This window comes from Aquarana catesbeiana, linkage group LG05 (genome assembly GCF_042186555.1).
Source record: "Aquarana catesbeiana isolate 2022-GZ linkage group LG05, ASM4218655v1, whole genome shotgun sequence".
NCBI lineage: Eukaryota > Metazoa > Chordata > Amphibia > Anura > Ranidae > Aquarana > Aquarana catesbeiana.
In genome coordinates this window covers 566,451,282-566,567,379 of record NC_133328.1, presented here as the reverse complement: position 1 = coordinate 566,567,379, position 116,098 = coordinate 566,451,282, and the positions used below count along the sequence as shown (strand labels likewise).

General features: G+C 43.5%; 2 protein-coding genes across 4 annotated transcripts; both read right to left on the bottom strand.

The window, feature by feature from the left end:
- Positions 1–19,281: 19,281 nt before the first annotated feature.
- LOC141145354 (RNA-binding protein 12B-like) lies at positions 19,282–39,225 on the bottom strand. Of its 3 annotated transcripts, none has more exons than XM_073631955.1 (2): positions 39,147–39,225; positions 19,282–21,725 (listed from the first exon to the last, which is right to left on the bottom strand). In XM_073631955.1, the coding sequence occupies exon 2, from the start codon at positions 21,698–21,700 to the stop codon at positions 20,354–20,356; it is 1,347 nt and encodes a 448-aa protein (XP_073488056.1). In that variant the 5' UTR covers positions 21,701–21,725; positions 39,147–39,225; the 3' UTR covers positions 19,282–20,353. The 3 variants fall into 3 exon arrangements, with proteins under 3 accessions (XP_073488056.1, XP_073488055.1, XP_073488057.1); XM_073631954.1 differs by lacking the exon at positions 39,147–39,225 and adding an exon at positions 31,295–31,389; XM_073631956.1 differs by lacking the exon at positions 39,147–39,225 and adding an exon at positions 31,281–31,346.
- Positions 39,226–49,892: 10,667 nt separating this feature from the next.
- Positions 49,893–98,429, bottom strand: CIBAR1 (CBY1 interacting BAR domain containing 1). Its single transcript, XM_073631953.1, has 9 exons — positions 98,283–98,429; positions 89,301–89,535; positions 84,227–84,295; positions 81,074–81,175; positions 80,967–80,972; positions 69,300–69,404; positions 56,692–56,805; positions 56,464–56,568; positions 49,893–53,040 (listed from the first exon to the last, which is right to left on the bottom strand). The coding sequence occupies exons 1-9, from the start codon at positions 98,309–98,311 to the stop codon at positions 52,954–52,956; spliced, it is 852 nt and encodes a 283-aa protein (XP_073488054.1). The 5' UTR covers positions 98,312–98,429; the 3' UTR covers positions 49,893–52,953.
- Between the last annotated feature and the right edge of the window lie 17,669 nt (positions 98,430–116,098).

Below are 116,098 nucleotides of genomic sequence, written 5' to 3'. Positions count from 1 at the left end.
GACATCAATTTTGTTTGGGTGCAATGTCGTTAAATTGTCAGTTAAAGTGATGCAGTGCCGAATTGCAAAAAGTGCTCTGGTCAGGAAGGGGGTAAATTCTTCCGGGGCTGAAGTGGTTAAAGAATAATTCCAGATATGAATATTTTATACATGGATACCTCAATGCAGCTTGGACCAGTGTAGCGCTATATTATATATATATATATATACACATATACACACACACATATATATATATATATATATATATATATATATATACATACATACATATATATATATATATATATACAGTATATACACACACACCACTACCTGGCCGATGCCCCTGGAAGCTGGAAATCACTGAAGTAGACTCCAGTGATTTCTACTTGCCCTGCTGATTTGTGAACATAGGAGGTCACTCAATCGGCCCAGCTGCCATTCGGAGAACACTTTGCATTTTCATAAAGTGGAGGGCCACCCTGAAAAAAAAAAATGCACCAAAAATCCTAAAAAATTTAAAAAAAAAATTTTTTTTTTAAACTTACCTGAACCCTTGTTGCTAGGCAGTCTTCCTAATCTGACTGTTCCTATTCCGCGGCGTGTTCTGCTTCTAGCTGAGCGCCCCCGTTGCCTTCTGGGAACTGTGTGTGTTCCCAGAAAACCACAGGGCCATTCACAGATCGCTCGCGCGTGCGCAGTTGGAAACTGGCAGTGAAGCCGCAAGGCTCCACTGCCTGTTTCCCTTACCTAGGATAGCGGTGCCGGGAGCCAAGGGACGGGTCGGCCTTGGGCGGCCGACATCGCGGGCACCCAGGACAGGTAAGTCTACTTATTTAAAGTCATCAGCTACAGTGTTTGTAGCTGCTGACTTTAAAAAAAAATGTAGCTGGCCAGAATCCCGCTTTAATAAATGCAAAGCATTCTCTAAATGGATAAAGTGCAGAGCATTACATAAAAAAAATGTTGTAAAACCGCACTAAATGAACTTCTAATAACACATACAAGGCAAGAAAAAAAATGAAAATTGTAAAGCAGCAATTCTTAGTGCAACACAAACAAGAGTGGAAAAAAATTATGAATCACACTAATTATTACTAATGATGATTCATAAATGAGCTAAAAACAATTGGGCTAATCAAATATTAATAAATACAGAAATTACAAAATGAATGTGATAAATTTGTAATTTGCAATAGTGCAGCAAAATCGTGAAATGTCCACAATAACAATACTATAAAAATACCACCAAAATTTCAATGCTGTCCATCATCCATCACCAAAAATCACTTGTGAATATCCACCACCAGCTGAAGAGAACCCTTACCAGCTCCGGTGGACCCCTTGTTATAGGGGTGACACTGGAAGTGTGAAGTATCGTTGAGATTTGGAAAAGGCACTGGCTGGGTGTTAAGCCACAGGTCCATCCCGACCCCCTATAACAAGGGGTCCACCGGAGCTGGTAAGGCTTCTCTTCAGCTGGTGGTGGATATTCACAAGTGGTTTTGGTGATGGATAGCATTGAAATTTGGTGGTATTATGAAACACATATTATTGTGGACATTTCACGATTTTGCTGCACTATTTTGCAGAGCATTACATCACTGACCTGCCTCTCCACCCAATACAATCAGAGAACACTTTGCATTTATTGAAAAAATGCAAAAGCACTCTCTGAATGGCACCCATGCCATGCAAGTGACTTCCTGTGTTCACAATTCAGCAGGGCAGGGCTCAGCAAAGGACCCAGAATCAACTAGAGATGACTGGAGTAGCGGTGTCTATTTCAGTGATTTTCAGCTTCCAGGGGCATCGGCCGTAGACTGGTATATACACAGAGTTACATTGCTCCCAGGAGCACCAGTGCAACTATGTAAAAATATTCATACCTGGAATTTCTCTTTAAGCCCAGCACATATGGAGCACAGAAGAGTCACCCCATGTTCTGGCTGCCTATAGTTGGCAAGGAGGGTGCACTGTGCAAGCGTAGTCAGTTTACTTACTGCTCACATGACTGTGGGCAGTTGAGGCAAGTGGGGCAGAAAGTGGGCATGTTAGAGCGTTGTGTGTAAACAGTGGCTATTAGAGCAGATGGAAAAAGTCATGGCCCGGCAGAAGGGAGGCCACGGTTCTCTAAGTGCCCACCACCAGTCTGGAGCATGCATGCAGTGGAGTGCTCATCCCACCATTCTTGAGTAAGGACAGTGCATCCAGGGCAGCTGCACCCTTGGTCCTGGCCCTGTATGTTGGAAAATGTGTCCTCCCTTTTAAATATATTATTTTTTATATCCATCTTTTACTATTTCTGTAATGTGTCCTCTGTGCATTGATAACATCCGTGAATGAAAGTTGTCTGAGTTGTTTTTAAGCCACTTATATTGTTTTCAGAATACTATAAGAAAGTTCACAAGTGTTCTCCCAATAATAACCATTGGCCTTGGAAAGAAAACTGAACCCTTACCTATCACAGTGTCATCGTTTGAAATAAATCGTCTTATCTGCATGAGTGAGGAGAGTTGGACAAACAGACTATATTGCGAGTAAGCTGCCTTGCTGGGGAAATTGGATTTTTACAGTGCTGCAGCCATGTGTTTTTTTTACACCCCCCAGCCGAAATAGTGACTGGGAGTGTGTGTACTTTAGTAAAGCAGACTGTCAGATTTCATATGGAAGTGATATACGTGGCTGTGAAGCTGCCTCTAACTTCCACGACCACTGCCGCGATGTGGCACCTGGGAAAGGCAGTGGGAGCTCAGCTGTATGACGTCACTTCCCGGAACGGAGGTATTCTCCAGGATCAGAGCTGGGGGAAGCAGCTGATGGTACATGGTCTGTTTTCCATCAGCTGCAGTTCGATTTGAGAGGAGACATCCAGGGTTTAATAGATAAAGAGAACCTGTCACCTATATGCGATCACATAGGGGGCTATTGGTCCCCTATGTGATAGCAATAAAAGTTATCTAAAAATAAATACAAATTAAAAAAACAAAAATGATTTAGGAATATAAAAATAATATTAAACATTTTTTAGAGCCTCCCACACACACCCCCTACAAAAATGCGTGCTTTGGGGCACCTACATATGAAAACGGCGATTATCCCACACATGTTATATGTCAGCACGCACGCCAGATGAGAGCCACAAAATGCACCTTCGCCTGAGTAGACAAAAATCCTTCCGCCGTCTCTTGCGGTGTGCTAATGCAGGATACAAGGGATTAAGGCAGGAAGTGAGTAAGCAATAGAATGCCTCCTCACCACCTGTCAAATGCTCTCTGAAGAGCAATCCAAATGCAGATTTATCTTTAGAGATCAAGTCACATGTGAACAAGTCCTGGAGTGGACCTTAACTGTATCTGAACACCACAAACTGAAAACACAATTTATTCATTTTTAAAGCAATCTCACACATCCATCCATGTCTTCATCGCTTTAAAAAAAAAAAAAAAAAAAAAAAAAAAAAAAAAAAAAAACACACAAGCCTCTAGTATTTCCACCCATAGCCAAAGGGCAGATGAGTCATGCAAAATTTACTTTCTGGAATCCACCTGTCATTAAAGTGGTATCCCATAGCACTTTCATTATATCCACTTACACACATATGCACACTTACACCTGGACTGTTTGTCCCCTTTATTGCTTGTATCTTTGTTTTTGCTTTAGTTTTGGCGTTTTCTTCTCTCTCTTTCACAGCACTTTCGCCAATACACCTCACACCCTCTTACACGCACATGCATAATCATCCTTTCAATCATCTTTTCACCTTGGCTCACACAATCACATTTCCACATAATCATCCTTCATTTTTCATTCTTTTTGTTCATACACCATCACTCACTGTTTCAACACAACTGTTTAAATAATAGATACACATTAAGAATGTATTCACTTTGGTATTAATTATTACTATGGTACTACTATAAGGTAGATATACATGTACAGTGAACATTGGAGATTATTCTGACCGTCAATTGATAATTTAGAATTAAATCTGTATTCCCTAATACATGATATAATGATATCTTTGGGGATTTGCTGCAGGTGAGGACCACCCACCCTTGCATGCCCCTAGAGGGTGCCCTAAAGTGTGACTCCTTGTAAGCCATATAAAGTGGAACGATATTCCACCTCAGAGTATTGGGCGGCCAAGGAACACATGGGACCATCGGACTGATTTTAAAGGAATTCTGGTTAGGAGATCCTGCCATTTATACCTTCCATTGGTAACTATACCTTATGTTTTCCATAAAATTGCTAATTATTGCTCGATATTTGAAATGCTAAATATAATTTTTCAACAGCAAACCAACCCCTTGAAGACCTTGATTGTATGGGTTGAAACACGTCACTTTATACAACAGACATTCTGATAGGTGATCCTGTGTATAATTTTGTGTTTGCATTTGGAATGGTGGGAACTCTCCCATATTGCACTTTACTTGGGGTGTGCAGCACCAATATCTCTCATACCATGTGTCTTCCCCATGCTAAAAGTAATCAAAATTTTTCATTTTTTTAAAAAAGTGTCAAACTTAAAAACGTAAAGTAAAATTAACAATAAAAAAAAAAAAAAAAAAAAAAATTAAAAGTGCCCTTCTCCCCGTGTGCTCGCACGCAGAAGGGAACGCATACGCAAGTCCCACCTACATATGAAAACGGTGTTCAAACCACACATGAGGTGTCGCCGCGAACGTTAGAGCGAGAGCAATAATTCGAGCCCTAGACCTCTTCTGTAACTCAAAACATGTAACCAGTAAATAAAAAAAATTTAAAGCGTTGCCTATGGGGATTTTTAAGTACCGAAGTTTGGCGCCATTCCACAAGCGTGTGCAATTTTGAAATTGGGCTAACTTTACTGTTTTTTTTTGTTTTTTTTAAAGCATGAAACTTTTTTTTCCAACAAAAACACGTTTGAAAAATTGCTGCTCAAGTACCCTGCGAGATAAAAAAAAGTTGCAATGACCGCCATTGTATTCTCTAGTCTAGGGTCTCTGCTAAAAAAAAAAAAAAAAAAAAAAAAAATCATATCATGTTTGGGGGTCCTATGTAATTTTCTAGCAAAAAGAAATTATGATTTTTACATGTAGAATGTCAGAATTGGCCTGGATGGCAAGTGGTTAAACTAATGCATTGTTGAACCACCTTTTGATTTTATTACAGCACTCAGTCTTTTTGGATAGGAGTCTATCAGCATGGCACATCTTGACTTGGCAATATTTGCCCACTCTTCTTTGCAAAAACACTCCAAATCTGTCAGATTACAAGGGCATCTCCTGTGCACAGCCCTCTTCAGATCAACCCACAGATTTTCAGTTGGATTCATGTCTGGGCCATGCCAAAACTTTAATCTTCTTCTGGTGAAGCAATTTCTTTGTCGATTTGAATGTATGCTTTGGGTCGTTGTCATGCTGAAAGATGATGTTCCTCTTCATGTTCAGCTTTCTACTAGAAGCCTAGAAGGTTCTGTGCCAATATTGACTGTTTTTGGGATGGTTCAGAATTCCCTCTACCTTGACTAAGGCCCCTGTTCCAGCTGAAGAAAAACAGCCCCAAAGCATGATGCTGCCACCACCATGCTTCACTGGTGTTCTTTTGGTGATGTGCAGTGTTGTTTTTGCGCCAAACATATCCTTTGGAATTATAGCCAAAAAGTTCAACCTTAGTTTCATCAGACCAGAAAACATTTTCCCACATGCTTTTGGGAGACTTCAGATGTGTCTTTGCAAAATTTAGCCAAGCTTGAATGTTTTTCTTCGCAAGAAAAGGCTTTCTTGCCGCTCTACCCCATAGGCCAGACAGGAAAAATACGAGAGATTGTTGTCACATATACCACACAGCCAGTACTTGCCAGATATTCCTACAGCTCCTTTTTTGTCGATGTAGGCCTCTTGGCAGCCTCCCTGACCAGTTTTCTTCTCATCGACTTGAGGAGGGACATCCAGCTCTTGATAATGTCACTGTTGTGCCAAATTTTCTCCACTTGATGATGACTGACTTCACTGTGTTCCATGGTATATCTAATGCCTTGGAAATTCTTCTGTACCCTTCTCTTGACTGATACCTTTTAACAATGAGATCCCTCTGATGCTTTGGAAGCTCTCTGCGGACCATGGCTTTTGCTCTAGGATGCCACTAAGAAAATGTCAGGAAAGACCTACTGACCAGCGGAACTTTATTTGGGGTTAATCAGAGGCACATTAAAGATGGAAAAATTCTGAAATGATTTATCTGTCTCATTTTTTTACATCACAGAAACCTGACATTTTAACAGGGGTGTGTAGACCTTTTTATATCCACTATAGGTTATAACAAGAATATCAGACATCGTCAAATAGGAAAAGCAAATGGAATGGCAAGGTTCAAGAGGAGAAAAAAAAGAAACGTTCAAAATTCAGCAACAAAATACTACTTGCCCGGTCTACTTACAACACCTCCGAAAAACAAAAAAAAAAACATTTATGGAACAAATTTTGTGCTGTTGTCATTGTGTCTGCTTCAAAGCGTAAGAAAAACATTTCAACAGAGCACGGCCTGCTCTCAGAATAAGGCTACCTTCACACTGAGGCGCTTTACAGGCGTTACATCGCTAAAAATAGCACCTGCATAGCGGCTGTAAAGAGCCTCACCTGTCTCTCCAGTGTGAAAGCCCGAGTGCGCTTGCAGGACGGTCAAAAAAAGTCCTGCAAGCCGCATCTTTGCAGCGCTATAGGAGCGGTGTATACACCACTCCTAAAGCGCCCCTGCCCATTGAAAACAAAGGGGCAGCGCCACTGCAACGGCGCTTTGCAGGTGGTTTTAACCCTTTTTTGGCCACTATCAGGGGTTAAAACCACCCCGCTCGCGGCCAAATAACGCTGCTAAAACGACTGTAAAGCGGCGCTAAAAATAGTGCCGCTTTACCGCCGGCACCCACCTGCCCCAGTGTGAAAGTAGCCTAAAGGGTATGGGGTGGACTAGCGAATCTACGGATTACTGTTCTTGGTTTAACAATCTCCAGATCTTAGCGCCAAGCAAACATTTGCCAGCTAATCTTATGATTGCATTTATTTACACATTTGAAGTTTATCATTATAATACAGGATTTATATAGCGCCAACAGTTTGCGCAGCACTTTAAAAGTCTCTTTCAAAAGCAGAGATCTTTGGAATTACTGTCAGTGTGTAAAACTAGAGGATAGCCAGCCATGGACGTGACAGAATGAAGGGACACAAACAAAAAAAACATTTCAGCCAGTGGTATTAAATCACTTAGAAGATGCATTTTCTGCATGGAATAACAAAACCTCCCGAAACCCTATAGGTAGACCTATGTGCCTTTGGCTCAATCTTGTTCTTACCTTTAACCACCTTAATACCACTGTATGTATTTATAAAGTCTCATTTAGGGGTGGTTATATTAGAACCAGGGTTGCAGCTACAACCATGATCCTATTACCAATTCAGCTGGCGATTCTATTTTTGGTAAAAGTGGTCAGAGCGGCTTTACAACTACTCTATCACTTTTACAGGCAGCAGAAGGGGGTCCCGTTCTCCCTTATCAGCCCCCCAATGGACTTTCCCGAGCTCTCCCATCCCACCGGGGAGCCCAGGACAGATCCAACCGTCGGTTTCAGTGCACAGAGTGAGAGGAGCTGACATTGTTCCTACCACTCTGACATCAGAAACCATAAGTGATGAGGATTTTGTCACTTCCAGTTTTTGTTTGTTTACGAGCCGATATGGACTTGTAAAACAGCAGATCAAACTGATCTTAGTTTGACTGCTTTGAAGGCGAGGTATAGGGGAAGATTTACTAAAGCTGGTGCACTCAGAATATGGTGAAGCTGTAAATAGTAGCCAATCAGCTTCTAACTTCAGTTTGTTAGATTAAGCTTTGACAATAAAAACTGGAAGCCGATTGGTTTCTATGCAGAGCTGCACCAGATTTTGTACTCTGCAGTTTTAGTAAATAACCCCTATGGGGTCTCAGAAGCCATAATCTCATAGGTTTTTACCTTCATGTAGAAAATGGACTAAATTAAAAAAACCTTTTGCCTTTAGAACCACTTTAAATTTGTACAGTGCATCTGGAAAGTATTCACAGCACTTTACTTTCTCCACTTTGTTATGTTACAGCCTTATTCCAAAATAGATTAAATTAATTATCTTCCTCAAAATTCTACAGACAATATCCCATAATGAGAACGTGAAAGAAGTTTGTTTGAAATCTTTGCAAATTAAAAATAAAGAATGAAAAAAATCCCATGTACATAAGTATTCACAGCTTTTGCTCAATACTTTGTTGAAGCACCTTTGGCACCAATTACAGCCTCAAGTCTTTTTGAGTAGGATGCTACAAGCTTGGCCCACCTACAGTTGCAATAAAAAGTATGTGAACCCTTTTGGAATGATATGGATTTCTGCACAAATTGGTCATAAAATGTGATCTGATCTAAGTCACAACAATAGACAATCACAGTCTACTTAAACTAATAACGCACAAAGAATTAAATGTTACCATGTTTTTATTGAACACACCATATAAACATTCACAATGCATGTGGAAAAAGTATGTGAACCCCTAGACTAATGAGATCTCCAAGAGCTAAATTGAAGTGAAGTGTCAGCCAACTGGAGTCCAATCAATGAGATGAGATTGGAGGTGTTGGTTACAGCTGCCCTGCCCTTAAAAAAACACACATCAGTTCTGGGTTTGCTTTTCACAAGAAGCATTGCCTGATGTGAATGATGCCTCGCACAAAAGAGCTCTCAGAAGACCTACGATTAAGAATTGTCGACTTGCATAAAGCTGGAAAGGGTTATAAAAGTATCTCCAAAAGTCTTGCTGTTCATCAGTCCACGGTAAGACAAATGGTCTATAGAATGGAGAAAGTTCAGCACTGCTGCTACTCTCCCTAGGAGTGGGCGTCCTGTAAAGATGACTGCAAGAGCACAGTGCAGACTGCTCAATGAGGTGATGAAGAATCCTAGAGTGTCAGCTAAAGACTTAAAGTCTCTGGCATATGCCAAGATCCCTGTTAGCGAATCTACGACATGTAAAACACTAAACAAGAATGGATTTCATGGGAGGATACCACAGAGGAAGCCACTGCTGTCCAAAAAAAACATTGCTGCACGTTTACAGTTTGCACAAGAGCACCTGGATGTTCCACAGCAGTACTGGCAAAATATTCTGTGACAGATGAAACCAAAGTTTGTTTGGAAGAAACACACAACACTGTTGTGGAGAAAAGAGGCATAGCACACCACATCAAACCTCATCCAGCTGTGAAGTATGGTGGTGGGGCATCATGGTTTGGGGCTGCTTTGCTGCGTCAGGGCCTGGACGGATTGCTATTATCGAAGGAAAAATGAATTCCCAAGTTTATCAAGACATTTTGCAGGAGAACTTAAGGCCATCTGTCCACCAGCTGAAGCTCAACAGAGGATGGGTGTTGCAACAGGACAACAACCAAAGCATAGAAGTAAATCACAGAATGGCTTAAACAGAAGAAAATACGCCTTCTGGAGTGGCCCAGTCAGAGTCCTGACCTCAACCCGATTGAGATGCCGTGGCATGACCTCAAGAAAGCGATTCACACCAGACATCCCAAGAATATTGCTGAACTGAAACAGTTCTGTAAAGAGTAATGGTCAAGATTAATCCCGACTGTTGTGCACGTCTGATCTGCAACTACAGGAAACATTGGTTGAAGTTATTGCTGCCAAAGGAGGTTCAACCAGTTATTAAATCCAAGGTTCACATACTTTTTCCACCTACAATGTTTACATGGTGTGTTCAATAAAAACATGGTAACATTTAATTCTTTGTGTGTTATTAGTTTAAGCAGACTGTGATTGTCTATTGTTGTGACCTTAGATCAGATCACATTTTATGACCAATTTGTGCAGAAATCCATATAGTTCCAAAAGGGTTCAAAAACTTTTTATTGCCAACTGTATTTTTGGCAGTTTGCCCGAAAGAATATTTGCAGAACCTCTCAAGCTCCATCAGGTTGGATGGGGAGCATTGTGCACATTTTCAGATCTGGGCTCTAGCTGGGCCACTCAAGGACATTCACAGGGTTGTCTGTAGCCACTCCTTTGTTATCTTGGCTGTGTGCATAGGGTCATTGTCCTGTTGGAAGATGAACCTTTGCCCCAGTCTCAGGTTCAGAGAGCTTTGCAGCAGGTTTTCATCAAAGATGTGTCTGTACATTGCTGCATTAATCTTTCCCTCGAGCCTGGACTATTCTTCCAGTTCCTGCTGCTGAAAAACATCCCCACAGCAATGATGCTGCCACCACCATGCTTCACTGTAGGGATGGTATTGGTCAGGTTGCCAGGTGATGAGCGATGCCTGGTTTCATCAGACCAGAGAAATTTTGTTTCTCATGGTCAGAGTCCTTCAGGTGCCTTTTGGCAAACTCCAGGCGGGCTGGTCATGTGCCTTTTACTGAGAAGTGGCTTCCGTCTAGCCACTCTACCGTACAGGCTTGATTGGTTGGAGGGCTGCAGAGATGGTTGTTCTTCTAGAAGCTTCTCTTCACAGTGAAAACGCTGGAACTTTGTCAGAGTAACCATCAGGTTCTTAGTCACCTCCAAGGCCCATCTCCCCAATTGCTCAGTTTTGGCAGGTAGCCTGCTCTAGGAAGAGTCCTGGTGGTTCCAAAAACCGAAGTTAGACTTACCGGTAACTCTGTTTTCAGGAGTCTTTCAGGACAGCCCATGAGAGAAGCCCTCCTCCCGACAGGAACAGGAACGCATCACCAATACACTTTAAAATAGCAGTCCCTCTGCTGAACTGGTCAGTTTTTAAACAAGAACCCAAGGACAGAACCTTAAGAGCATATACAAACATAACAACCATTAACATAAGGGCGGGAACCTGGCTGTCCTGGAAACAGAGTTACCGGTAAGTCTAACTCCGGTTTTCCCCAGTCGTCTTCAGGACAGCCCATGAGAGGATTAGCAAGAACTTACTATGTTAGGGAGGGTCATTAAAAGTCCAAAGACCTTTACCACCCTTGGAAATACCATAATTTTCATAGATATGGTGGGCCTAGGTACCATTCTCAATAGAGACTAGCCCCAACTATGGTGGCGATAAAAAACAAAAACAAAACACCACACCATCCTATATAGAATATAAACATAAGGATCTGCTACAAAGGCATACAACTTGAGACATACCTTATCCTTCAGGGACCCATGTTAAAGTTCCACGAACAACATGTTATGTACAACAGCTCTGTTATATGGAGGCAGTGCTGATACTCCAAGTTACGGTGCACCACTGCCACCTGAAAAGACTAAGCAGTAAGGGGGGTTGCCTAAAATGCAGACCGGACTACCGTACTTTACAGATTATGGGATGCCAAAAATCCACTAGAACAAGCCTCCAAATGCATCCTTCTTTCTGCTAATTTGGAGCGCATACACGCCTAATTGCACATGCGTGTATTTATTCACGCCTGCAACCACCTTGCAATCATTGCTGAAAATGAGAAGGCTCGGCTGCTGGATGTGTTTGTTAGAGCCTTATATGAAGTGGCAAAAGGTAAGCAACCAAGTTGCTGCCCTTATGTTCTGCCTTTGCCAGCCATGGCTTTTAGCGCCACTTGCACACTTGGAAAACATGCAGGACTCTGATGGCATGGTTGGATTTGAACCGATAACCTCAGGCCGCCTGGTAGAAGCACCAACCACCAGTCACTGCGTTGCCCATGGAAAATATGGTTACACCCTGTACTAACATTCTTGTGGCACAAGGACACAGACTACATAAATGCAGGCAATATAACTATCATATCCTCTATACACGAGGCCAGCCATGGAAAGAGATATAACATTTTGATACAGGATAAACACCACCCCAAAATGGCATACCTGCAGACTTAGGGTTGCAAATTTGTTGCAACACTCCACACTAAGTGAAGCAAAACAAAAGCATTCCCATTCATAAATGCCCTAAAACATTGGAGAAACCGAGTTTCTAACCTTTTGCAAGGAAGCCCTGAAGTGAAGAGGGAACCACTGTGGTAGAAGATAGATAACCCCAGCACTCATAAGTAAGGCACATGTAAAAAGCTGTAGCGTTAATGGTTCTAGCATTAAACTAGTGCTGCAGAGCAAGCCCATGACATTCTCTATATGTTTCAATAGAGGACACATTCACTATAAGAAAATCATACAGAGGTCTAAAACTGATCTAGGATTGGTAACACCAGAAGAGCACAAGAATCACACATGGCCTGTCAGTCCTAGTGTCAAAACACTAATTGGATGCAGAATTCTGTTACTAAGCTGTATAAAACATTACCTAGATAGTTAACACTGTGGAATGGGGTGGACATCAGGAGAACATGAGTATAACATATCCTGGCAAGGGCCTATAGTGTAACTGGCTGCAACACAGACTAAACAAAGTACTGACATGCAGTAGGAGACACTACATAAATGTGTAGCCATGGTGTTAGCACTACTGACAAAATCTGCCAAATCGTCCCCACTGCCAGACTTCATGCATCCTTTCCAGACAATGAACAGTCATTTGCAAGCTTTGTTTTTGTTGTTTTATTGGGGGTACAACTTGGATAGGGATTGGGATATGGGATGCCCATAGAATTAATCATTGCTATCATATTTAGTTTCAGTATTCTTTGATCATAGTTAGAGCCTGAAGATTGAATATGCACACTTGACCAAGTAGAAATCTTCTCCAGCAGCTCCCTACAGACTGTTACTCCCTCTGCATCTTCATGCAGACTATTGCTCCCTGCATCTCCATGCAGACTGCTGTTACTAAGCGTTCTCCATCCGTCACCGTGCGATGGACAGAAACATCACTTTTGACCGTGTAAAAGTAATGGTCTTAGTTCTCTTAACCACCTGCCCAAACTTGCTTCTCCTTGCACACTTGGTTTTACATTAGGGTATAACACATCCTCTTCTAATGGGTATGAAGAACTCACTCTGAATAAGCCCCTCTACTGGCTGTGGTGACTTGCTGCTACTAGGCCTGAGGCCTGCAGAACCTCTCCCCAGAGGCCTAGTAGGTTAAAGACTATATTTTAGGAAATGGACTACTGCTCCCAACCAGTCCAACTTGCAATCCATGTGCCAGCCAGCCACACTGATTTGACACACATCCCCACAGTCTATTCTCCATCCACTGTATGTGCACGATGAAGACTCTGCTAGTGACCGTGTAGAAGTAGAGTTCCCTTACAGAATCCCTGGCACCTCCTCCAGCCATCCACTGTGGTAACACTCACTGACCTTCCATCCTTCCAGCGCTGAGTCCTTGATGAGGAACTTTCCTGGACCATGCGTTCCGAAGCTGCTCATTCCCTCTCTGCTCCAGGAGTTCCCTGCCACCTACCATGTGGTGACAGAGACATTGCCAGTGACCGTGTAAAGGCAATGTTCCCTCACAGTTCTCCCCGGGCCTCCTCCTGCAATCCCCTCCCCCCAGATGGTGTGATCCTGCAGCTGCCTAGCCCTCCATTCCTCACATCACCCAGTCGACTACTCTTGCCCAGAAGCATGTGACCTCAGCCTATATAGGAGGCCCGCCCCCTGCCAATGCCAGTTAGGGATTGGTCAGAGCTCCCACATGTGCTGCCTGCCACTCCAGCTCTAGGCCCAGTCTCCTCTTCCAGAACATTCTCCCTGGAAGCAGGGGAGGCGTCTCAGACTGGAGCACAAATGGTCACACCCACTGCTACTCTAACCACTCCCAGCCCCCCAGCTCAAAACAGACAGGCCTAGCTTGCAGCATAAGTCTGCCTAAATTTGCCTGTGCTGAACAAACCTAGTAAAGCAACCCTAACTAGCACCTACCTTCTGTTAGAGAGTGCTACAAATGTATTATATACATGTAATATATCAGCAAACACACGGACAGAGGTTAATATGGTGGTGAAAAAGCCTTAAATATCTACTGCTGACACTTAACAGTCCTGCTGTGCTCCGTTTAAGACAGAAGCCTCTTCTGCAGCTTTAGCTACAACAGATTATAGAGAGAAACATCCAACCTTTGGAGTACCTCTAGAGGCTGGAAGCTCTGTGAGCCTAGAGAAGATTGGGAAAAAATGCTCCTCTCAAAGTGGTTGTAAACCCTAAAGAAGCCCCCCCCCCCCCCCCCCCCAAAAAAAAAAAACTGCAAGACAAAGGCATAATGAGCTAGTATGCATAGCATACTAGCTCATTATGCATTACTTACCTGAGACCGAAGCCCCCGCCACAGTCCTCGATCACAGCTCTGGTGGCCGTCATCGCTCCCTGGGGTTATTTCCGGGTATCGCAGCTCCGGCGCTGTGATTGGTCGGAGCCGCCGGTAACGGCACAGTCTAACTGAAGCAATGGCACATACGTGCCATTGCTTCAGTTTCCTTAACTGTGCATGTGCCAAAGACGTCGGCACACGCAAATACAGGGATATCTCCTAAACCATGCAGGTTTGGGAGATATCCAGTGTTTTTTTTAATCGCTTGCCTGTAGTAAAAAGTGGTTGTAAAGGGTTTAGAACCACTTTGAAGCTCTACACATGCTAGTATGCATAAAACACGGACACTTTCAGTTGAGAAGTAGTGGGGCCAGTAAAAACCCCACCCACTCCACCTCCTAGGGATCCCCTACAGCCTGCCACAGGGGTAGGGGATCTTGGCACTAGTTAGGGTTATTATTCTCCCTGGTAAATAGGGGGAAGCCCAACAGTGCCCTGTCGCATTAACCCCAACTCAAGGGGCCCCAGGTGACAAATTACAGGCTAGGTGAAAACCTAGGAGCAAACACAAGTGAAAGTAGGTAGGTACAGCAAACTTCATCTTACCTGTGTCCTGCTGGTGCCAAGGGCCTCTGTATCCGCTTGAGCTGTAATCTGCATTGAGCCCAGAATGCAGTATTAGCCCGTGCTTGAGGAAAATGCCATTTAAAAAAAAAGGCACCAGCTAGCCCTTCCCCTACTCCTAAAAAGAGGCTTGGAACCAAAACCTCCAACGCCTGGAAATGACTTTTCCCCTACAAGGATTACTGCCATGCATCATCGGGTCACACAGGAACACAGATAGGCCACAACCCAACGTAGCTACTGCGTGAGCCCCTCTGCCCAAAAATGTCCTATAGTGCAGACAGTGCACGCAACAAGACATTTGGACTGGGAACCCACACTGCCTGTGCTGGTTCCTGTCAAGGGGGTATCCCACTTCCAGTCACGGCCTTTGCCAGGCACGGAAGGAGAAAGGGAATCAAGCTTCCACTTTCCTCGCCGGAGTGGTCTTGGAGGGCCCTCTTGATGAAAATCCTACTAGCTGCTCCCAGTGGAGCCAAGTAGGAAAAGATGTGGGTGGAACAAAAAGAAAAAGCCAGAGAACAGAGGCCTCCCTCACCCTGGTTCCAGGTGATGCATCTCCTCTGTCTGGAGGAAACACAATAAACTGACCAGTTCAGCAGAGGGACTGCCTTTTAAAGTGTATTGGTGATGTATTTACAGATGATGGAGGCCACTGTGCTCATTGGGACCTTCAATCAGGGTGGATAAAAATAAATAAAAATAAAATGGATTTTTTTTTTTATTTATTTTAATACAAATCTATCTAAAGATAGTTTTCTATTTAGGACATATTAATAAATTAGTTTATTCAGCATAAAATGGAGCTTAGTTATGCAACATGAAGCTGTATATTCTGCAATATTTACATTTTTGGTAAACTCATTTAATAAATCCGAGCTCTGCAAGCTGAGCTAACATGCACTGCATTGATGCAGTCACACAATTTCAACCATGAGATAAAACAAAGTTCAGGAATATTCCTTTATTCCATTGTTTTGCAAATCTACGTAAACTAAAATCTGTGGAATTGAATCGGTTCCGATATCCCCGTTTTACTAACCTGACAGCTTATTATTCTAAATAGAATCTTTAATATTTGCAAACAAAATGAAGGTTTCCTAACTACCAGCAAGAATAAGTCCTTGCATTTAAAAAGCAACTGTCATTTCAGATCCATCATTGCAGCGCCCGTTAGTGGGAATCCCCCTCACCTGCTGCCACCACGTCTCTCACCTTGTTGCGTCACTGCCGCATCATCACCTGGAGCCGCTGCAGGACAGAGATGACAGTTGCTCTTTAAAAATTATGATTTAAATTAAGCCTTTTTACTAGTGATATAAATCGACTTGATTTAAAATTAAATCCACCCTACCTTCAATGCTGCAGAAATTTTTCTGTACCTCGATAAAATCCTGTCTGAGGTCCACAGACAATTTCTTTGACCTCATGGCTTGGTTTGGGCTCCGACATGCACTGGTAACTGTGGGACTTTATATTATATACAGGTGTGTGTGCCTTTCCAAATTATGTCCAATCGACTAAATTTACCACAGATGGACTCCAATCAAGTTGTAGAAACATCTCAGGCTGGGTTCACACTGGTGCGACACGACAGCCGTCCTACTTTGGATCCGACTTTGCCCTGCGACATGAAGCCGGCATGTGTCCGACTTTCAATGAACGGGGATCCGACTTGGATCCCCGCCAATGCCCGGCACTGTGTTTGGTATGAATCTTTAGGGGGAACTCCGCGCCAAATTTTAAATAAAAAACCGGCATAGGTTCCCCCTCCAAGAGCATACCAGGCCCTTGGGTCTGGTATGGACCTTGAGGGGAACCCCCTACGCCGATAAAAACGGCGTGGGGGTCCCCCCAATCCATACCAGACCCTTATCCGAGCACGCAGCCCGGCCGGACAGGAATGGGGGTGGGGACGAGCGAGCGAGCGCCCCCCCCCCTCCTGAACCATACCAGGCCGCATGCCCTCAACATGGGGGGTTGGTGCTTTGGGGGAGGGGGCGCGCTGCGGCCCCCCACCCCAAAGCACCTTGTCCCCATGTTGATGAGGACAAGGGCCTCTTCCCGACAACCCTGGCCGTTGGTTGTCGGGGTCTGCGGGCGGAGGGCTTATCGGAATCCAGGAGCCCCCTTTAATAAGGGGGCCCCCAGATCCCGGCCCCCCACCCTATGTGAATGAGTATGGAGTACATGGTACCCCTACCCATTCACCTAGGGAAGTGTCAATAAAAAAAAAAAACCACAGTACACAGGTTTCAAAATTAATTTATTGGGCAGCTCCGGTATCTTCTTCCGACTTCTCCCGGTGTTCCGCCTCTTCTCCCGGGCCCCGCCGCTATCTTCTTCCAGCTCTATTGCCAGCGAGGGGCCCGGTCTGCTGCCGCTGTCTCGCCGCTTCTTCTCTTCATCTCTTCTTCCGATGTTGACACGACGCTCTCCCCGGCTGGAATGCTCTCTGTGTGCTCTCCTCTGACTTATATAGGCGGTGACCCCGCCCCCTTATGCCGTCACAGTCCCTGGGCATGCTGGGACTGTGACGTTTTAGGGGGCGTGGTCATCACCCGATGACCACGCCCCCTTATGCCGTCACAGTCCCAGCATGCCCAGAGACTGTGACGGCATAAGGGGGCGGGGTCACCGCCTATATAAGTCAGAGCAGAGCGCACAGAGAGCATTCCAGCCGGGGAGAGCGTCGTGTCAACATCGGAAGAAGAGATGAAGAGAAGAAGCGGCGAGACAGCGGCGACAAGACAGCGGCAGCAGACCGGGCCCCTCGCTGGCAATAGAGCTGGAAGAAGATAGCGGCGGGGCCCGGGAGAAGAGGCGGAACACCGGGAGAAGTCGGAAGAAGATACCGGAGCTGCCCAATAAATTAATTTTGAAACCTGTGTACTGTGTTTTTTTTTTTATTGACACTTCCCTAGGTGAATGGGTAGGGGTACCATGTACCCCATACTCATTCACATAGGGTGGGGGGCCGGGATCTGGGGGCCCCCTTATTAAAGGGGGCTCCTGGATTCCGATAAGCCCTCCGCCCGCAGACCCCGACAACCAACGGCCAGGGTTGTCGGGAAGAGGCCCTTGTCCTCATCAACATGGGGACAAGGTGCTTTGGGGTGGGGGGCCGCAGCGCGCCCCCTCCCCCAAAGCACCAACCCCCCATGTTGAGGGCATGCGGCCTGGTACGGTTCAGGAGGGGGGGGGGCGCTCGCTCGTCCCCACCCCCATTCCTGTCCGGCCGGGCTGCGTGCTCGGATAAGGGTCTGGTATGGATTGGGGGGGACCCCCACGCCGTTTTTATCGGCGTAGGGGGTTCCCCTCAAGGTCCATACCAGACCCAAGGGCCTGGTATGCTCTTGGAGGGGGAACCCATGCCGGTTTTTTATTTAAAATTTGGCGCGGAGTTCCCCCTCAAGAACATCTGAGCACAAGTCGCGTGCCGAAGTCGGATCATGCAAGACGGCAATCCGACTTTGATCCGACTTCAATGATAGTCAATAGGCTGAAGTAGGATCAAAGTCGGACCAAAGTAGTACAGGGAGCATTTCTAAAGTCGGAACGACTTGTGTCGGACCAGTTAGGACGGCTCCCATAGGGAAACATTAAATTTCACACGTCATGCGACATGAGCTCCCAATGTCGGAGCGTTTGTCGGACCAGTGTGAACCCAGCCTCAAGGATGATCAGTGGAAACAGGACGCACCTGAGCTCAATTTTGAGTGTCATGGCAAAGGCTGAATATACTTATGTACATGTGTTTTTTATTTTTAATACATTTGCAAAAATTTCAAAAACAAACTTTTCACATTGTCATTACGGGGTATTGTTTGTGGAATTTTTAGGAAAATAATGAATTTAATCCATTCTGGAATAAGGCTGTAACATAACAAAATGTGGAAAAAGTGAAGCGCTGTGAATACTTTCTGGATGCACTGTATATTCCCTCACTATTTGACCCTTTTCACACTGGGGCGCTTTGCAGGTGCTACAGCGCTAAAAAAGCGCCCTGAAACAGCCGATGCAGTCTCTCCAATGTGAAAGCCCCGAGGGCTTCCACACTCTAGCGGTGTGCTGGCAGAACGCTGGAAAAAAGTCCTGCTAGCAGCATCTTTGGAGCGGTGATGGAGCGCTGTATACACCGCTCCTAGACTGCTTCTGCCCACTGTGGGGCAGTGCGGCTATACCGCCGGCATAGCCATGCTGCAGCGGTGCTTTTAACCCTTTTTCGGCCACTAGCGGGGGTTAAAACCGCCCCGCTAGCGGCCGAATAGCGCCGCTAAAACTACGCTAAATATAGCGCCGCTTTACCGCCGCCCCTGCCCCAGTGCGAAAGGGGCCTTAGAGTTATCTTCAAGACTTCTAGATTAAACCTGAAGAATAATGATAATTTTCTAAGATTATGTCTAGATTTTTGATTTAGCCATTATTTTATACTTTGAGAAGGTTAAAATGTACACTCACTACCCATTCAAAAATTAGACATGTTTATTTCTTTGGAAAATATTAAAGGACATGCAAACATACAAAACTGTATCCATCAAATTAAAACCCAAATCATTTTTTTTCCTAGGTTTGGACAGAGTGGGAAACCTTTATGCCAGGGTTTTCCACTAATTTGATGCAATACTGGCTTTTCTATGCCAGGGTTTTACTGTTGCCTCATTCTCATTAGAGAGCTTTTCCCGTCATCTTGGCGACAAATGAAAACGTGTCATCCAGAAACCAAACCCTGACAAAGGTGCCAACAGTTCCCCCACTCTGCTCAAAACTTGGCTGAGATCAGGCTTTAGAACTCTTATTAGTACAAAAATTAAAAACAAAAAGTGAACAAGAAAATTAAAGCCAGCTCAGCCTTTTTAAAACAGAAAATTAGGATCATTCATATACTGCGTTTTCACATACTGAACAACCATAATATATTAATGGTGAAATACTATCATCTGCCATGCAGATGGAAATTTCTGCCACCTGCAGCAAAATTATTCTCTTGATTGGATGAAAATAAACTCCTAACACGAGTATCTAAAGCAATGATTCGCTCATTCACTAAACCCCATTTCCCAAGTTTGCTACAGGGCTTGATATATGTCTACCCTAAAGTGTGGATTCTTTTTATTCTAAATGTTTTGTAACTTGCGCCTTGACAACTCTTGCATCACTTGTTTTCTTGTTAACTTGGTTACAGTTAACAGTCCAGTCTGTCATTGATTTTTATTGGGCACTCTGCTACCCAATGACACTCAAGGCACAATATACACATTTAGTAAAATAAAAAAAATCCCCATGGTGAGCTGGGTACTCATAATTGCAGAGCTCTGCTTAACCTTACTTTGTTTAATCAGCAGTAAAGGACAAAATAAAACATATTCGCATATTTGCTGTACAAATAAAAAGTTCCCAATACTTTTTTTAGTTTTTTGCCATTGGTATGATACTGAATGTCCATCATTTTCACAGTTGTTTCAGTCTCTGCAAGCATGCCCTCATCACATATCCAGCAAAGATCTGAATACAGTCATTAACATGGCAAGCCCCAAGTCTATGAGGAATCACATGCAACATCAGGAGTGTCATCTGCAATGCTGACACATGCCTGCAACTCTTCTAGCTGGCATTCCTCCTTGCTGGTAGAAAAATCCAGACTGTCAAAAGAGGAAGATTCCCAATTATTAACACCAAATACTTTCAGTTGTTCCTCAGAAATGCATCTCAGCAGGATTTCAGTGCCTTGGAAGAGTTTATGATTTAAAGTTTCATCAGCAGCAGCAGCTTCCTCTTCACTTGAAAATCTAACCAATGCTTCACCAAGTCCATTCCTATTGTCGTCATACAACAGATAGATGTCTTCTTCATTTAAAGCAAATCCTGCAAAAAAGTTTATTATGTCATGTTTGGTTACATCAGCTGCAAAGTTTCTAAGATAGACACATGTCAGTTTGTCAGTTCGTCCCAAACTACTTGGACTAGGGGAGTCCTCCTCTGAAACAAAATCCTCCTCCGAAACTGGATCTTCTGTAATGTACATTTTTCTGCTTTCAACAAATTCCATCACTTTTTCCTTGGGTACAGGCAACACTCGAACAGGGCGCCCTTTAAGGATTGATTTATCTAAACCAAGGGCTCTTGTGTAATCATTGTCCGTTACAAACATTACAAAACAGTCTCGTGTCCTACAGCCATTTTTGTTATACACGAACGTGATCTGAGAATCATCAACAAGATTAAATAAAAACCTCCTTATGTGCCGTTTCTCAGCATGGCGACTAACATTCATTAGGTGTGCATAAAACTCATGGATATACAATGTATCATAGGGTGGTTCTGAACCTTTTCCCCTAGAATCAACTCTGCCACCAAATTTGATCCATTCTGCTTCGTCAGATTTCTTAATCGATATGACAGAAAAACACTTTTCATGCTTGTTTTTATTGGCACCTTCACCATTAGACAATGTGCAAAAGAGAGCTTCACATGCATGGCTACGGTTAGCTAATTTAACAAGAGCTTGGCCATTCCTTACTTTATTTTTAGTTAAAAAAATGACACTTTTGACAGAAATATATTTGAAAAACCTTTTCACATCAGAAAATGAAGCATCAAATGGCTGCAATGATATGCGTACATACCCAGGCTTTTCCACAGATCTTTTATGCTTTGCCTTGCTATCAAGAAAAACTTGAACACATGAATTCATTAGAGGTCTCCCTGACCTTTTGAGGGCAAAGCTTGCATCTTTAAAGTTTTTAAATTTAACAAATGCCTCGCCATTCACCCCACCAATAATAGTAACACCTCCAGATGGAATCTTCAGTCCATTAAAGAACCTTCGAATGTGAATGGAGTCTGCCAGTGGTGGAAGACCTTGTAATCGGACCTTTACTGACATTCTTTAGCCTCAAAAAATGCTTTTCCTGTTGGCATACAAAAAGGGCATATTTTTTAAGTCTGTCAAAACAAACCTTACATTAAAAGCTATAAGTACTTCACTACATTTACTAAATAAGTAACTAGCACTTTTTAGGAGGAGACCAGCAATAGCATCTGCCACATTTCTCTTGTGACAGATTACTTATAAAGTACTTTAACTCTTATGAAGAATGGTTAAAGATGAACTAAACTCTGGAAGCTGCTGACCACCAGTATTGCTGGTCTTTTATACAATTCTAAATTACTGTGTCACTTCACTGAGTCTTTGTGGAGGAAGCCATTTTGGTGGAGACAGGATTTTGCTTCCGCACATCAAAGTCTCCAGAAAAAACACCAGTGAGCAGCACAGTACTGTTCTCACAAAGTCTCACTCCAAATCTTTGGAAACTAGCAGCCAGAGACAACATTGCCTTAGATCTCACACTGAATTTATACAGCTATAAGGCTGTATGTACAGAAATTCATTATTTTTGTTTTGAACCCCCCCCCCCCCCGCCAAAAAAAGGCAGACAATCAACAGCTCTAAGGCTCCTTTCACAGAGGCGGACCAGATTAGACAATCCATTCCCCTCTATGGAGCGCTAGGTGTCAATGGCCGACATCCAATTTGATCCACTAAAAACAGGCGGATGGGGATTCCCAATCCATTTAGTGGATCGGATGGCTGTCGGGTGTGAACGGACAGCCAGTCCATTTACACCCGACCGCTGATAGAGGACAGCGGGCTGGTTCCACTTGGTACAAGCAAAGACAAGCCATCCACCTGCTCAGTGGGGATCAGCAGACAGATTCCGCTCCATGTGAAAGGGTTTTAAATGTTGCCCATTAAAAAAAAAAAAAAAAAAAAAAGAAGATTTGTGTTTTTTTTTTTTTTTCAGTAGAAGTTCAGTTCTACAATAGCTACCCACCACCAGCATACACCGTGACCATGATGTTCCCATGTACTTCATCACTGTTGTACACCTACATTTCCTGAATGCCTTAAAATTCAGGTTCAGGTTTCATACACTGACCCTTATATCACTATCGTATACATTAATAACATAGGGGGCAGTGGATAGTAACACAAAATGCAGCAGGAGACCAGGCATCCAACACACCCTGAAGTGTGTCCAATATAGAAGATTCTTTAGGCAGCGGCTTCACTTGAATATAGAGAAGATCAGCAGCATGAAGAGTGGCAAGTTTAGTCATTAAATTGAATGTAAACCCACTCTCATCCTTTCTAAACTACTGTTATAGTGGTTATCTATAAGGATGTACATGCCTCCTGCATGTATCCTTACATGTCAAATGTCTCCCCTCTGTCTGTTATGAGACCTGATCAGATTCTGTGGGTGGGTCTGTTGTCTGGAGCTCGGTGGGTGGAGTCGTGATGTCAGTAGACTCCTCGCCCACCTCTACACTTCCCTTGTCAACATGCATTTTCTCCTGTGTATTTCTTACACTGAACTTCTGCTATGATCTCTAACATCCAGTCAAAACCCAGAAAGGTGACCACATGACTTCAGCATGCCCAATCATGCTGAGGTGTGGAGCAGCCAATTCTGGGAGAGCTGGAGAAGAAAGGAGGAGGGGATCTGCAGTACACAGAATGTCTCTCATAGGTTTGGGCATGAGATATGTAAATCACCTGCAGGCCCGGCCTGGCCATAGGACAAACCGGGCACTTGCCCAGTGGGCTGGGGCCGCCAGTCCTTGCGGGGCCCAAGGCAGCTGGGTTGCTCTTTGAGCCTGCGCCACTCACCCGGCCTCTCCGCGGTCACCAGTTAAGCTCAGCCATCAACGCCAGGGGAACAGCAATGTGAACGTGAGTGCGGTCCCCACTGTAATCTGGATAGGAGCAGCAATGGGGGCAGCTGCATATAGAAGAAGCATTCTCTCCATCTTCTTCCTGCAGTCTCTGAATGCCGGCGAGAGGGAGAGAAGAGGCAGGCATTCCAAGACTGCAGGAAAAAGATGGAGAGAATGATTAGTTTATATGCAGCCGCCCCCACTGTTCCTCCTATCCTGCTTTTTTCTGCTGCCCTCCCTTGTGCTCTCCGTCTCCCCCTCATGCTCTCCACCCTCCCCAATGCTCTCCGCTGCCCCCCCCCGTGCTCTTGTCCCACCCCATGTTCTCAAGGTTCCTCCCTGTGCTCTCCACCCCCCATGCTCTTTCCTGGTCCCTCCTTGCCCCCACACCTCTGCCGGGTTCCCCCTCCCCTTTCCCGGGGGATCCATCAGGGTGGTAAGCGGGGAAGGGGCCGGTTAACATGTCATGGGCTGCTCAATCCAAAATGCCCGGGCCTGATCACCTTTCACTCACAGAAGATAAGAGGACTGCTCAGAGCTGGATTAACTCTTTGTGGCAAGACTGGGCACAGATGACATGAAATCCTATAATGTACAAGGTGCAAGCCTTAATTTAAAAAAAAAAAAAATAAAAAAAAAAATTTGGGGTTTACATCCACTTTAAAGAGGAGCTCCAGTCTCCCCTCTCCACAAATACTGTAGCTGCCAACTTCGGCTTCGGGTGCAGGCATCAGCATCTTCACTATGGGAAATCAGCAATGAAGCCTTGCGGCTTCACAGCCGGCTTCCATGCTGCGCTTTGGGATTGGTCCCACAGTCTTCCTGGACCTGTGAAGTGTCCCAGAACTCTGGGGGGAGGGAGAAGCCAAACTTCTGGTCTGATCGCCGCAGTGATCTGAACAGAAGTGGGGGAGCGGGTACCTGTCAAAATCAGGCACCCCCCAAAAAATAATGTGCCAAATGTAAAAGGAGGAAGGTGGGAGGAGGAAGAGCAAAACTTCCCCTTTTGGGTTAAGTTCTGCTTTAGCCCTGGTTCACATTGGTGCGATTTGGCATGTAATTAAACATGTAAAATCGCATGCCAAATCAGCGGCAATTGCACCGTCCTAATCAGCGCCACACTGATTTCCAAAAGTAGTTTCTGTACTATTTTTGGCGATTTTGGGATGCAATTTCCACTGACATCTGTGCAGAAACCCGCACAGATGTCTCTGAAATCATCCCCAAAATCGGGACTGACATGCGGGAATGAAATTTAATTCCCGCACTCAGTATGAACCTAGGCATAAGTAGGTTTTTTTTTTTTTTTTTTTTATATATATAAAATGTCTATTAGGTGACAACAGAAGTGCATTAAAGGTGGCATAAGAAATACAACCTGTGTCAGGTTTTGTATTGTACTTGTTGGGGAAAGCTCCGCTCACTTCCAGTCCAAGTGACAATGTTATCACCAGAATAAGATGTGGCTGGAAATCCCTCCAACAGAAACTTAACATCAAGAATAAACATTTTTCTTTAAAACAGATTGGGGAAGAGGTTAAAGCTCCATTTACACTTGTGAAACTTGTCATGGAACTTTGGACACAAAGTCACATGACAAGTTGCAGACCATTGTTTTCAATGGCACATGTTCAGTTCGGTGCGACTTAAAGTCACAGCGACTTTGAAAAGGTACCTACACTACTTTGATGCAACTTAATGCCAGAGAGTGTAAAATCGGATCAAAGTCGCACTGGAAATCATGCGACTTTGGAGTCGCGCAAGTGTGAATAGAGCCTAATGCCGCGTACACACAAGCGGACTTTCTGGCAGACTTGGTCCGGCGGACCGGACTCCGTTGGACAATTCGATCGTGTGTGGGCTCCAGCAGACTTTTTTTCCACAAAAGTCCGACGGACCTAGAAATAAAACATGTTGTTTCAAATCTTTCCGACAGTCTTGAGTCCTGTCGAAAAAATCTGCTTGTCTGTATGCTAGTCCAACGGACTAAAACCGACGCTAGGGCAGCTATTGGGTACTGGCTATCAACTTCCTTATTTTAGTCCGGTCGTACGTCATCATGTACGAATCCGTCAGACTTTGGAGTGATCGTGTGTGTCCAAGTCCGTTCGTTTATAAGTCCGGGGGGACGTACGCTGCAAAGTCCGTCGGAAAGTCCGCTCGTGTGTACGCGGCATAACACACTAGTCAGCTTTTTCAACTGTATAAGAGTTGAATAACTTCACATTTCTTCCTTGCGAGGGGAACCTTCTTCGTCATATGGCAACCAAAAATACTTACAGGGGATTATCTCCACTTTCTAAGATAAAGAGGAAAAAAAAAAAAAAATTCTGTAATAACCTTCGGAATGGTAAACAAAAAAAACTAGTAACACGCGTAAAAGCAACATATAACTTAGAACATCATTATGGGAGAATTCTGAACTCTGCTGGTAAGTTTAAGCTGCTCCTTCTTTTGAGCAGAAAGCAGTATTCAATAACAAGCTGGTATCTTTTTACTGGCTGTAACCGCAAGAGAGAATATAAAACTCAAAGTAATGGATATATTGCAATTTTGCTCTATTACATAAAGCAGCAACTCAAGCTGATAACCAGAAAACATTTAGTTTGGGTATACACAGGTCCAAACTGGATGAGGGTTGGAATCATCTATCAGACAGTTTTCTTGGTGGAAGCGAGTATGTTATAGTATGGTATTCAGGGCAGCCATCAGAAATTTTTGGGCCTCTTACACAGCTTTAGGCCTGCCTACCCCCCCCCCCCCCCCAGCCTTACCGCCAACATTCCCCAGGGCTTGCCTGCGGGCCATCCCACCGAATCCATACACCGGCCACCTCACCTGTACGCACTCAACCCCCCCCCCCTCAATCCTGTGTATTTGCCAGCCCCCCTCACACCTGTATATATGTCAGCCCCACTCCCCCCCCCCCCCCACACACCTGTATATATGTCAGCCCCACTCCCCCCCCCCCCCCACACACACACACCTGTATATATGTCAGCCCCCCCACACACATATATATTATCCCCACACATACACAACTCTGTAAACACACAAGTCTCTGGCCCCTCCCTATACACAAACAGCCCCCCTCCCTTTCCTTCACAGCCCCTACTTGTAAAGGAAAATCTTCCTACATGGTCCCAGCTCGTTTTCACAAAGCTGACACGTTGCTGACACAGAGAAGCACAGTACAGGCAGCTCACATGAGGGGTGCACATAGTTGCTAGAGGCGGCAGTAAAGAGCTCGATGTCTGAGCTCAATGACGCAGAGAGCAGCAGAAGCTGCAAGATCGTTTCTATCTAGCACAACACGGCTCCCCTTCACCCGTCCTGCCTTCTTCTGGCCCGGGCAGGCCCCTCGGGGCCCCTTACAGTTGTATCTGCTGTAAAACCCCTGATGGAGGCCCTGATGGTATTGGGGGCAACACTTTGTCCAGCCAAGGTCACTGCGGGTAATTGGTGGCTGTGTGAATAGGAACATTAAAAAACAAAAAAAAGTTGAAGAAAAAAAAAAAAGCCAAAGCCTAAGTAGAAAAGCCTGTCCCCTGCCAGCATGCTATGGAGAAGGTCCTTGCTCTTGCTCTGTGTCTGAAAGTAGAGATCCAACGAGCCCCCTACTGAGTCAGAGCACTCCAATTAGTGGGAAACATAAGCTTTGATGACTGGAGAGCTACGACTAAGCAGGTGGTGTGTTGGACATCAGCAATGAGATCACTGCTACTCTATAGAAATAGAGTCCCATTCTGCAGCTACTGGCAGGGAACAGGATTTTCTATTCAGGTTGTGGCTGCTTTAGCAAGAAAATCAGACAGCAAGACATAGTACACCTTTTTGTTTTGATGCACCTGAAATATATTAAGCAGATTTAAACTGAAGGTTCAATTGGCCTTTAAGACCCCATTCACACAGGGGCAACACGACTTGCAGGTCGCCTCAGCGAGGCGACCTGCAAACGACTGCCCGGGCGACTTGCAAAACGACTTCTGTATAGAAGTCTATGCAAGTCGCCCCAAGTCGCCCCCGAAGTCGTACAGGAACCTTTTTCTAAGTCGGAGCGACTTGCGTCGCTCCCCTTAGAACGGTTCCATAGCACAGAACGGGAGGCGACTTGTCAGGCGACTGCCCGGGCGACTTGCAAAACGACTTCTGTATAGAAGTCTATGCAAGTCGCCCCCGAAGTCGTACAGGAACCTTTTTCTAAGTCGGAGCGACTTGCGTCGCTCCCCTTAGAACGGTTCCATAGCACAGAACGGGAGGCGACTTGTCAGGCGACTGTGTGAATGGGCTCTAAGGGTTTTGTACACAGGGATTGTTTTCCAATTTGAAGTGCACATAAAATGCAGGTCAGCAGAATCCCATTTACTTCCATGGTGTAACAAGGAGGACAGATCTAAGGTTATTGGACCCACTTTTATTTTCTTTGGATGCAGATCATACTGAGCTGCAAAGTAGTCAAACACTGCCTTTCACATACAAAAGTCAATGTTTGATGTACATGATCACTGACAACTGCGAGTAAAGGTCAATGGCTATATGCGATTTTACATTTTTACACTATTTTTACACCTACAAAGCATGCCTGACAGCGCCACTGACAAGGAGTATGTACTTTAGCAGACACATCAAGGTACACACAACTGGTCACATTCCCTGCCCAGGCTGCTGCTAACAGTGATGACCATAGTAAAGGTGGGTGCACAAGGGCAATTTCTGGCAGTGCAGCTGCGTTTCTAAAATAATTAAAAAGTGACCGATTAGTGAATACTACAAGCTATATTACATAATAATTCCCTGTTGTACTGATTGATCTGTACAATATGTGTTTTACAAGCTTACCCCATTCATCTGAATAGACCGCAATGTATGAAAGACATTGGGGTTGATTTACTAAAGGCAAATCCACTTTGCACTACAAGTGCACTTGGAAGTGCAGACACTGTAGATCTGAGGGGGAACATGGAAAGAAAATAAAAAACAGCATTTTTGCTTGTATACGATCGGATGATAAAATCAGCAGAGCTTCCCCTCAGATTTACAGCGAGTGCACTTGTAGTGCAGATTGGATTTGCCTTTAGTAAATCAACCCCATCGTATGCCAGACTAGTCCTAAAGGATAAGTGCACCATGGGAGTATGTTACAGCTGTATTTGAGCCGTATCATGCTCCAAGCCCCCTCCCTCCCCCAATGACAGCCAAAACAAGACAACTACAAGTCCTCTTTGTCACCGCAGATAACTTGCAGGTCTCAATAAACCGATATGGCACCAATAAGCGCCCTCAAAGTATTCACAAGTCCTGCAGTTTTCGAACAGACAGCCCCTATAACAGGTACGGGCAGAAAGCTGTAGGGCTTGTCTGCAGGAGACTGACATTGCACCTGTGATCCACACAACACCAATGCTTTGCAGGCACCTTGGGGAAAAAATTTTACGGCAAAAATGTGCATGTATTATTTTTACCTAAAAGGCAAACATCCTTTAGGCTGGGTTCACACCTATCTAAATTGGATGCAGGTTTCTCTGCATCCAATTCGCATGGTAGGAGATTGTGACTGGCTCTCTATGGAGCCGGTTCACATAACTCTGCTGCGCCTCAGGTGTGAATTTGCACAGGAATCCTGTGCGTCATTTGGGCTGAAAGCGGACTTGAAATGGTGAACGGGGATGCACCGGACCCCTGCTGTGAGCCGCATGTGGCAATAGTGTAAACTCAGCCTTAGACCCCTTTCACACTCACAGCGCGGCCGCGTTAGCGCTAAAGCGCGGCTAGTTTTAGCGTCGCTTTACTGACATTTTTCAGCCGCTAGCGGGGTGCTTTTAGCCACCGCTAGCAGCCAAAGAATGGGTTAAATGCGCCCAAAAAGCGCCGCTGCCAATGCGCTTTGGCAGCAGTGCCCATTGATTTCAATGGGCAGGGGCAGTGGAGGAGCGGTGTATACACCGCTACAAAGATGCTGCTTGCAGGACTTTTTCTAACATCCTGCAAGCGCACCGCTCCAGTGTGAAAGCGCTCGGGCTTTCACACTGGGGCTGCAGGGGGAGGCATTTTTCAGGCACTATTTTTAGCACCTGAAAAACACCTCCAGTGTGAAAGGGGTCTTAAAGCGGGGCTCAAAATTTCAAGTCCTGAGCTACTAGTCCCTAATTTGGCCCCTAAACACGCCCTTGTAAATGATCTTAATGAAATGACACGGTTAAATGTTTTAAGCAGAAGTTACAAAAATAAATATTAACAACTTCAACAATATTAACATAAAGCATATCAGTGCCCATCAGTACAGTCTAATCAGTGCAGCAGGGATGACAGGGAGTATTGCTGGCCAGATCACACAGAGGGGGAATCACCCACTGTGACACAGCTTGTATATGAAACGCTATCCGCCACTGTGAAAATCCCACCTCTTGGACCGGCATTGGACCAGTGTGCGGTCTATCATAGGAGTCGGTCCAAGAGGCGGGACACTGACAGCAGCCAGTGTTTCATATGCAAGCTCTGCCACAGCAGGAGAAAGTGGCTTTGTGTGATCCGGCCTGCATCCCCCCGACAGTTTTCTGGCTGATCGCTTCTGGCAGAAGTGGTGCAGCTTTTTTACAGTGTATCAGATGCCCTGTAAAAAAAAAAAAAAAAAAAAAAAGTCTGCACCACTTCTGCCAGAAGCGATCAGCCAGGAAACTGTCCGCCCCTGATCCACACTCACCTCCAACTTAGTTCCACTCGCCAAATGTGAGCAGAAATTTTGAGGGCTGCTTTAAAGTAGAACTAAAGGCAAAACTTTTTTTTTTTTTTTTTTATAAACAGAGCAGAGAGAAATTACATCAGTTGGGTTTTTATTGCTGTCTGGGGACTCCCATTAGGGAGATTCACCCTACTTGTCCTGTTACCACTGAGAACCCCAACCTTTGTGTTGTCACCAGAAGATAAATGGAGGAGAAACCTTCCAATGGGGGGGCACTAGTCCTGAGAGTTCCCTCACTTTGGAAGAATTTCGCTTCCGGTTTAAGCTATGGGACAAGCGAGGTCTCCCCAATGGGGCACAAAAAAAAAAAAAAAAAGGGGTCTTTAGTTTTACTTTAAAGTATTGGCCCGTACACACAATCTGATATCGGACGAAAAATACCGCTTTCGATCGTATGATAATCGGATCGTTAGTGCAGAGCTTTCGAGAGCAAAATTTTTCCTTGTACGATACAAGATCGTACGATTTTTGTTTAGTCAGTACAGTTGTCGCCCGAAAATACAATACAAATACACTACAATACAGGACATCACTTCTGATTTTTTTTTTTTCATACGAGAATTTTTGTGACATTAGTAACCAATTCTACTTGTGACTAGTAAGCGCAAAAAGTCAGACGATCTGTCGTCCGATTTTCAGAGAGGCATAAGTCGCAGATTGTTCTCTGCGATGCGGCGTGGCGCAATGCACATCTTTCAGGGTAATACTGCAGTGGACGAGTGTGTACGACCAGCAGCTGGTGAGTGGACCTCTCATTGGCTTATCCCATACTGGAGACATTCTGCAAGAAGACACCACACTGTGTGCAATGCATCAATAAAAGCAAAAAAATACAGAAACCCCTGAGACCTGCACCCATTCAGACACACCCCTCCCCCTTCCCAGCACTAAGCCCCAACCCTCTCCTGCTGCACCGCCCCTCCCCTCTGAACATAAAGCATGACCCAGACAGTATTTCCTATATGGGTGCCATTAAAGTGCTGTGACGGAGCAAATGACGAACAACCTCAGTCACATTACCGGGAATATACAGACGGCGCAGCTCCGAACTACACTGCGAACACAACCAACTCAGTAATGGCGCCGCCGGGAGGCGTGGTGCCTAGTACGCATGCGTCACAAGCAGGTTTGACAATCCAGCCTCCTCCTAGACTGAACGTACGTACGAGCGTAATCCCGCTATTCGCGACTTGTGCTGCGCATGCCTACTGCTAGTTCCCTGTCGTTTAATGTAATATGTATCTTAGAGGTCTGTGATGACAGCTATCGTGTATCCGCCCTTAAAACTGCTTTTAAATGGTCCATTGTTAGCATATATTAATGCTAAGGGTACACTGCTTTTTAAAACGAGGTGTAATTGGGGAAATTGGTGCTGACTGCGCAATTTATTAGTGTTTACAACCTGGACAAAGTCTGCAACTGATAATGAAAAGGGAGGAGGGGCGAGCCACTTAGAGAGGACTCCCCCCCCCCCCCTCATATGAAGGCGATACAATTCACCCTGGTTTACAGGCGTAAACTGGCGGCTGGTGCTGAAAATTTTTGGGAGGGCGCAAACTGAAAAATACTGAAACAAAAACATCAAATGCAGCCTCACTGTGCCACCATATGCAGCCAATGTACCCATCATATGCAGCTAACTGTGCCCATCATATGCAGCCAATGTGCCCATCATATGCAGCTAACTGTGCCCATCATATGCAGCCACTGTGTGCCCATCATATGCAGCCAACTGTGCCCATCATATGCAGCCACTGTGTGCCCATCATATGCAGCCAACTGTGCCCATCATATGCAGCCACTGTGTGCCCATCATATGCAGCCAACTGTGCCCAGCAAATGCAGCCACCTGTCCCTATCATATGCAGTCAACTGTGCCCAGCAAACCCGCCCGCTGTCTGATCGGCACTTACCCCATCGTGGTGGCGGGTCAGGCAGCGGGTGACGGCGGCAAGCTGTGGGATGGGTAGCGCAGGTCAGGCGACAACTCCCGCGCCTCCTGATTAGCGGAGAGACGGTTCAGTGTTACAAAAGCAAATATTCATTTGCTTTCCTAAAACACCTGGGTGGACTGCGAGCGCAATGCTCTGCGCTCCAAGTCCACCTTTTTTGAAGCCTATTAGAGCCCATGGCTCTAATCAGGTGCTTAAAAAAAATCACTGCTCTAATTCAGGCGCCCGGCGTCCGAAAAGGGGCCATGGATAGATTCATGCAATGCATGAATCTATCCATTCTACATAGAGGGGGTGGCGCCGATGCGCCCTTAATGGACAGGCCGCCCCTGGGTGTAAGTAGGTGCTTGGGGTTTTCTACACAGTCATTCATCCACCCCTCTCCCCATTTACATACCTCCCAACTTTTTGAGATGGGAACGAGGGACACTTATTAGCAAATGTACGTAGGTATAGGACACACCCTTTAAAGGGGAATTATACAAAAAAAAAAAAAAAAGATTTGCTAGACCCAAATGTGCTTTTTTTTTTTACCACTATTATACCTTTATATTGGATTTTTACATTTACAATTGCAATAATTTAGAAATTGGATGAAAGGTTTAGCACCTGGGAAATTGGTTATGCAAATTGGCTATGCTCATGTGCTAACACATTCTGCATGCCATTTCCAAGCCTGAGCAATTGGGGAGGGTTGAGGAAAGACCTGGTGACCCACTTCATAAAAAAAAAAAAAAATCACCAAGCAAATCCAGTGAAAAATGGCTTCAAAAACATCAGACATGGTACCTAAAGAGCTGATCCACTGAATTGCTGAAAGTTTGATATCATTGAAATTATTGAATTTAAACTGGTATTAAACCCAAAACCAAAAAATGTAATGTTTTTGAGCTTAGATGTGGTGGCTGCATTCGTTTCTTTTTTTTTTTTGTCTTTTTCCACTCTGTTTTCAGCAGGTGATCTGGCCAGTAACACACCTCCTGGATGAAGGGATACAGGGGGTCACCTTTGGGCAGCAACATTGTTAGTCTGGGTGGGGTGGAGTGTTAGATGTGCGTGTAGGTTTAGATACACTAACAAATTGAATCCAGACTTCAGCTAACGCTTTATTATAAGCAGTTACAGCAAAATTTTTTAATTTCCTTTTAGGATAAAGGTTTTACATTAATAAATAAAAGCTGATCATGATAAGCATCCCTGCCAGTGTTAAATGGTTTGTCATGTCTCTGATACAATCTGTATGAGAGCTTGTTCTTTTGAAAAACAACAAACTTACTGGCTGAAAGCCTGAAAAAAGAAAATGAATGCAGTCATCACATCTAAGAATTGGTAAGCTGCAGTATAATAATTGTTTGCTTTTGGTTTTAATACTGCTTTATGTTCATATTTTTTAAAAAAGTATGTATGTATATATATATATATATATATATATATATATATATATATATATATATATATATATATATATATATATATATATATATTTATATTATTTTTCAAAAAAAATAAAAAGTCCATTACTTCTTTTCACAGGAGTCTCCAAAAGATTGCACCCACATTCAGTAGATTACAGGTTCAATGCCAGGCTTCTGCAAACTTTTCCTCCAGCTCCTTGCATGTACCTCTGTACAGGCTTTCAGATTCAGAGTTGGAGGAAGCGTCAATGGATTATACAATCCAATCACTTCGGTAGCAGATGGGACTGATTTCAAATCTTACAGCTGCTGTTGCTTACAGGATGTTCCTAGCCACATTAAAAGAGAAGTATGGATCTTACTTGCCTAGGTGGATGTCTCCCCCTAATTCTAACACTGAGAACCGAGCAATCAAACACCGCTGATCGATCGGTTCTCACAGCTCCCTGAGCAGAGAGCTAGTGACTGTCAGGTGAAAACTGGTCACGGGAGTGCAGAACGCACTCCACTCCTATTATCCACAAGAGAAGTATAGCCAAATGAGCTTTGGCTGTACTTCTTTAACTTTCCATCATAGGTGTTTTTTTGTTTTAGCCACAACTGTTGGATTAACATTGAAATTGTATATCTCCATATATTTGTATATCCAATGCTTTGGATGATATTTTCTTTGTTTTTTTTTTCTCTTGGTCTTTTGGATCTAGAGTCCACACAGGTTTTTTTCCTGCTCCTCCCAGTTGTCTTTATTGCATTCATCTGGGGTTTTCCTTGTATCGGAGGAAGGTGGTATAAAACAACAATGTATGTTCAGTGTTAGGCCCCTTTTACATGGGCTGTCCGATCAGGTCCACCTGTCAGTTTTTCAGGCGGACCTGATTGGACCCTGCATTGTCCTCTGTGAAGCAGCGGATGTCAGCAGACACATGTTCACTGACACCCACCGTCATCCGATCCTATCCGCCAAAAACAGACGAATGGTGGTCCTATTTTGCATCCATCCAGCTCCATCCGATTGCCCCATAGAGGAGAGCAGGCTGTGTCCACTCTGCATAGTGAAGCAGAAAAGGACCTGTCATCCGCCTGCTCAGCGGGGATTAGCGGAAAGATCCCCTGCCAGTGGCGGAAGTATAGGGGTCGCTGAGGTCGCCATGGCGACCGGGCCCCATGCTGGCCCCCGTATACCTCGATAGGAGGAGCGACAAGGGCGGCTGAGACCGAGCTCCCTGATCCTTAGCTGAACTGTATTCGGCACTGTGCAGGGAGCTCGTCACACTGATTTGACCTAAAGTGAAAGCACAGTGTGTTCTGTGCTCTTTGTCTCCCCCTAAAGTGCAGTACCATGCAGGAAGAGGTAAGGTAAAGCACTGTCATTTTTTTAAAAGGCTTTCTGTATATACAGTATCTCACAAAAGTGAGTACACCCCTCACATTTTTGTAAATATTTTATTATATCTTTTCATGTGACAACACTGAAGAAATGAAACTTTGCTACAATGTAAAGTAGTGAGTGTACAGCTTGTATAACCGTGTAAATTTGCTGTCCCCTCAAAATAACTCAACACACAGCCATTAATGTCTAAACCACTGGCAACAAAATTGAGTACACCCCTAAGTGAAAATGTCCAAATTGGGCCCAATTAGCCATTTTCCCTCCCCCGGTGTCATGTGACTCATTAGTGTTACAAGGTCTCAAGTGTGAATGGGGAGCAGGTGTGTTAAATTTGGTGTTGTCGCTCTCACTCATACTGGTCACTGGAAGTTCAACATGGCACCTCATGGCAAAGAACTCTCTGAGAATCTGAAAAAAAAAAATTGTTGCTCTACATAAAGATGGCCTAGACTATAAGAAGATTGTCAAGACCCTGAAACTGAGCTGCAGCACAGTGGCCAAGACCATACAGCGGTTTAACAGGACAGGTTCCACTCAGAACAGGCCTCGCAATGGTCGACCAATGAAGTTGAGTGCACATGTTCAGGGTCATATGCAGAGGTTGTCTTTGGGAAATAGGTATGAGTGCTGCCAGCATTGCTGCAGACGTTGAAGGGGTGGGGGTTCAGCCTGTCAGTGCTCACCATATGCCGCACACTGAATCAAACTGGTCTGCATGGCTGTCATCCCAGAAGGAAGCCTCTTCTAAAGATGATGCACAAGAAAGCAAGCAAACAGTTTGCTGAAGACAACCAGACTAAGGACACGGATTACTGGAACCATGTCCTGTGGTCTAATGAGACCAAGATAAACTTATTTGGTTCAGATGATGTCAAGCGTGTGTGGCAACAACCAGGTGAGGAGTACAAAGACAAGTGTGCCTGGCCTACAATCAAACATGGTGGTTGGAATGTCATGGTCTGGGGCTGCATGAGTGCTTCCGGCACTGGGGAGCTACAGTTCATTGAGGGAACCATGAATGCCAATATGTACTGTGACATACTGAAGCAGAGCATGATCCTCTCCCTTCAGAGACTGGGCCGCAGGACAGTATTCCAACATGATAACAACCCCAAACACACTTCCAAGACAACCACTGCCTTTCTAAAGAAGCTGAAGATAAAGGTGATGGACTGGCCAAGTATGTCTCCAGACTTAAACCCTATTGAGCATCTGTGGGGCATCCTCAAAAAGAAGGTGGAGGAGTGCAAGGTCTCTAACATTCACCAGCTCCGTGATGTTGTCATGGAGGACTGGAAGAGGACTCCAGTGGCAACCTGTGAAGCTCTGGTGAACTCCATGCCCAAGAGGGTTAAGGTAGTGCTGGAAAATAATGGTGGACACACAAAATATTGACATCCAAATGTCCAAATTAGACCCAATTTGGACATTTTCACTTAGGGGTGTACTCACTTTTGTTGCCAACGGTTTAGACATTAATGGCTGTGTGTTGAGTTATTTTGAGGGGACAGCAAATTTACACTGATATACAAGCTGTACACTCACTACTTTACATTGTAGCAAAGTGTAATTTCTTTAATGTTGTCACATGAAAAGATATAATAAAATATTTACAAAAATGTGAGGGGTGTACTCACTATTGTGGGATGAAGTAATGTATGTATGTTTTATGTATGTGTGTGTGTGTGCATGTATGTATGTAGGTGTGTGTACATATGTGCATATATATATATATATATATATAAAATGTGTATTTATATGTGTGCGTGTGTGTATATACAGTGGGGACGGAAAGTATTCAGACCCCCTTAAATTTTTCACTCTTTGTTATATTGCAGCCATTTGCTAAAATGATTTATGTTCATTTTTTTTCCTCATTAATGTACACACAGCACCCCATATTGACAGAAAAACACAGGATTGCTGACATTTTTGCAGATTTATTAAAAAAGAAAAACTGAAATATCACATGGTCCTAAGTATTCAGACCCTTTGCTGTGACATTCATATATTTAACTCAGGTGCTGTCCATTTCTTCTGATCATCCTTGAGATGGTTCTACACCTTCATTTGAGTCCAGCTGTGTTTGAATATACTGATTGGACTTGATTAGGAAAGCCACACACCTGTCTATATAAGACCTTACAGCTCACAGTGCATGTCAGAGCAAATGAGAATCATGAGGTCAAAGGAACTGCCTGAAGAGCTCAGAGGCAGAATTGTGGCAAGGCACAGATCTGGCCAAGGTTACAAAAAAATTTCTGCTGCACTTAAGGTTCCTAAGAGCACAGTGGCATCCATAATTCTTAAATAGAAGTTTGGAACGACCAGAACCCTTCCTAGAGCTGGCTGTCCGGCCAAACTGAGCTATCGGGGGAGAAGAGCCTTGGTGAGAGAGGTAAAGAAGAACCCAAAGATCACTGTGGCTGAGCTCCAGAGATGCAGTCGGGAGATGGGAGAAAGTTGTAGAAAGTCAACCATCACTGCAGCCCTCCACCAGTCGGGGCTTTATGGCAGAGTGGCCCGACGGAAGCCTCTCCTCAGTGCAAGACACATGAAAGCCTGCATGGGGTTGGCTAAAAAACACCTGAAGGACTCCAAGATGGTGAGAAATAAGATTCTTTGGTCTGATGAGACCAAGATAGAACTTTTTGGCCTATGTGTGGAGAAAACCAGGCACTGCTCATCACCTGTCCAATACAGTCCCAACAGTGAAGCATGGTGGTGACAGCATCATGCTGTGGGGGTGTTTTTCAGCTGCAGGGAGAGGACGACTGGTTGCAATCGAGCGAAAGATGAATGCGGCCAAGTACAGGGATATCCTGGATGAAAACCTTCTTCAGAGTGCTCAGGAACTCAGACAGGGCCGAAGGTTTACCTTCCAACAAGACAATGACCTTAAGCACAGAGCAGAAATAATGAGGGAGTGGCTTCACAACAACTCCGTGACTGTTCTTGCATGGCCCAGCCAGAGCCCTGACTTAAACCCAATTGAGCATCTCAGGAGAGACCTAAAAATGGCTGCCCACCAACGTTTACCATCCAACCTGACAGAACTGGAGAGGATCTGCAAGGAGGCATGGCAGAGGATCCTCAAATCCAGGTGTGAAAAACTTGTTGCATCTTTCCCAAAAAGACTCATGGCTGTATTAGATCAAAAGGGTCTGAATACTTAGGACCATGTGATATTTCAGTTTATCTTTTTTTAATAAATCTGCAAAAATGTCAACAATTCTGTGTTTTTCTGACAATATGGGGTGCTGTGTGTACACTAATGAGGAAAAAATATGAACTTAAATGATTTTAGCAAATGGCTGCAATATAACAAAGAGTGAAAAATTTAAGGGGGTCTGAATACTTTCCGTCCCCACTGTGTGTATATATATATATATATATATATATATATATTTATATATATATACACACACAGTATATGTGTGTGTGTGTGTTTACATGTATGTATGCACATTTTATGTATGCGTGTTTAATCCTGAACCCCTTTATCTGTACAATCAGAACTGATTTTTTTTTTCTTGCTTGTTCAAAGTACCAGCAAAAAAAGTTCCTCTGAAAAGCTATCCATGCTCAGATCACTTTTCAGAGGCATTTGACAGCTGGTAAAGAGGCAATATGTTGCCTCCTGACCGCCTGTTTTAACCCCTTAAATACATCATCACTATGCTGCAACTGCATGCAATGCACACAGTTGCGGACTGGTTGCAGTACAGCCCCATTCACCTAGGGGTATACTTCAAGGGTGCCCTGACTGGAAAAAGATTGACCAATCGCTCCATTTTCCTCCTGCAGCCACTGAATGCCTGCGGGAAGGAGAGGAGGAGAAGCAGGGGGAAATGGAAAAATTGGTTCCTTTATATGTAGCCACCCACTTGCGAACGGGCCCTGTTGTTCCGCCACCGGGTTCAGAGGAAAGGGCCCTGTCCGGGGGGCCCTTCATGGTTTCTTGCATCGGGGCCCTGAAGATTCTAGTTACGCCACTGTCCCCTGCTGAGCAAGCGGATTCCACATAGGGGAGGCGCCTATGTGAAAAGGGCCTTAACTTAGTTTGACTAAGGCCTGATAGCTAAAATACATTATTGTATTCATGTGGTACTTACCGTCTGTGTAGCAAATAAACTTCACCACATTTGGATGATGCCGAGTTGCTGGCTGGATCTTACTACCGGAAGTTGTCAATGCTATGTGATTGGGAGTCACTATCAGCCTGGACACCGGTTTTTCCAGTTCTAGTAAGGACCTTGGTCTTTGCTTACTTGTTTTTGTGCAGTGCAGAGGGGAGGGGGAGAAGAGGAGCTTGGGGGGGTTGCTTAGCAACATGTTACAAGCTAAATACAGGTGTCACATGTTACTAAAGATGAAGTTAGAATTTAAAGGATAGGTTCACTTATGTGAAAAAAAATAATAAATGCACATTTTTTGGAGGTAAAAAATGTGCATTTATTATTTTTGTTATTAGGAGCAGATAATTGCACCTGCTATCAGAAGATCACAGGTGCAATCTCTGGCTCCTGTAGACTGTCAGTGTAGCTGTCTGCCCGTACTTTGTATGGACAGGCAGTTACTGAATGACAGGAATCAACAATGAACTACCCAGAGTGCTTATCAGCTTCCTGGTAATTCATTGAGCACTACAAGCCATTAGCTACAATGGATGATGGTAGTTGTAGTTCTCCCATTCACAGAACTCTGTGAATGAATGACATGGCCGGATGGGCGAGGAAGTGCGAGGAAGTGCAGGGGCTGCTGCATCACTAACATGTTACACAACCTGGATATGTCTGTAACATGTTAGGAAAGGTGAACTTATCCTTTAACTACAGTTCTGCTTTAATGAACATAACGGTCTATATTAGTACCAGAGGCCTCAATACTTTAGAGCGGTATGAAACCCAAAAACAAAAATGTGTTAGGCTGTGCTTATATATATATTTTTTTCTTTTATGCATTCTCCTTAGTTTTCACCTGGTGATCCAACCAGCAAGTCTGCCGGATTTCAACTTTAACAGACCAAGCTGTCCAGCAAAAGTGGCATTTAGAGAGTTGAGACAAACCATTTAACACTAACTTGGGTGCTTACAAAGATCAGCTTTTATTTATGAAAAACCTTTATCCCAAAAAGAAAAACTTTTTCTGGAATGGCTTAAGAAGTTACACGGAGAGTTCAGCTTTAATTTGTTAGAAAAGTCCATCTAAATCTTCTAGTGCATCTAACACTACCATCACCCCAGGCGGACAATGCTGCTGTCCAAAGATGTCTCTGTTGTGCCTTCATCTAGAGTGGAAGCATCCCAAGACAGGAAGTGTGCTACTGGCCAGATAACCAGGTGAAATATAGGGGAAAAAAAGCCTAAGAATTGAAAACTAACACAGTTACCACCAAGGACTGGTAAACTGCAATTTTTCTTTTCCATACATCATGGGACAAAGAGCCACAGTATTTACTGAATGGGTTATATTCCCTAGACAGGAAGTTTAGCCCCCTATATAACCCCTCCTCTTACTGGGAGTACCTCAGTTTTTTCGCCAGTGTCTAAGGTGTTGGCCACGAGTAAAGACGTGCTGTGCTGAGCTCCGCTGGAGAAATCTTTGCTGGGGAAGGCCTTGCAACCGGATCCATGCAGAGTGCCTTTTCCAGGCCGAATCGAATGGTACCCAGGCCTCGTGTCCAAAAAAAAAAAAGGTTTTGCCTGTAACGCTTCTCTTTTTAGAGAGCTGGACCCCCCGGGATCCAGTATTTGTTTTATTCAGCCATATTCCTGGCGGGGTGCTTTTTACAGGTCCAGGGCTGTGGATCCCCCGATTAAAAAAAGGGGGCCCCAGTGCCTGAAGGTTTTCTAAAACGGAGCCCACCCTGAGCGGTGAAGATTGGGTCTGTTACCACAGAACCCTGCAGCCGGATAAGGTAAGGGAGATTCCTAAGGAATTTTTAGGAATTTTTTTAGATTTTAAGGAATTCTTGTGGGTTTTCTCCTTTAAGTAAAAATGTTGCTATGCCTACTGGGGCTGGCAAGAGCACATAACTGATTCCATGCTTGTCAGTCTCGTCTCTGTGTCACAAGCCGCACGGTTCCTCCCAGCCCATGCTCCAGGTAGGATGTGGGGGGGGGGTTCTTTCCAGGAACGTCCCCCCACAGCTTCCTTCAGGCTAGAGGCCATGTGTTAGTCGGCGGTATTACGGCAGCTCTCCATCCACCGGCCCTCCTCTCTCCTCCACCCCAGCCTCCCCTCCATGTGCGATTCGATCGGGGAGCCCTCGGCTCGCACAGGAAAAGTGGTCTTTTTTTGAAAAAGATGGGGGGGGGGTGAGAGGGGTGGTCGGAGGAGGGGGGCGGAGCATTAGCACGACGTCAGCGTGGTTTAACGCCCACAACGCTGACTATACAAGGCTATAAAAGTGCACTTTTTGCAGGTGCACATAGCTCAAGGAGGGACACAGAGCAGATGGATGGCATGTGAGTGTGGGTGACACAGGCATTCCCAGGCAAGATTTGCTTAGCATCAGACTGAGCCTTGATAGCAGCAGCAGTTGCTGGACTATTTTGCTCAGCAGTGGGTGCATTTTTGATAGTACCTCTGCATTTGTGCTTAGCACTATGGACAGAAGGGGAGGTACAAATACCCCGAAAAATAGGGGCTCAAAGGGATCTCCCTCAGGCTCTAAGGACCACCCTCTGCAACGCCATCTCCCCCTGAAAGACTTAGGGAGGCTGGTCAGAATGAGCCCTCGGGGTCAGGGGCTGCAACTGCTTCTGGCATTTCAGCCCATGTATATATTACTCAGGAGGTTTTTCCTCAACCATAAGTGGATTAGAGGAAAGATTAATGGCCTTAATCGCATCTTCACAAAGTGGAAGAAAACGCATTAGGCTTCTACCACCCAGGACCCTCAAACAGAGGAACTCTGGGAAAGGGGAGACGAATCCCCCTCAGAGGACCGGGATGAGACTGATGACTCCCCTTCTGAGGAATCAAGTGGGGAAGGACCCTCTTCAGCTTCACAGGCTGAGAAATTGCTGGTGCAATCTCTTACTGAAATGGTCCGCTCCACATTTAAGTTACCCGTAACTGAGTTGGTTGCAAAGCCCACGTCTTGTTTGGGTTCACTGAAGCCTCCTCAAGCTGCGCATGCTTTTCCTGTTCATTTCTTGCTGGAAAAGCTTATTTATTCTGAGTGGGATCACCCAGATAAACATTTTTTTTCCCCTCCTAAAAAGTTTTCAACACTTTATCCTATGGAGGAAAAATTCACAAAGATGTGAGGTATACCGGCAATTGACGCTGCTATATCCTCTGTGAATAAAAGTTTGACTTGTCCTGTTGACAATGCCCAAATTCTTAGGGATCCAACCGATAAGAAATTGGAATTCCTGTTAAAAAAACATTTTTTCCTTGGCAGGTTCAGTAGCTTAACCTGCAGTGGCGGCAATTGGAGTATGTCAATCCCTGAGAGATCACTTGAAGCAGGTGCTCAAGGTTTTCCCTGAACAGCAAGCCCGGGAGTTAGCCAACCTGCCAGCAGCTTTGTGTTTTGTAGTTGACGCAATCAGAGATTCTATCCTTCAGACCTCTCGCCTTACGCTTGGGTTGGTGCTTATGCGTAGAATCTTGTGGTTGGAAAACTGGTCAGCCGAAACGCCATGCAAGAAGCTCCTGGCTGGTTTTCCCTTCCATGGTGTAAGGCTGTTTGGGGATGATTTGAGGAGTTAGCCAACCTGCCAGCGGCTTTGTGTTTTGCAGTTGACGCAATCAGAGATTCTATCCTTCAGACCTCTCGCCTTACGTTTGGGTTGGTGCTTATGCGTAGAATCTTGTGGTTGGAAAACTGGTCAGCCGAAACGCCATGCAAGAAGCTCCTGGCTGTTTTTCCCTTCCGTGGTGTAAGGCTGTTTGAGGACGATTTGGACAATTATATCCAAAAAAATCTCCAGTGGGAAAAGTACCCTTTTAAAAAGGAGTAAACGTCACTCATTTAAACGGGCTCTTTCTCCAGTGCCAGGGGCATCAGTCTCCAGGCAGTCGTGACGGCCTCCACCGTCAGGTTCAAGAGGTAAAACTCAGAGTCAACCCCAGGGACAAAAGAAGTCCTGGGGGAGGAAATCTACAAGACAGAACTCTAAAGCCTCTTTATGAAGGGGTGCCCCCGCTCGTTCAAGTGGGGGGAAGACTGCTACAGTTCTCAAGGGTCTGGTAGGAGGATTTTCAGGACAGATGGGTGATCTCCACAATAACTCTAGGTTACAAACTAGAGTTCTGAGAATTCCCATCCCCTCGTTTCCTCAGATCAAATGTTCCCAAAGACCCAGAGAAAAAGAAGTCTCTCTTTCAAAGCGTTGGAGCGACTTTTGTCGCAAAAAGTAATCATGGTGGTTACATATTAGGTGAGGCTGAAAAAAAGACACAAGTCCAACCTATGTGTGTGATTATATGTCAGTATTACATTGTATATCCCTGTATGTTGCGGTCATTCAGGTGCTTATCTAATAGTTTCTTGAACCTATCAATGCCCCCCGCTGAGACCACCGCCTGTGGAAGGGCATTCCACATCCTTGCTGCTCTTACAGTAAAGAACCCTCTGCGTAGTTTAAGGTTAAACCTCTTTTCTTCTAATTTTAATGAGTGGCCACGAGTCTTGTTAAACTCTCTTCTGCGAAAAAGTTTTATTCCTATTGTGGGGTCACCAGTATGGTATTTGTATATTCCCATGGAAGAGCAGGGTTTGGGGTTTTTTTCAAACCTTTTCACGGTGCCAAAGCCAAATGGGGGTGTCAGACCCATCCTAGATCTCAAAGATCTAAACCGGTTCCTTAAAATTCGATATTTTTGCATGGAATCAATCCGATCAGTAGTCTCCATCCTACAAGGAGAACTTCTGGCATCAATAGACATCAAGGATGCATACCTGCATGTACCTATTTTCCCTGCTCATCAGAAATATCTGCGCTTCGAAGTGGAAAAACGTCATTTTCAGTTTGTAGCTCTATCTTTCGGTCTAGCTACTGCACCTCGGGTGTTTACAAAGGTCCTGGCTCCTCCTCTGGCCAGATTAAGGGCTCAGGGTATAACGATTATAGCGTACCTAGACGACCTGCTCTTAATAGACTGGTCGGTAGCCCGCTTAGACCAAAGCTTGGTCACCACAGTCAACTACCTGGAATACCTAGGTTGGGACCTCAACCTAGAGAAATCTTCTTTAAAACCAGTAAGAAGACTAGAGTACTTGGGTCTGGTTATAGATACAACCCAGAAGAGGGTGTTTTTACCCCAGGCAAAAATCAGCGCCATAAAGGAACTGGTTCAGGTAGTCAGGGCAAAGAAGGGTCCTTCTATTCGCCTTTGTATGAGGTTGTTGGGAAAGATGGTGGCTTCGTTTGAAGCGGTTCCCTATGCTCAGTTTCATTCAAGACTGCTGCAAAACATTATCCTGTCTGCCTGGAACAAGAAAGTCCAGGCGTTAGATTTTCCGATGGGCTTGTTGCCAATAGTGCGTCAGAGCCTTAGTTGGTGGTTGGTACCCAAGTATCTGCGGAAAGGGAAATCATTTTTACCAGTTACCTGGAAGGTGGTAACAACAGATGCCAGCATTTCGGGTTGGGGAGCAGTTCTGGAACAGATGATTGTCCAGGGGAAATGGTCCAAAATCGAGAGGACCTTACCCATCAACTTTCTAGAGACTCGGGCGGCGTACCTAGCCCTAAAGGCCTGGACATTCAGGTTGCAGGGTTGTCCTGTCAGGATCCAATCCGACAATGCCACAGCAGTGGCTTATATCAATCACCAAGGGGGCACCAGGAGTCGTGCAGCCCAGGGCGAGGTGCATATCGGCAATCTTCATTCCAGGGGTAGAGAACTCGCAGGTGGACTACTTAAGTCGCCAGCAGTTGTTCCAGGGGAATGGTCTCTTCAACCCGACATCTTCCTGGCTATATGCCAAAAGATGGGGGATCCCGGACGTGGATCTGTTTGCGTCCAGGTTCAACAACAAGATTGACAATTTTGTGTCAAGAACAAGGGATCCACTTGCATGCGGGACAGATATGTTGGTGACTCCATGGGATCAGTTCTCACCGATTTATGCATTCCCTCCTATTCTGTTGCTACCACGACTTCTTCACAGGATCAAGCAGGAAAAGAAGTCAGTGCTTCTGGTGGCCCCAGTGTGGCCCAGAAGATCTTGGTATGCAGAAATAGTAAAGTTGGTGGTAGGGCCCCCGTGGACCCTGTCATCACGTCCAGACCTGCTATCGCAGGGACCAGTGTTCCATCCTACCTTACAAATGCTAAATTTAACGGTTTGGCTATTGAAACCCACATTCTGAAGAATCGTGGGCTTTCAGGCTCAGTAATTTCTACCTTGATTAATGCAAGAAAGCCAGCTTCCAGAGTAATTTATTATAGAGTCTGGAAGGCATATGTCTCCTGGTGTGAATCCAGGGGTTGGCATCCCAGAAAGTATGTCATAGGGAGAATCCTTGATTTCTGCAAATGGGGTTAGAGATGAAGCTGGCCTTGAGTACTATCTCATCGGTATTGTTTCATCGTCCGCTTGCTTCGTATTCTTTGGTTCGAAGCTTTATACAGGGGGTAAATTAGAGCTCCCCTGAACCCTTGGGACTTGAATTTAGTTCTGTCGGCATTACAGAAACAGCCTTTTGAGCCGATACAACATATTCCCTTGGTCCTTTGGACAAGGAAGCTAATTTTTCTGGTAGCCATTTCTTCTGCAAGAAGGGTATCAGAACTGGCGGCTCTTTCTTATAGAGAGCCATATTTAATTATTCATAAGGATAGAGTAGTATTGCGTCCTCATCCTAGCTTTCTACCGAAGGTGGTTTCAGGTTTTCATCTAAACCAGGATATTGTTCTGCCTTCATTTTTTCCAGAACCCTGTTCTACGGAAGAAAAGTCACTACATTCTCTGGATGTAGTGAGAGCGGTCAAAACCTATTTGGAAGCGACTGCTCAGATTCGCAAAACGGATGTTTCGTTTATGTTGCCTGGATTTCCTAAAAAAGGACAGGCAGCGTTGAAATGTACTATTGCTAAGTGGATTTGACAGGTAATTGTTCAAGCTTATGGTTTGAAGAGGAAAGTTCCACCTATTCAAATCAAAGCGCACTCTACCAGGGCTGTTAGTGCTTCATGGGCAGTGCATCACCAGGCCTCCATGGCTCAAATCTACAAGGCCGCAACTTGATTTTCAGTACATACATTCACCAGATTCTATCAGGTGGATGTGAGAAGGCATGAGGATATCGCCTTTGGGCGCAGTGTGCTGCAGGCAGCGGTACAAAGTCCTCAGGTCTGATTGCACCCTACATTTGTTTGTGTCTCCCTCCCCCTCTGGGACATCCCATTCAGTAAATACTGTGGCTCTGTGTCCCGTGATGTACAAAAAAGAAAATAGGATTTTTATAACAGCTTACCTGTAAAATCCATTTCTTCAAGTACATCACAGTACACAGAGGTCCCTCCCCTCTTCTAATACACATATTTTGCTTTGCAACAAAACTGAGGTACTCCCAGTAAGGGGAGGGGTTATATAGGGGGCTAAACTTCCTGTCTAGGGTGTGCCAGTGTCCATCACCTAGCGGTGCCTATATAACCCATTCAGTAAATACTGTGGCTCTGTGTCCCGTGATTTACTCAAAAGGATTTTTCAGGTAAGCTGTTATAAATCCTATTACATTGTGTTTAAAATCAACACTGTTTTAGGTCACTCTCCTAGGACAAACATGCAGACAGTTCTTCTGCGTGCCGGTCTTTGGGCCTCTTCATTCTCTGGCACAAGATGCTGTCACTCCTGCACATGGTGGATCTATGTATTGTGTGAATGCACATGTTCATATATATATGGTGCTATATGATTTGAATTTAAAGGTACAGCGCAACAATTTTTGTTATTGAATTTATTCAACTTAAAAACATGACAGAAGTTCTATACCTTCCTTATTCTGTTCAAACGATAGGACAAGATGGCGTTATCTCCATAACCTTGAAGCATTATTATACAGGATTTATATATTGCCAACAGTTTGCACAGTGCTTTACAATATAAAGGGAGACAATATAATTGCAATAAAATACAAGAGGGCCCTGTTTAAAAGAGCCTACAATCTAATAGGGTGGAGCAAGTCATACAAAATGTTATAAGCTGACGGAAGCATTAAAAGTTCAGTTGTTAGAGGCAGGATAGGCTTCTCTGAAGTGATGAGTTTTGATCTGGTGGATCAAATGGCAGTCGGGTGTAAACAGACAGATGGTCTGTTTACATCTGACCGCCTATAGAGGAGAGCAGGCTGCATCTGCTAGATAGATTCCACACTGAGCTGGTGGAATCTGCCCTGTGTGGAAGGTGCCTTAAAGGGGTACAGAACAGGGCCAGTACAAAAAAAAAAAATAAAATTTGGCTGGGAGCAGTGATTTATTTTTATTTTTTTTACATATATTTTTTTTAGCACTGACATTTACAAAGCAAAATTTATTTTAAATTGCCAGCAAATGAGATTTTCCTCCTGGCTTAAGGAGATCAGATTTTTAAAATGAAATCCGTGGGCACCCTACTGACCACACCCACTTTTATTAGGGGTGGGGATAATAGCAGCATGCTATACCAAATGTTGGGTGTGGCCAAATTGTGCAGTGGGAGTGGCTTACAGGGTATAGTTTAATAGCACCCAAGCCTACTTTGCTTTGGGTCAAGCGTGCATAATACGCAGAGTGTAAATGCCACGCATTGCAGCATGGGAAAGGTTCTCCCTGTTGTCACGTTTGACAGCCACTACTGCCTGCTGAATGTGGTCACATTGCAACCACATGCAATGCATGTGGTTGTGGTATGGTAGTGCATGTTTTTAGGGGTAAAACAGGCAGTGCAGAGGCAATAAAACAACTCCACTACAGATCCCTCTTCAGAAGGCTAATGCTAATGTAAACAAGCCCTTAATCTGCTTTACCAAGTCCCCTAAATGTAAATTAACATTTAACCTTTGTAGTACCAATACAGCCCTATTGGAAGGGAGGATTCTTACTTTACTCTAAGATAGGCTTTAAAGGGTTAGTTTACCTTTTCCAAAAATCTGTCTATGCAGGTGAGGGGCACCTGTAGATGAAACCAGCTGTGCAGTGATTAAAGTTGGATAATGCCCTTACTATAGGTGAAGCGATTTACATACCTCACGGAGCCTGGCTGAAAACCCCCCAGAGATGGCATTCCCCTATCCTGCCTTATTGACAGCACACTACTAAGATGATCCCTGCCATTACTGATCAACCCTACCATCACAGAAGTGAGGTCCGATGCAAATCCCTCTGCATGTGCACTCTCTTCCCTGTTGCAGTAGCGCTGAGCTCAGTGCTGCTCTGACAGAGCTGACAGCAAACCACACATACGCAGGGATCATCTAGCAATGTTCGAGTAACAAGGCAGAACAGGGGGAACGCTATTGAGAGTTTTTCAGACTGACTCAGGAGGTACATAAATGGCCCACACCTACAGCAGGGCCATTATTCAACTGTAATCACAGTGCACAGTTGGTTTTCATCTCCATAGGCAGATTTTGGGAAAGGTGAACCAACCCTTTAACCACTTCAATACGAACACTTTTACCCTCTTCCTGCCCAGGCCAGTTTTCAGCACTGTCGCACTTCGAATGACATTCATGTGGTCATCAAACACTGTACCCATATGAAATTTTGATCGTTTTTTAGAGACAGATGGAGCTTTCTTTTGATGGTATTTAATCACCACTGTTTTTTTTTTTTTTAAATCTTTTGCTAAACAAATGAAAAAAAAAAACCTAAAAACAAAATTTTTTCTGAGTTTCTGTTATAAAAGTTTGCAAATAAGCAATTTTTCTTCACTGATGTGCGCTGATGAGGCAGCACAGATGGGCATGAATAAGATGCACTGCTGATCAATGGCAAGAATGTACCGAGAGCCTTGCTCGTTATTGGCTCTTCTTTCCTCATACAGACATAGCGTGAGGAAAGGACTGCCGGCAAGTCGGTTTACATGTGATCAGCTGTGATTGGACACAGCTGATCACATGGTAAAGGACCGCTGTGATTGGCCCTTTACTACGATCTGTGATCAGCTGTGTCTAAAAGACACAGCGTGCACCCCAAGGGGCACGTTTCTTAGAGGACATCTATGGACGCCCTCCCAGAACTAGACAGCCGCGCTGTAGCCATCTTTTGGCTATAGCGTGGCACTAAAGTGGTTAAAGAAAGCAAAGGTCAGTCAATAAAAGTACACCTGTGAAGAGAGCGCAATATACTGTAGATTGCTATTGCTGTCCTCTAATTGAGAAAGCCAGTGGCCTAGCTGTGGCTGCCTTTGATAAGGAAGTCAGAAAAAAAAAATTAATAATAATCACAGTCAGTTCTGCTGTACACTCCAGCCTTGCCCCTGCTGTGTGTCTGTTTTTGTGTCCCCCCCCCCCCCTGTGTCTTACCTGCATTGCCCCCAGTTTTTGTCTCCTATACTGAATGAAAATCAGTAGAACAAGATATTGTGATCACCTTTCCTGCTCTCCTGACCTGAGATCGTAAACATTTTTCTGATGTTGGGGCATAAAAGAGAACTCTGCCAGTGTAAAGATGCAAAAGTAAAAGAATATTTCTGGTCATCTTCTAAACGTACATTTCCTTGCTTACTCTGCTGCATGGGGATAAATGAAATATTTTAGGGAAGCAGAGCCCCAGGTAAAACCAAAGCTGTAGCTTATTGCCTTGTGTTCAGAACTGTAACTTAAACAGGAAAGACTTGTGTTAGAAAGGCTTGAGTGTACAAGCTAATGGTAATTTTAAAAAGAAAAGATAATCATATTAACCTCAATAGAAAGGACAACTGTAGCAAATATTTTATTATTGTAAATTTCAGGTATAATACATACACACATTAAAAAAAGAAAATCACAAAATACACATTTTTATAGAATACATACCAAATATAAAACTCATACAATATATATAAGTAATAAGATAAAAGGAAAAGAAGAGGCCAGCTGAACTACAACAGTAAAGCACAACCTCACCCAACATGCATTACTCCTTTTAGAGCTGACTGGGGCAGTGGTCAATAAGGGTCTTCAAGACTTCCTTTATGTGTGTTTTGAGCCAAAACTAGAAATGTTTCTTTGGACCAATGGAGAATCTGGCTGGTGGTGGATGACATCAGTTTTGAATAAGAGAAAAACAGAATAAATGAGTTTCCTTGCAATCTTAATACTGCCAGAGCTTTGTTGTTGGAACAATATTTATGACGGGTTGATATTTTACAGTCTGACTACAGAAGGCAGATAGTATATTATTATTATGGCTGCTTGAAACTGATTTGATGATTCAGGTAATGCCATGTTCTTGATTGCAATGAAGTGATGTGCATTCCATGTGCCTCTGTGTCAAGTTTGCACCTTGGCATACTTCCACAGCATGGTGATTTAGAGTAATTCACATTATGACACAGGCAATCTAATGACCGAAAAAAAACAAAAAAAACAACAAAAAAAAAAACGGCCTACATTGTTCCATAGAGCTATTCTGTCATTACTCTTATTAGCATTTTGTTGCCCACCCAACATTCCCTTTCTAGGGACTGATTTTTAGCATAAATCAGATAACGAAGGATCTGCTTCCTGGAATGAAAATTAAGCTTAGTAAATCTGTTGCTGGAAAAGGGTTGCCAGCAACAGAATCGCCTATGGTCTTAACCATAAGAATTAAAAATGAAGGATATTTGTTACCAAAGTGCACTGATGTTCTGAAGTCGAGGGCACATTTATAGATCATCTCAAGTTTATCTGCTGCATCAATCAGAAAGACTTTATAGAAAGGCCCACTGCTGTTGTCTGTATAAATCCTTTAGGTTTAGGATATGGAAGCAGTCCATTAATGCACACTTCCCCTTTAAATTTTGGCAAGAAAATGTATATAGACAATACTTAACTCACAAGAATACTTTTAACACCCCCCCCCCCCCCCCTGCGGGCCATAACACTGAGGTATAAGATTTTAAGGCACAGTTGAATAATTTTTACCCAAAAATAAACAATGTAGCTTGCATACTACCTTCCAATGCATACTAATAAGGAGAACCTAAAGGGTAAATATTTACATTTCTGTATCCCATCCCTAACTCTTTTGTTGTAAATCAAACTATACATCTCAGAAATAGACTAGAGGCTCCTTGCGTTTGAGCCTGAGTTCACACTTGTGCGATGCGGTACACCACATGTAATTTGCACAGGGCTCGCACTGCATTCCCATGCAAATCACACACAATGTCTATGCAGGGTGATTTGAGCCATTCATTCAGACGCCGCTCTGATCTATCATTTTGTAATCCATGCTGTTTTTATTCGTTTTTAATGTAAGAGACCACCCTATTATTCTAATAAACTCTATTTTACATAACTCTACTACACTATTGGAGGCCTCTTTCTCTCCCTTCCCTATACATCCCACCGGATTGGTGGAGCCCAGGTGGGCAACCCGCACCCCCCTCCTTTCCATCTTTTTGATAGGTTTATATATCGGGAGGATCACTATATCATCAGAGAAGCCCTACCTGAATTACAACATCTAATACAGAACCTGTTTGATGCCTAAGTTCATCTTACTTAAGGTGAGAGTTTAGAGAGCCCGGTCTCACCGGATCCCTTCATTTTTAAGGATATCACCATCACTTCTCCCCTCCAACACATGTTCCCAGTGAATGAAACACATTATGAACTTTTGATTTATTTATGCACACCAACACTTTGAATTATAACTTTTATTAGCACTTTGCACTTTATATGTTTGCACTGTTGATTTATATTCGTAGAACACATTTTATCTATACAGTTGTATGCACATATATGCTTTTATGTGATAGATTTGAAGCGCGAAATCACTTTATTATCATTCATTTTGTATGGCTCAAATCGCCCCGCATCAAAATGGTGCAGGACCTTTTTTTCCCTGCACCTGAATCAGATCACATCGGTGTTCACAGCCATGCGATCCGATTCTAGCAAAAGCACTGTTTTGCGAGCGGTTTTGGGGTGTTAATTTAACAGCGACACCCACAGCAGATCCCATGAACAGAGTGCGATTTCAATGCGGTGCGGGATACGTACAGGAGTCACTGCGTTTCCACCAGTGTGCATCGCACCAGTGTGAACCTAGGCTCAATCTTGCAGCACCCTGTTCTCCTGCACCCTGTATTTCAGCCGATGTGCACGAGTTAGCCCTGAGTATGGAGAATAACGATCAGCCTGTAACAACCCTAACACACCTATTATTCTATCTGCCCAGGCCTGGTGCATATGCACTGGCTGGAGTACAACCTGCAGGAGAACTTGCCACAGCATCAAGTAACTAAAAGATTCTAAATTTGAGATCAGCAATTTCCTTTACCGTGTCTATAAGAGAAGTGGTATGGGGGGGGGATTTGATTTACAGTTTATTTTCCTTTTAAGGCTAGAGAATAAAAAATTAACCTCAAAGTCTGCACACATAGTAATAAGATTCCTCCCGCATTCTTAAAAACAAAAAAAATAGCACAACAGTTAATAGATTTTTTCTAAATGTGCACTCTGTAAAGTACAATGGAATGTCTTGTCAGAAAGTCCAAGAGCTTAGTGATTGAAAGAAATTAGAAGAGTAACCAACATTTAGACACTTCAGATATCACATATCTGTGATGTCCTTACACCATTACATGGGTAGAACTTGATTTCATGCTGACCCAGAAGGTACTTGTCTGTAGTGTAGCTGAAGATATAATCTCAGATAATCTGTATTGTAGATGAAGATCTCACATTCTAACGTTTTATATTTTCTTATATAAAACAAACCAGCTGTCTCTCCCTCCTCCTTCTAAAAAGTTTCAAGACAAAAAACATGGGATTTGGAATTATGTCAGTTTTCCTCTTCAGTTGACCCATCGTCATCATCCTCATCTAGGTCATCCTCCTCTTCCTTTTTGCGTCGACTCACTGAAGATTGCTGTAATCCAATGCAAAAATATTCGGAAACTTTAGGCAGGAAAACTGGAACTTTTGCTATGGTATATAAAAGGCAATTACTGAATTTCCATGATTGACCACCTGATAGAAGTTATAATTGTACTGTGTGGAGTTCCCGTCTCTATAAGGAACCCAGCATACTCATGGGGTATATGCCCTGCCTGCAGAACACCAAAAGGCTGCTCCTCTCCTTATTTGCTATACCCCTTGGTCTATGCAGATTCACTTCAGCCTTTGCTTTAGTGTCTTTAGGATGTAGATGCTATTAGACCTTCCAGGTCTTAGTCCTCTCTGGTTGAAAGAACACGCGTCGTTAGATTTTTACAATCAGATGGATCCAGCTATGACTTCTACCATAACAACTGTACAGTATTACTGTCAACTTCCTAAAAGATCACAAGCCCAGTGAACAAATGCTCACCTCAAACAGGCAATCAAGTTAATCAAAATAGTTTATGCAGTTTTTAATTTGCTAACAATACTGCTTGAATTTAAGACCACTTCATGTCTGGGGCATTTTTTTTTCCACACACATTCAAATCCGCATTATTTGATAGAAAATTTACTTAAACCCCCCCCCCCAAAAGTATGTATTTTCTGAAAAATACTGTTAAATAAAATATTGGTAGTTGCAATTTTCTCCTTAAGTGTTTTTTTTTTTTGTTTTATCTTGTACAATATTCATGCAACGGTTTATCACATATTTTCAGTAAAACACTACACTAACATTTTAATGCACATTATAATACCCAATTTTTTTGTGAAATTTATGTGAGAAACTCATATGCTGTACGTGAAAGCAGATATCTGCATAAACCACAAAACCAATACATGTGTGCAATCACTTATAATCATGAACATATTCCAATTATTTGTTAGAGGTTGATGATTATAAGCGATTGCACATATTTATTGGTTCTGAGGTTTATGCGACACATATCTGCGTCAGGCTAGCGCAGCTCTCACACACATTATGTGTGATTATATATATATATTTTACACACACACACAGTTGTGCTCATAAGTTTACATACCCTGGCAGAATTTATGATTTCTTGGCCATTTTTCAGAGAATATGAACGATAACAAACTTTTCTTCTTTCACTCATGATTAGTGTTTGGCTGAAGTCATTTATTATCAATCAACTGTGCTTACTCTTTTTAAATCATAAATGACAACAAACTACCCAAATGACCCTGATCAAAAGTTTACATACCCTGGTGATTTTGGTGATAACATGCACACAAATTGACACAAAGGGGTTTGAATGGCTATTAAAAAAGGTAACCATCCTCACCTGTGATCTGTTTGCTTGTAATTAGTGTGTGTATAAAAGGTCAGTGAGTTTTATTATTATAATTATTATTATTATAGTTTCCATCCACCAGGGGTATTTAAATCTATACGCAGGAGTCAGTTGAATCGGGTATCTAGAATTACTAACAAATCCATTAACAGAGAAGAAAGGTTGGATGAAATGGAAGTCAGACTGCATCAACAGGGGTATTCCAGTGATATAGTTCATCAAGAACACACCCATTTACATTGTAATAAAGATAAAAACAAGAGTCGTAGGATGCCTTTCATTTCCCAATTCCACCCATTCTCTAACCAAATCAATAATGTCATTGAAAAACACTGGTCCATAATAAATAAGAATTAACCGAATGTCCCTGAATTTTACCACCCTCCATATCCTCGTATTGTAGAGGAAGAACTTTACACGATAAACTGGTCAAATCAGACCAGTACTGTACTCCCACCCCTCGCATTTTTGGGTTCACCTAATCATGGATCTTTTCCTTGTCTTTCTTGCATCCAGTGTACTAGCATGATCAAAGGCAAAAGCTTTTGTCACCCACATAAGGGATAAAATATAAATATTAAAGATTATTTCACTTGTCAATCATCTTATGTGATATATATTATCAAGTGTCCATGCGGACTTATTTATGTAGGAGAAACACAAAAAGGTGAAAGACAGGATTGAAAGGCACAAATACTCAATCCGAGATAAACTGGAGAAGTTACCATTGTCTAGACATTTTATAGAAAAGAATCATACAGTGTCACAATTAAGGTATATGGTTATAGACGGAGTTTACATTAATAGACGAGGGGGTAACAGAACTAGAACTAAGAAAAAGGGAAGTGCATTGGATAAACCGTTTAGACACATTGCAACCCAAAGGGTTAAACACTGACACTGAATGAGCAATATATATATTGAGTGATGTGTATTGCCAGTTGTAGGTATGTGGTTGTGAAGAAGGGCGTTATCCATGTATATACTGTAAGAAAACTCAGCTGAAAAAAATAAAAATAAAAAAACGATCCCAAGCTTACGGTTGCAGCTACAGCTGTGAGTTTGCTTTACCACTTGAAACCCAGGCCATTTATAATCAGGTTATGCATGGCAAGTGGTTAAAATGTATGTAAAGGGAATTTTCTTTTTAAAGAGTAGGGAAGGATTAAACCTATCAGGTTTCTGTGTCCTGCTATGGAGATTTTCCTCCACTTCTTTTCCTGAAGACAAAACAGGACATTAGAGAAATCTCTTGCTTTGGTGACAACAAATTTTGACTTCCCCTTATGCTTGACAATGGTCACCAGGACAAGTAGGAGGGTGGATCTTCCAAACAGGGACATGGATATCCAAAAAAAAAAAAAAAACCCTTGACACAAAATGGTCTGACCCCTTATTACTCTATCCAAAACTTAAAAAATAAAATTTGCCTTTGCATACGCATTAACAGGAACCGGTCAGGTCAGAAATATGGTCATGGTTAATGCCAGCTTGTCTTAAAAGACTGCAGCTTTGAAGCTTGCAGTATTAATCTAGTGCGTTTTATACCTGGAACAAGACTAAACATATCGGGTTTTCTAACACATCACTGGCAACATACTGGTTCTGGGTCAGGTACTTGCAAAAAAAAATAAAGTGAAGAGTGACAGCCCAGCTTTCACCTTCCAAAACAAGTAAAATGATGGCAGCTCCTATAGTTCTATCCTGAAAGTTGTTTATTAAAACTGTCAGATATTTGACTTACTATAGCCAACATAGAGGAACACCGTGTTATCAAATATTTTTAAATTTCAAATAATGTGCATCTTTTTCCATCACATGTCTAACATATTCTAAGAACACACAAAGATCATTATCATACCACATGTAATCGTGATAGCAGCCTCAATTACTGTGGTTGACTTTTTTTGTAGGACGACATTCTGCCATACCCTTGCCCATGTTTAATATGTATATTTTCAATAAAACAAGTTAAAAAAAAAAAAAAAAAAGGGAGTAGAAGAAGGTGATAGACTCATCCATTAGACATATCAGAACAAATCACTACAGTACATTTACATTTTACTCCTGTTTATTTCAACACCTCAAAATCTCACCGTGAAGGAAGAGGACGTTTGTTTCATGGATCCCGTTTTTGAATTGGCACGTACAATGTCAAGTCGAGACTGAAAATCTGGTGGGTGCAGAGAACTTCTGAAAACCTAAAAAAGATAAAAACTATTCATATAAAAAAGCCGAAATACCAGAAAAGAACTGTTTTAAATATCAATAATTCTGCTAGAAGATTGCAGCATCATTATATACCAAATAAGAGATTTTGTTACCTCTAGATCCTCCTCCTCATCAATATCTTCAATATGATGAAAGGCGGCAGTCAGTACCTCCAGAGCTTTCGCATGGAACACCATTTCGACGGTGACAAATTCTCCAAATATTTTCTATATAGAGGGGATAAAGACAACACTCTAATAAAAGGCTAAATTTTTATTATACATATAAAATAAACTGTGTACTTCAGTATTGTTGGAAGGCAACATGTTTGTTTTTTTCTAATGTAAGATGTTTCTGAACAGTGAAATCTGGTTACACCTAGCTTGGATACTGTTGGGGTAGCCTGTGATGTCAGTACAGCAGGTTTCCCCAGCAGGGCTATGTAACTGAAGAGTGCATATCAGAATCTTCATCCAGAAGAAAGAAGGAGTCACGCATAACCCCCTGGCGGTGGAGTATGGCTTAGGAGAGCTTTGCTTTAAACCACCTGGTGTAATGAAGAGTAAAGTGCCTGATTACCATGACTGCAAACAAAGCTTCAAAGACCAGCTGCTGTTGGAATGTTAACCTGCATCAAAGCAGGGGTTCATAGACTAATGCTGCCCTTAGTGGAGACTACAGCATGCTTCCTGGAAGATGGGCAGGAGAAGAATATACTTCCTGGTGATTAGGAAGGACGGTCTCTTATGAGTGAGCTTTAAAAGTAATGATCAGCTAGAGTTCTTCCTTATTTTGTCCTGGAGCCAAGCCAGCATACACAACCTGAAAGGAAGGACTTACAGTATTGTATCACCCCTGCTCTTTTGTTTTATATGCTCTGTATTATTCTTTTAGTGTTTTATGTTAGCATTTCTACTTTCTTTGTAAATAAATGACATCCTTGCTCATTTAAAGCAGCGTGTTTATTTCTATAGCCAACATTGTTATATCATCAACCTCATCAGAGCTTGATAGACTAGCTAAAAATGAGAATAGACAAGATAATACATATTTATAATAAATAAGGGAGATCGAAAACTACCCCATATTTATTTCAAGTATATTTTGGGAGACTCATATTCAAAAGATATTACAACAAAAATGAAGCCATGGAATTGGCATACCCTGTGCAACAAACATTGGTACCATTTAATGGAAGATAATGTGCTTCGCAGTGCCTGTGCAATGCATGTATACTGTATACATTTTGAAGCCCTACATATGAAGGGTGGCAGCATACTCAAAGATAAAAATGGGGGAAATGGCCTTGGTTTACGACAAACCTGACGCAGACTAGACACTCTCCCCCCAATCTTCAACTACGTGACCAGTCTTACCAATTGCATACTCCTCACCAGAAGATGTACAGGCTGCCCTATACATTGATTTTCAGTAAAATGGAACACAAAACATTTCCTTAATGCAGACCTGCAGTTTTGTTGGGGAGTTCGTTATCATTTAGAGCCCTTTCACACTGGTGCGGTTTGCAGGCGTTATTGCGCTAAAAATACCGAATGCAAGCCGACCTAAAACTGCCGCTACTGTTTCTTCAGTGTGAAAGCCCGAGGGCTTTCACACTGAAGCGGTGCGCTGGCAGGAGAAAAAAACAACTCCTGCAAACCGCATCTTTGGAGCGGTGAAGATGCGGTGTATTCACCGCTCCTGCCCATTGAAATCAATGGGGCAGCGCGGCTATAGCGGCGCTATGCGAGCGGTTTTAACCTTTTGTTGGCCGCCAGCGGGGTTAAAACTGCACCACTAGCGGCCGAATACCGCCGCAAAAATGACGGTAAAGCAGCGCTAAAAATAGCGCTGTTTTACCGCCGACGCCCCCACCGGCCCAGTGTGAAAGGGGTCTTAAGCACTTTTAAACCTATGTGACTCAATGCTTTTGGATATGCTGCAATGGGAGGTTAGGTTATGAACAATTAGATGGGACAGATGTTATTGCCGAGAGGAAGCTGGAGAGATGAAGTCATAAATCTTAGAACTCAGGTTTAGCCCTAGTTCATTCCTCAAATTTTCTCTCGGTAGCTGGTCCTTCCTTTCCTTGGTGTTTCAGAACTCTAATGCATCCGTCCCATTAAATACAATATAAGAAGCAAGGTTGAAAGGACCCTTTGGATCCTCTATTAACTTCTGTGGATTATAATGAATCTGTATCTTTATATGAGAAATGTTTCAGCTACTAACTGGGTCTTTATTTCTGCCTGTAACTCTAGTGGTGGAATTGTCCCTCTCCACTGGCTATATCATTATAGCTAGGGCTCTGCCGCTTGCTGAAATTCCTGCTTCTTGTCTCTTGAGGTGATTCTCCATGCACTACTCTGGCTAAACCACTAAGGGGTCAGTGACACCATCATGTCATGCCATGAAAATTCTAAAGGAATAAAGCTCAGGTATAGGTATAGTTCACAATCAACTCAACTTGCTAACCAACCCCACTCAGATAAATTAGCATTTAGTAAGGACACAGACAGGAAAGCTGAACTCTGGGAAAACTAAAAATTCTTCCATGCAGTGTGGCTGTGCACACACTGTAAGGGTTGTCTACTCATTTAGGTCTAGGGAACCTGGAAAATCACTTACCCAAACCTCTGATCCTGCAGGCTCCTCTGTGCTGCTAGACTGGTCTCGGCAGCACCTTCTTCCCTGTACTCCGGCAGTCTAAGGTCTTTTAATGTCAAGAATGATACAGGCAAACCTAGCCCTGCACTGTACATGAGGATGCTGAGGGACAGTCCACTGCCAGAGCAAGGGGGAACACTGTCTGCCAGGGAGTGGAGGATCAAATAAGGAAAAGTGCTTTTCCATCCCCTAGACTAAACAAGCAGTTATAACGCTTGCAATGTAGGCACAGTCTCCCTACATGGAAGGACTTTTAGTTTTACTGGAGTTGGGGTTTACTTAAAACAAAGCTCTACCCAAAAGGAGAAGTTCCGCTTTAAGGCCTCCTCCCCCCGCTCCTCTTTCAGTAATGGCACTTTTGGGGAGGGGGATAGCGGGTATCCGATATTGACAGGTACCCGCTCCCACTTCTGCTCTGATCACCTAGGCCAGTGATGGCGAACCTTGGCACCCCAGATGTTTTAGAACTACATTTCCCATGATGCTCACCTACACTGCAGAGTGCATGAGCATCATGGGAAATGTAGTTCTAAAACATCTAGGGTGCCAAGGTTCGCCATCACTGACCTCGGAAGTTCTCCTCTCTCCCCCATGCTGTCTTCTGGGATGCGCGACAGGTCCCAGAAAACTGCGGGACCATTCACAATGCGTGGCGGGCACCTGACTGTGAAGCCGTAATTTGTTAGTATATAGCAAAAACATGCAAAAATAATCTTTGCTGGTGTTCAACTTTAACCAGTTTGGCTCTAGAGCACTTTTTAAAAAAAAATTTTTAACATGTGTGCAAAAAAACTTATATGGACTTGCTGGTAACAGTATTTCTAGGAGTCTCAGGACAGCACCTGGAGAGAAAGCAGATCCACCCGCTTTCCAAGGAAAACACTGCAGTCAGTTTCTTTAAAGTGTAAATTCACCTTTACAGAAAAATCTGTAAGGTGAAAGTCTGGGGCTTAGAAATCCCCTCGGCATCCATGCGTCTTCTCCATAGCTGAGAGGACAGGCTATGCAGCTGCCATTTGGTCGGCACCACCCACGCTGACCAATTAGAATGCTCCAAAACGTACCTCCTGACGAGGTACGTTTTGGACATTTGTATAACAATGATTCCGCGCTTAGGAATAAGAGACAAAGTGAAGGGACTGCAGCCCCCCTGTAAATAAGGATCACCTAGTTGGCCTCAGATGACATCTTGATGACGAAATGCGTAAGGCGTGGCCTCGTGATACGCACACGTCAGTACCGCTTTGTTGATTGTTCCGGTTTCCAGCTGCGAGCGGTGGAACGCACGCCGCACCACGCTATTCCACAGCTGAGAGCCGGCTTCTGGAGCACTGTCAGCTCCAGTGCCTTCTCCATTGTTTTTATTGTTTTTACTGTTTTTTTTTACTACGATTGTCATGGACCTTTATTAAATAAATCGCATTTTTTGTGGATTCACGCTATGAGGCTTCCTTTTACATGGATGTTCGTTATTGGGGATACCACCAAGGATAAAACACCCCTAGACGGAGGAACGCTCTCTGGATTCGCCAGCGGGATCTTTTCACTTATACCCCTGCAGGGGTGAGGTAGTCCGGTGAGTGCAAGCACGAGTGGGGGTGCAGTGGATGACTGGGACGATATTTGTTGTAGCCGAGATCACTTTTTTCTATCAAAAGGACACTTTTTTGGGATTTTTGATCTTGGACTTTTATGTTTTACACATTTTATACTCCTTGACATTTATTACACCTGTTGGGGACTTTTTTCATATTTTTCATCTATATTTTTTATTTTTATTTTTACATATTTTTATGTTCTCTATTTTTAATGCTGCCACTGTTTGCTTGTATTACAGAACACTGTCTTGATTATCACTAATGTCCATGCCCTTGTGGGCACATTTCCTCATACACATATGGAACTTGATACACACATAATGGGCATTTGATTATTGTGATTTAGGCACATCCTTCACCTTTAGGAGCACGGTGCACTTTATTTTATTACCCACTAGGGGTATTATTAATTTGTACACTCTAGCGCTTTTTACGCTGTGTTCACACACACCACCTATTCTAATATATATATATATTTTTTCACTCCATTTTTTACTTTAGTATTCTTATATGTGCATATAGCCGGACAGCGCCATTTCCCCTTGCGTAGAATTTCAACCAGTTTTGGACATTTAGCTCAGGAGATTTCTAAGCCCCGGACTCCTGGCACGGAAATACCGGGGCTTAGAACAGGAGATTTACGTGGTCCTTGTCAGCGGGACCGGGGGGTCCTGTGCAAGTTCACCTTACAGATTTTTCTGTAAACGTGAACATTACCCCTTAAAGACCGGTCACTTCCACCATGGCCTCAGTTGTTATCGAGTACCTCCAGCCATGCTGAAATTATATAAGCAAAACATAGCAATAACACCACATTTTAAATCACAATCATGGGCGGGTCATAGGTGCAGTCCTGAAAGACTCCTAGAAATACCATTACCGGTAAGTCTAACTAAGGTTTTCTCACCCTGTCTCTCAGGACAGCACCTGGAGATAAAAAAGAGTATTTACTCTAGGGTGGGACCACCGCCTGCAGGAATTTCCTGTTGAACGATTGCTCTGCTGTTGACAGCAAGTCCATCCTGTAGTGGCTGGTGAAAGTGGAGAAACTCGTCCACGTGGCCACTTTGCAGATTCGTCCTGGCAAAGCCCCAGCTCAATCCGCCCAGGATGTTGCCATAGTCCTGGTTGAATGGGCCACTACCCCCACAGGAGGATCTACTTCCGAAGCCTTTTAATCTTCTTTAATGGCCATTCGCAGCCATCTTCATATGGTGTTTCTAGAGGCACCATACCCCTTATGCAGCCCTGAGAACAGAACGAACAGAGAATTAAATTTTCTGAATTCCTTTGTGACTTACAGGATGGTGTTGGGTAAAAAGTTGGAAGAATTATTTCATGTGATCTATGGAACACCGAGGAAACTTTTGGTAAAAAACCCGGGTCAGTCCTTAGAACTACTCGGTCCGGAAAGGGAGAGTTAAAAACGGTTCAATGATTGACAGGGCTTGCTGTTCGCTGACCCTCCTAGCTGAAGTAACCGCCACCAATAATGCTAGCTTTAATGACCAAAACTTAATTGTAGCTCCTTCCGGGGGTTCAAAGGGTTTTTTTCGTCAAACCCTGCAACACCATCGACAAATCTCATTTAGGAAAAAAAAAACGTAAAAAAGGTACTGGCCTAGCTCTGGCCAATGCATTTAAAAAAAAGCCCAAAAAAAAAAAAATCAAATGACCTGCAGTTCCTGAGAGAACTGCCTCTCCAAAAATACTGAGAAAGCGGCCACTTGGACTTTTAATGTACTGGCCGCCAGACTCTTCTCCATTCCATAATCTAGGAATTCAAGAACAGAAATAACCTCATGTGGCGAACAAACTTTAGACGTACACCAAGAGTTGAAACCTTGCAGATCTGAACAAATTAATGGGGTGGGCAACTAAGAGGTTTAATGTGGAAAAATGTAAAATAATGCATTTGGGTGGCAAAAATATGAATGCAATCTGCTCACTGGGGGGAGAACCACTGGGGGAATCAAGGATGGAAAAGGACCTGGGGGTCCTAGTAGATGATAGCAGCAGTTTGGTATTGCATGCCATTGCTAAGCCTAACAAAGCAAACAGAATATTGGCATGCATTAAAAAGGGGATTAACGCAAGAGATAAAGCGGCAATTCTCCTACTCTAAAAGGCTCTGGTGCAGCCTCACCTGGAGTATGCTGTCAAGTTCTGGGCACCAGGCCTCAGGAAGGATGTACTGGAAATGGAGTGAGTACAGAGAAGGGCAACAAAACTAATAAAGGGACTAGAGGATATTAGTTATGAAGAAAGGCTACGAGCACTGAACTTATTCTCTCTGGAGAAGAGACGCTTGAGAGGTGATATGATTTCAATTTACAAATACGTACTGGTGCCCCCACAATGTGGGTAAAACTTTTCCGCGGAAGGGAGTATAAGAAGACACGTGGCCACTTATTAAAATTAGAAGAAAAGAGGTTTAACTTTAAACGGAGTAGAGGGTTCTTTACAGTAAGAGCACCAAGGATGTGGAATTCCCTTCAACAGGCGGTGGTTTCAGCAGGGAGCATCGGTAGTGTCAAGAAACTATTAGATAAGCACCTGAACAACCACAACGTACAGGAATACACAATGTAATACTGACATAAAATCACACATATAGGTTGGACTTGATGGTCTTGTGTCTTTTTTCAACCTCACCTACTATGTAACTATGCAACTATGAAACATTTCCATGTTTTAAAATAAACGGCCCTAGTGACCTTTTTCCTGCTAATTAGTAAGGTCGAAAATTAATTTGTTGGACAAACCCTTCTTCAGAATCTGTTCCTCAGTAACCAGGCTGAGGTGATCTACATTGGGATGTTGAATGGGTCCCTGACTCAGAAGATCCTCTCGTACCGGAAGAAACCAGTGGGGTTCTACCGCCATCTTCTGTAGGGTTGAAAACCATGCCCTCTTGGGCCACAATGGAGCTACTAAAATCAGATTTGTAGACTCAGTTTTTTTTTTTTGAGAACCAGGGGAATCATCTGGTCAAGGGGGGAAAGAGTAGCACAAGAGGAAGGCCCAAGGCTGAGCTAGTTTATCCAGTCTGCCTTCTTGGTCCTGCTCGTTTAGGGAGAAATATACCGCCACCTTCGCGTTGGCCTGTGACGCGAACAGATTGATCTGGGGAGCTCCCCATTTTTCTACTAGCATCCAGAATATTTCTGTATTCAGGCTCCATTCTATTTCTAGCACCAGGACGTCTGCTACTTGATTCAGGTCTCCCTTCAGAAGTCAGAATCTGAAGAGCCAAGAGCAGCAACACCCTGCTTCTTGTATCTCCCTGTTTTGTGATGTAGGCCACTGCCATGGCATTGTCGGACAACACTTGAATGTGGTGACCCTTGACCCAGTCCTTGAATGCCCACAGTCCCAGGAGAATGGCTTTTAGTTCTCTCCAATTGGAGGATCTCTTGGCCTCCCTGCATGTCCAGGCTCCTTGGGCCATCTGCCCTTCCAGCTGGGCGCCCCAACCCCATGAACTCATGTCCGTTGTCAACCCCCTTTCTACTGGGAATGTCCAGAGCAGACCTTTGTTCAAGTTTGTCTGTCTCCTCCACCACCATAATTTCCTCTGGAACCGAGAGGGAATCTTGATTAAAGTTCTCCAATGACCCTCCATAGGACCAATTCCTCAAAATTGCCTGCTGGAGATCTCTTGAATGGAGATGTGCCCATTGCACTGCTAGGATTGATGCTGTGAGGAGGCCTAGCATGAACATGGCTGCCCTGATTGCAGATTTGTTTGGATCATTATTACTGCGTCTTGGACCTTTGCTATCTTTTCCTCTGGGAGAAAGATCCTTTCCTGCACGGAATTGATTGTATATCCTAGGAACTTTATTGTCTGAGACGGAAACATGCTTGACTTTTCCCCGTTTATGATCCAGCCCACACTAAGTGCCTCTCTGTCTCCTTTAGATCTTTCCACAAAAGATCCCTTGACTTGGCATCCTTGGAGAGGAAGACAGCCCGAATGGAAAAGCTCTGAACTGTAGGTGCGAGACTACCCATCTTGACCGCTAACCTTTTTGCGATGCTGGTGCTAGGGGAACACGAGGGTATGCATCCCTGAGGTCTATGGATGCTAGGAAGCAACCTGTTAGAAGACTCTTCACCGAAAAAAATTATATCCGTTTGTAACTTCTTGTACCAGATAGATTTGTTTAATATCCTGATGGTTTCTTGACTAGGAACAAAATATTATAGCGCACACACGCAAAAAAGACATTTACCTCCTGCAAGGCTATTTAAAACACCTAGACATTTTCAAAAAACATTATCAAAAAATATGGGGATTTGGTCACACCATATTGCTATATGGTGCTTAAACCCACTTACTGCGACAAAGTACCCCAAGGTTAGTGGGTCCTACGCTATCCATAGACTGGGAGATCCTGCTTCTCTGAACCATGGGAGCCATACACTCCTCTAACTGGGAGAACTAAAAGGTCTCCACCTATGACACAGGTGGACGCTAAAGAGAGACCTTTAGTTCTCCCATTTAGAGGAGTGTATGGCTCTATGGATAGCGTGGGATCCACTAACAATGGGGTACTTTGTCGCAGTAAGTGGGCTTAAGCACCTTACAGCAATATGGTGCGACCAAATCCCCATAATTTTTTTGAAAATGTCTAGGTGTTTTAAATAGCCTTGCAGGAGGTAAATGTCTTTTTTGCATGTGAGCGCTATAATACTTTGTTCTGTTGTATGGTCTTATGGCTGCACCATCTTTAATTCATCTTTTAGGGTGTGCCCCCCCCAAATATCTTGTTTGTTTGGTTTCTTGACTAGGAATACGAATAGCACCCTAGTCCTTCCTCTTCCCGGGGGAACTGGGACGATCACCTTCTGATGAATAAGTTCTTGAAGGAGAGATGTCATTGCTAGGGATTTTTCCTGATCTCGGGGAGCCCGGTTTAGGTAAAAACAACTTGGTGGGGACTGTGAGAGTTCCAGCCTGTAGCCCTCTGATACTGCTTTGAGAACGAACGGACTGGACGTTGCTGTCTTTCAGTGTGGGAGAAAAGACTGCAGTCTTCCTCTCAGACGGAAAACGGTCGCTGATTTTTAGCGGTCTGGTTAGGAGGTCGGAATAGCACCCCTGACTTGTCTCGACCTTTCTGGGACCTCCAGGGTCTTTTGTAACCCGTCTCCTTGGTTTGGCGAAAAGGATGAAAATTTTTCTTACCCTGAGGTGTTACCTTCTTTTTCACTAGAAAGGCCCTTTTCTTGCCCACCGTTCTGTCTAACAGGGCTTCAAGATCCAGGACAAACACCAGATCTCCCTCAAATGGAAGGCCACACAGCTTCACCTTTGAGGCAGTATCTCCTGACCATGTCTTGACCCATAATGCCCTACGTGCCGAGTTTACTAGGGCTGAGGATCTTGCAGACATTCTTACGGATTCTGCAGAGGCGCCTGCCATGTATCCTTTCGCTTTTTGCAATACTGGCAGAGTAGTGTTCAAAAGATCCTTGCGGGAGCTTCCCGCTTCAATTTGGCCTTTCAACTGCTCTAGCCAGTGCACCAGATTCCTGTCCACCACTGTTGATGCCATTGCTGGTTTCAAGTTAGCCAACATTGAGTTCCAGGCTCTCTTTAATAGGGAATCTGCCCTCTTATCCATGGTGTCCTTCAAGACTCCCATATCCTCGAATGCCAGATCTCTATTCTGTGAGACCTGTAAAAAAGCTGCATCAAGCTTAGGTTTTTTGTTCCAGACGTGAGTACTATCCTATTCAAAAAGAAATCTCAGTTTGAGCGATCTGGAGAAAAAGGGGGCCCTCTCGGGGTCTTTCCATTCTGTTTTTACAGCTTCCGACAGGAATTTGTGCACTGGAAACATGCAGTGCTCAACTTCCCCCAAACCCTGAAACATCTCATTGTGCAGTAATAACTGGGTTTTAGCCTCTTTAATGTTCAGGGTAGTATGGATGGTCTTTAACAGGTCGACTACCTCCTCTAGGGACAGCCTGTAGCGTGAAGATAAAGCTTCCTTATCCTCATCCTCCTCTGAATCTGGGGAATCACTTCCCCCCTCGTCCTCCGAATCACTGATCTTTCTGGGCGCAGAAGAAGTGGACGGACGAGTACAAGATGGTGAACTACCCCTACTGCTAGGCTGTGCAACCGACGTTTGTCCAGATACGATCGGAACGACTGAAGAGTGTCCAATAGTTCTTTCTGGAAAGAGCTGAGCAACACCTCGGGTTGGGATGCCGTGCCGCTGAGGACGTCTCCTCTTTGACCAACTCCGCTATACAGGTCCTAGATAACACTTTGGTCCGAGAATTCCTAAGTGTATTTTCACAGGACGGGCATTTTCTTTTTTTAGGGGAGGGGAGGAATGCTTGGTTTTTTCCTTGACTTTTGCCTGAAATACACCAAAACCACCCGACCACCATATAAATATGTACCATATCATTACCTAAGGCAAACAGACAACTTTCTACATGAAATTACATGTTTTTAGGCTCTAAACCTACAACCCCTGTGCTGCTAAGCAGAAGTGCTAACCCATTAGCCACTGTGCTGCCACCACAGCTCCAATGCACCCAGATAGTGACCACAAGACAAAACCCTTAATCATTCTCCCTAATGCTGTAACCTAAGGAGAGTGAGTAAGTGAGGGAATATACACATGACCCACAGCGGATAGACAGGGACCTCTGCCCCTGCTTACCTGGGTCTGGCTGGCGTTTGTGGCTCCTGCCACCGCCACATGGTCCTCTGGATCCATCCCTGCCGAGGCTCCAGCGGACGTCAGGCTGCTTTATATTCGCTGATGCGAGAATCAGAAATTACACCAGCTGAGACCGCCTCCTCCCCCTGCGTTCCAGCGGCCAGAACCGGAAGTCCTGCGCGCACCACTGGAAGTCCTGCCCCCGGTCGGAAATGACGCGCTCTCCACTCGGGAACCCGGAAAGCATGGAGGCATAGGACATAGGGACGTTGCTGCTCAACACTCCACTAGTGAAGCTTGCCGTCCCCATCCCAGACCGCGCCCACCGGTCTAGTAGAAAGCAGGACCCCCAGCAGCCTCAACCCTTGCCGGATCTGAATAGGAGGAAACACCGGAGCACCCCCTCCCGTCAGGGGGGGTGCTGTGCTGGCCTGAAGACAAAAAAAAACACAAAACAAAAAAAACGCACAGGTATGCCCTTACCATCCCCACCTGGAGAGAGTGTAAGCACACCCTTGGTTCTCTGGCAGAGGAAACACTACAACTGAGGCCATGGTGGAAGTGACCGGTCTTTAAAGAAACTGACTGCAGTGTTTCCTGGGAAAGTGGGTGGAGCTGCGGGCTCTCCAGGTGCTGTCCTGAAAGACGAGGTGAGAAATCTGTATTTTTGGCCACAGAATTACTTGAAACTCCCAGAACATTATATCTTTTCCAAAAGCAAAGACCCTGTAGAATAAAATGATAGTAGTTGCATTTCTTTTTATGTTGCACAATATTTACACAACTGTTTTTCAAACTCATTTTCAGGAACATAAATTAAAATGAATTTTAGTGCAAACACACATAATGTAATACGCAATTTTTTGGTCAAATGTAAAATATAGGGTCGTGTCAAGTAGATGGATACCAAACATGTCACTGTGCGTGCCAGTGAGAACGTGAAAAACTATGGTACCCAAAAAGCTCTATAGGCGATGCTTTCAAAGCCCTTACTGCTCATCAGTTTAGAGAAAACTGTGAGCTATGGTGCTATAATTCTTGCTCTCACTCCAATGTTTGTGGCAATACCTTACATGTGCGGTGCAATCATGGTTTACATATATGTGTGCACCCTGTGCGCGTTTGCACTTGTGGGTGAGTGCAGGGCGACAGGAATTGGGTTTACTTAAAAAAAAAAAAAAAAAAGTTATTATAACTGTTTTTTTTTTTTTTTAAACTTTTTATTTTTTTTAAATTCAGCTTTTTGGCCATCACAAGAAAGTTACCAAACTCCAATGTGATAGCACTGGGTAAGTGATAGGGACAGGAACTGTACTGCTCGCACTGTAAAAGTGATCGGGAAGCTATACAGCCATCCGGATCACTTTTATTTTTTTCAGTTGGGAGCCAGCCGAACAAAACAAGCACAAGCTTATGGTTGCTACTGCAGCCATGAGCTTGTGCTTAGCCCTTCACTCTCTGGATGTGCTATGTACCTCCAAAGAGATGAAGTGGTTAAACAGCTTCTTCAGTTTAAGGCTGAAGAACATTTTTAGCTTAGTCTTTTACAATCATGTATACATAATACGTAGATTACAAAAAATCTCCAACATTTCCATTGTTCATACATCACTATCTTTACCAAATTTCTGCCTCAACACACCATGGGCGCATACAGACTTTTTTTTATTGTGATGAAACAAAGAGGAAACAGATTTTCCCAATTCTGACATTCCCTGCACAGCTACTGGATAAAGCTCAATAAAAGAAAAAAATTAATTCACTTGCCTTTAGGTCTTTAATTTTTTGCTTTTCAAAATTATCAATGGTTTCCTCAAGTTGGCGGCTTATTCGTGCAGCATCCATCGTGGCTCTTTGTAGCTCTGTTTCAGCCTTAAATTCAGAAGAAAAAAAAAACAAAAAAAAAAAATTTTTAAAAAAGGAAAAAAAAAAAAAAAGTATAGGGCAGCAAGCACATATTTTGTGTTATTATTAAAGTTTTTTCTTACAGTGACTAACATTTTTATATGCTTGCTCGTCGATGCATCTTTTATCGTACTGAATATAAAGATTTGCGAATTGACCAAGTTTAACTCAGCCTCTTTGCTTACAGTGTATATTACCCTAAATAGTTTTTTTTCCTATATGTGTTTACATGTGTATTTTATAAATCAGGGATACGGGACACTGCGCAGACACACAACAGGCCTGTATTGGGTAATTTAATTGGAGAATAAAGATTTATTGAACATTTTCCACGACACACAAATGGAAGGCACTTGTAGAAACTCCATTCAGAAAGTATAAAAGTACATAGAAACGTGGGCATAACAGTATAAGGCAGTGCAAAACTGAATAGGCACAGATGAGAACAATAGCTTCGCTTGGATAGACCATGTGCAGTCCAGTGTATCTCATAAGCAAACACCCGCTAGGCAGGTCAAGGTAATGAGAAGAAAGAAGGCAAGAAAGAAAAGGAATTAAAAAAAAAAAAAAAAAAGTAAAATGACAGACTAAAAGGAGCAGAGGAACCAGTCCAACCGGGCACGCCAGCGCCTCCACAGCACCAACAGGGTTCTAGAAAATTGGTCACAGGGATGATCTCCAAGCTGTATTGGGTAGTCTGTTCAGCCACCAAACAAAGACTTGGGGAGCACACCCAAAAATGCATTTACATTCAAGATGGTGCTGCTATAAGGCCCCTTTCACACGATCGGACCGTTCAGGTCCGCCTGTCAGTTTTGACGGCGGACCTGAACGGGCGATTCATGTTAGCCTATGGAGCGACGGATGTCAGCGGACACATGTCCGCTGACATCCGACCCCGTCCGATCCGCTAAAAGCAGACGTATGGCTCTACGTCCAGATCAGTCGCTGGCGGATCGGATCAGATCTGACGAAAACGGACACGCTGTCTGTTTTCGTCCGATCCCTCCATAGGCGGCAGCGGCGCCTGACAAGCCCCTCCCCGCTCAGTGAGCAGAGAGGGACCTGTCATCCGCCGGCTCAGCGGAGATCAACGGACAGATCTCCCGCTGAGCCGCCTCGTGTGAAAGGGGCCTTAGACCAACAAACCGAACAAAATAGATTATAGCGCACACATACAAAAATGACATTGAAGCCTGCAAGGCTTTTTAAAACACCTGAACATATTCAAAAATATGGGGATATGGTCACACCATATGGCCATATAGTGCTAAGCCCACTTACTGCGTCTAAGTACTCCATTATCAGTGGGTCCTAGACTAAACATAGAATGAAAGATCCTGCATCTCAAATATGGGAGAAATATAAGGACTCATCCTAGAACACAGGTGGACACTAATAAGAGGTACTGGCGGGGGAGATGGGATGCTCCAACCCAAGGGATCTGGTCAGGACCCTACAACATACAAACAGACTGGGGGGGGGGGCCACACACTAAAAATGCGTTTACATTCAAGATGGTGTCGGTCTTATTGCAGCACCATCTTGAATGTAAACGCATATTTAGGATGTGCCCCCCAAGTCTGTTTGTATGTTGTAGGGTCCTGACCAGATCCCTTGGGTTGGAGCACCCCATCTCCCCCGGCAGTACCTCTTATTAGTGTCCTCCTGTGTTATAGGATGAGTCCTTATAGTTCTCCCATGGTTGAGATGCAGGATCTTTCATTCTATGTTTAGTCTAGGACCCACTGATACTGCATCAAAGTACTCCTCCACAGTACTCCTCTGCAGGGAGGGAAATCTCTAAAGCAGTTCCACTTTCACTTACAGATCCCCTACCCACCCTTTGATAAGACTGTAAAAAGGAGAAGCAGCATAAGCTTATCCCTCTGACACCCCAGTCTCTACTCCCTTATTATTATGGTCCTTGCCCTCTCTGCAAGCTCTGCTGTACAGTAGACTGCCAGAAGCTGCTACAAATTAATCAAAATGCAAGTACTTACATTTATTTTATTTTTTTAATGCAAGCAGTGTAACAATGTATGAATTACAGTGACTGCGCACTTGCCATGCTGTACTTTAACAAATATGTGCTATTATAAGCTGAAACACATACAATCTTGTAAAAAATATATTATAGCATGGGTCCTTTCACCTCTCTGTAATGTAACCTATTGAGTCCCAAGACCCCCTTTTTTTTTTTTTTTAAAAAACCTTGAGTCCCAGAGCATTTTTTTCTTTTTTAGGTGAGGTCTCGGTTCCCCAGGTTATACAATTTTTTTCCCCAGGTTTTACGATTAAAGCAAATTATTATATATACACATATATATTCTCTCTCTCATATATATATTCTCTCTCTCATATATATATATATATCTATATATCTATATATCTATCTATCTCTCTCTATATATCTCTATCTATATACACAGTGGGGATCGAAAGTTTGGGCACCCCAGGTAAAAATGCGTATTAATGTGCATAACGAAGCCAAGGAAAGATGGAAAAATCTCCAAATGGCATCAAATTACAGATTAGACATTCTTATAATATGTCAAAAAAAAGTTAGATTTTATTTCCATCATTTACACTTTCAAAATTACAAAAAAAAGTGGCGTCTGCAAAAGTTTGGGCACCCTGCAGAATTTATAGCATGCATTGCCCCCTTTGCAAAGCTGAGACCTGCCAGTGTCATGGATTGTTCTCAATCATCGTCTGGGAAGACCAGGTGATGTCAATCTCAAAGGTTTTAAATGGCCAGACTCATCTGACCTTGCCCCAACAATCAGCACCATGGGTTCTTCTAAGCAGTTGTCTAGAAAACTGAAACTGAAAATAGTTGACGCTCACAAAGCTGGAGAAGGCTATAAGAAGATAGCAAAGCGTTTTCAGATGTCAATATCCTCTGTTCGGAATGTAATTAAGCAATGGCAGTCATCAGGAACAGTGGAAGTTAAAGCAAGATCTGGAAGACCAAGAAAAATATCAGACAGAACAGCTCGCAGGATTGTGAGAAAAGCAATTCAAAACCCACGTTTGACTGCACAGTCCCTCCAGAAAGATCTGGCAGACACTGGAGTTGTGGTACACTATTCCACTATAAAGAGATACTTGTACAAATACGGTCTTCATGGAAGAGCCATCAGAAGAAAACCTCTTCTACGTCCTCACCACAAAAATCAGCGTTTGAACTTTGCAAATGAACATATAGACAAGTCTGAGGCATTTTGGAAACAAGTTCTGTGGACCGATGAGGTTAAAATAGAACTTTTTGGCCGGAATGAGCAAAGGTATGTTTGGAGAAGAAAGGGCACAGAATTTAATGAAAAGAACCGCTGTCCAACTGTTAAGCATGGGGGTGAATCAATCATGCTTTGGGGTTGTATTGCAGCCAGTGGCACAGGGAACATTTCACGAGTAGAAGGAAAAATGGATTCAATAAAATTTCAGCAAATTTTGGATGGTAACTTGATGCCATCTGTGAAAAAGCTGAAGTTAAAGAGAGGATGGCTTCTACAAATGGATAATGATCCTAAACACACCTCAAAATCCACGGGGGATTACATCAAGAGGCGTAAACTGAAGGTTTTGCCATGGCCTTCACAATCTCCTGACCTCAACATTATTGAAAATCTATGGATAGACCTTAAAAGAGCAGTGCGTGACAGACAGCCCAGAAATCTCAAAGAACTGGAAGACTTTTGTAAGGAAGAATGGGCAAAGATACCTCAAACAAGAATTGAAAGACTCTTGGCTGGCTATAAAAAGTGCTTACAACCTGTGATACTTGCCAAAGGGGGCAGTACAAGATATTAACTCTGCAGGGTGCCCAAACTTTTGCAGACGACATTTTTTTGTTTTCTGTAATTTTGAAAGTGTAAATGATGGAAATAGAATCTAACTTTTTTTGACATATTATAAGAATGTCTAATCTGTAATTTGATGCCATTTGGAGATTTTTCCATCTTTCCTTGGCTTCGTTATGCACATTAATACACATTTTTTACCTGGGGTGCCCAAACTTTCGATCCCCACTGTGTGTATGTATGTATGTGTATATATATATATATATATATATATATATATATATATATATATATATATATATATATATATATATTATATATATATATCTATATATATCTCTATATCTATCTCTCTATCTATCTCTCTATCTATCTATCTATATAGATCTATATCAATAAAGATTATTATCTATATATATATATCCTATTCCCAATAAAACCAAGGAAAAAAAATGAGAGAGAGGGGTTTATTAATATCTCGGATTTCGAGTAACGCGGTTTACGAGCGTTTCGCAATACAAGCTATTTTTTAAAAATCTTGACTCAGTTTGCGAGTGTTGTCTCACAAGACAAGCAAGATTCAAGCCTCTGCGGTGTGCAGCACCGCATTTGGCCAGAGGTGCAGGGGCGCAAGTGACACTCGGAGCCACTTGGAAACACTCTGTTCCTGAGTGTCTCAGAGCCTTTCTGAGTGGATCCGGCGCCCCCTCACCTCTGGCCAAATGCGGTACTGCATACAATAGCAGTCACTGTGGAACAAATTATCCGAGTTTCCATTGACTCCTATGGGGAAACGTGCTTTGATATACGAGTGCTTTGGCGTACAAGCAGTCTTCTGGAACAAATTATGCTCATAAAAGTGAATACACCCCTCACATTTTTGTAAATATTTTATTCTATCTTTTCATGTGACAACACTGAAGAAATTACACTACAATGTAAAGTAGTGAGTGTACAGCTTGTATAACAGTGCAAATTTGCTGTCCCCTCAAAATAACAACACACAGCCATTAATGTCTAAACTGCTGGCAGCAAAAGTGAGTACACCCCTAAGTGAAAAAGTCCAAATTGTGCCCAAAGTGTCAATATTTTGTGTGGCCACCATTATTTTCCAGCACTGCCTTAACCCTCTTGGGCATGGAGTTCACCAGAGCTTCACAGGTTGCCACTGGAGTCCTCTTCCACTCCTCCATGACGACATCACGGAGTTGGTGGATGTTAGAGACCTTGCACTCCTCCACCTTCCATTTGAGGATGGCCCACAGATGCTCAATAGGGTTTAGGTCTGGAGACATGCTTGGCCAGTCCATCACCTTTACCCTCAGCTTCTTTAGAAAGGCAGTGGTCATCTTGGAGGTGTGTTTGGGGTCGTTATGCTGGAATACTGCCCTGCGGCCCAGTCTCCAAAGGGAGGGGGATCATGCTCTGCTTCAGTATGTCACAGTACATGTTGGCATTCAAGGTTCCCTCAATGAACTGTAGCTTCCCCAGATTACATTACAGGACATGGTTCCAGTTATCCATGTCCATAATCTGCTTGCCTTCAGCAAACTGCGGGCTTTTTTGTGCATCATCTTTGGAAGAGACTTCCTTCTGGGACGACAGCCATGCAGACCAATTTGATGCAGTGTGTGGTGTACGGTCTGAGCACTGACAGGCTGATCCCCTCCCCCACCCCTTCAACCTTAGCAGCAAAGCTGGCAGCACTCATACATCTATTTCCCAAAGACAACCTCTGGATATGAAGCAGAGCACGTGTACTCAACAACTTTGGTCAACCATAGCAAGGCCTGTTCTGAGTGGAGCCTGTCCTGTTAAACCGCTGTATGGTCTTGGCCACCGTGCTGCAGCTCAGTTTCAGGCTCTTGGCAATCTTCTCTGCCTCTAGGAGTCATGCATGTGATTGTCAGGGTCTTGCCAGGTCTCATGGGACTTGTAGTTTCAAAACAGCTGGAGGGCCGAGGTTGCCTACCCCTGGCCATCTTTATGTAGAGCAACAATTATTTTTTTTTCAGATCTCAGAGAGTTCTTGAACTTCCAGGGACCAGTATGAGAGAGTGAGAGTGATAACACCAAATTTAACACACCTGCTTCCCATTTACACCTGAGACCTTGTAACACTAACGAGTCACATGACACCAGGGAGGGAAAATGGTCAATTGGGCCCAATTTGGACATTTTAACTTAGGGGTGTACTCACTTTTGTTGCCAGGGTTTAGACATTAATGGCTGCGTGTTGAGTTATTTTGAGGGGACAGCAAATTTACACTGTTATACACTGGGGTTAAATGTGTTCTCTAACTGTGGGGGGATGGGACTGACTGGGGAGGAGACCTATCGGTGTTCCTATATACTAGGAACACACGATCTGTCTCCTCTCCCCTGACAGAACGTGGATTTGTCTGTTTACACAAACAGATCCACGTTCCTGCTCGGTAAGGATGAGCTCCGGCGTGTTCGCATGCTGCACGTGCCGATCCCGCCAGGAAGTCGGCACGGCGCAGCGCTAATCACAGGCAGTGAGACATTTCCCGAGCTCTGCAGCCACACATCGGGAAATGTCTCACTGCCTGTGCGGGATCGGCACGTGCAGCATGCGAACACGCCGGAGCTCATCCTTACTGCTCGGTCAGGAGCGATCGTGCGTACCAGGCGGACATCGCGCCCCCTATACCGGTGGGAAGTGGAGGACGTCATGACCCTTCCCAGGATGGGAGATCCCATCTGCGGACATCATTTGACTATACGCTGGGAATTAGGTGGTTAATGTGACCTATAAACCGTACAACTCATCAGAAAAATACAGAAATCTTTTAGGGGGGGTAAAAATAAAAAACTAAAATAATGTGATTGCATAAGTGTACACACCCTCTTATAACTGGGGATGTAGCTGTGTTCAGAAGTAGGCAATCACATTCAAACTCATGTTAAATAGAAGTCAGTACACACCTCCCATCATTTAAAGTGCCTCTGATTAACCCCAAATAAAGTTCAGCTGTTCTAGTAGGTCTTTCCTAACATTTTCTTAGTCGCATCCTACAGCAAAAGCCATGGTCCGCAGAGAGCTTCAAAAGCATCAGAGGGATCTCATTGTTAAAAGGGATCAGTCACGAGAAGGATACAAAAGAAATTCCAAAACATTAGATATACCATGGAACATAGTAAAGACAGTCATCAAGGTGGAGAAAATATGGCACAACAGTGACATTACCGAGAACTGGACGTCCCTCAAAAATTGATGAAAAGATGAGAAGAAAACTGGTCAGGGAGGCTGCCAAGAGGCCTACAGCAACATTAGAAGGAGCTGCAGGAAAATCTGGCAAGTACTGGCCGTGTGGTACATGTAACAACAATCACCCGTATTGTTCATATGTCTGGGCTGAAGTGGCAAGATGGAAGCTTTTTCTTACGAAGAAAAACAGGCAAGCCCAGCTAAATTTTGCAAAAACACATCTGAAGTCTCCCAAAACATGTGGGAAAATGTGTTCTGGTATGATGAAACTAAGGTTGAACTTTTGGTCATAATTCTAAAAGATATGTTTGGCGCAAAAACAAACAACACTGCACATCACCAAAAGAACACCATACCCATGCTTTTGGGCTGTTTTTCTTCAGCTGGAACAGGGGCCATAGTCAAGGTAGAGGGAATTCTGAACCGTTCCAAATACCAGTCAATATTGGCACAAAACCTTCAGGCTTCTACTAGAAAGCTGAACATGAACATAAAGTTTGGCATGAAATTAAAAATATTACTAATATCACGGGTTATACCTGCCATACCCCAATTTGGAATAATGCAAATTGTGAGGAATTGCAGAAACTAGAAGGGTTCGAGCTATGGCAAAAACAGAGATTGAGATATTTGGAGCAGCTGTTTTGGAACGAGTCTAAAATCCTTCACTCAAATAATGGATGAATTTGGAATTCCAAGGTAGAGGTTTTTCCAATATCTGCAACTCAGACATGCTTTACAGGCTCAGGTTCGCACTTTTGAATTTTAACTTCAATAATGATATTATTTTAGAATGAAGGATAGAGGGCATAAGCAAGGTCTTATATCACAACTATGGGATACTGCATAATAAGTTTAAAGAATCCGTAGATATTCCCTCAAGGGCCCAGTGGGAACAAGACCTGGGACCATTGTCGGACGACCATTGGACAATGGCTTTGTCCGCGGTCCCAAAGGTATTGTTGTCCACTACGCAAAAATTAACGCAACTATTCATTTTACACAGGTTGTATTATACCCCTGAGAAACTATTTAAATGGAAACGTAGAGACTCTCCTCTTTGCCCCCACTGTAGGGGAGGCCCGGCAAACGTAATACATATGCTATGGAGATGTCCTAAGCTCCACCGATATTGGCAGGGTATAATTAAGACTATTAATAGTCTGAGTGAAATTAAATTGCCATTGGACCCTGGCATTTGTTTGTTAAATATAATGGAGAAATCTAATTTTTCAGAGTGTGTTTATATTACAATAGCGAGAAGTCTGTTTCAAGCACGGAAGCTAATAGCACAAACATGGATCTCCGTATACCCACCGACAGTGGAGGAATGGAGAACGCAAGTAAAAGAGACCATGTTAAAAGAGAAATTTATTTTCTTACATTGAGGATGATGCCAAGGGAAATTTGAGGCTATTTGGAGAAGATAGATTAGAGAGAGAGGACTAAGCTTGGGAGTGGGGGGAGTGGATTCTTTTGGAGAGAGGGGAGGGTTTTTTTTTTTGTTTTTTTGGGGGTTATGGTTTATTAAATGTGATGTGTGTCATGGTTATATCTGGATAATATGTATGCATTGTGTTCTGAAATGGTTCAGTTGTATTAACCACTTGCGGCCTGCCATATAGCAGAATGACGGCAGCAAAGTGGTTTCAATATCCTGACTGGGCGTCATATGACGTGATCAGGATATTAAGCTGCTGCGTGCCCCCGGGGGCGCGCATCGCGACAATCGTTGTTGCGGGGTGTCAGTCTGGCACACCGCAACTCCGATCTAGGTAAAGAGTCTCTGACGGAGACTCCTTATCACGTGATCAGCCATGTCCAATCACGGCTGATCACGATGTAAATAGGAAGAGCCGTCTTACAGACGCGAGTAGAGAAGAGCCGATCGGCTGTTAGCCTGACAGGGGGGGGGGTCTGTGCTGATTGTTTATCAGCACAGCCCCCCGCTCGGATCCCACCCAGGACCACCATTATGCCACCCAGGACCACCAGGATGGCCATCCACACTGGAACACCAGGTATGCCCCCCCTAGACCCCCAGGGAAATACTAATTTGTTCCCAGGCAGCCAATCTGGTAAGCCTCCTCTACTCATGGTGGTGGTTTGATTACAGTCACTAATTCTCACAGATATACACGTTTTCCCTTTGGAACTTTCCGGTGCTAGATTCCACTATCCTATTTCTACAGATTTGGATTTAATTCAACTGGAGTTTTTTTGTTAAGTGATACATGTGAAAACACGTATATATGGACACTACTTTTTAGATTCATTCACCGTGTCAGTTTGTAATAATTTCATTCATATGTGATATTATCTTTAACTACTTCACTTTTATATTTATTCACTGTTAGTTCGCAACAAGTTTTATTTTTCATTGATGTTTTTGGGTTTTTGAACCCACTTTTACATAGCGCTACACTTTTATTTGTAAAACGCTGGATAAAGCTAAGACAAATCTGTCTCAGAAGATTAATTCTTTCAGCTACTAGGCTTTGCGCTGGGTCCAGACTGTCACAGCCGCTGGGACCCACAGGAACCACTAAGACCAGTCGCCATTTTAAAACCGTGCTGGGGGACTCAAGTGGTGAAGCACATTTTAGAACACTTGTAAACTGTATTTTGTACCACTATTTTTATGGTGTGTTTTTAATCCAGTGCATTACAGGCATGGTGCATTAGCACATAATCCTGCTAGCTGAACCTTTGGTATGACTTTCAGCAAGTGCATTTACTACTGGGAAGAATGGCAGTGCATGCGAAACACAATACATGCATTTTTTTGTGTATGCAGTCACACACAATACACCCTATTTTACAGAAAAGGCATAATGTCCCACGGGACAAAAAAGTAAAAAAAAAAAAAAAAAAAAAAAAAAAAAAAAAAAAAACTTAAAAATACATGTTAAAAAGAAACATGTTTTCCTGTGCCAAGATGTGACTGGGCCCCAAAATATATTGCCTTTCATTAGCATGTCTACTTTTAGGCTATGTTCACACAGGCAACTAGAGGGTGCACTCAGTAGCAAATATGAGGTCTGCTAATGACTTTGGAGACAAAAGGGTATAAAATGAGCTTAAGATATAACTAAAAAGGAAAAACTTTTTTTTTTTTTAAGTTTTGGATAGAGTGGAGAGGGATTCGAACACTTGTCAGTTTGTATTGCTGTCTGAGCCCCCATTAACAAGATTCACCCTCTCTATTTGAACTGTTTTCCATTATGAGTGAAAGCGAAAGTAAATGAAAATCACATATTTTGGGCTATCCCCAGAAAAGTAAGAGGGAAAAACTTCCAATGGGGACACTAGTTCCCAAGATCCCGGGATCCCCAAGGAATTCCTTTAATTTGCAGGGAATTCCTCTCACTTCCTGTTTTGGCTATGGGACAGGAAGTGAAGGGAAATCTTCGCAATGGGACACAGATGGCAGAAAAAAAAAAAATCTGACAGGGTTTATAACCCTATAGTTCTACTTTAGCTGCTCAGTACAAGAGCTGCTCAGCAAGAGTTGACTCTGTACTAAACTACCTTATTCTCTTTATCTGCATGGCAGGCCTTTATTGCCCTGCGTTTTAATTGCTGGATGGAATACAGGCTGAGGTCATGAAATCAATAGATGAATTTCTTAATTTACAGTCAGTGTGGGTACTAACTTATAAGAAGTCTGTACCTGTATAAAATATATCTAGAAAATGGATGCTGTTACCAGCAATTACATGCAGATGAGAAGTTTGATTTAACTCTGCCATTCCAGACCTGTATGCTTGTTTCAGGTCAATATCTCAGCCAAGTAGAGACAGCCAGGAAACTAGTATACTCAGGAGATTTGCAATGGCAGCCCTCATATTTCTCTCAATGCATATCTCCCCTAGAGACCAACAATCATGAAAATGAATGTATTATAGTAAATGTATGTGGTAGATTTGTAATTATAGTATGGAGTATATGAACTAAATTGCTTTTTTACTTTCCATGCCTTTATTTAGATTTCTTTCCGCATTTCCATGCGGACCAACAAAAGTGACAATTTCAGGAGTTGCAACAAACCAAACACTGCTAGAGGTGCTTATAAATGTCAGATTTTACCACTACCTCACCAAATAAAATTTCTGTAATTGAATAAAAAGTATTAGCTGGAGTTGAGGTTTAATTTTATACTCAAAGTTTGACTTGTACACAGGGTGACAACAACGCCCTGATTTCAGGAAGCATGGTGTTGTCACCTTGCTGAAGAAAGCTGGAAATCAACAAAACTACTGGTAGGATCAAAATGAATAAACATATGTTACGGGGACTCAAACAATAAATATGGTGTCATCACCATTGACACACTGAATCATGTGCCAATTTTTCATTTAACAATAGTTGTACGTTATACCTTAACAGATCAGCTCTATAACTACTTTACAGCACAAACTGTAGTGATATAATAGAATAATGTTACCAATCTACTGGCTCCTGAGAGTTCATTTTAATTGATGTTTATACCTGTGACTTTTGATTGGTTAAGGAAAAAAACACATATAGTGTTTGCAAACTGTTCAAACACACAATTGTATTACTGCCAAAGGCCAATGGTCCTTTTTAAAGGATACAATGATTTGCCGATCTGATGGATTTCTCTGGCGAGTTTTCTCCAGCTGAGACATTTGCTTTGCTTCTCTATTCCGAGCAGTTAGCGTCACTTTAAGGTCCTCCTGAAAAACAAAGAGTTTGTAAAGAAGTTTAATTTCTCTGCTGTCTTGCTAAAGCTTACTGCAGCCAACAGTGGGGGGAAAATGGGCTTGATATGACAAGCAACTTTAAAAATAGGACCAGTCACATCTTTTATGTTTTTTTTGGAATAAAAGAAAAAAATTATTGCTTCAAATATACATAAGATAAAAGCCATTGGCATCGGTCACATTTCTCACACCTGTAGCTTAAGCTTGCTGAGAAAAGCATCCCTGTAAAAGAATAAAGTAAAATCTCACTTCTTCTGCTGCCTGCACCACTAAATACTGCTTCATTGTAGAATCCTTTGAAAATATGAGGACATATAATATTACACAACACCAACTGTATTACATTGCAATTAAAGAACAAAAAACAACATATAAGATAAATGCCCAAATGGGCAAACGCTACATCAGCCCTGTGTTCATGCAAAAAAATATATTGATATCATCAATTATGCTCATAGGTAATTATTATAAAACAGTATAACTGGATAAAACTAACTTTATTTCAGAAGAGGGCTGACATCTCAGTGGTGATTCAGACCTAGAGGTTGTCAGGGCTGGGCTCAGCCCTTCCTTCTCTGAGCTGGTCGCTCAGCTGTCGGCTAATTGCCAGCTCCTATCTCTCTCCACAGTTACTCAGCTGTTGATGATATCCTGCTCGTCAGTCCTGCCTACTTAAGCCATCCAGTCCAGAGGACCTCTGCCTTCGCCTTGGTCAACATCACAAGAAACATCGCCTGCATTCCCGTTTAAAGACTGGCTTTGCTGGCATCCCTTCTGGCTCCAGATCCTGCTTGATCCCTGACTTTTGGCTTGGCTGACTATCCGTTCCGGTTACTGAACTTTGGCTATGTTTTGACTACGTTTGTTCTTTTTACTTTTATTATTAAACAAGTGCAATTTAATTGACAGAGGTATCCTTGAGCGAAGTCTGAAAATGCACCATACTTCCGGGTAGAAATACCAGTCTCCCTTTCTGAGTACACTAGTATGTGTCCCTAAAGAACCCTCCAAAAATTTTGATTGTAGCCAAGGGCAATTGCTCAACAGACATTTTTTTGCAGATGGAATCCAATATAATTGAGAAAAGGTTGATTGAGGAAATCAGTTGGTTCAATGGGGTACAATCATTGCTTAGAATAGAACCAGAAGCAGTCAACTACAGTGACAGACAACTCTATGACATCTTAAAGAATGGCTGTTGTTTTTCTAGTAGGAGAGTGCCCACCCTGGGTTCACTTTTGTGCCCCTATTATAAATCATAATAGTATATCAGTGTGGCTTTACCACATTTACAAGGTACATGACACAAGCAAACAAATTATTTCTATGGTTACTGGGGGAACATTTCCAATCAAACAATATAATAATTGTAATATATGTAATGTGGGTTAGGTTATTACAGGTGGAGAATGCTCTTCACAGCATGTGGACTGCATCACTCAACCCTTAAAAAGGTTAGTTCATCATTACCAAAAAATTGTCTATGCAGGTAAGGGTCTCCTGCAGACAAAACCAAACGGTGTAGTGTGGACCAAAGTTAAACAATGCCCTTGCTATAGGCTCGTTATATATTTCCCGAAGCCTTGCTGAAAACTCCCAGGGATGGTATCATTCTATTCTGCTTTGTTCCTAAGACACTCCCAGCTGTTTGCTTGTGCTTTCTCTCCCGTTGCAGTAGCTTTGAGTTCAGCGATGCTACGACGGAGAAGGTAGTGGATCACACATGTTCAAAGATTGGATTGCTTGCTCCTGTAATGGTGGGGGTGAGCAGTAACCACTGGGAGTGTCTTAGCAACATTCTAGCAACAAGACACGATGGGATAATGCCACACCTGAGAATTTCACAGGGTTCGGGAGGTACTAGGTGGCCTACACCTATAGCAAGGGCATTGTCCCACTTAAGTCAAAGCTGCAGAGTTTGTTTTTATCTAAAGAGGCCCCTTACTACCATAGGCAGCTTTTTGGTAAAGGTGAGCTAACCCTTTAAGGGTATGCACGGGCGAACATTTTTGCAACGGGATGAGCTCTAAAGCTAAATGGCCATTCAATGTCTATAAACAATTTATGAAGGAAATAGGACATATTTTTTGCAGTGTATAGATTCTTTTTGATAGACAAAAGGTGGCGATTTAAACCGGAGGCTCCTTGAGCAAAAAATGTGGTGGATTTTCAGATTACGCTCAAGGATGCCTCTAGGTCTGAATCACTGCTGGGATGTCAGCCTTTTCCTGAAAAAATGTTTCATCCTGTTGCAGTTTATCATAATAGCCTAGATATAATTGATGTAATAAATTGAAATAACTGATGTTATAAATGAATAGATATGTTCTCACATGGAGACAGAGCTGATGTAGTCTTTGTCTTATACTGTATGTTGTTTTTAGATATTTTGGTTACAATGTAATATAGATGGTGATCTGTAACACCTCCCCATATTACACAAGGGGGTTGCCAGAATATATTTATGACCTAGAGGTTCTGACAGATAGCTATGATTAAGGCCTCATTGGCCGAAACATGTTAGTGTCCTTGTCATGACTGGATTTTAGCCTTTTGCCAATCAACTCCATTCAAGGATCAACATCTGACTGCTGTTTTTTTTCCCCTTACGGTTTCTCCAATAACCTGAACCATTTTCTTTTTAAAGAAATCTGTACTAAGAGAAAACAGATGCTGCCATTGTGGATCAACATTACAAACCACTAGTCAGCAGGCTTTCTCTGGGTTCCACAAAATAAGAATGTGCATTAGAAAGTCAGAGTGAAGTCGGAACTTCTGTTTGCATACTTATTTAATGTCAATGTCTGAGAAAGTATTGAATCAGCATGACTGTGAGATAACTGGTATTTTCAGTAGGGGAGGTTAGCAGCCTACACACTTCTGTCAGTACAGGTTTCCATTAGTACATCTAAAATCTTTGTCTTTGTAGAGGGGTGCTATTTTGCACCTCGTACTTCCAAACTCACCTTCACCCTCTATATGTATATTGATTCCACAGCAAAAATAAAAACTGTACATACCTACCCTTTTAAGCTTAATGATGGAACCATAGCTTTTCAATGGTTCAACCACTTTGGCTTCAAGTCTTTCAACCTGATAAAACATTTAAAAAAATCATTAACACAATCTCAATACATGTCATCTTCCAGATATATTTACAGAAAAGTAATGCAATACAAAATCTCTTGAAACATTCCAGTATATAGCATACTGCATCAGACAGGTTTGAAAGCAGTTACTCCAGGTTTACCTCCTGTGTCATCTTCTCGTATGATGTGCAATTCCTACTGCTCCAGGCACACTGTATACAGAATATGGTTAAGAAAGATGTTTCAGATGTCCTACTAATTATGGAAAACATATACTGATTTTAGGCTTGCTATGGGGGCACACAAAGAAGAGGAGAGCCTAGATCGCCGACAGGGGGGACCCCGAAAGGGGAGGTTTGGGGACACTCTGTGCAATAACAATAACACTGCACAGAGCAGGTGAGCGTAACATGTTTATTCATAACCACTTCAGCCCTGGAAGATTTTGCCCCCTTCCTGACCAGAGCACATTTGGCACTGCGTTGCTTTAACTGACAATTGCGTGGTCATGCAATGCTGTACCCAAGCAAAGTTTGCGTTGTTTTTACTCCACAAATAGAGCTTTCTTTTGGGGAAATTTGCTCACCTCTGCGTTTATTTTTTGCGCTATAAAACAAAAACACGACAATTTTGAAAAAAAAAAAAAAAAACACAATATTTTTTATTTTTTTGCTATAATAAATATCCCCAAAAGTTTTTTAAAAAACAAAATGTCCTCATCAGTTTAGGCCAATATATATTCTACATTTTTTTTTTTTTTACCAAAAATAAAAATCGCAATAAGCGTGTATTGATTGGTTTGTGCAAAAGTTATAGAGTCTACAAACTATGGGAAAGATTTATGGCAGTTTTTTTTTTTTTTTTTTTTTTTTTTTACTAGTAATGGCGATGATCTGCGATTTTTAGCGGTACTGCAACATTGCGATGGACAGATCGGACAGCTCTGACACATTTTTAGGACCACTGACATTTATACAGCGATCAGTGCTATAAAAATGCACCGATTACTGTGTAAATGTCACTGGTAGGGAAGGGGTTAACACTAGGGGCAATCAAGGGGTTAAATGTGTGTTCCCTCAGTGTGTTCTAACTGTATGGGGATAAGACTGACTAGGGGAGGAGACATATCGTTGTTCCTACTTAGCAGGAACAGATGATAGGTCTCCTCTCCCTTGCCAGAACAGGGATTTGTGCATTTACATACACACAAATCCCCGTGCTGACCCTCGTTCATCGCACGTGGCTAGTGGCAATCGCTCCCGCCGGTCACACGCATCGGGTCCCCCGCCGTGCAGCGGGCACCCTCTGGTGGCTCTTAAAGGGGACAATGTGCCTGTACAGGGTTTTGCACAGCCGTGCCATTCTGCTGCAGTATATCTACGTGAGGCAGTCGGCAAGCAGTTAAAATTTAAAAAAAAAAAAAAAATGTACTAACACTTTAACCGCTTGCCGGCCGTCATGACTGTCAGGCAGCGCGGCTCTCGTTCTGGGAGGGTGTCATATTGACGCCCTCGCCTTCCCGACCCACCAGGGGGCGCGTGCGCGCCAAGTCACTGGGGACCCGATGTGCGTGCCCAGCGGCCGCGATGTCCGCCGGGCACACGCGATTGCCCAGTAACACAGCAAGACCGTGAATCTGTGTGTGTAAACACACAGATCCACGTCCTGTCAGAGGAGAGGAGACAGATGTGTGTTCTCAGTATAGAGCAACACCGATCGGTCTCCTCCCCTTGTGAGACCCCTCCAACTTCAGTTAGAAACACTACCTAGGAACATAATTAACCCCTCGATCACCCCCTAGTGTGAACCCCTTCCCTGCCAGTCACATTTATACAGTAATCAGTGCATTTTTCTATCCCCTATTTTGTAGACACTATAACTTTTGCGCAAACCAATCAATATACGCTTATTGAGATTTTTTTTTACCAAAAATATGTAGAAGAATACGTATCGGCCTAAACTGAGGAAAAAATTTGTTTAAATAAAAAAAAAAAAAAAAAACTGGATATTTATTATAGCAAAAAGTAAAAAATATTGTGTTTTTTTTTTTTCAAACTTGTCACTCTTGTTTATAGCGCAAAAAATAAAAACCGCAGAGGTGATCAAATACCACTAAAAGGAAGCTCTATTTGTGGGGAAAAAAAATAATATTTCATTTGGGTACAGTGTTGCATGACCGCGCAGATGTCATTCAAATTGCGACAGCGCTGAAAGCTGAAAAATGGCTTGGGCAGGAAGGGGGTTAAAAGTGCCCTGTATTGAGGTGGTTAAAGAACCTGCATGATCCTCATGCACGCGGCTCCTCCTAATACATAACTGAAGTATAGTAGCATAATCAGTCTGCTGCTGTCTGAGGTAAAACTGTAGATGGATCTAAAGCAAGTGTACCCACACAACACAGCTTTGCGATTCGCTGCACCTCTGCTGCACACTAGGTCCTGCCATCCTTCTTTCTATGTCGTTGGGAGCAGGCTGTCTCTTCCTGGTTCTTTTAGCCAGTGTTAATTTAGTTGACTAAAATGACTAGAGGTCGACCGATATGGGTTTTTCTCTGGCCGATGCCAAAGCCGATATTTAGAAATTGCGGTGGCCGATATATGATGCCGATTTTATAGGGCCGATATATTAGGCCGATTTTTTTTTTTTTTTTCCCTTCATCTCATAAAATCTAACAGTTAGACCCCTTTCACACTGGGCGTTTTTCAGGCGCTTTTGGGCTAAAAACAGCGCCTCTAAAACGGCTCCCCTGCAGTCTATGTGAAAGCTCGAGTGCTTTCACACTAAGGCGATGCGCTGGCAGGATGTTAAAAAAAAGTCCTGCAAGCGGCATCTTTGGAGTGGTGTATACCGCTCCTCCACCACTCCTGCCCATTGAAATGAATGCGCACCGCTGCCGAAGCGCCTGCAAAGCGTTTCGGCAGCAGCGATTCAGGGGCGCATTTAACCCCTTCTTCGGCCGCTAGCTGGGTTATAAGCGCCCCGCTAGCAGCCGAATAGCGCCGCTAAAATGACGGTAAAGTGCCGCTAAAATTAACAGCATTTTACCGTCAACGCATGCCCGCTCCAGTGTGAAAGCAGCCTTAAGTAATAAGTGATACAGAAAATTTTTTATATTTAAACATTTATTAAACAAAACAAACCTCCAATCAGTTCACTTGTATGTAGAATTTAGATTAAAAAAAAATAACTATATCTTAAATATTAAATACACAAAAACAGGTAATCAAAACTTTTGGACGAAAAAAAATGGGCTAACTTTACTGCTTTTTTTTTTTTTTTTAATTTCATTAGTGTATTTTTTTAAAAAAAATTGCGTTTGAAAGACCGCTGCGCAAATACCGTGTGACATAAAATATTGCAACAACCGCTATTTTATTCCCTAGGGTCTCTGCTAAAAAAATATATATAATGTTTGGGGGTTCCAAGTGATTTTATAGCAGAAAATACAGGATTTTTACTTGTAAGCAACAAGTGTCAGAAAAGATTTAGTCTTTAAATGGTTAAACTGAAAACTTCTCCATGGAGTTCAGTCTATTGATAAAAGAACCTGAAAGAGATACAATGTATCTTCTTATCAGACTTGGCAGGCTGCCCAGAGGGGGAGAGAAGAAAACTTCAGACAACTTGCAAGTGACTTCAATTACAGAAGTCATTTGCAAGTCCCCTGAATCGGCTTTTTTTATCAGCACAATCAGCCGATGCCCATTAAGTAAAAAAAGCCAAATATCTGCCGATATATCGGTCGACCTCTAAAAATGACTAAAACATTTTAGTCGACTAAATGAATACTATTTTAGTCGACTAAAATACGACTAAAACTAAAACAAATGAGATTACTAAAATAAGACTAAAACTAAAATGCCATTTAAGTCAAAAGACTAAAATGAGACTAAAACTCAAATGCCATTTTAGTCAAAAGACTAAAATGAGATTAAAACTCAAATGCCATTTTAGTCAAAAGACTATGACTAAAACTAAATTGCAATTACTTAAATGTACTGGAGATTTTAGTCGACTAAAACGTAGGACATTTTAGTAGACTAAAAATGTACTGGAGATTTAGTAGACTAAATTCGACTAACACTAAAACAATTGCAGAAGACTAAAATGGGACTAAAACTAAAATGCCATTTTAGTCCTAAGACTAAAATTAACACTGCTTTTAGCCAGCCCCCTGCAGAAGTAGCACAAGGTCCTTCTCCAGTGTTGTGTATGCCCTAGCTCAGCGGTGTCAAACTGGCGGCCCTCAGAGAGCCACTGCCAACCTTGCAATGCCTCATGGGACATGTAGTTCCGTAACAGCTGGAGGGCTGCCAGTTTGACACCTGTGTGCTTAGCTGATGCCTCCTGGAATATTGGACGCTGGGTTTCCAGGAGGCTACAGGAGCAGGGGGATATTATTTTCGCTTAGGCGTGAATGGAGGCAGGGAATGGGATCTAAAAAGTCAAATTGATAAGCAGAAATCCACACTTATTTAAGTAGGAATCTAGGTAAAAGGATGGGAGATTTTCTTTATAGAATAATCAATGAAAGGTCACATTGGGGTTTACTAAAACTGGAGAGTGCAAAATCTGGTGCAGCTGTGGTAGCCAATCAGCTTCTAGCTTTAATTAAACATTGACAAAAAACCTGGAAGTTGATTAGTTTCTCCTCAGGGATCCACCAGATTTTGCACTCTCCAGTTTTAGTAAAGCAACCCCATAGTCTTTCATTTTCCAATGAAAATCAATAAAATATTTGAACAGAAAAAGGTCACATTACCAGGATGAAAAATTTAGAGAAGGCTGCAAGGACCAATAACAGTCAGTTATTTTCAACAGAAGACTTGACCTAAAGACATTATGTGTGACAAGACACACAGATCATAAAAAAAAAAAAAAAAAAACGGGGGAAAAAGTCAAAGATGAAACCCGTTTGGTTGAAATTGTCATCAGCACCACTTTTCTTTGGGATGTCAAACATATACCCCTCTATATAACAGTGAAAAATTATAAAGGTTGTTTGTTACCTCTGCTTGGCGATAATCCTGAAGTTTGGCAAGTTCATCAGCAAAGCACTTCAACCCACGTTTAAGGTTTGGTGTTTCAGTGTCCGCATACGCATGGACCTCTCTCACCAGGAGATCTGCCTTGTCCCGCAATCTGGCAGTTTTACGCACGTAACCAGCATAGATTTGGCACAGGTCACCAAAGTGCTTCTCCACATTGGTAACCGTTTCTTGAATTTGCCTTGTCTGATTGTCCCTAGGAGGAAATACACATATAGAGAAGATAAGTAAATGTATACTGTGTTGATGCAGGTTTTAATCTTAAAATTCCGAGTGAGACATCTTTGGAGATCATTTTAGAAAAGCAACGATGAAGGTTACAGATTAGCGTGTTTCATACAGATTTGGTTCTTACAGCAAGAATAGTAGGGTCTTACAGCCCCCCCTTAATACTCACCTAAGCCCCATCTCTATCCAGCGATGTACGCAAGTGCCTCGGCTGTCCGAGACTCTCCCTCCTGATTGTCAGTTAGCCAATCAGGAGAGGGGGGGGGGGGGGGCGCAAACCACAGCTCCACATTTGAATGGACACACAGAGCAGCAGCTTGGCTCGGGTGCCCCCACAGCAAGCTGCTTTCTGTGGGAGCACTCGATAGGAGGGAGTGGCCAAGAGCACAGAAGAGGGACCCAAGAAGAGGAGGATCCAGGCTCCTTTGTGCAAAATCATTTCACAGAGCAGGTAAGTATACCATGTTTGTTATTTTTATAGAAAAAAAAAAAAAAAAAAAAAAAAAAAAAAAAACACAACTTTAGTAGCTCTTTAAGGCCATTCAAATTCCCAACCTACTGTATGTCAGTACCATACAAAATTGTTAAAGCAGTTTTCTTCTTTCAACAAGAAAAATAAGACTGCTTGGGGATGAGGAACAGCAGAAGTCTACAACTGGAACTACGCCGAACAGCCGATTTGTTATGAGAGAAGCAGCAGCAGCAATCAAATAAAGAAGGTAATTACTTTTGCATAAAAAAAAAAAAAAAAAAAGTCAGAACAGCTCTGGAAATAGCGGATGATCCCCAGTAGTGATCGCAGAGATTGTCTGTTTGTCGATAGCGTCCCAGGCAAACTCAGGGGTATCCAGTTTCTACCTTGAAGTGTTAAACATCAAGAACTCCTTTGAGGTAGACTCCCTTCAGAGATGGCCATGTGACCAAAAGTCTAGACATCTGATTGGATGATTTCAGCTGAAGTGGAAGATCAGAGTTCAAACTGGCTTGTCTTCCTGCACAGCAGAGACCACATGATCAAATGCCTAGGATTTTGGTCAATAGATTACCACTGTGGGGAACACGGAGTAGGATTTTCACTAGTATTTTAGCACTCCTATAGCTATTTATCCATTAGAGCCAGGCTGTAAACATAGCTTTAAAGTTAATATGTCACTATAGGAATTCTTTAAAGTGGACCTTTGCCCCCAAACACTAAAATAAATTACTGGCAGATACAGCTCTGTATGCGGATTTTAAAACATTTTTAGAATATTTTATCTGTAATTCACATTTAGTTTAATCCCACTTTCTCATACATTGAGACACAGGTGACAGGGCCCCAAAGCTGCCTCCTGGGAAGGCTAATGCCCCGTACACATGGTCGGATTTTCTGACGGAAAATGTTCGATGGGAGCTTGTTGTCGGAAATTCCGACCGTGTGTAGGCTTCATTGGACATTTTCCATCGGAATTTCCATCAAACAAAATTTGAGATCTGGATCTCAAATTTTCTGACAACAAAATCCGTTGTCATAAATTCCGATCGTGTGTACACAATTCCGACGCACAAAGTTCCACGCATGCTCAGAATCAAGCAGAAGAGCCGCACTGGCTATTGAACTTCATTTTTCTCGGCTCGTCGTACGTGTTGTACGTCACCGCGTTCTTGACGCTCGGAATTTCTGACAACATTTGTGCGATCCTGTGTATGCAAGACAAGTTTGAGCCAACATCCGTCAGAAAAAATCCATGGATTTTGATGTTGGAATGTCCAATCGTGTGTACGGGGCATAAGTCACCAGTAACTTTTATGGAGATCTCATCTGTAAACTACATTTTGTGGGAAATGGCTTTTTTTATGTTGTTTATACGTTGCTATAGCTGTATCAACATGAGTGTTGGGTAGCCTAACGCTGCTTCACATTGCTGTCAAAAAGTTTAAATAATAGCAAACAGACCTGAATCTCATACAGCACATACATAAGATCTGACGTCATTGGTAGGCCTGCAGTGACAGCGTGGAAGATGGCCACCAATGACATCTACTATTCAAAATGGTGGCATGAGACTATAAGAGGAGCATTAGCATCAGGCAACACAGAAACCAAGGAGACAAGTAATTATATTTAGATGTGTTTATTTTGCTCTATAACTAGAGTAATGGTGGCAGTTATGTCCAGAATATGTTTTAAGTTCTTATAAGAAAAAGGCAAACAATCAACTTTCCATAAAAGTTAAAAATACAATTTTCAGGTGCATTTAGAAATGCTGGAGAACGTCCTCAGATCTGAAAACCTGAGATAAAGCTGTGACTGTATAGACATTCTATGGCCATCACACTGTGCTTATGCCAAGTAATGATGGTTAGTGTTAATTAATCTTCCCACCTGCACAGTCTAGAGTTGAGTTCTGCAGTCTACAGTTCACTTTGGTTGCCAAGTACATAGACGGAATCGGTTTCTCCTCTACATTAGTAATGACCTCTATCCACCAGTGCAGAACACCCCCTTATGAATAATTTATGTTTCTTAGCCCCTTGCTGGTGGATCATGTCAGCTCTTCATGGTGTTCTTAACTTCGGTAGGCGGACTTCCCAGCCATGTAATGACTGGGATTGGCTGGCACAGTGATCAAGCCGGTCCCTGGTTCTCAGTCATAAACAGTGACAGTGGGTAATCGTACTGGGGTGCCAAGTAAGCCGTCTTCCAGCACCACACCGGTCGCATGCATATATGTTGCAGCAGTAAAGCCTACCAATGTACTGATGCATATATAAGTACAGCCGGCGGCAAATGGTCTGAACACCAACATAGGAACAGACTCTACATATTTAATTATATGTTTATTCAGGGAAAGATCAATCATAAGACTCAGGATCAGCTAACAAAAAACTTTCCTGAGTCTTTTCCTAATGTCAGTACCATCACATTCCTCAATTCAGTAATGGAAATCAGTTACAAAGATATGGGACTTTTTATTACATCTGAAATTACTAGTCACCTGGCTGATATAATAAGGCAACACTAAGGGCTGGTTCACACTAGCTGCTGCACGATGCCAAGAGCAGTGATGATGCATGCAACCCAGTAGTGTGTACCGGGCACATAGGAGACAGGGCATTTTGCCTTGTCCATGCAGTGGGACTGTGCTGGAATAGCCACCCAACGCAGTCCCACATGTGGTGAACCAGTCCTAACTTCTTTTGTTTCTGGCTTAAACAGACATACAGAAGTCTGGGCTGTAATGTGCAGGGGTGGCCAGGACATAAGACTTGTAAAGTGCATGTAAACAATCACTGGAGGCCTCCTCCAATCATGTTCCAGGAACTGGCCGAGAATCTAACCATTAATGGGCAGGCTGAATGTACCAAATTGATCAATCAACTTGGACACAACCAGCCTGCCAGATTCACTTGTGATTATCTTAAGCAGCTGCTATTGACGCTAGCGATAATCACTGTCTTCTCCCAGCAGGAACAGCTTCCCCTGCCTGCTCCCCCCCCCCACCCCCCTCCAGAAGAAGAAATTTGGTCAGCAGGAGGGATTCCTCTGTCAACACTGACTGTGTTGATAGTGAAATTGTGCAAATTTCTTTCCTGCAAACCGTGGTTCCAGGAAAGGAATCTGCACTGTCTATGGCCAGCCAAAGTGCGTATCTATGGAGGGGAAGGAAAGGATAAGGTAAAAAGATCAATGCACTTTGTTATAACCCAGGGGTCTCCAAACTTTCTAAATAAAGGGCCAGTTTACTGTTTTTCAGACCTTAGCAGGCTGGACTGTGGCCAGAGGGAGTAGAAGACGTCACAGCATCAGTGGGAAAAAAACAATGTCTCAGCCTTGGAGGTCGATGTAGGAGGAGGAAAAGTGCCTCATTGTCAGTAGTAGTGCCCCATCATTTATATCTGTGGGAGGAACAGTGCCCCATCATTTATATCTGTGGGAGGAATAGTGCCCTATTGTTGGTATTAGTGGAAGGAATAGTATCTTATATCAGTGCCATGCAGGCTGATTAAATGTAAGCAAAGGGCCACATCTGACCTGTGGGCCACAGTTTAGAGGCCACTGCAGGAGCCAGTACTTTAGGTGTTCTCAATGTCAGATGGCATAGGTGGGCTTTCCAATCAAGTGGTTGCTGTGAATGGGAGGTCCCAGTGATCACATGTCCAGGAACCTGTTCCCCCCATTGTAAAACAGTGACCGGTAGCTGTGCTGGGAGTGCACTGACAGCTCTAAACAGCGCTGCTGGCTGTGAGCCCACGTGGCAGTCCGGCATTAAAGCACACCACTGTGCTGGCACTTATATGTGTATGGCTGGTAGGAAGGAAGAGTAGGGAAGGTGTAACTAAAGACAAAACTATTTTTTTTGTTAGTTCCCCTATTAAGGAGATTCCCGCTTTATTTGTTCTGTTTACTGTTATCATGGAAGGTGAAAGAAAATCTAAATTTTGGGTTGTCACCACCACAGGAATAGAGGGGAAATTCTCAAATAAGGACACTAGTTCTGGTGACAACCAGGGATTCCCTCACTTTGGAGGAGATTTCCTCTCACTTCCTGTTTTGCCGATGGGACAGGAATTAAAGGGAGATATCCCCAATGTAACACAGATGGGGGAAAAAAAAAAAAAAAAAAGAGCCCTCATTTTTTAAATGAACCCTCCCTTACTCTAACCAAAATGAAAAAAAAAAAAAAGTCTTGCCTTTAGTTCTACTTTACACGCTCTGCACGGTTGTTTTTTGTTGTATGTGTCCTGCTGGGAAAATTTCCCTTTACTTCCTGCCCCAGACATGCAATAGGAAGTGAGAGGTAATTATGGGGGGGGGGATTACCCGCTTAGGCAGTTGTCCCTAGTGGAAGATTTCTCTTTATCCCGTTTTGGGGACAGAATTAAAGGAGTAGTACAGCTAAAGCTCAATTTGCTGTACTTCTCCTATGGATCAAAGGAGTGAGGTTCTTTCTGCACTCCTGTGACCCGTTTTCAGCAGACAGAGGGCTGAAGTCCACTCTCTGCTGTCGTCACAGAGCTGGTCCTGGCTGGGGATAGATTGCGACCATATCCACCCAGGAGCCTGGACCGGCTACCTCAGCCTCTCAGCGAGCCTGTGAGAGCCTGAATCAGCTGGGGGACTGACTGATAATCACCAGCACTCTGTTCATGGAGCCCTGAGAACTGAGTGACCAGTGGTGTTTGATCACTGGGCTCTCAGCCCTGGAGCCGGTGGGGGACAGATGCTGCATTCACCCAGCGAAGTATGGTTTTTAACCACTTCAATACTGCGCATAGACATATGACGTCTGCAGATGGGATCTCCCATCCTGGGCAGGTGTCATATGACGTCCTTGGCTTCCCGGCGGTAAAGGGGGAGTGTGCGCGCGCCGCGTCATTGTGGAGCCGATGCGTGTGCCTGGCAGCCACGATGGCTGCCGGCCGATCGCTCGTGACAGAGCAGGAACGTGGATCTGTGGGTGTAAACCCACAGATCCACATACTGTCAGGGGAGAGGAGACAGATTGTGTGTTCCTAGTATATAGGAACACCCATCTGTCTCCTCCCCTAGTCAGGCCCACCCCCAGTTAGAATCACTCCCTAGGTAACACATTTAACCCCTTGATCGCCCCCTAGTGTTAACACCTTCCCTGCCAGTGACATTTATACAGTAATCAGTGCATTTTTATAGCACTGATTGCTGTATGTCAGTTGGTCCCAAAATAGTGTCAAAAGTGTCCGATCTGTCCGCCGCAATGTCACAATCACGATAAAAATAGCAGATCGCCGCCATTATTAGTAAAAAAAATAATAATAAAAATGCTATAAATCTATCCCCTATTTTGTAGGCGCTATAACTTTTGCGCAAACCATTCAATATACGCTTATTGCGATTTTTTTTTAACCCAAAAATATGTAGAATACATATTGGCCTAAATTGAGGAGAAAATCTGTTTTTGTTTTTTTAAATTTGGGATATTATAGCAAAAAGTAAAAAATAGTGTGTTTTTTTCAAACTTGTCAGTTTTTTATTGTTTATAGCGCAAAAAATAAAAAACACAGACGTGAACAAATACCACCAAAAGAGAGCTCTATTTGTGGGAAAAAGAATGATAAAAATGTCATTTGGGTACAGTGTTTCATGACTGCGCAATTGTCATTGAAAATGTTACAGCGCTGTAAGCTGAAAATTGGTCTGGGCATGAAGGGGGTGAAAATGCACTGTATTGAAGTGGTTAAATAAATAACTAAAAAAATGCCCATACTGCGCTTTTAAAGTATAACCAAAAGGTAAAACTTTATTTTCTTTGGATAGAGTGGAGAGGTATTAAATCACCTGTCAGTTTTTATTGCTGTCTCTGCCCCCATTAAAGTGGTTCTAAAGTCTTAGGGCTCATTTACACTTGCTTTGGCTTCAACACACATGAATGGCTAGTTAACACTTGCTTCAAAACAAGGCTTCGGACAGGCTTTGTTAAAGCTCTCTGAACGCTGTCACTAAATAAAATGGTTAGCTTACAGTCCTGTTTACACCTGCCTTTGCTTTGACTTCGCTTCAAAAATGATAACCCATGTAGCTTCAGTGGTGCTTCAAAGCATCCAAAGAAATCTATGGCAAAGCTCGCTTGAAGCACCAAGCAAAAGCAAGGTGTAAACAGGACTGTAAGCTAACCATTTTATTTAGTGACAGGGGCTTTGACTGGCGCTCAAAGAGCTTTAACAAAGCGTGTCCAAAACCATGTTTTGAAGCAAGTGTAAACTAGTCCTTAAAGTTATTGTAAAGTCTATTTTTTTCCCTTAAAAATAACAAACATGTTATACTTACCTGCTCTGTGTAATAGTTTTGCACAGAGCAACCTGGATCCACCTCTTCTCGGGTCCCTCTTTGGTGCTCCTGGTCCCTCCCTCCTGTTGAGTGCCCCCACAGCAAGCAGCCTGCTATGGGGGCACCGAGCCAAAGCTCTGTGTGTTCATTCAGACACAGAGCCGCGGCCTGGCCCCCTTTCTCTCCTGATTGGCTGGCTGACTTTAATTGACAGGAGCGGGAGCCAATGGCGTCGCACTGTTGTCTCAGCCAATTTGGAAGGGAGTCCTGGCCAGCTGTGTGTCTTGTGCAACATCGCTGGAGAGAGATGGGCTCAGGTAAGTATTAGCGGGGCTGCTGCACACAGGTGGCTTTTTATCTTAATGCATAGAATGCATTAAGATAAAAAAGAAAAACGTTTGACTTTACAAACACTTTAAAGCGGAGTTCCACCCAAAAGTGGAGCTTCCACTTTAAGTACTACTTGCCCCCTGACATGCCAAATTTTTTTTGGGGGGGGGGGGGGGGGGGGGGGAGAGAGTGTACCTAGTTTAGAGTGGGACTTCTTGTCCCACTTCCACCTTTCTGCTCTTGGCCACCTAGGCTACTCCTCCTCTCCCCCTAGGTGGCATCACCCTCTCTGCATCGTGCATGCCTGGCCGTGAAGCCGAAAGCTGTCACGGCCGGGTGCCCACAGTTGCTATGACAGCACCGGCGGAGAAGAGCGAGGCGCCGGCGGACAAGAGCGAGGCGCCTGCATCGCTGGACAGGGAAGTGTCTGTTTATTAATAGCCAGGAGCTACACTTTTTGTAGCTGCTGACTTTTAATAAACAAAAAAAAAGTGTGGAACTCCGCTTTAAGGTTTTTCATGTTAATGAATTTTATGCATTAAAGCGGCGTTCCACCACAAAATGGAACTTCCGCTGATCGGATTCCTCCCCCCCTCCGGTGTCACATTTGGTAACTTTCAGGGGGAGCATAAACCTATATAATCCATGTATTTGCTCCCACTACCGGGCATAGATCACCGCAGGCTCCGAGGTGATCTACGCCATGTCTGGCCCCTCCTCCGCCCCCCCCCCCCCCCCCCCGCTGTCTTCCGGGAGACACACAGGTCCCAGAAGACAGCAGGAACCAGTGAAGACGTGCAGCCCTGAGGGCTTTCACACTGGAGCAGTGCGCTGGCAGGACAGGAAAAAAAGTCCTGCTAGCAGCATCTTCGGAGCGGTGTGTATACCGCTCCTTCATCGCTCCTGCCCATTGAAATCAATGGGACAGCGCGGCTATACCGCCGGCAAAGCACCTCTGCAGAGGCGCTTTGTGGTGGTTTTTAACCCTTTCTCGGCTGCTAGCGGGGGTTAAAACTGCCCCGCTAGTGGCCAAATACCGACAGTAAAGCACCGCTTACAATAGCGGCACTTTACCGCCGATGCCACCCCGCCCCAGTGTGAAAGGGCCCTTAAGGTGATAAACCTTCTGTGCTACAGCTCCCCCCAGTCCCGCCTTTTTCTTACCTGAGCCCGATCTGAACCAGAAATAAATACAGAAAAACATGAGCCAAAGTAGCTCAAATCCATGAGCTACTTTGCTGCACGGAAATCAGTTTGCTGCCTTATGTGAGTCGCACAAAAAATGCACAAGAAAAAAACAAAAAAAAGGTAAGGTTCTTTCCTAGAGATACAGTGTGAGGGAATGTCACCTCAGTCATGAATGGTCAGTAATGAGGAGGGGGGGGACACTTGCGGGGAGGTGAGGGCCGGTGGTCCAACATACATCCCCCCCAATACACACCTGGGAGAGAGGAACATGTCTTCCTGTGTAGGATGAGATGAGGCCTCTATGATCACACAGTAAGGACCAAGCTGGCTGGCTTCCCCCGGGCTGTCTGTACAGAGCAGGCTCTCCAATCCCCTCACATAGCCCCTACCATCCCCCACACAGCCCTCACCTAGCCCTGGCCTCCGGCGTCTGGCTCATGTTGATGATGGCGCATCCTTCAGCATCGCCACCATAGCTCCGCCCTCTACAGCCCGTCACCGGGGCAACTGGTGGGTATGGAAACCGAGCGGCGCGTCTGGACTGACGTCACCAAGATGGCGGCCTGCTGCAGTGTATTAGAATGAATGGCTTTGCCGAGGAATGTATATGCTCGGACTCCCTCTAGTGGACACAGGCTGCTAATGCTGAGCTCCCTCTGTCATTCCAGGTTGTCTGTTGTGCGGCAATGGCACTCCCCGGTCCGCTCTGTAATCATTACTGTACCGCATGTAGGCGCTTATCATGGCAGAGGCTGGAACACAAGCACCAATTCACATGTCAGCGTCATCACCGCACTGTCTGCAGCATCACAGCAGTGCATAGAAATGATTGAAGTGTTATGTGACATTAAAGTGCAACTTTACCCATAACAACTTGATAAAAAATAGGGAACATACTTTCCACATTAATGACGCTACCAAAATGAATGTGTGCTGTAAATTGCCTCCAGCATTGCTCTGCTTTCTTCTTGCTGGAGGCTGCCATTTTGCTGAAGCCCGGAGCCCCTGAGCAGTGGTAAATCATAAAGTGGAACTAAACTCATTGATTTAACGGTTTCAAAAAAACAGTTACATTCCTGGAATGCTGGCAATGCTAACTCATATGTGCTTGTGTCCTCAACCAAACTGTCTAACCATCAAAATGTCTGGTGTCATAACTGATCGCGTGTGCAGAACCATGGTAGTTGCAGATCAGACAGAAGCAGCTTCCTTGGCTGTAAAGGATAGGAGGGTTTAATTCTGCTTTATGGCTCCGTTCACATCTCAAAATAGCGGCAAATCGCAGGATGCCTGTGTGACCCCGTCACTTAGAATAGCACTCCTATCGTGCCGCGATTTTGCTGCGATTCGTTGGGCGTCTCTCCGCTACCCTGGAAAGCATGAGATAAAAAAACAAAACAAATATTGATCTCTGATTTGCACAAAATATAAAAGGCAATGCTTACATCTGCCAGAACCGGAAGTGACGTAGGGTTGTCACCTCATCCCTTTAAACCTTAACACATATAAAATACACAGGTTCTAAAGCTAATTTATTGCAGATAAGGCACCAAGTGAGTTTAATTATCACCTTAAAGTGGTGTTTTGGCCGAAATGATACGTTTTTAATAAAAATACCCCTATAATACACAAGCTTAATGTAGTCTAGTATGAATGGTCTTTTTTCATTTATATAATAAAAAAACTCAGTGGTGATCAACTACCACCAAAAGAAAGCTTTATTTGTGGGAAAAAAATATTTCATTTGGGTACAGCCGTGCATGACCGCGAAATTGTCAGTTAAAGTAGCGCAGTGCTGTATTGCAAAAATGGCCTGGTCATGAAGAGGGTAAAACCTTCTGAAGCTGAAGTGGTTAAACTCTCATAAGCAAAAGGTGTTAATTGATTGTGTAGCTGTAACCTTAGGCTGTAGTTAAAAGTCAAGCAATTCCAGGCAGCTAACACCTTCCCAGGGCTTTCTCATGGCGACCTCCCAAACATAATTTGACCACGGCTTCCAGCACTGCCTACCTGCCCTGCATCAAGTCCTAAAAAAATTAAATCGGGAGTTGTTTTAACCCTTCCAAAACTCTGTATGCTCTATATACACTTACCTCGGACCCCAGTACCAACCCTTAGGCGGGTGGGAATTGGGATCAAGAAGGCAGTTTGTCTTGCACAAATAAAACAATTTATTTTAAGAAAAGTAAACCTGTAGTGAATTAGACATTCTAAATGAACTTTTATTAAAGAATAATTCCATGAGGTACTAGTAGAACTTCTCTGAATAATTTTTGAGCTGGAGCAGCAATGGAGTTGATGCTGGGGGTCATGGAGCATACCAAGAACCTTAACTGGGGGTTCTGGAGCTGAGGGTTTACTTGGGCTCCAGAGCAAGCTTGAAGCTGGAGCTCTATGAACTGAGCCACTCCAGAGCCAAAGATAGCAAACAATGAGCACTGCCAACTCTAATGCATATCCCCAGTACACCATATACCTCTGAGCTGGTTCTTATCGCCACTTAGAAGATTAGGGCCTATTCACACTGTTGCCATCTAGTAAAGTGTACGTCAGTATGTTATGTGTTACTGCACGTTACAATTGTTAGCACGTTGCAGTGCCATTCAAACTCAGTGGCACCCCAGTATATATACAGCGGTGCATGTGGCCAATTATTTGGATGCTTTGGTGAGTTGACAACCTATTCATTTGAATGGGCCACCTTAAGGCAAGGCACATTAACGCGTGTGTTAGTTAAGTGCAGTAGGACGCCAAGATGTGAAAGGGCCCTTACTCATTTCTCCTCCAACAGTCACAATTAATAGAGACCTTAAAGTGTAGAAAAATATTTTAAAGATTAGGCCCTGCAAAGAATGCTTACCTGTCCTGCTGCTCTCTTGAAAAACTATGGCAGTTGAAGAATCTTTTGCATCTGGCACACTTTCAGGGCTGGTGCCCCTTACACACTTTGTTTCCTATAGTACTGTTTCCTGTAGTGATATTTTGGATGCAGTGACATCCAAAACTCTATCCCCCCCTCTATCCATGCCACCCCTAGTCAGGCGTCCGGCCCCTTTCAGGACGCTGGGCGCCTGAATTATAGCAGAGGAGGTGTTTCTTTGAAGCACCTGATAGGCATCCAAATATGTGGGCTAGTGGTGCAGAGCATTGCGCCATGAGCCCACCCAGGTGTTACAACAGCGAATGAATATTCGCTGTTGTAACACTGATCCTCAATCCAGCCAATCAGAAGTGGATGTGAGACCCATTTTTTGATTGGCCGAAAAGAGGAGAAGTAGTGTACAAACATATTGCCATAGCAACCAATCAGAGGGTCATTTTACTAAAATACAGTGAAAAAAATTGCAATGTTTGGAGAGCTTTGAATTATTCGATTTTAAAGGCTTGTTACATAAAGCGTGTTATTGATAAAAAGAAAAAGATTGGTAAAAATTGCCTGTTGCCCATAGTGACCATAGCCCTATATATGAGATATCTGCTAAAAAGTTAAACATCCTTGTTGCCATAGTAACCATTTTGTTTACCTGTTTACAATCCTGAGCTGTAATATAGACAGCGGGGTGCTCTTTTTTTACAGCTCAGGTTTGTAAACAAGTAAACAAAATGGTTGCTATGGCAACAAGGTTGTTTACCTTTTTAGCTAACATCTCATGTATAGGCCCTATACATGTATAGGCCCTATCTCATGTATAGGCCCTATACATGTGGAGTGTGAAAAAAAGACAGTGTTTGCTATGAGGGTAGTGGGGGCATCTTGTAACATCCCTGGATTGTTTATTATGGGAAACCTGTACTGGGAGAATACAGAGACTGTGACTGCTGATGTCTCATTCTGAATATACTAGTTGCCTGTCTGTTATCCTGATCCATTGGTTTCTGTTCATTCTCCATCACTTATTGGGATCAAGTAAGAACAGAAGTTCTGAATAAACATACGGTGATGAAGAAAGCATGGAAGCCAGAGCCAGCCAGGAGTCTAGCATTTTCAGAGGAAGGCCAGCAATGGACACCTTCATATTTCACCAGCATTCAGGGGATGATGGAAGTCTGCCGGATGGGCAAACTTCTGATGTGATGGGGAACTTCTGATATGATGGGGAACTTCTGATTGATGGGATGGGGACCTCTGATTGATGGGATGGAGGAACCTCTGATGTGAATGGGAGCTTCTGATGTGATTGATGAACCTCTGATGTCATTGGAGGACTCATATTTAGCCATGCATAAGGTTGACTGTGATGTTATGGGTGAACCTTTGAATTGATGGTGAGAGCTCTGTAGTGATGGGGAGACCTCTGATGTGGTGTGAAGACCTCTGGTGTGGTGGGAGGACCTCTAACGTGAAGTGGAGCTTCTAATGTAATGGGAGGACTGCTGATGTGGCGGGGGAACCTGTCATATGATGGGGAACCTCTGATGTAATAAGGGAACCTCTGATGTGATTGGTGAACCTCTGATGTAAAGGGAGGACCACTGATTATAAAGGGAGGACCTCTGATTGTGAAGGGAGGGACCTCTGATGTGAAGGGAGGGACCTCGGATTGTGAAGGGATACCTCTGGTGTGAACGGAGAGACCTCTGATGTGAAGGGAGGGACCTATGATGTGAAAGGAGGGACCTCTGATGTGAAGGGGGGACCTCTTATGTGAAGGGAGGGACCTCTGATTGTGAATGGGGACCTCTGATGTGAAGGGAGCACCTCTGATGTGAGGAGGGGGGACCTCTGATTGTGAAGGGGGGGCCTCTGGTGTGAAGAGAGGGACCTCTGATGTGAAAGGAGGGACCTCTGATGTGAAGGGAGGGACCTCTGTAGTGAGGGGAGGGGCCTCTGATGTGAAGGGAGGGACCTCTGATTGTGAAAGGAGGGACCTCAAATTGTGAAGGGAGGGACCTGTGATTGTGAAGGGAGGGACCTCTGATTTGAAGAGGGGGAACTCTGATGGGGATGGGGGACCTCTGATGTGATGGGGTAACGTCTAATGTGAAGTTATTTTCACAAAGGAGGTTGTGTACATCATTCCAGGCTCAGGTTTCCCACAGATAAGTAACATTTACGTATTTTACATTTCAGACTGGGGTGCCTCAAGGTTTTGCAAACTTTTAAAGGGCCCCATGACTGAAAAAGGTTGAAAAACACTGCCCTAGGTAAATCTTTTTTTTCTTTTTTTTTCGATAGAGGAAGGGGTTTGATTCTCAGTTTTTTTGTTGTCTATATTCTGATTGGGGAGATTTCCCCAACCTTTGTTCCGGGGGCCACAAAAGTGATATACAATTCCAAACTGTATGGTTGTCTATGGCACAGATGTAGAGGAGGTATCTTCTGACCAGGAAACCTGTTACAGTGACAAGTGCCAAAGGTGGAATTTCTGTTCAACTTTGGGGCAATTTATACTCACCTCTGGGACAGGAAGTGAAGGGAAATCTCCCTTAAGGGGACACAGGCAGCTGTAAAAACTTGACAGAGATTCTAATCCTTCTGCACTTTATACAAACTTAAACCATTGTGGTTTTGCCTTGTTGTGTTTTGTTCCACCTTATGTGGACATGCCATGGGCTCATTTGGCCCAAGCCTGGTGGGAGACTCCCTATATAGCAAGCAGTTTGTTGCACAATTGCAGCAAGTCTGCCAGGAGCATTGTTAGGTGGCAAAAAAAACAAAGGGCTTCAGCCATCAGGGGGTAGTACCTACCTGACGTGCGCTGACCTACTTGACACTGACATACACTGACCTACCTGACACACACTGACCTACACTGACACACACTGACCTACCTGATGTACACTGACCTACCTGACACACACTGACCTACCTGACATAAACCTACCTACCTGACACACACTGACCTACACTGACCTACCTGACACACACTGACCTACCTGACGTACACTGACCTACCTGACACACACTGACCTACCTGACCTACACTGACCTACCTGACACACACTGATCTACACTGACCTATCTGACACACACTGACCTACACTGACCTACCTGACACACGCTGACCTACACGACATACACTGACCTACCTGACCAGACTTCAGATGTCCTCCTGCAGCTCCGCGGCACACCCAGCACACAGTAGACTTCAGGCAGCCAGAGCCATGATGAGGTGAGGTGAGCCAGCCGCCCAAGCGCCGAGTGGGGTTGGGATCTTCTGACAGTGGAGCGGCGGCCGCATTGTAATTCCCGCCTTCTGGGGCATGCAGCGCCTATGATGGATGTCACACGTCCCGCGGTCCTGGCATTGGACCAGTGGGACGTCCATCAGAGCTGCAGGCTCCAGAAGACGGGACCTGCTCTTACACTCGGCCGCACTCGGCCGCGTTTGTTTTTAGATCGGTCCCCACTTGGCAGCTTCGCTCGGGGCTAACAGAACCGGACCCACCCGAGACCCGGGGCTTTTTGGGAACCCACTCGGGGCTTCAGCCACTGTCAGCCCCCTCCCCCCTTGCAGACACCACTGAAGTGTGTATTGCATGACTGCAGATCAGCTTTCTTTGCAACCATTCTACAAGTCTGCTACAAGTTCTGGTGCAGTTATGTTGTACAATAGTCATCCCACCAGAGGGGTCACTATGACTTGCAGAGCTCTAGCTGTAGTCTCACCACTGCAAATTTGCTCTTGCTACAGACTTATGCCGCGTACACAGCTACAAAGGTCCGACAGCCTGTCCGACAGACTTTCAACAGGCTTTTGGCGGACTTTCGACTGACTTTTTAACGACCGGACTTGCCTACACACGATCGCACCAAAGTCCGACGGATTTGTACGTGATGACGTAAGATAAGGAAGTTTATAGCCAGTAGCCAGTAGCTGCCCTAGCGTTGGTTTTTGTCTGTCAGACTAGTATACAGATAAGCGGATTTTTCGACCAGACTCGAGTCCGTCGGAAAGATTTGAAGCATGTTCCAAATCTAAAGTCTGTCAGATTTTTCGACCGAAAAAGTCCGCTGCAGGTCCGATGAAGCCCACACACGGTCGAATTGTCAGCTGTATTTGGTCCGTCGGCGTCCGTCGGACCAGTCCGGCCGAAAAGTCAGACCGTGTGTACGTGGCATAAGAATGAGCTCATGCGTGTTCGCAAACAGCACGTGCAGAGCCCGCCAGGAAGTCGGCATTGCGGAGCGCTGCTCACAAGCAGTGAGACGTTGTCCCCATGCACGGCTGCAGAGATCAGGAAATGTCTCACTGCCTGTGATTGGCGGGCTCTGCATGTGCTGTTTGCAAGCACGCCTGAGCTCATCCTTACTACAGATTTGCCACGCAAATTTGCTACAAATTGGAAAAGTGGCAACTAGAACTTGTGCTTCAAGTGCTCTGCAAGTTTACAACTTGCCAATGAAAATGTGCAGCAAGTTAACAAGACTTACAATTCAACACTGACACAAATTTGTGGCAAGTTATCCTTGCCAGCTGGGTCATAGGGTATGTTAGCACAGCTACTTATTTTTCCATATTTCACCACTCACCACCACATGCTGTCCTGTTTTGCGATCCTGGTTTCATGCCAGATTGCTCATGTGACTTTGAAGAAGATTATCTACTGTAAAAGAAGTAGCTAGGAAAAGCACTGCCTCTTGTATTGGGGAAGATTTCAGGTATGTTAATGCAAAGCAGTAAACCTAATTTTTTTTTTGCCCTCCTTTTCAACATACTAATGCGTTTTTTTAAATCAAACCTTTCTCTTTTAAGAACGTCCCTTATTTCAGACCAAGTGATATAATCACTGGGTTTCTGTGCGTCTCTATTGAATGCAGGCATATGATGTCTGGTGGGAGGGGCCAGCTGGGTACTATACATAGCTTCCTGAAGACATCACAGCACCCTGCCTCAGTACTCCTCTCAGAAGCCCTCAGACCTGATACAAGCAGTGGGCTGGCTTTTGGGACGAGTTATGCAAATATTGAAATGCCACATGGGCGAGTGTCAGTCCGGAGGGGGGGATTACCTGGGGAGCCTGCATTTGCATGCAGACCACCATAGGTGACACCCACATGTGACGATGAGCCTCCGTGATTGGAAGAACTAAAATCCAATGAGTGAAAAGGGTGGACTTGGGAGGAAAGTGCTAAATGATGATGGACATTCTCCAGCCAGGAAATGAGGTGCGCTCTGTCTGACAGGTTGCAGCTGATCCCCTTGAGAACGTCTCCTATGATGAAACATGTCAGGGCGGGGCTAGTGCTGACTTAAACATGCCGTCGGACCCCCTGGTGGTCCGTTTGTATACTGCTCTGTATTACTTTGCATAATGGGAGTACCTTTTCTCTATAATAAATAAATGGTATATGCGGCTTTATGCTATGGAGTTTCTCTGATTTCTATCTTTTGCCGGTATTGTGATACATCCCTGCTGGAGAGGCCTGTGGGGAATGGGACAAATGGGAATCATTTGATCCATACATGACAGTGCATTTGGCTGATCTCTAACACCACACAGACCTCCTATAATTCGGGGTCTTATGTTCTGGTAAGAGGCTGGTGTTTTCTATGTGGTGCTGGAATTCACAAGAGGTCACAGATGGATTTATGAATTATCAGTGGTGGACTTTTATGTATTTCTTTATGACTTATGTGCACGATTTTCACATTTTGAATGAACTTACATGGCAGATTGTGATTTAAAAGGCACAGCGCAAAATTTTTTGGAATTATGCAGTTTCTAATGCACACTGTGATAAGATCACAGTGTGCTTCTCATAGTATGCAGTACAATCAGAGTAAAGAATTTCAGTACAGGAGAGGAGCCTGTACAACTGTGCAAGACTGAAGGGAAGGCTTTTTTACCAGAGGCAAGAAGTGATAGAAAATGTCCCCACTGGGGACACAGTCAGAGAACAAAAACATATTTTTAGTAGAGTGTGAATAGGGTAGAACTTGTGGGGCGGCACAGTGTAGTGGGTAGCACTTTCACCTAGCAGTAAAAGGAGTTACTGGTTCGAATCCCAACCATGACACTACTGCCTGGAGTTTGCATGTTCTCCCTGTGCCTGTGTGGGTTTCCTCTGGGTACTCTGGTTTCCTCCCACACTCCAATGGGTGGGACGGAATCTCCAACTCTGGGACCGGGTTTTGGGAACAGCCAGGAATTGGCTGGTTGATTGAGCAGGTGGGTCCTGGGCTTATAGCAGAGTCAGGACTAGGGTTCTGGGCTCCACCCAGAGAGACAGGAGGTCTCCAGGAGTCCAGGGAATCCAGGGAGTCCAGAGAGTCCAGAGAGTCCAGAGAGTCCAGAGAGTCCAGGGAGTCCAGAGAGTCCAGGGAGTCCAGAGAGTCCAGAGAGTCCAGAGAGTCCAGAGAGTCCAGAGAGTCCACTAGTGAAAGCCAGAGAACCAAGTCTGAGGATCAGAGCAGTGAGGGGCTGCTTTCTAGATAGACGCTGTGTGCGTTGAAGCTGTGTGCATCTAAGGCAGTGGTTCTCAACTCCAGTCCTCGGGACCCACCAACAGGCCAGATTTTAAGTATTACCTTGGGGAGTTGCAAACTAGAATACTGCAATTACTGAGCAGCAAAGGAGATCACCTGTGATATATTTCAGTTATCTTGCAAACCTGGCCTGTTGGTGGGTCCTGAGGACTGGAGTTGAGAACCACTGATCTAAAGAGACAGATGAGAGCCTGAAGTGGAAGGCCTGAGCAACAAGGAAGCTGAAAAGAGGTACAGTAGTTGTACAGGAACCCTGTTATATGGCCAAGAGGGCTGAAGCATAAAGCCTAAGTGGCAGTACTACTGAAGAGAGCCAGGTGGTTTGGCATTTCTTCGTTTGTTATTGCCATTTTTACGCCATTTTTTTAAATTCTAGCGCGAGGTTCCCCTTTATATCCATACCAGACCTGACGGGCCGGGTACGGAATTTGGGGGGGACCCCCACACAATTTTTTTTTTTTTTTATTTTGGTTCGGGGTTCCCCTTAATATTCATACCAGACCCAAATGACTTATATCTGTATTGCCTGACAATTCATTATAGCTGCAAGTACTTTTAAATGACTTTTTTTCCTTTAGAAATGTAATTTTGTGCAGGGACTGTTATAAACATGGGAAACGTGCGCTACTTTACAGGCATACTATAGACACCCACCAGGTACGAAATTTAACCTCCCTGGCGGTATGATTCTTTCGGATTTTAGGTGCTGAAAGCGGTACAATTATTTTGCATGGAAATTTGGCGTTTTATATTGTAGGTCTGTAAATCTTAACAATAACACACTTAAATCTGTCCAAACCAGAGTCTAGTAGATATCCCGGGTATGATAAAGTTTGAAACACAAAAACATAAATTATAATATAATAAATAAAAATAAATAATTAAAAAAAATTTAAAAAAATAGTAATAAAATAAATTTCCCCACAATTCACTATCGCTCAATTCTGCAGGTGTTCTAATTTACTATCGCTGTTTTCTAGCTGGTCTAAAGCCACTTTTGACGTAAAGGGACACTTTTTGGTTGCTATGGACAATCTCCAGTTTCCAGGCAGAAAGAACAGTGTATATCATGTAAAACTGCATGCAGGGCATGGGCCAGAGCACTGGGGACAAAAGGGATGTGAAATCATTTCATACAGTACTGTAATCTGTAAGATTACAGTACTGTATGTGTTATGATTTTGACATTTTTTTTAATTTGCCGCCAGGCTCCGCCCCCGTGCGTCGCGCCGCTCGCAGGGAACGGAGCCTGGCACGGAGATGCTTCAGAGGAGGACGGAGCCCTCGGACACTGCGGGGGACATCGCAGGATCCCGGGGACAAGGTAAGTAAAGCCGTCCCAGGATCCTGCAATGCGATCCCGAGTGTGGCTCGGGGTTACCGCTAATGGTACTGAATTTTAACCCCGAGCCACACTCGGGAATACCGCCAGGGAGGCTACAGGAATATTTCACCTTTCTTTTCACTTTTATTGTTTCAATTTAAGCATGATTAAAATCATTGCTCCTGAAAAAACGGACGTTTTTCAAACTTTTTTTTGCATTGATACATGTCCCCTGGGGCAGGACCCGGGTCCCCAAACACTTTTTATGACAATAACTTGCATATTAACCTTTAAAATTAGCACTTTTGATTTCTCCCATAGACTTTTAAAGGTTGTTCCGCGGCTTTCAAAATTACCGTGAACACCCCAAATTGTTCACTATTCGGCGAACAGCCAATGTTCGAGTCAAACTCATGTTCAACCCAAACATAAAGCTCATCCCTATATACTACTATTTAAACTACTAAATAAAATATAATAATATATGAAGGTAAGTTACCTTGACATAGTTTCTCTGTAGTGCACCGATGAGAGACTTGCAGGTTTCTGGTATATTTCTCCCCAGTGATTGTGGTGAAATTCCTGTTGAGAATTTTAGGACCTGCAGACTTCTCCCGGTCGCCAGATAGCGTAGTGTTGCGATTAACCTCTGCTCTGGACTGATTGGCTGCCGCATAATTGTTGTTTGCTTTTTAATGACTAGTGTCACAAGCTGCAGCAATGCTTGGAAGCATTCATCATCCATTCTGAGGTAATTCCTGAAATCATCAGGGTTATTCTCTTGTAATTCACACAGCAGCGACATATGAGAATAGTTTTCTCGGTTCTGCAGCCATTATTTTGACCATGCTCCTTTTCTTCTTCTTTTTTTTTTTTCAAAACATTTTGGATGGCCAAAACTCCAAGCATGACCAGTGGAAGTGTTTGGTCTTCCATGAAAAAGTCAATTTTCATAGACAACTGTCGTATAGAATGAATATTCCTCACATGAACGAACACACGTATCCGTATACAATGATCACCCCGCCACTCCGAACTGAAAGGCATGACATGCACAAGGTCAAGTTCTGACATGACTTCCGACTCCATGCTGCAGAACATGCCTACGCACACAGGACGTTTGAGTAGATCGTACGGGAATTTTCAGATATACACAATGCTGGCGATTTGATTCTAGATGCGCATACGATTAAATTTGGAAAAACGTTCGTATGATATTCTTAACGTTTGTACGAGGTGGGCGATTCGACTCTAGACTCGCATACGATTAAATTTGGAAGAACTTTCGTACGATATTCTTAACGTGTGTACGAGGCTTAACACTTACCTGTTCTTGCACACTAGAGGGTGCTATATAAAAAAGACGGCATTTTTTTTCACAGCATACTATCTTTTTATCTATCTGCCAATAACAGCACTATCCATGGGGTACCCACAATGCAACAGACCTACGCTTAGTTTTAATAATATAGATTCGGTGGATGAGTTTGTTGAAACCGCTGTGGCAGCATTTAACATTTCTTGATGAAGTGCACTTTTATTAGAGCTGTGTGGTTTAGCACCACAGATATTCCTCTTTATTGTAAATGATGTTGAAAAAAAAGAATTGTTAGTCTTTATTATTTTTCTTTCAACAGCAGAATTGCCCTTTTATAAATACAGCATGTTTGTATAAATTCACAGTCAACGATCAGGTCATATTTTAGGGTTGTAATGACCTTTCCCTATTGTGACAAGCTTAGGATCTCCATGCTATACCAATCTCTGTCTTGTGACATGTAGTCAAGGCTAATGCACTGGAACAAAATGTGACTTATTTACTTGTGACAATGGTATACACCGGGTGTGCTTTATGTAGAAGTCGTTTGCTTGACGTAATTTGTTAGGTAAGTGTTCTGTATGAAGTAATAGACCTCAGTGTGCTATAACCGATTGCCCACTCACTATAACATAAACTTACACCTAAAAGAGTTTATTTTTTTTTATTAATACAAGATCTGCATTATTGTCTGTTAATGGGCATTGATTCGAATGTACCCCAATGTGTTTATATAAATAAAGACACACTTACATTTTCCAAACAGGTCTGAAATAGCTAAATAACATGATTGCTGCCATGTATCTCACTAAATGCACTTAAAGGTTGTGGAGGTTTGGCCGAATAGCCCTCTATTATTAAAATAATTCTGAAAAATGGTACGATTATCCTATGTTCCATAGCTTCACACATAAAAGAGCTCCACTTTATGGGCTCGTGTTTGAAGCGAACTCTGGTATGCATTGACAGTACTCTTGATGGGTGGATTGTGCTCCTTAGTAAAATCATTGACATGCAGTCTTTTTTTTTTTTTTACATAGCCTAAATGGGATTTTCATAAAACCCTACTTACAGCACTTTGGGGTGAACCCTTTAAAAACGGATATAAAATGTGCTTGAAGTTTAAGGATTAAATATAATAGATATGTGCGTAGGAAGGCTTGATAGACAATTTACTTACTGCCTTTTTGATAGTTCTAATGACTCTAACTTGGGACTCTGGACTATTAAAGATATTTAGTGATGTCATTAAAAAAGTGTATTTATTCTGGCAGACCTTTTTTCCAATACCACAAAAGATCCAGTATTTGACAGGAACAGAGCAAGAATGAAAATGCCATTAAAATGTGGTCTCCTTCTCTCATCTATAACAGAAAAAAAAAGGAGGGATTGGAGTGTGTGTGAACAGCAATTTGGTCTGTCCGACCCAACTTAAATCGAACACAGAAAAACAAACAGAAAAACCTGGTGCCAAAGGGCACAATTAGAACCCCTAGGGGTCTATTATAGGCAGACCAAATGATTCAGGTATAAAAATATGCATTTTATCAAGCATAACAACATAAGTAAATAAAGATCAATATATAAAAACAGTAAAAGTGGTACCCAGTTGAACAATTGTATGAAACAACCACTGTCCTGAGGTATACCAGACTAGTGAACCTCCATACAGGTGTAGACACCTGACACCTTACATGTTACGGACGAATGCCCCGTACACACGGTCGGATTTTCCGACAGAAAATGTGTGATAGGACCTTGTTGTCAGAAATTCCGACCATGTGTGGGCTCCATCACACATTTTCCATCGGATTTTCCGACACACAAAGTTTGAGAGCAGGCTATAAAATTTTCCGACAACAAAATCGTGTGTACACAAATCCGACAGACAAAGTGCCACGCATGCTCAGAATAAATAAAGAGATGAAAGCTATTGGCTACTGCCCCGTTTATAGTCCCGACGTACGTGTTTTACGTCACCACATTCAGAATGATCGGATTTTCCGACAACTTTGTGTGACCGTGTGTATGCAAGACAAGTTTGAGTCAACATCCGTCGGAAAAAATCCTAGGATTTTGTTGTCGGGATGTCCGATCAATGTCCGACCGTGTGTACGGGGCATAACAGTACTTCTTCAGAGGTTAATTAGGTCAGATGGGTACAGATTTTCTACGATAAAAGAAAATGTGCAAATGGTATAATTTAGTATCCAATAAGTAACATTGGTAAATGTAACAATATCATACAAAAACAGCAGTTTATATTTAGCCAAGTGTAAATACTACTTACAAGGTAAAAATAATCCACACAGGGCAAATCTGAATGAAGATGAAACTTATTGGTCACTCCACACCATGGGAAGTGTAAACGATCCCCTTCTGGGCCTAACAGAATACAGAAACTGAGCAACCAGTGCTTCACTGCAAGGAGTGGAAACGAATGCCCCGTACACACGAGCGTAATGTCCGACAGAAAAAGTCCAACAGGAGCTTTTCATCGTATATTCCGATCGTGTGTATGCCTCATCGGTACGAGATGGAAGCTATTGGCTACTGGCTATTGAACTTCCTTTTTCTAGTCCCGTCGTACATGTTGTACGTCACTGCGTTCTTGACGGTCGGACTTTGGTGTGACCGTGTGTATGCAAGACAGTTTCAGCGGAATTCCGTCAGAAATCCGTCGGAAAAACCTTCAGAGTTTATTCCGACGGGAAAACCGGTCATGTGTACAGGGCATTAGGAGCAAATTGCTCCTGCTTAGACTGGGCCAAAAATTACTATATTGAAAAAAGTAAAATATGACAAAAGGTTACTACAGATATATTAAGCACAACAAATGAGGCACAGAAAAGGGCTTTTGCAGCGCTAACTGAGGCTGCATCAGGTACTATAATAGGTTATAGTAGGTAAGATCAGCATACCCTTTGGTATTGAACATCTGGGATTGTAATGCTTTTTCTCCATGCACTTCTTCAGCCTAATGCCCCGTACACACGGTCGGATTTTCAGATGGACATTGTCCGATCGGAGCGTGTTGTCGGAAATTCCGACCGTGTGTGGGCTCCATCGGACATTTTCCATCGGATTTTCCGACATACAAAGTTGGACAGCAGGAGATAAAATTTTCCGACAACAAAATCCGATCGCGTCAATTCCGACCGTTTGTGGCCTGTTCCGACGCACAAAGTGCCACGCATGCTCAGAAGAAATTCCAACACGGGACAGCTCGTTCTGGTAAACTTAGCGTTCGCAATGGATACAGCACTTTCGTCACGCTGCAATGTTCAAAATGGTTTAATAAAGCGCACTCTCTTCTTCTTTATAATGTGACAAGAATTAAGTCGTTTTGCTGCTCATATTCACACACACTTCTCACAAACTTCTTTCGTTACTATTTATCGGGATTCCCTCAATATATTTTGATTTCTCACATCTGACAACATATTTTTTTTTTTTTTTTTTGACTTTAATGTAGAATCTTTTTTTGTGTTTCTCTTTTTTAATTTTTTTTTTTTTGGTGATTTTGATTTGTACTCCCGAAAATGTTTGTGTGTTTTTTGTGACAAGTTCCCACAACACCATTGATATGTTGTTCTATTTAATCTGTAGGAGATTGTTTGGTGTTGTTGTCCCTTGTTAATTTAACATTGTACTTTAGAAATGTACCTGAATCGTCACCAACAAACTGTCCTTTTTGGATGAAAACACACACAGGAGAGTAGAATTTACCTAAAAATATTTTATTAAGGGGTCACAACTATAAACAAAGAGGGAGGCAACGCTGTAGAAACTGCAGAAGTGGGCGAAGCCTTGGACCCCCAGGGCAGACATCAATTATTTAAAAGCAAAATTGGTGGCCTGAGGAGTCCATATCTAAGGGAGGGCAGTCTGGTCCAGAAGTCCCAGAGATCCGGAAAGCAGCAGATGACATCTGTGTCCCCAGGCTGTGGTCATACGAGAGACTGCAGCTTTTGTCAGACCAGACTGAACCCAGGGCAATCACTCTTTGGTCTTCCTTCCACGCTTCCTTCCAGCCTTTGGCTGTGGTGGTGGAGTTGTGGCAACAGGAGGAGGAGGAGGAGGAGCATCGTCGATCTCAATGACATCCGTCTTGTGTGTCAGTTCCCCACTCTCCCCCTTACGTAGGACTTTATAAATCAGGTCCTCAGAGATCTTGCGTTGGCCCTCCTGCATGCCCTGCAATTTGGTGGCAGCCATGCAGGCAAAGGCCTCTTCAGGACTGGGGAAGGCTCTGAGGGACGCAGAAGCCTCCTGGATCAGCCTGTATGCTGAATCCTGCACAGGACTGGGAGTGGCCTTCCTGGCCCTTTTGTATGGCAGGTGGAGGGGAGGAACCTGAGACTCAGTCAGGCTGCGACTTGTCCCAGGCTTCTCTTGGCTGCCACTTAGCCCCGCCTCCTCCTGGCTGCCACTAATCCCCGCCTCCTCCTGGCTGACACTAATAATCCCCGCCTCCTCCTGACTGCCACATTCCACAGCCTCCTCCTGGCTGAGGTCTTCCTGTGTATGAAAAAGGGACATAGTTTTCGTTTTTTTTACATCAATCACACACAATTTTCACCTCCTGACTGCTGCAAATTCAATGTTAACAAATATAACAGACTATCCTTCTGAGCCCAGCATTTTGCATTCTTGTCCCAATTTTGGGTGACCACTACTGTCTATTGATATGTAAAACACTTTTTTTAATCAGCAATTAATGATCAATAATAACATCTAGTAAACATCATTTATTTATTGCCCAGAAATCTGTCGAAGAATGCTATACCTGACTCCAGCTGGGCTCCTCCACTTCTTCCTGGCTGGAAGGCCCAGGTTGGACATCGGAAGCCTCAGCTGGAATGGAAGGAAGAGTGGAAGGAAGAGTGGAGAGGGATTCCCTGACTTCAGTGTGGTCTGACAGAAATCGCAGTCTCTCGTAGTACCACAGCCTGGGGACATAAACATCATCTGCTGCAGCTCCGGACCTCTGGGAATCCGTGACCTTCTTGCGCTCCCTAAGATAAGTGCTCCTCAGGCCACCTATTTTAGCTTTTAAATAGGGGATGGTTGCTGTGGGGACCACCGGCTTCACCAACCCCAGCAGTTTCTCCAGCGCTGCCTGCCTCTTCTGTTTGTGATTATAGTGGGGGTGTCTCACTTGCCACAGACAGGGCAGCTCCCTGTACTTGTCAATAAACAGGGGTAGGAAATTGTGGTCGTTGGACCCATCCATTTTCTCTGCAAGACACAACACAAGACAAACCCTAATGTCAGGCCAAACTCCCCTAATCTTGTTACAATATAGGCTTCCATTTCGAAGCAGTATAGGCCCAAGTTTAGATCCTACCTTCGTTAGCACGATCGGCGTCTCCGATGCTCCTTCCTCCGCTCACAGATCGTACGTAAGACGCGCGCGTTACGATTTATACACACTGCGCATGCGTATAACTCCGCCCGCCCCTGATGTTCTTTCTATTCTATTCCCCGCCCCTTTTCGTTCGGCGCAGTGGAGGAAGAGCACATGGCGGATAGACAGCAGGATCGTGCTAATTACAGCAACGAGGAGTCGGAGGAAAGGCCGGAGCCTGAAACGTCCCGATCCAGAAAGAGATTAAAGGACTCAAATATGTCCTTTGGGGAGATGTTGGAGATGGTGGACATCCTGAAGAAGGCCGACTATGATGGAAAGTATGGGCCTTACCCCAACCACAATGTCCGAAAGGCCAAGATCATGGCGAAAGTGGTCAGAAGTCTGCACCGGAAATTCAAGGTACGACGATCGAAAGATCAGCTTAGGAAGCGGTGGTCGGACCTGAAATTACGAGAACATGAGCAGTACAGAAAGATCCGGAGAGTGCTGCAAAAAAGTAAGTAGTTGTGCTGTGTTCCTATTGTTCTTGTGTTTATTACGTTCGTGCTGCTCCATGTGCTTTTAGGAACTGTTGTACAGTTTAAAATGGCAACTTTCATGTTCATGGGCACATTATTCGTTCGGATCACACATTTTTATTTCGGACGATAAAATACCATTGTTTAGGCCATATGCATTTGGCCACCATTTTGAGGCCCTATACTTGTCTTCAAAGAATTGGGTTGTGTAGATGGCTTTGTTACTAGAATGAAATGCAAACTAGATTGTGTGTAAGGAGA

Bases quoted from the DNA above. Each gene is read 5' to 3' on its own strand.
- LOC141145354 (XM_073631955.1), bottom strand. From the start codon at position 21,700: ATGTCAGTAAAGGTCCGATTACAAGGTCTTCCACCACTGGCAGACTCC.
- CIBAR1 (XM_073631953.1), bottom strand. From the start codon at position 98,311: ATGAGCCAGACGCCGGAGGCCAGGGCTAG. The intron at 81,176-84,226 runs GTAGGTATGTAC...TTTGTTTTTCAG, and splicing joins CCATCATTAAGCTTAAAAGG to GAGGACCTTAAAGTGACGCT. The intron at 56,569-56,691 runs GTAACAAAATCT...TATCTTTTTTAG, and splicing joins ATGAGGAGGAGGATCTAGAG to GTTTTCAGAAGTTCTCTGCA.